At 46.5% G+C, this 118,776-nt stretch overlaps 3 protein-coding genes across 4 annotated transcripts; all 3 read right to left on the reverse strand.

Annotated features, from left to right (window-relative positions):
• Positions 1–31,314: 31,314 nt before the first annotated feature.
• Positions 31,315–63,657, reverse strand: LOC110517127 (vesicle-associated membrane protein-associated protein A). Its single transcript, XM_036986651.2, has 6 exons — positions 63,499–63,657; positions 47,709–47,861; positions 38,908–39,011; positions 37,723–37,803; positions 35,807–35,995; positions 31,315–33,521 (listed from the first exon to the last, which is right to left on the reverse strand). The coding sequence occupies exons 1-6, from the start codon at positions 63,554–63,556 to the stop codon at positions 33,345–33,347; spliced, it is 762 nt and encodes a 253-aa protein (XP_036842546.2). The 5' UTR covers positions 63,557–63,657; the 3' UTR covers positions 31,315–33,344.
• Positions 63,658–67,694: 4,037 nt separating this feature from the next.
• On the reverse strand, positions 67,695–80,578 carry LOC110530881 (ras-related protein Rab-31). 2 transcript variants are annotated; one of them, XM_036986653.2, is made up of 7 exons: positions 80,113–80,578; positions 79,420–79,499; positions 78,154–78,235; positions 76,049–76,120; positions 75,071–75,177; positions 72,741–72,850; positions 67,695–71,277 (listed from the first exon to the last, which is right to left on the reverse strand). In XM_036986653.2, exons 1-7 carry the CDS (start codon positions 80,146–80,148, stop codon positions 71,186–71,188), a joined length of 579 nt encoding a protein of 192 aa, XP_036842548.1. In that variant the 5' UTR covers positions 80,149–80,578; the 3' UTR covers positions 67,695–71,185. The 2 variants fall into 2 exon arrangements, with proteins under 2 accessions (XP_036842548.1, XP_090039073.1); XM_090182947.1 differs by having other exon boundaries at positions 80,178–80,314.
• A 420-nt stretch (positions 80,579–80,998) lies between these two features.
• ralbp1 (ralA binding protein 1) lies at positions 80,999–110,955 on the reverse strand. Its single transcript, XM_036986652.2, has 13 exons — positions 110,853–110,955; positions 109,335–109,671; positions 106,305–106,432; positions 105,719–105,870; positions 105,278–105,420; positions 103,248–103,441; positions 101,961–102,116; positions 101,486–101,647; positions 93,419–93,550; positions 88,962–89,072; positions 88,032–88,153; positions 84,917–85,037; positions 80,999–84,230 (listed from the first exon to the last, which is right to left on the reverse strand). Exons 2-13 carry the CDS (start codon positions 109,582–109,584, stop codon positions 83,907–83,909), a joined length of 1,995 nt encoding a protein of 664 aa, XP_036842547.1. The 5' UTR covers positions 109,585–109,671; positions 110,853–110,955; the 3' UTR covers positions 80,999–83,906.
• Between the last annotated feature and the right edge of the window lie 7,821 nt (positions 110,956–118,776).

Here is a 118,776-nt window from a genome sequence, read left to right on the forward strand (position 1 = left end):
AGAAGTCTGGCTATAGAACTAGAGAAGACTAGAACTAGAGAAGTCTGGCTATAGAACTAGAGAAGACTAGAACTATTGAAGTCTGGCTATAGAACTAGAGAAGACTAGAACTATTGAAGTCTGGCTATAGAACTAGAGAAGACTAGAACTATTGAAGTCTGGCTATAGAACTAGAGAAGACTAGAACTATTGAAGTCTGGCTATAGAACTAGAGAAGACTAGAACTAGAGAAGTCTGGCTATAGAACTAGAGAAGACTAGAACTAGAGAAGTCTGGCTATAGAACTAGAGAAGACTAGAACTATAGAAGTCTGGCTATAGAACTAGAGAAGACTAGAACTAGAGAAGTCTAGCTATAGAACTAGAGAAGACTATAACTAGTGAAGTCTGGCTATAGAACTATAAAAGTCTAGAACTATAGAAGTCTGGCTATAGAACTATAGAAGTCTGGCTATAGAACCATAGAAGTCTGGCTATAGAACTAGAGAAGTCTAGAACTAGAGAAGTCTGGCTATAGAACTAGAGAAGACTAGAACTAGAGAAGTCTGGCTATAGAACTAGAGAAGACTAGAACTAGAGAAGTCTGGCTATAGAACTAGAGAAGACTAGAACTATTGAAGTCTGGCTATAGAACTAGAGAAGACTAGAACTATTGAAGTCTGGCTATAGAACTAGAGAAGACTAGAACTATTGAAGTCTGGCTATAGAACTAGAGAAGACTAGAACTATTGAAGTCTGGCTATAGAACTAGAGAAGACTAGAACTAGAGAAGTCTGGCTATAGAACTAGAGAAGACTAAAACTAGAGAAGTCTGGCTATAGAACTAGAGAAGACTAGAACTATAGAAGTCTGGCTATAGAACTAGAGAAGACTAGAACTAGAGAAGTCTGGCTATAGAACTAGAGAAGACTATAACTAGTGAAGTCTGGCTATAGAACTATAAAAGTCTAGAACTATAGAAGTCTGGCTATAGAACTATAGAAGTCTGGCTATAGAACCATAGAAGTCTGGCTATAGAACTAGAGAAGTCTGGCTATAGAACTAGAGAAGTCTAGAACTATAGAAGTCTGGCTATAGAACTAGAGAAGTCTAGAACTAGAGAAGTCTGGCTATATAACTATAGAAGTCTGGCTATAGAACTATAGAAGTCTGGCTATAGAACTAGAGAAGTCTAGAACTAGAGAAGTCTGGCTATAGAACTAGAGAAGTCTGGCTATAGAACTAGAGAAGTCTTTGGCTATAGAACTAGAGAAGTCTTTGGCTATAGAACTAGAGAAGTCTTTGGCTATAGAACTAGAGAAGTCTTTGGCTATAGAACAAGAGAAGTCTTTGGCTATAGAACTAGAGAAGTCTTTGGCTATAGAACTAGAGAAGTCTAGAACTAGAGAAGTCTGGCTATGGAACTAGAGAAGCCTGGCTATAGAACTAGAGAAGTCTGGCTATAGAACTATAGAAGTCTGGCTATAGAACTAGAGAAGTCTGGCTATAGAACTAGAGAAGTCTAGAACTAGAGAAGTCTGGCTATAGAACTAGAGAAGTATAGAACTAGAGAAGTATGGCTATGGAACTAGAGAAGTCTGGCTATGGAACTAGAGAAGTCTGGCTATAGAACGAGAGAAGTCTGGCTATAGAACTAGAGAAGTCTTTGGCTATAGAACCTAGAGAAGTCTTTGGCTATGGAACTAGAGAAGTCTGGCTATAGAACTAGAGAAGTCTGGATATAGAACTAGAGAAGTCTTTGGCTATAGAACTAGAGAAGTCTGGCTATAGAACTAGAGAAGTCTTTGGCTATAGAACTAGAGAAGTCTTTGGCTATAGAACCTAGAGAAGTCTTTGGCTATAGAACTAGAGAAGTCTTTGGCTATAGAACTAGAGAAGTCTTTGGCTATAGAACTATAGAAGTCTTTGGCTATAGAACTAGAGAAGTCTTTGGCTATAGAACTAGAGAAGTCTTTGGCTATAGAACTAGAGAAGTCTTTGGCTATAGAACTAGAGAAGTCTTTGACTATAGAACTAGAGAAGTCTTTGGCTATAGAACTACGTGTCAATAGAACAGAGATAATGAAGTGACGTGTCAACAGAACAGAGATAATGAAGTGACGTGTCAACAGAACAGAGATAATGAAGTGACGTGGCAACAGAACAGAGATAATGAAGTGACGTGGCAACAGAACAGAGATAATGAAGTGACGTGGCAACAGAACAGAGATAATGAAGGGACGTGTCAACAGAACAGAGATAATGAAGTGACGTGGCAACAGAACAGAGATAATGAAGTGACGTGGCAACAGAACAGAGATAATGAAGGGACGTGTCAACAGAACAGAGATAATGAAGTGACGTGTCAACAGAACAGAGATAATGAAGTGACGTGGCAACAGAACAGAGATATGAAGGGACGTGTCAACAGAACAGAGATAATGAAGTGACGTGTCAACAGAACAGAGATAATGAAGTGACGTGTCAACAGAACAGAGATAATGAAGTGACGTGTCAACAGAACAGAGATAATGAAGTGACGTGTCAACAGAACAGAGATAATGAAGTGACGTGTCAACAGAACAGAGATAATGAAGTGACGTGTCAATAGAACAGAGATAATGAAGACGCATGAATAAGTGCTTGAATAGCTTTTAAATTGAAGGGAGTATTCTATAACGCTATGGCCAGTACTTAGTATTGCTGGATATCCAAGAAAATACTGTAACAACCTCCTTTTATAGTACTTGGACTTCTGTTGTATAATAAAGACAACTTCATACAATACGAATGATTACCTTAGGTTGTTTTTTTCCCATAATGTTTTAAAACACTTTCACAGAGGTAAATCTAACTTCACATGTAAAGGGTTTACTTTTAACTAACTGTAACAACCTCCTTTTATAGTACTTGGACTAAAAAAAAACATGTGTGAGGCAGACCTTTTGAGAATGTTTTTCTTGTTATTTTTATTTATTTTATTATAATCGTTTATTTTAAACTTTATTTAACTAGACAAGTCAGTTAAGAACAAATTCTTATTTACAATGACGGCCTACGAACAGTGGGTTAACTGTCTGTTCAGGGGCAGAACGACAGATTTGTACCTTGTCAGCTCGGGGATTTGAACTTGCAACCTTTCGGTTACTAGTCCAACGCTCTAACCACTAGGCTGCCTGCTGGTTACTGACCCAACACTCTAACCACTAGGCTACCTGCTGGTTACTAGTCCAACACTCTAACCACTAGGCTACCTGCTGGTTACTGACCCAACAATCTAACCACTAGGCTACCTGCTGGTTACTGACCCAACACTTTAACCACTAGGCTGCCTGCTGGTTACTGACCCAACACTCTAACCACTAGGCTACCTGCTGGTTACTGACCCAACACTCTAACCACTAGGCTACCTGCTGGTTACTAGTCCAACACTCTAACCACTAGGCTACCTGCTGGTTACTGACCCAACACTCTAACCACTAGGCTACCTGCTGGTTACTGACCCAACACTTTAACCACTAGGCTGCCTGCTGGTTACTGACCCAACACTCTAACCACTAGGCTACCTGCTGGTTACTAGTCCAACACTCTAACCACTAGGCTCCCTGCTGGTTACTGACCCAACGCTCTAACCAGTAGGCTGCCTGCTGTCCCAACACTAACCACTAGGCTGCCTGCCGTCCCAACACTCTAACCACTAGGCTACCTTGCTGGTTACTGACCCAACACTCTAACCACTAGACTACCTGCTGGTTACTGACCCAACACTCTAACCACTAGGCTGCCTGCTGGTTACTGACGCAACACTCTAACCACTAGGCTACCTGCTGATTACTAGTCCAACACTCTAACCACTAGGCTACCTGCTGGTTACTAGTCCAACACTCTAACCACTAGACTACCTGCTGGTTACTAGTCCAACACTCTAACCACTAGGCTACCTGCTGGTTACTAGTCCAACACTCTAACCAGTAGGCTGCCTGCGTCCCAACACTCTAACCACTAGGCTACCTGCTGGTTACTGACCCAACACTCTAACCACTAGACTACCTGCTGGTTACTGACCCAACACTCTAACCACTAGGCTTCCTACTGGTTACTGACCCAACACTCTAACCACTAGGCTACCTGCTGGTTACTGACCCAACAGTCTAACCACTAGGCTACCTGCTGGTTACTGACCCAACACTCTAACCACTAGGCTACCTGCTGGTTACTGACCGAACACTCTAACCACTAGTTTACCTGCAGGTTACTAGCCCAACACTCTAACCACTAGGCTACCTGCTGGTTACTAGTCCAACACTCTAACCACTAGGCTACCTGCTGGTTACTAGTCCAACACTCTAACCACTAGGCTACCTGCTTGTTACTGACCCAACACTCTAACCACTAGGCTTCCTACTGGTTACTGACCCAACACTCTAACCACTAGGCTACCTGCTGGTTACTGACCCAACTCTAACCACTAGGCTACCTGCTGGTTACTAGTCCAACACTCTAACCACTAGGCTGCCTGCTGGTTACTGACCAAACACTCTAACCACTAGGCTCTCTGCTGGTAACTAGTCCAACACTCTAACCACTAGACTACCTGCTGGTTACTGACCCAACACTCTAACCACTAGGCTACCTGCTGGTTACTAGTCCAACGCTCTAACCACTAGACTACCTGCTGGTTACTGACCCAACACTCTAACCACTAGGCTACCTGCTGGTTACTAGTCCAACACTCTAACCACTAGGCTACCTGCTGGTTACTGACCCAACACTCTAACCACTAGGCTACCTGCTGGTTACTAGTCCAACACTCTAACCACTAGCCTACCTGCTGGTTACTAGTCCAACACTCTAACCACTAGGCTACCTGCTGGTTACTAGTCCAACACTCTAACCAGTAGGCTGCCTGCGTCCCAACACTCTAACCACTAGGCTACCTGCTGGTTACTGACCCAACACTCTAACCACTAGACTACCTGCTGGTTACTGACCCAACACTCTAACCACTAGGCTTCCTACTGGTTACTGACCCAACACTCTAACCACTAGGCTACCTGCTGGTTACTGACCCAACACTCTAACCACTAGGCTACCTGCTGGTTACTGACCCAACACTCTAACCACTAGGCTACCTGCTTGTTACTGACCCAACACTCTAACCACTAGGCTTCCTACTGGTTACTGACCCAACACTCTAACCACTAGGCTACCTGCTGGTTACTGACCCAACAGTCTAACCACTAGGCTACCTGCTGGTTACTGACCCAACACTCTAACCACTAGGCTACCTGCTGGTTACTGACCCAACACTCTAACCACTAGGCTACCTGCTGGTTACTGACCGAACACTCTAACCACTAGTCTACCTGCAGGTTACTAGCCCAACACTCTAACCACTAGGCTACCTGCTGGTTACTAGTCCAACACTCTAACCACTAGGCTACCTGCTGGTTACTAGTCCAACACTCTAACCACTAGGCTACCTGCTTGTTACCGACCCAACACTCTACCCACTAGGCTTCCTACTGGTTACTGACCCAACACTCTAACCACTAGGCTACCTGCTGGTTACTGACCCAACTCTAACCACTAGGCTACCTGCTGGTTACTAGTCCAACACTCTAACCACTAGGCTGCCTGCTGTTTACTGACCAAACACTCTAACCACTAGGCTGCCTGCTGGTTACTAGTCCAACACTCTAACCACTAGGCTACCTGCTGGTTACTGACCCAACGCTCTAACCACTAGACTACCTGCTGGTTACTGACCCAACACTCTAACCACTAGGCTACCTGCTGGTTACTAGTCCAACACTCTAACCACTAGGCTACCTGCTGGTTACTGACCCAACACTCTAACCACTAGGCTGCCTGCTGGTTACTAGACCAACACTCTAACCACTAGGCTACCTGCTGGTTACTGACCCAACACTCTAACCACTAGGCTACCTGCTGGTTACTGACCCAACACTCTAACCATTAGGCTAGATTTTCTGAAGTGCGTAGAGTTGATTAAAACAAGTAAAAACTAGAATGGAATGTGTATTTATCCTATTGTTTTTACCAAGACATGTACGGGGGTTAAAATGTCTAACCACTAGGCTACCTGCTGGTTACTGACGGGGGTTAAAATGTCTAACCACTAGGCTACCTGCTGGTTACTGACGGGGGTTAAAATGTCTAACCACTAGACTACCTGCTGGTTACTGACGGGGGTTAAAATGTCTAACCACTAGGCTACCTGCTGGTTACTGACCCAACACTCTAACCACTAGGCTACCTGCTGGTTACTGACCCAACACTCTAACCACTAGGCTACCTGCTGGTTACTGACCGAACACTCTAACCACTAGTTTACCTGCAGGTTACTAGCCCAACACTCTAACCACTAGGCTACCTGCTGGTTACTAGTCCAACACTCTAACCACTAGGCTACCTGCTTGTTACTGACCCAACACTCTAACCACTAGGCTTCCTACTGGTTACTGACCCAACACTCTAACCACTAGGCTACCTGCTGGTTACTGACCCAACTCTAACCACTAGGCTACCTGCTGGTTACTAGTCCAACACTCTAACCACTAGGCTGCCTGCTGGTTACTGACCAAACACTCTAACCACTAGGCTCTCTGCTGGTAACTAGTCCAACACTCTAACCACTAGACTACCTGCTGGTTACTGACCCAACACTCTAACCACTAGGCTACCTGCTGGTTACTAGTCCAACACTCTAACCACTAGGCTACCTGCTTGTTACCGACCCAACACTCTACCCACTAGGCTTCCTACTGGTTACTGACCCAACACTCTAACCACTAGGCTACCTGCTGGTTACTGACCCAACTCTAACCACTAGGCTACCTGCTGGTTACTAGTCCAACACTCTAACCACTAGGCTGCCTGCTGTTTACTGACCAAACACTCTAACCACTAGGCTGCCTGCTGGTTACTAGTCCAACACTCTAACCACTAGGCTACCTGCTGGTTACTGACCCAACGCTCTAACCACTAGACTACCTGCTGGTTACTGACCCAACACTCTAACCACTAGGCTACCTGCTGGTTACTAGTCCAACACTCTAACCACTAGGCTACCTGCTGGTTACTGACCCAACACTCTAACCACTAGGCTGCCTGCTGGTTACTAGACCAACACTCTAACCACTAGGCTACCTGCTGGTTACTGACCCAACACTCTAACCACTAGGCTACCTGCTGGTTACTGACCCAACACTCTAACCATTAGGCTAGATTTTCTGAAGTGCGTAGAGTTGATTAAAACAAGTAAAAACTAGAATGGAATGTGTATTTATCCTATTGTTTTTACCAAGACATGTACGGGGGTTAAAATGTCTAACCACTAGGCTACCTGCTGGTTACTGACGGGGGTTAAAATGTCTAACCACTAGGCTACCTGCTGGTTACTGACGGGGGTTAAAATGTCTAACCACTAGACTACCTGCTGGTTACTGACGGGGGTTAAAATGTCTAACCACTAGACTACCTGCTGGTTACTGACGGGGGTTAAAATGTCTAACCACTAGACTACCTGCTGGTTACTGACGGGGGTTAAAATGTCTAACCACTAGGCTACCTGCTGGTTACTGACGGGGGTTAAAATGTCTAACCACTAGACTACCTGCTGGTTACTGACGGGGGTTAAAATGTCTAACCACTAGGCTACCTGCTGGTTACTGACGGGGGTTAAAATGTCTAACCACTAGACTACCTGCTGGTTACTGACGGGGGTTAAAATGTCTAACCACTAGACTACCTGCTGGTTACTGACGGGGGTTAAAATGTCTAACCACTAGGCTACCTGCTGGTTACTGACGGGGGTTAAAATGTCTAACCACTAGACTACCTGCTGGTTACTGACGGGGGTTAAAATGTCTAACCACTAGGCTACCTGCTGGTTACTGACGGGGGTTAAAATGTCTAACCACTAGGCTACCTGCTGGTTACTGACGGGGGTTAAAATGTCTAACCACTAGACTACCTGCTGGTTACTGACGGGGGTTAAAATGTCTAACCACTAGGCTACCTGCTGGTTACTGACGGGGGTTAAAATGTCTAACCACTAGACTACCTGCTGGTTACTGACGGGGGTTAAAATGTCTAACCACTAGGCTACCTGCTGGTTACTGACGGGGGTTAAAATGTCTAACCACTAGGCTACCTGCTGGTTACTGACGGGGGTTAAAATGTCTAACCACTAGACTACCTGCTGGTTACTGACGGGGGTTAAAATGTCTAACCACTAGGCTACCTGCTGGTTACTGACGGGGGTTAAAATGTCTAACCACTAGACTACCTGCTGGTTACTAACGGGGGTTAAAATGTCTAACCACTAGGCTACCTGCTGGTTACTGATGGGGGTTAAAATGTCTAACCACTAGACTACCTGCTGGTTACTGACGGGGGTTAAAATGTCTAACCACTAGACTACCTGCTGGTTACTGACGGGGGTTAAAATGTCTAACCACTAGGCTACCTGCTGGTTACTGACGGGGGTTAAAATGTCTAACCACTAGACTACCTGCTGGTTACTGACGGGGGTTAAAATGTCTAACCACTAGGCTACCTGCTGGTTACTGACGGGGGTTAAAATGTCTAACCACTAGGCTACCTGCTGGTTACTGACGGGGGTTAAAATGTCTAACCACTAGGCTACCTGCTGGTTACTGACGGGGGTTAAAATGTCTAACAACTAGGCTACCTGCTGGTTACTGACGGGGGTTAAAATGTCTAACCACTAGGCTACCTGCTGGTTACTGACGGGGGTTAAAATGTCTAACCACTAGGCTACCTGCTGGTTACTGACGGGGGTTAAAATGTCTAACCACTAGGCTACCTGCTGGTTACTGACGGGGGTTAAAATGTCTAACCACTAGACTACCTGCTGGTTACTGACGGGGGTTAAAATGTCTAACCACTAGGCTACCTGCTGGTTACTGACGGGGGTTAAAATGTCTAACCACTAGGCTACCTGCTGGTTACTGACGGGGGTTAAAATGTCTAACCACTAGGCTACCTGCTGGTTACTGACGGGGGTTAAAATGTCTAACCACTAGGCTACCTACTGGTTACTGACGGGGGTTAAAATGTCTAACCACTAGACTACCTGCTGGTTACTGACGGGGGTTAAAATGTCTAACCACTAGGCTACCTGCTGGTTACTGACGGGGGTTAAAATGTCTAACCACTAGGCTACCTGCTGGTTACTGATGGGGGTTAAAATGTCTAACCACTAGGCTACCTGCTGGTTACTGACGGGGGTTAAAATGTCTAACCACTAGGCTACCTGCTGGTTACTGACGGGGGTTAAAATGTCTAACCACTAGGCTACCTGCTGGTTACTGACGGGGGTTAAAATGTCTAACCACTAGACTACCTGCTGGTTACTGACGGGGGTTAAAATGTCTAACCACTAGGCTACCTGCTGGTTACTGACGGGGGTTAAAATGTCTAACCACTAGGCTACCTGCTGGTTACTGACGGGGGTTAAAATGTCTAACCACTAGGCTACCTGCTGGTTACTGACGGGGGTTAAAATGTCTAACCACTAGGCTACCTGCTGGTTACTGACGGGGGTTAAAATGTCTAACCACTAGGCTACCTGCTGGTTACTGACGGGGGTTAAAATGTCTAACCACTAGACTACCTGCTGGTTACTGACGGGGGTTAAAATGTCTAACCACTAGGCTACCTGCTGGTTACTGACGGGGGTTAAAATGTCTAACCACTAGACTACCTGCTGGTTACTGACGGGGGTTAAAATGTCTAACCACTAGGCTACCTGCTGGTTACTGACGGGGGTTAAAATGTCTAACCACTAGACTACCTGCTGGTTACTGACGGGGGTTAAAATGTCTAACCACTAGGCTACCTGCTGGTTACTGACGGGGGTTAAAATGTCTAACCACTAGGCTACCTGCTGGTTACTGACGGGGGTTAAAATGTCTAACCACTAGGCTACCTGCTGGTTACTGACGGGGGTTAAAATGTCTAACCACTAGACTACCTGCTGGTTACTGACGGGGGTTAAAATGTCTAACCACTAGGCTACCTGCTGGTTACTGACGGGGGTTAAAATGTCTAACCACTAGGCTACCTGCTGGTTACTGACGGGGGTTAAAATGTCTAACCACTAGGCTACCTGCTGGTTACTGACGGGGGTTAAAATGTCTAACCACTAGGCTACCTGCTGGTTACTGACGGGGGTTAAAATGTCTAACCACTAGGCTACCTGCTGGTTACTGACGGGGGTTAAAATGTCTAACCACTAGGCTACCTGCTGGTTACTGACGGGGGTTAAAATGTCTAACCACTAGGCTACCTGCTGGTTACTGACGGGGGTTAAAATGTCTAACAACTAGGCTACCTGCTGGTTACTGACGGGGGTTAAAATGTCTAACCACTAGGCTACCTGCTGGTTACTGACGGGGGTTAAAATGTCTAACCACTAGGCTACCTGCTGGTTACTGACGGGGGTTAAAATGTCTAACCACTAGGCTACCTGCTGGTTACTGACGGGGGTTAAAATGTCTAACCACTAGACTACCTGCTGGTTACTGACGGGGGTTAAAATGTCTAACCACTAGGCTACCTGCTGGTTACTGACGGGGGTTAAAATGTCTAACCACTAGACTACCTGCTGGTTACTGACGGGGGTTAAAATGTCTAACCACTAGGCTACCTGCTGGTTACTGACGGGGGTTAAAATGTCTAACCACTAGGCTACCTGCTGGTTACTGACGGGGGTTAAAATGTCTAACCACTAGACTACCTGCTGGTTACTGACGGGGGTTAAAATGTCTAACCACTAGGCTACCTGCTGGTTACTGACGGGGGTTAAAATGTCTAACCACTAGACTACCTGCTGGTTACTAACGGGGGTTAAAATGTCTAACCACTAGGCTACCTGCTGGTTACTGATGGGGGTTAAAATGTCTAACCACTAGACTACCTGCTGGTTACTGACGGGGGTTAAAATGTCTAACCACTAGACTACCTGCTGGTTACTGACGGGGGTTAAAATGTCTAACCACTAGGCTACCTGCTGGTTACTGACGGGGGTTAAAATGTCTAACCACTAGACTACCTGCTGGTTACTGACGGGGGTTAAAATGTCTAACCACTAGGCTACCTGCTGGTTACTGACGGGGGTTAAAATGTCTAACCACTAGGCTACCTGCTGGTTACTGACGGGGGTTAAAATGTCTAACCACTAGGCTACCTGCTGGTTACTGACGGGGGTTAAAATGTCTAACAACTAGGCTACCTGCTGGTTACTGACGGGGGTTAAAATGTCTAACCACTAGGCTACCTGCTGGTTACTGACGGGGGTTAAAATGTCTAACCACTAGGCTACCTGCTGGTTACTGACGGGGGTTAAAATGTCTAACCACTAGGCTACCTGCTGGTTACTGACGGGGGTTAAAATGTCTAACCACTAGACTACCTGCTGGTTACTGACGGGGGTTAAAATGTCTAACCACTAGGCTACCTGCTGGTTACTGACGGGGGTTAAAATGTCTAACCACTAGGCTACCTGCTGGTTACTGACGGGGGTTAAAATGTCTAACCACTAGGCTACCTGCTGGTTACTGACGGGGGTTAAAATGTCTAACCACTAGGCTACCTGCTGGTTACTGACGGGGGTTAAAATGTCTAACCACTAGGCTACCTGCTGGTTACTGACGGGGGTTAAAATGTCTAACCACTAGGCTACCTGCTGGTTACTGACGGGGGTTAAAATGTCTAACCACTAGACTACCTGCTGGTTACTGACGGGGGTTAAAATGTCTAACCACTAGGCTACCTGCTGGTTACTGACGGGGGTTAAAATGTCTAACCACTAGGCTACCTGCTGGTTACTGACGGGGGTTAAAATGTCTAACCACTAGGCTACCTGCTGGTTACTGACGGGGGTTAAAATGTCTAACCACTAGGCTACCTGCTGGTTACTGACGGGGGTTAAAATGTCTAACCACTAGGCTACCTGCTGGTTACTGACGGGGGTTAAAATGTCTAACCACTAGACTACCTGCTGGTTACTGACGGGGGTTAAAATGTCTAACCACTAGGCTACCTGCTGGTTACTGACGGGGGTTAAAATGTCTAACCACTAGACTACCTGCTGGTTACTGACGGGGGTTAAAATGTCTAACCACTAGGCTACCTGCTGGTTACTGACGGGGGTTAAAATGTCTAACCACTAGACTACCTGCTGGTTACTGACGGGGGTTAAAATGTCTAACCACTAGGCTACCTGCTGGTTACTGACGGGGGTTAAAATGTCTAACCACTAGGCTACCTGCTGGTTACTGACGGGGGTTAAAATGTCTAACCACTAGGCTACCTGCTGGTTACTGACGGGGGTTAAAATGTCTAACCACTAGGCTACCTGCTGGTTACTGACGGGGGTTAAAATGTCTAACCACTAGACTACCTGCTGGTTACTGACGGGGGTTAAAATGTCTAACCACTAGGCTACCTGCTGGTTACTGACGGGGGTTAAAATGTCTAACCACTAGGCTACCTGCTGGTTACTGACGGGGGTTAAAATGTCTAACCACTAGACTACCTGCTGGTTACTGACGGGGGTTAAAATGTCTAACCACTAGGCTACCTGCTGGTTACTGACGGGGGTTAAAATGTCTAACCACTAGACTACCTGCTGGTTACTGACGGGGGTTAAAATGTCTAACCACTAGGCTACCTGCTGGTTACTAGTCCAACACTCTAACCACTAGACTACCTGCTGGTTACTAGTCCAACACTCTAACCACTAGGCTACCTGCTGGTTACTAGTCCAACACTAACCACTAGGCTACCTGCTGGTTACTGACCCAACACTCTAACCACTAGGCTACCTGCTGGTTAGTGACCCAACACTCTAACCACTAGGCTACCTGCTGGTTACTAGTCCAACACTCTAACCACTAGGCTACCTGCTGGTTACTGACCCAACACTCTAACCACTAGGCTACCTGCTGGTTACTGACCCAACACTCTAACCACTAGACTACCTGCTGGTTACTGACCCAACACTCTAACCACTAGGCTACCTGCTGGTTACTGACCCAACACTCTAACCACTAGGCTACCTGCTGGTTACTGACCCAACACTCTAACCACTAGGCTACCTGCTGGTTACTGACCCAACACTCTAACCACTAGGCTACCTGCTGGTTACTAGTCCAACACTCTAACCACTAGGCTACCTGCTGGTTACTAGTCCAACACTCTAACCACTAGGCTACCTGCTGGTTACTAGTCCAACACTCTAACCACTAGACTACCTGCTGGTTACTAGTCCAACGCTCTAACCACTAGACTACCTGCTGGTTACTGACCCAACACTCTAACCACTAGGCTACCTGCTGGTTACTAGTCCAACACTCTAACCACTAGGCTACCTGCTGGTTACTGACCCAACACTCTAACCACTAGGCTACCTGCTGGTTACTGACCCAACACTCTAACCACTAGACTACCTGCTGGTCACTGACCCAACGCTCTAACCACTAGGCTACCTGCTGGTTACTAGTCCAATACTAACCACTAGGCTACCTGCTGGTTACTGACCCAACACTCTAACCACTAGGCTACCTGCTGGTTACTAGTCCAACACTCTAACCACTAGGCTACCTGCTGGTTACTAGTCCAACACTCTAACCACTAGGCTACCTGCTGGTTACTAGTCCAACACTCTAACCACTAGGCTACCTGCTGGTTACTAGTCCAACACTCTAACCACTAGGCTACCTGCTGGTTACTAGTCCAACACTCTAACCACTAGGCTACCTGCTGGTTACTAGTCCAACACTCTAACCACTAGACTACCTGCTGGTTACTAGTCCAACGCTCTAACCACTAGACTACCTGCTGGTTACTGACCCAACACTCTAACCACTAGACTAGATTTTCTGAAGTGCGTAGAGTTGATTAAAACAAGTAAAAACTAGAATGGAATGTGTATTTATCCTAAGACATGTACGGGGGTTAAAATGTCTAACCACTAGGCTACCTGCTGGTTACTGACGGGGGTTAAAATGTCTAACCACTAGGCTACCTGCTGGTTACTGACGGGGGTTAAAATGTCTAACCACTAGGCTACCTGCTGGTTACTGACGGGGGTTAAAATGTCTAACCACTAGGCTACCTGCTGGTTACTGACGGGGGTTAAAATGTCTAACCACTAGGCTACCTGCTGGTTACTGACGGGGGTTAAAATGTCTAACCACTAGGCTACCTGCTGGTTACTGACGGGGGTTAAAATGTCTAACCACTAGGCTACCTGCTGGTTACTGACGGGGGTTAAAATGTCTAACCACTAGGCTACCTGCTGGTTACTGACGGGGGTTAAAATGTCTAACCACTAGGCTACCTGCTGGTTACTGACGGGGGTTAAAATGTCTAACCACTAGGCTACCTGCTGGTTACTGACCCAACACTCTAACCACTAGGCTACCTGCTGGTTACTGACCCAACACTCTAACCACTAGGCTACCTGCTGGTTACTGACCCAACACTCTAACCACTAGGCTACCTGCTGGTTACTAGTCCAACACTCTAACCACTAGGCTACCTGCTGGTTACTAGTCCAACACTCTAACCACTAGGCTACCTGCTGGTTACTAGTCCAACACTCTAACCACTAGACTACCTGCTGGTTACTAGTCCAACGCTCTAACCACTAGACTACCTGCTGGTTACTGACCCAACACTCTAACCACTAGGCTACCTGCTGGTTACTAGTCCAACACTCTAACCACTAGGCTACCTGCTGGTTACTGACCCAACACTCTAACCACTAGGCTACCTGCTGGTTACTGACCCAACACTCTAACCACTAGACTACCTGCTGGTCACTGACCCAACGCTCTAACCACTAGGCTACCTGCTGGTTACTAGTCCAATACTAACCACTAGGCTACCTGCTGGTTACTGACCCAACACTCTAACCACTAGGCTACCTGCTGGTTACTAGTCCAACACTCTAACCACTAGGCTACCTGCTGGTTACTAGTCCAACACTCTAACCACTAGGCTACCTGCTGGTTACTAGTCCAACACTCTAACCACTAGGCTACCTGCTGGTTACTAGTCCAACACTCTAACCACTAGGCTACCTGCTGGTTACTAGTCCAACACTCTAACCACTAGGCTACCTGCTGGTTACTGACGGGGGTTAAAATGTCTAACCACTAGGCTACCTGCTGGTTACTGACGGGGGTTAAAATGTCTAACCACTAGGCTACCTGCTGGTTACTGACGGGGGTTAAAATGTCTAACCACTAGGCTACCTGCTGGTTACTGACCCAACACTCTAACCACTAGGCTACCTGCTGGTTACTGACCCAACACTCTAACCACTAGGCTACCTGCTGGTTACTGACCCAACACTCTAACCACTAGGCTACCTGCTGGTTACTAGTCCAACACTCTAACCACTAGGCTACCTGCTGGTTACTAGTCCAACACTCTAACCACTAGGCTACCTGCTGGTTACTAGTCCAACACTCTAACCACTAGACTACCTGCTGGTTACTAGTCCAACGCTCTAACCACTAGACTACCTGCTGGTTACTGACCCAACACTCTAACCACTAGGCTACCTGCTGGTTACTAGTCCAACACTCTAACCACTAGGCTACCTGCTGGTTACTGACCCAACACTCTAACCACTAGGCTACCTGCTGGTTACTGACCCAACACTCTAACCACTAGACTACCTGCTGGTCACTGACCCAACGCTCTAACCACTAGGCTACCTGCTGGTTACTAGTCCAATACTAACCACTAGGCTACCTGCTGGTTACTGACCCAACACTCTAACCACTAGGCTACCTGCTGGTTACTAGTCCAACACTCTAACCACTAGGCTACCTGCTGGTTACTAGTCCAACACTCTAACCACTAGGCTACCTGCTGGTTACTAGTCCAACACTCTAACCACTAGGCTACCTGCTGGTTACTAGTCCAACACTCTAACCACTAGGCTACCTGCTGGTTACTAGTCCAACACTCTAACCACTAGGCTACCTGCTGGTTACTAGTCCAACACTCTAACCACTAGACTACCTGCTGGTTACTAGTCCAACGCTCTAACCACTAGACTACCTGCTGGTTACTGACCCAACACTCTAACCACTAGACTAGATTTTCTGAAGTGCGTAGAGTTGATTAAAACAAGTAAAAACTAGAATGGAATGTGTATTTATCCTAAGACATGTACGGGGGTTAAAATGTCTAACCACTAGGCTACCTGCTGGTTACTGACGGGGGTTAAAATGTCTAACCACTAGGCTACCTGCTGGTTACTGACGGGGGTTAAAATGTCTAACCACTAGGCTACCTGCTGGTTACTGACGGGGGTTAAAATGTCTAACCACTAGGCTACCTGCTGGTTACTGACGGGGGTTAAAATGTCTAACCACTAGGCTACCTGCTGGTTACTGACGGGGGTTAAAATGTCTAACCACTAGGCTACCTGCTGGTTACTGACGGGGGTTAAAATGTCTAACCACTAGGCTACCTGCTGGTTACTGACGGGGGTTAAAATGTCTAACCACTAGGCTACCTGCTGGTTACTGACGGGGGTTAAAATGTCTAACCACTAGGCTACCTGCTGGTTACTGACGGGGGTTAAAATGTCTAACCACTAGGCTACCTGCTGGTTACTGACGGGGGTTAAAATGTCTAACCACTAGGCTACCTGCTGGTTGCTGACGGGGGTTAAAATGTCTAACCACTAGGCTACCTGCTGGTTACTGACGGGGGTTAAAATGTCTAACCACTAGGCTACCTGCTGGTTACTGACGGGGGTTAAAATGTCTAACCACTAGGCTACCTGCTGGTTACTGACGGGGGTTAAAATGTCTAACCACTAGGCTACCTGCTGGTTACTGACGGGGGTTAAAATGTCTAACCACTAGGCTACCTGCTGGTTACTGACGGGGGTTAAAATGTCTAACCACTAGGCTACCTGCTGGTTACTGACGGGGGTTAAAATGTCTAACCACTAGACTACCTGCTGGTTACTGACGGGGGTTAAAATGTCTAACCACTAGGCTACCTGCTGGTTACTGACGGGGGTTAAAATGTCTAACCACTAGGCTACCTGCTGGTTACTGACGGGGGTTAAAATGTCTAACCACTAGGCTACCTGCTGGTTACTGACGGGGGTTAAAATGTCTAACCACTAGGCTACCTGCTGGTTACTGACGGGGGTTAAAATGTCTAACCACTAGACTACCTGCTGGTTACTGACGGGGGTTAAAATGTCTAACCACTAGGCTACCTGCTGGTTACTGACGGGGGTTAAAATGTCTAACCACTAGACTACCTGCTGGTTACTGACCCAACACTCTAACCACTAGGCTACCTGCTGGTTACTGACCCAACACTCTAACCACTAGGCTACCTGCTGGTTACTGACCCAACACTCTAACCACTAGGCTACCTGCTGGTTACTGACCCAACACTCTAACCACTAGGCTACCTGCTGGTTACTAGTCCAACACTCTAACCACTAGGCTACCTGCTGGTTACTAGTCCAACACTCTAACCACTAGGCTACCTGCTGGTTACTAGTCCAACACTCTAACCACTAGACTACCTGCTGGTTACTAGTCCAACGCTCTAACCACTAGACTACCTGCTGGTTACTGACCCAACACTCTAACCACTAGGCTACCTGCTGGTTACTAGTCCAACACTCTAACCACTAGGCTACCTGCTGGTTACTGACCCAACACTCTAACCACTAGGCTACCTGCTGGTTACTGACCCAACACTCTAACCACTAGACTACCTGCTGGTCACTGACCCAACGCTCTAACCACTAGGCTACCTGCTGGTTACTAGTCCAATACTAACCACTAGGCTACCTGCTGGTTACTGACCCAACACTCTAACCACTAGGCTACCTGCTGGTTACTAGTCCAACACTCTAACCACTAGGCTACCTGCTGGTTACTAGTCCAACACTCTAACCACTAGGCTACCTGCTGGTTACTAGTCCAACACTCTAACCACTAGGCTACCTGCTGGTTACTAGTCCAACACTCTAACCACTAGGCTACCTGCTGGTTACTAGTCCAACACTCTAACCACTAGGCTACCTGCTGGTTACTAGTCCAACACTCTAACCACTAGACTACCTGCTGGTTACTAGTCCAACGCTCTAACCACTAGACTACCTGCTGGTTACTGACCCAACACTCTAACCACTAGACTAGATTTTCTGAAGTGCGTAGAGTTGATTAAAACAAGTAAAAACTAGAATGGAATGTGTATTTATCCTAAGACATGTACGGGGGTTAAAATGTCTAACCACTAGGCTACCTGCTGGTTACTGACGGGGGTTAAAATGTCTAACCACTAGGCTACCTGCTGGTTACTGACGGGGGTTAAAATGTCTAACCACTAGGCTACCTGCTGGTTACTGACGGGGGTTAAAATGTCTAACCACTAGGCTACCTGCTGGTTACTGACGGGGGTTAAAATGTCTAACCACTAGGCTACCTGCTGGTTACTGACGGGGGTTAAAATGTCTAACCACTAGGCTACCTGCTGGTTACTGACGGGGGTTAAAATGTCTAACCACTAGGCTACCTGCTGGTTACTGACGGGGGTTAAAATGTCTAACCACTAGGCTACCTGCTGGTTACTGACGGGGGTTAAAATGTCTAACCACTAGGCTACCTGCTGGTTACTGACGGGGGTTAAAATGTCTAACCACTAGGCTACCTGCTGGTTACTGACCCAACACTCTAACCACTAGGCTACCTGCTGGTTACTGACCCAACACTCTAACCACTAGGCTACCTGCTGGTTACTGACCCAACACTCTAACCACTAGGCTACCTGCTGGTTACTAGTCCAACACTCTAACCACTAGGCTACCTGCTGGTTACTAGTCCAACACTCTAACCACTAGGCTACCTGCTGGTTACTAGTCCAACACTCTAACCACTAGACTACCTGCTGGTTACTAGTCCAACGCTCTAACCACTAGACTACCTGCTGGTTACTGACCCAACACTCTAACCACTAGGCTACCTGCTGGTTACTAGTCCAACACTCTAACCACTAGGCTACCTGCTGGTTACTGACCCAACACTCTAACCACTAGGCTACCTGCTGGTTACTGACCCAACACTCTAACCACTAGACTACCTGCTGGTCACTGACCCAATGCTCTAACCACTAGGCTACCTGCTGGTTACTAGTCCAATACTAACCACTAGGCTACCTGCTGGTTACTGACCCAACACTCTAACCACTAGGCTACCTGCTGGTTACTAGTCCAACACTCTAACCACTAGGCTACCTGCTGGTTACTAGTCCAACACTCTAACCACTAGGCTACCTGCTGGTTACTAGTCCAACACTCTAACCACTAGGCTACCTGCTGGTTACTAGTCCAACACTCTAACCACTAGGCTACCTGCTGGTTACTAGTCCAACACTCTAACCACTAGGCTACCTGCTGGTTACTAGTCCAACACTCTAACCACTAGACTACCTGCTGGTTACTAGTCCAACGCTCTAACCACTAGACTACCTGCTGGTTACTGACCCAACACTCTAACCACTAGACTAGATTTTCTGAAGTGCGTAGAGTTGATTAAAACAAGTAAAAACTAGAATGGAATGTGTATTTATCCTAAGACATGTACGGGGGTTAAAATGTCTAACCACTAGGCTACCTGCTGGTTACTGACGGGGGTTAAAATGTCTAACCACTAGGCTACCTGCTGGTTACTGACGGGGGTTAAAATGTCTAACCACTAGGCTACCTGCTGGTTACTGACGGGGGTTAAAATGTCTAACCACTAGGCTACCTGCTGGTTACTGACGGGGGTTAAAATGTCTAACCACTAGGCTACCTGCTGGTTACTGACGGGGGTTAAAATGTCTAACCACTAGGCTACCTGCTGGTTACTGACGGGGGTTAAAATGTCTAACCACTAGGCTACCTGCTGGTTACTGACGGGGGTTAAAATGTCTAACCACTAGGCTACCTGCTGGTTACTGACGGGGGTTAAAATGTCTAACCACTAGGCTACCTGCTGGTTACTGACGGGGGTTAAAATGTCTAACCACTAGGCTACCTGCTGGTTACTGACGGGGGTTAAAATGTCTAACCACTAGGCTACCTGCTGGTTGCTGACGGGGGTTAAAATGTCTAACCACTAGGCTACCTGCTGGTTACTGACGGGGGTTAAAATGTCTAACCACTAGGCTACCTGCTGGTTACTGACGGGGGTTAAAATGTCTAACCACTAGGCTACCTGCTGGTTACTGACGGGGGTTAAAATGTCTAACCACTAGGCTACCTGCTGGTTACTGACGGGGGTTAAAATGTCTAACCACTAGGCTACCTGCTGGTTACTGACGGGGGTTAAAATGTCTAACCACTAGGCTACCTGCTGGTTACTGACGGGGGTTAAAATGTCTAACCACTAGACTACCTGCTGGTTACTGACGGGGGTTAAAATGTCTAACCACTAGGCTACCTGCTGGTTACTGACGGGGGTTAAAATGTCTAACCACTAGGCTACCTGCTGGTTACTGACGGGGGTTAAAATGTCTAACCACTAGACTACCTGCTGGTTACTGACGGGGGTTAAAATGTCTAACCACTAGGCTACCTGCTGGTTACTGACGGGGGTTAAAATGTCTAACCACTAGACTACCTGCTGGTTACTGACGGGGGTTAAAATGTCTAACCACTAGGCTACCTGCTGGTTACTAGTCCAACACTCTAACCACTAGACTACCTGCTGGTTACTAGTCCAACACTCTAACCACTAGGCTACCTGCTGGTTACTAGTCCAACACTAACCACTAGGCTACCTGCTGGTTACTGACCCAACACTCTAACCACTAGGCTACCTGCTGGTTAGTGACCCAACACTCTAACCACTAGGCTACCTGCTGGTTACTAGTCCAACACTCTAACCACTAGGCTACCTGCTGGTTACTGACCCAACACTCTAACCACTAGGCTACCTGCTGGTTACTGACCCAACACTCTAACCACTAGACTACCTGCTGGTTACTGACCCAACACTCTAACCACTAGGCTACCTGCTGGTTACTGACCCAACACTCTAACCACTAGGCTACCTGCTGGTTACTGACCCAACACTCTAACCACTAGGCTACCTGCTGGTTACTGACCCAACACTCTAACCACTAGGCTACCTGCTGGTTACTAGTCCAACACTCTAACCACTAGGCTACCTGCTGGTTACTAGTCCAACACTCTAACCACTAGGCTACCTGCTGGTTACTAGTCCAACACTCTAACCACTAGACTACCTGCTGGTTACTAGTCCAACGCTCTAACCACTAGACTACCTGCTGGTTACTGACCCAACACTCTAACCACTAGGCTACCTGCTGGTTACTAGTCCAACACTCTAACCACTAGGCTACCTGCTGGTTACTGACCCAACACTCTAACCACTAGGCTACCTGCTGGTTACTGACCCAACACTCTAACCACTAGACTACCTGCTGGTCACTGACCCAACGCTCTAACCACTAGGCTACCTGCTGGTTACTAGTCCAATACTAACCACTAGGCTACCTGCTGGTTACTGACCCAACACTCTAACCACTAGGCTACCTGCTGGTTACTAGTCCAACACTCTAACCACTAGGCTACCTGCTGGTTACTAGTCCAACACTCTAACCACTAGGCTACCTGCTGGTTACTAGTCCAACACTCTAACCACTAGGCTACCTGCTGGTTACTAGTCCAACACTCTAACCACTAGGCTACCTGCTGGTTACTAGTCCAACACTCTAACCACTAGGCTACCTGCTGGTTACTAGTCCAACACTCTAACCACTAGACTACCTGCTGGTTACTAGTCCAACGCTCTAACCACTAGACTACCTGCTGGTTACTGACCCAACACTCTAACCACTAGACTAGATTTTCTGAAGTGCGTAGAGTTGATTAAAACAAGTAAAAACTAGAATGGAATGTGTATTTATCCTAAGACATGTACGGGGGTTAAAATGTCTAACCACTAGGCTACCTGCTGGTTACTGACGGGGGTTAAAATGTCTAACCACTAGGCTACCTGCTGGTTACTGACGGGGGTTAAAATGTCTAACCACTAGGCTACCTGCTGGTTACTGACGGGGGTTAAAATGTCTAACCACTAGGCTACCTGCTGGTTACTGACGGGGGTTAAAATGTCTAACCACTAGGCTACCTGCTGGTTACTGACGGGGGTTAAAATGTCTAACCACTAGGCTACCTGCTGGTTACTGACGGGGGTTAAAATGTCTAACCACTAGGCTACCTGCTGGTTACTGACGGGGGTTAAAATGTCTAACCACTAGGCTACCTGCTGGTTACTGACGGGGGTTAAAATGTCTAACCACTAGGCTACCTGCTGGTTACTGACGGGGGTTAAAATGTCTAACCACTAGGCTACCTGCTGGTTACTGACGGGGGTTAAAATGTCTAACCACTAGGCTACCTGCTGGTTGCTGACGGGGGTTAAAATGTCTAACCACTAGGCTACCTGCTGGTTACTGACGGGGGTTAAAATGTCTAACCACTAGGCTACCTGCTGGTTACTGACGGGGGTTAAAATGTCTAACCACTAGGCTACCTGCTGGTTACTGACGGGGGTTAAAATGTCTAACCACTAGGCTACCTGCTGGTTACTGACGGGGGTTAAAATGTCTAACCACTAGGCTACCTGCTGGTTACTGACGGGGGTTAAAATGTCTAACCACTAGGCTACCTGCTGGTTACTGACGGGGGTTAAAATGTCTAACCACTAGGCTACCTGCTGGTTACTGACGGGGGTTAAAATGTCTAACCACTAGACTACCTGCTGGTTACTGACGGGGGTTAAAATGTCTAACCACTAGGCTACCTGCTGGTTACTGACGGGGGTTAAAATGTCTAACCACTAGACTACCTGCTGGTTACTGACGGGGGTTAAAATGTCTAACCACTAGGCTACCTGCTGGTTACTGACGGGGGTTAAAATGTCTAACCACTAGGCTACCTGCTGGTTACTGACGGGGGTTAAAATGTCTAACCACTAGGCTACCTGCTGGTTACTGACGGGGGTTAAAATGTCTAACCACTAGGCTACCTGCTGGTTACTGACGGGGGTTAAAATGTCTAACCACTAGGCTACCTGCTGGTTACTGACGGGGGTTAAAATGTCTAACCACTAGACTACCTGCTGGTTACTGACGGGGGTTAAAATGTCTAACCACTAGACTACCTGCTGGTTACTGACGGGGGTTAAAATGTCTAACCACTAGACTACCTGCTGGTTACTGACGGGGGTTAAAATGTCTAACCACTAGACTACCTGCTGGTTACTGACGGGGGTTAAAATGTCTAACCACTAGACTACCTGCTGGTTACTGACGGGGGTTAAAATGTCTAACCACTAGACTACCTGCTGGTTACTGACGGGGGTTAAAATGTCTAACCACTAGACTACCTGCTGGTTACTGACGGGGGTTAAAATGTCTAACCACTAGACTACCTGCTGGTTACTGACGGGGGTTAAAATGTCTAACCACTAGGCTACCTGCTGGTTACTGACGGGGGTTAAAATGTTAAATACTCAAATAACAGTTTTCATTTATACGACAAAAAAGAAAAGTGATACCCAGGAGGATTTTGTTCCTGGAGGTTTTAACTCCAACCCTGTTCCTGGAGGTTAACTCAAACCCTGTTCCTGGAGGTTAACTCCAACCCTGTTCCTGGAGGTTAACTCCAACCCTGTTCCTGGAGGTTAACTCAAACCCTGTTCCTGGAGGTTAACTCAAACCCTGTTCCTGGAGGTTAACTCAATCCCTGTTCCTGGAGGTTAACTCAAACCCTGTTCCTGGAGGTTAACTCAAACCCTGTTCCTGGAGGTTAACTCAAACCCTGTTCCTGGAGGTTAACTCAAACCCTGTTCCTGGAGGTTAACTCCAACCCTGTTCCTGGAGGTTAACTCCAACCCGGTTCCTGGAGGTTAACTCCAACCCTGTTCCTGGAGGTTAACTCCAACCCTGTTCCTGGAGGTTAACTCCAACCCTGTTCCTGGAGGTTAACTCCAACCCTGTTCCTGGAGGTTAACTCCAACCCTGTTCCTGGAGGTTAACTCCAACCCTGTTCCTGGAGGTTAACTCCAACCCGGTTCCTGGAGGTTAACTCCAACCCTGTTCCTGGAGGTTAACTCCAACCCTGTTCCTGGAGGTTAACTCCAACCCTGTTCCTGGAGGTTAACTCCAACCCTGTTCCTGGAGGTTAACGCCAACCCTGTTCCTGGAGGTTAACTCCAACCCTGTTCCTGGAGGTTAACTCCAACCCTGTTCCTGGAGGTTAACTCAAACCCTGTTCCTGGAGGTTAACTCAAACCCTGTTCCTGGAGGTTAACTCAAACCCTGTTCCTGGAGGTTAACTCCAACCCTGTTCCTGGAGGTTAACTCCAACCCTGTTCCTGGAGGTTAACTCAAACCCTGTTCCTGGAGGTTAACTCCAACCCGGTTCCTGGAGGTTAACTCCAACCCTGTTCCTGGAGGTTAACTCCAACCCGGTTCCTGGAGGTTAACTCCAACCCGGTTCCTGGAGGTTAACTCAAACCCTGTTCCTGGAGGTTAACTCAAACCCTGTTCCTGGAGGTTAACTCAAACCCTGTTCCTGGAGGTTAACTCAAACCCTGTTCCTGGAGGTTAACTCCAACCCTGTTCCTGGAGGTTAACTCCAACCCGGTTCCTGGAGAGAGATCATCCTGTAGGTGTTTAACTCCAACCCGGTTCCTGGAGAGAGACCCTCCTGTAGGTTTCTAACTCCAACCCTGTTCCTGGAGAGAGACCCTCCTGTAGGTTTTTAACTCCAACCCTGTTCCTGGAGAGAGACCCTCCTGTAGGTTTTTAACTCCAACCCTGTTCCTGGAGAGAGACCATCCTGTAGGTTTTTAACTCCAACCCTGTTCCTGTAGGAGGGTCTCTCTCCAGGAACAGGGTTGGAGTTAAAACCTACAGGAGGGTAGATCCTGTAAAAACCTACAGGAGGGTAGGAACAGGGTTAGAAAGCCCTGATCCAGAATGTCAGGACTCTGGTGCGTTTCTGCTTGGTTAGAACTAAAGCCAGCACCCACACACTAGCCCTGGAATGATAAGAGAGGGTAGCATTGTCATTATATTTATATGAGACCAATTGGAGAGGGTAGCTAGAGACAGCTGGGCCAGTTCAAGCCCTCTACAGCTGGAGAGGGTAGCTAGAGACAGCTGGGCCAGTTCAAGCCCTCTACAGCTGAAGAGGTTTATACCCTTACACCATGTTATTACAAGTGATCCCATGACCACCCAGAACACCTACCTTACTGTTTAGTTATTTTGTCTGACTGACTGGGCCTGGGCCCGTATTCATGAAGCTTCTCATTATCCACAGCTCTATGCTGATCTAGGATCAGGTCTTTGTTATCCACAGCTCTGGGCTGATCTAGGATCAGGTCTTCATTATCCACAGCTCTGGGCTGATCTAGGATCAGGTCTTCATTATCCACAGCTCTGGGCTGATCTAGGATCAGGTCTTCATTATCCACAGCTCTGGGCTGATCTAGGATCAGGTCTTCATTATCCACAGCTCTGTGCTGATCTAGGATCAGGTCTTCATTATCCACAGCTCTATGCTGATTTAGGATCAGGTCTTCATTATCCACAGCTCTGTGCTGATCTAGGATCAGGTCTTCATTATCCACAGCTCTGGGCTGATCTAGGATCAGGTCTTCATTATCCACAGCTCTGGGCTGATCTAGGATCAGGTCTTCATTATCCACAGCTCTGGGCTGATCTAGGATCAGGTCTTCATTATCCACAGCTCTGGGCTGATCTAGGATCAGGTCTTCATTATCCACAGCTCTGGGCTGATCTAGGATCAGGTCTTCATTATCCACAGCTCTGGGCTGATCTAGGATCAGGTCTTCATTATCCACAGCTCTGGGCTGATCTAGGATCAGGTCTTCATTATCCACAGCTCTGGGCTGATCTAGGATCAGGTCTTCATTATCCACAGCTCTGGGCTGATCTAGGATCAGGTCTTCATTATCCACAGCTCTGTGCTGATCTAGGATCAGGTCTTCATTATCCACAGCTCTGGGCTGATCTAGGATCAGGTCTTCATTATCCACAGCTCTGTGCTGATCTAGGATCAGGTCTTCATTATCCACAGCTCTGGGCTGATCTAGGATCAGGTCTTCATTATCCACAGCTCTGGGCTGATCTAGGATCAGGTCTTCATTATCCACAGCTCTGGGCTGATCTAGGATCAGGTCTTCATTATCCACAGCTCTGGGCTGATCTAGGATCAGGTCTTCATTATCCACAGCTCTGGGCTGATCTAGGATCAGGTCTTCATTATCCACAGCTCTGGGCTGATCTAGGATCAGGTAATCATTATCCACAGCTCTGGGCTGATCTAGGATCAGGTCTTCATTATCCACAGCTCTGTGCTGATCTAGGATCAGGTAATCATTATCCACAGCTCTATGCTGATCTAGGATCAGGTCTTCATTATCCACAGCTCTGGGCTGATCTAGGATCAGGTCTTCATTATCCACAGCTCTGGGCTGATCTAGGATCAGGTCTTCATTATCCACAGCTCTGTGCTGATCTAGGATCAGGTCTTCATTATCCACAGCTCTGGGCTGATCTAGGATCAGGTCTTCATTATCCACAGCTCTATGCTGATCTAGGATCAGGTCTTCATTATCCACAGCTCTGGGCTGATCTAGGATCAGGTGTAAAGTACTTAAGTGGTACTTTAAAGTATTTTTTACTTCAGTAGTTTTTTGGGGTATCTGTACTTTATATTTATATTTTTGACAACTTTGACTTTTACTTCACTACATTCCTAAAGAAAATGATGTACTTTCTACTCCAATAGTCCAATTCGCACACTTATCCAGAGAATATCCCTGGTCATCCCTACTAGCCTCCGATCTGGAGGACTCACTAAACAGAGAACATCCCTGGTCATCCCTACTAGCCTCTGATCTGGAGGACTCACTAAACAGAGAACATCCCTGGTCATCCCTACTAGCCTCTGATCTGGAGGACTCACTAAACAGAGAACATCCCTGGTCATCCCTTCTAGCCTCTGATCTGGAGGACTCACTAAACAGAGAACATCCCTGGTCATCCCTTCTAGCCTCTGGTCTGGAGGACTCACTAAACAGAGAACATCCCTGGTCATCCCTACTGCCTCTGATCTGGAGGACTCACTAAACAGAGAACATCCCTGGTCATCCCTACTAGCCTCTGATCTGGAGGACTCACTAAACAGAGAACATCCCTGGTCATCCCTTCTAGCCTCTGATCTGGAGGACTCACTAAACAGAGAACATCCCTGGTCATCCCTTCTAGCCTCTGGTCTGGAGGACTCACTAAACAGAGAACATCCCTGGTCATCCCTACTGCCTCTGATCTGGAGGACTCACTAAACAGAGAACATCCCTGGTCATCCCTTCTAGCCTCTGATCTGGAGGACTCACTAAACAGAGAACATCCCTGGTCATCCCTACTGCACAAGCATTTCGCTACACTCGCATTAACATCTGCTAACCATGTGTATGTGACAAATAAAATTTGATTTGATTTGCCTCTGATCTGGAGGACTCACTAAACAGAGAACATCCCTGGTCATCCCTACTGTCTCTGATCTGGAGGACTCACTAAACAGAGAACGTCCCTGGTCATCCCTACTGCCTCTGATCTGGAGGACTCACTAAACAGAGAACATCCCTGGTCATCCCTACTTCCTCTGATTTGGTGGACTCACTAAACAGAGAATATCCCTGGTCATCCCTACTGTCTCTGATCTGGAGGACTCACTAAACAGAGAACATCCCTGGTCACCCCTACTGTCTCTGATCTGGAGGACTCACTAAACAGAGAACATCCCTGGTCATCCCTACTGCCTCTGATCTGATCTGATCTGGAGGACTCACTAAACAGAGAACATCCCTGGTCATCCCTACTGCCTCTGATCTGGAGGACTCACTAAACAGAGAACATCCCTGGTCATCCCTACTAGCCTCTGGTCTGGAGGACTCACTAAACAGAGAACATCCCTGGTCATCCCTACTGCCTCTGATCTGGAGGACTCACTAAACAGAGAACATCCCTGGTCATCCCTTCTAGCCTCTGATCTGGAGGACTCACTAAACAGAGAACATCCCTGGTCATCCCTACTGCACAAGCATTTCGCTACACTCGCATTAACATCTGCTAACCATGTGTATGTGACAAATAAAATTTGATTTGATTTGCCTCTGATCTGGAGGACTCACTAAACAGAGAACATCCCTGGTCATCCCTACTGTCTCTGATCTGGAGGACTCACTAAACAGAGAACGTCCCTGGTCATCCCTACTGCCTCTGATCTGGAGGACTCACTAAACAGAGAACATCCCTGGTCATCCCTACTTCCTCTGATTTGGTGGACTCACTAAACAGAGAATATCCCTGGTCATCCCTACTGTCTCTGATCTGGAGGACTCACTAAACAGAGAACATCCCTGGTCATCCCTACTGTCTCTGATCTGGAGGACTCACTAAACAGAGAACATCCCTGGTCATCCCTACTGCCTCTGATCTGATCTGATCTGGAGGACTCACTAAACAGAGAACATCCCTGGTCATCCCTACTGCCTCTGATCTGGAGGACTCACTAAACAGAGAACATCCCTGATCATCCCTACTAGCCTCTGATCTGGAGGACTCACTAAACAGAGAACATTCCTGGTCATCCCTACTGCCTCTGATCTGGAGGACTCACTAAACAGAGAACATCCCTGGTCATCCCTTCTAGCCTCTGATCTGGTGTACTCACTAAACAGAGAACATCCCTGGTCATCCCTACTGCCTCTGATCTGGAGGACTCACTAAACAGAGAACATCCCTGGTCATCCCTTCTAGCCTCTGATCTGGTGTACTCACTAAACAGAGAAAATCCCTGGTCATCCCTACTGCCTCTGATCTGGAGGACTAACTAAACAGAGAACATCCCTGGTCATCCCTACAGCCTCTGATCTGGAGGACTCACTAAACAGAGAACATCCCTGGTCATCCCTACTGCCGCTGATCTGGAGGACTCACTAAACACAAATGCTTTGTTTTTAAATGTCATCTGAGTGTTGGAGTGTGCCATCTGTAAAACAAAAAGAATTGCGCCGTCTGGTTTGCTTAATATACCGAATTTTAAATTATTCGTACATTTACTTTTGATACCGAAGTATTTTTATTTCACCAGGTAGGCCAGTTGAGAACAAGTTCTCATTTACAACTGCAACCAGGCCAAGATAAAGCAAAGCAGTGCGACACAAACAACAGAGTAACACAACCAAACGTACCATCAATACAATAGAAAAATCAATGTACAGTGTGTGCAAATGTAGGGAGGTAGGCCTATTTATTGCCTTAGAGACAAAAATAATTACAATTTAGCATTAACACTGGAGTGATAGATGTGCAGAAGATGATGTGCAAGTAGAGATACTGGGGTGCAAAAGAGCAAGAGGATAAGTAACAATATGGGGATGAGGTAGTTGGGTGGGCTATTTACAGATGGGCTGTGTACAGGTACAGTGATCGGTAAGCTGCTCTGACAGCTGATACTTAAAGTTAGAGAGGAAGACATAAGCTTCAGTGATTTTTGCAGTTCATTCCAGTCATTGGCAGCTGAGAACTGGAAGGAAAGGCAGCCAAAGGAAGTGTTGGCTTTGGGGGTGACCAGAGAGATATACCTGCTGGAGCGCGGGCCTATTTAAAACCAAATACTTTTACTCTAGTTGTATTTTATTTTTATTTGTCATTTTCTATTAAGGTATCTTTACTTTTACTCAAGTATGACAATGGAGTACTTTTTCCCCCACCACTGGCCATGTTATTAGGCCCAGCTTGTGTTAAAATTTTAAAGAAACTGGTCCTAGATCAGTACTCCTACCCAGACATTTTATGAACACAGGCCTTGATCTCACCCTAAATGAACACCAACAAGATATTTGGTCGATAGAAACGGTGATACTCGATTGATGAATGGGCTTCCACAGAATAGGTACCTGGTAACCAGGAAACCTTATTACTGGGGCTCAGTGGTTTCAGAGTCCCACTAGAATGTGTTGAAAGCGTTTCCACAGGGATGCTGGTCCATGTTGACTCCGATGCTTCCACAGGGATGTTGGTCATGTTAACTCCGATGCTTCCACAGGGATGCTGGTCATGTTGACTCCGATGCTTCCACAGGGATGCTGGTCCATGTTGACTCCGATGTTTCCCCACAGTTGCGTCCAGTTGGCTGGATGTCCTTTGTGTGGTGGATCGTTCTGGATACACACGGGGAAACTGTTGAGTGTGGAAAAAAACCCAGCAGCGTTGCAGTTCTTGACACAAACCGGTGCTCCTGGCACCTACTACCCAGTTCAAAGGCACTTTTAATATTTTAATGACACACATACACAATCCATGTCTCAAGGCTTAAAAATCCTTCTTTTACCCGTCTCCTCCCCTTCATCTACACTGATTTGAAAGTGACATCAATAAGGGATCATAGCTTTCACATGGTCAGTCTGTGTCCTTAACTGTGGAGTAATATTTTTTACTTTTTTTTGCCCCTATGCAATTATCCACAGTGGGATTTGAACTTTTATTTAACTAGGCAAATCCGTTAAGAACAAAATTCTTATTTACAATGACGGCCTACCCCAGCCAAACATCATTATGAGGTATTGTGTGTAGATTGATGAGCGAAATATCAATTTCAGAATCAGGCTTTAACGTAACAAAATGTGGAAAAAGGGGTCTGAAATCCTTTCGAATGCACTGTATGTAGCAATTAGCCTCGGGGGACAAGGCCGAGCTAGGTCCGGTCAATTAGCCTCGGGGGACAAGGCCGAGCTAGGTCCGGTCAATTAGCCTCGGGGGACAAGGCCGAGCTAGGTCCGGTCAATTAGCCTCGGGGGACAAGGCCGAGCTAGGTCCGGTCAACTAGCCTCGGGGGACAAGGCCGAGCTAGGTCCGGTCAATTAGCCTCGGGGGGACAAGGCCGAGCTAGGTCCAGTCAATTAGCCTCGGGGGACAAGGCCGAGCTAGGTCCGGTGAATTAGCCTCGGGGGGACAAGGTTGAGCTAGGTCCGGTGAATAGATGTTTGTATTAGCAAACAATTAACAATATTCATCTAGATATTCGTCAGCAAACAAAGATGTCGGCTACATTGTGATGTATGACTTGTACATTTGAAGAGACTCCGCAAGAAGATGGCCATCAAAACCAACATTGTTTTCAGTTTTATTTCTTCAATGCTTAATACCATGGGAGGGATGGGGTTAAGAACATTTGCCTCAGAAGGTAAGGAGAGAGGATTGGACAGGAAGTGGGGAGAGGATTGGACAGGAAGTGGGGAGAGGATTGGACAGGAAGTGGGGATAGGATTGGACAGGAAGTGGGGATAGGATTGGACAGGAAGTGGGGATAGGATTGGACAGGAAGTAGGGCTAGGATTGGACAGGAAGTAGGGCTAGAATTGGACAGGAAGTAGGGAAGGACCTTTGTCCCAGATGGACTAGAAACATTTCCCAGAGAAGTAGAGAAATTACTAAACTGAACAAATCAAGTAGTCGACGTCTCCGTCCCAAATGGCACCCCATCTATCCGTTCGTCCATATATCCATCCAGCCATATAGTGCACTACTTTATACCAGATCGCCCTACAGGCCCTGGTGAAAAGCGGGACATTATACAGGGAATAGGAGTACCATTTTGTACGGACTAAATCAGAGGCGATCCTGCATTAAGTAGCGAGGTGGTCGGTGTTTGGACAACGGAAGAAGTAGTTCTCTCCTTTTTAGCTTAAAAAAAAGGATTCAAATAAAAATGTTTCACTTAACATTTCATTCAAGTACTATTTTTTATTTTCTTTATAATTAAAAAAAAGAGTGAGAGAGCGAGAGAAGACGATTGGTTTATTCAACTGCTTCATGTCCCCATGGTGACTAGGACCGTGTTCCAATACTTAAGAAATGCATAGTTCCCATCCTACCCATCATGCATAGTTCCCTTCCTACCCATCATGCATAGTTCCCTTCCTACCCATCATGCATAGTTCCCTTCCTACCCATCATGCATAGTTCCCTTCCTACCCATCATGCATTAGTTCCCTTCCTACCCATCATGCATTAGTTCCCTTCCTACCCATCATGCATTAGTTCCTTCCTACCCATCATGCATTAGTTCCTTCCTACCCATCATGCATAGTTCCCTTCCTACCCATCATGCATAGTTCCCTTCCTACCCATCATGCATAGTTCCTTCCTACCCACCATGCATTAGTTCCTTCCTATCCATCATGCATTAGTTCCTTCCTACCCACCATGCATTAGTTCCTTCCTACCCACCATGCATTAGTTCCTTCCTACCCACCATGCATTAGTTCCTTCCTACCCACCATGCATTAGTTCCTTCCTACCCACCATGCATTAGTTCCTTCCTACCCATCATGCATTAGTTCCTTCCTACCCATCTTCCTTGAAGGAATCAGAGATCTGAATTGGGTAAAGTAATAGGGGGGGGGGGGGGGGGGGGGCTTTTCACCGATCTAACCACTTATGGAGCTATGCTTACCTCGTAAGGTAGGAACGGTGCGTTAAAGTACTCTAACAGGGCCTAGGCACGTCATAAACTGTCATCCGTGTTGATTGATAGTGTACCACTTCCTGTGTGTCCCCCAAAAGGCACCCTATTCCTTGTGCAGTGCACTACTGTTGACCAGGACCATTAGAAGTAGTGTACTATGCAGGGAATAAAGGTGCTATTTGGTACGTACATCTCATACCTGCACTTAGGCTGTCTGTCCATCCATCAAAAACAAGGCAGAAAAACTAAACGGAACCATCTTTTTCGTTATCTTCCTTCCTTTCCTTTCCTTTCCTCTCTCCCCTCTGTGTACACTAACCATGTGTAAAGGCTTGCAGAAAGGCAGTGGGGGCCCTCGTACTGTACAGACAGACAACATGGCCACTGCAGACAGAGCACTACTTCTGATATGGCAAAGTCAACACAAAGTCTTTCCTTCTTGGTTAGTCAGTTCCACCCTTTCGGCCTTTTGATTCAGGAGCCGAGGGGTTGTCATTAGATACGGCAGGCGTCTTGCTTCTCCCAGGGCGCGCTGTCCGAAATGGCACCCTATTCCCTATGTAGTGCCCTACTTTGAACCAGAGGCCCCTATGGGACTCCCTATCGGTTCTGCTCAACAAAAAAAATTGTGCACAAAATAGAAAATAGGGTGCCATTTCAGAGCCAGCTCCAGTTTACAAGATGAACTTCCCGATGAAGAATCCGATGAAGATGGCTGCTATGACAACGAGGAGAGAGGGGAGGGAGGCGGCGGTCGTCTGTTGCATCATGGAGGAGGAGGAGGAGCCCGTCTGGTTTGATGTCATGTGGTCAGAACGCTGGGCAGCCCTTCTCATTCTAACGCCGTCGTCCTTGGATGGAGAGAGGAGAGAGGGAAGAGAGGGAGGAGAGAGGGAAGAGAGAGGAGAGAGGGAGGGGGAATAGAGAGGAGAGAGGGAGGGGGAATAGAGAGGAGAGAGGGAGGGGGAATAGAGAGGAGAGAGGGAGGGGGAATAGAGAGGAGAGAGGGAGGGGGAATAGAGAGGAGAGAGGGAGGGGGAATAGAGAGGAGAGAGGGAGGGGGAATAGAGAGGAGAGAGGGAGGGGGAATAGAGAGGAGAGAGGGAGGGGGAATAGAGAGGAGAGAGGGAGGGGGAATAGAGAGGAGAGAAGGAGGGGGAATAGAGAGGAGAGAAGGAGGGGGAATAGAGAGGAGAGAGGGAGGGGGAATAGAGAGGAGAGAGGGAGGGGGAATAGAGAGGGAGGGGGAATAGAGAGGAGAGAGGGAGGGGAATAGAGAGGAGAGAGGGAGGGGGAATAGAGAGGAGAGAGGGAGGGGGAATAGAGAGGAGAGAGGGAGGGGGAATAGAGAGGAGAGAGGGAGGGGGAATAGAGAGGGAGGGGGAATAGAGAGGGAGGGGGAATAGAGAGGAGAGAGGGAGGGGGAATAGAGAGGAGAGAGGGAGGGGGGATAGAGAGGAGAGAGGGAGGGGGAATAGAGAGGAGAGAGGGAGGGGGAATAGAGAGGAGAGAGGGAGGGGGAATAGAGAGGAGAGAGGGAGGGGGAATAGAGAGGAGAGAGGGAGGGGGAATAGAGAGGAGAGAGGGAGGGGGAATAGAGAGGGAGGGGGAATAGAGAGGAGAGAGGGAGGGGGAATAGAGAGGAGAGAGGGAGGGGGAATAGAGAGGAGAGAGGGAGGGGGAATAGAGAGGAGAGAGGGAGGGGGAATAGAGAGGAGAGAGGGAGGGGAGTAGAGAGAGAGAGGAGAGAGAAGAGGAGAGGAGGGGGAATAGAGAGGAGAGAGGGAGGGGGAATAGAGAGGAGAGAGGGAGGGGGAATAGAGAGGAGAGAGGGAGGGGAATAGAGAGGAGAGAGGGAGGGGGAATAGAGAGGAGAGAGGGAGGGGGAATAGAGAGGGAGGGGGAATAGAGAGGAGAGAGGGAGGGGAGAATAGAGAGGAGAGAGGGAGGGGGAATAGAGAGGAGAGAGGGAGGGGGAATAGAGAGGAGGAGGAGGGGAATAGAGAGGAGAGAAGAAACTATCAAACAATATAGTTCTCTACAGAACCTTTTAACTGCTGGTTAGTTGGCACTTCTCATAATCTGACTAAACCCTTCGGTGCTAACAGCGAAGGTCAAGTCACGCGTCCTCCGAAACATGACCCACCAAACCACTCCCCTTCACACTGGAAGCCAGCCATACCCGTTCAACTGACTACCGGAGTCCGCCTGCAGGCGCCAGGCGTGCCAAAGAGTCGCTAGAGCGCGATGAGCCAAGGCCTTGAAACGAGCAGGTCATGCGTAAAAACCCACATATGTTCTTCACTTAATGCAGTTCTGCATGGAAGAGTGGGTCAAAATTCCTCCGCAGCGTTGTGAGAGACTGATCCAACAACTACAGGAAGTGGTCATACAGTACCAGGAAGTGGTTAGTTGGAGTAAGTGCAGCTACAGTAAATTCCTCCACAGCGATGTGAGAGACTGATCCAACAACTACAGGAAGTGGTCATACAGTACCAGGAAGTGGTTAGTTGGAGTCAGTGCAGCTACAGTAAATTCCTCCACAGCGATGTGAGAGACTGTTCTACAACTACAGGAAGTGGTCATACAGTACCAGGAAGTGGTTGGTTGCAGTCAGTGCAGTTAAAGGTGGCACAACCAGTTATTGAGTGTAAGGGGGCGTTTACTTTTTCACACAGGGGAATAGTGTGTTTCATAACTTTGTTAATTAAATCAAATAAGTATAGATGTTTTGTGTTATTTCTAAACTCAGGTTAATATTAGATTTTGGTTGGAGAGCTGATAACATTCAGTATTAAAAAAATATGCAAAAGTAAATTTAGAAAATTAGAAAGAGGGGGGAAAAAATACACTATATACACAGAGATGAGAAAAAGTACGTCCAAACTCCGAATCAAATAGGATACACAAAAATGACATGGTCGCTGTGGGAGAACGTTGATTTTCTGCATTTATTCAAGTCCCATCAGGTAGCCTGATGTGTCCATGTCAACTGGATTATTGGGGAATTGATTCTTCTGGCAAAGCAGGATTTTAATTGAACTCTTTTATACCAACCTGACTAATAATCGTACTGTTGTGTGCAATGAAACCACGTCGAACCTCTAAGCCGTCTCCACGGCAGAGAGAACCTAACCTTGAGTTGACGGTTTTCGCCGGTCAGCTTGTCCATCTCAGCCTGAAGTCTCCTGCATTCCTCTGTTAGTTTCTTCATCTCAGAGCCGTTGGTCGAGACGCTGGCGGTCTTCGCCGCTGTCAGCACGGGAGCCGCCTTGGACGAGTTCTGTACGGGAGCCGTCGTGTTGCTGCTCAACTCCACGTCGATCTGGAGAAAAGGACAACGGGGAGAGAGAGAGAGAACCCACTAAGTCCGCAGCATCCCAAATGGCACCCTTATATATTAAGTGCACTACTGACCAGGACTTCAAAGGGCTCTAGTCACAAGTAGTGCACTATTTATAGGGAATAGGGTGTCATTTGCAGATGTTTAAGGGAAAACCACTAAACAGAAACCCAGCAGCAGTGTGTCCTTAGCCTGGTCCCAGATCAGTTAGGGGCTGGAGGTTAGGAGACTGTCCAGGGTTCAAACAGTACGTGTTTTATCTGATGCTTAGAGAGAGTAGGGTTCAAACAGTACGTGTTTTATCTGATGCTTAGAGAGAGTAGGGTTCAAACAGTACGCATTTTAGCTGATGCTTAGAGAGAGTAGGGTTCAAACAGTACGTGTTTTATCTGATGCTTAGAGAGAGTAGGGTTCAAACAGTACGCGTTTTATCTGATGCTTAGAGAGAGTAGGGTTCAAACAGTACGCGTTTTATCTGATGCTTAGAGAGAGTAGGGTTCAAACAGTACGTGTTTTATCTGATGCTTAGAGTGGGGTTCAAACAGTACGTGTTTTATCTGATGCTTAGAGAGAGTAGGGTTCAAACAGTACGTGTTTTATCTGATGCTTAGAGTGGGGTTCAAACAGTACGTGTTTTATCTGATGCTTAGAGTAGGGTTCAAACAGTACGCGTTTTATCTGATGCTTAGAGAGAGAGTAGGGTTCAAACAGTACGTGTTTTATCTGATGCTTAGAGAGAGTAGGGTTCAAACAGTACGCGTTTTATCTGATGCTTAGCGAGAGTGGGGTTCAAACAGTACGTGTTTTATCTGATGCTTAGAGAGAGTAGGGTTCAAACAGTACGCGTTTTATCTGATGCTTAGCGAGAGTGGGGTTCAAACAGTACGCGTTTTATCTGATGCTTAGCGAGAGTGGGGTTCAAACAGTACGTGTTTTATCTGATGCTTAGAAAGAGTAGGGTTCAAACAGTGTTTTATCTGATGCTTACTTGAATTCGCCTGCAATGAAACAATCTCTAAAGTGCTTACCACATCCGGTCTCAAATCAAATAATTATTCTATGAAAGAAAACGAGTACTGTTTGATTAGGAGGCCGTACGTACGACAGAGGAGGCCGAGTCTGTTGCCTTATGGGCCCCGATGAAAAGTCACGCACTATATTGGGAATATGGGGCAATTTGGCATGCAGCTTGTGTGTCTGGTCCAGGCTGGAGGCAGATAGAGGACGCACATCGCAGGCACCAGGGAGGGAACGTCCCTTCAATACCATGGTTAGATGTGGTTCTGGTCAGTGAACAGTCAACGACACGTCACAGTGAAGGACAAGGGATGGGGGAAACACACACGAGAGTTCCCAGGGAGACGGCTTGTGTGTCCGGTCCACTCTGCTGCACTAGCCTTTCTCCTGGCCCGACCAAGGACACGACGTAGCAAAATGTTTTGAAACAGAAAAGGAGAATGTGCTTTTCCTATTGGACAAACTGCAGTACAGCAGTAGTACCTACCTTTAGAACCCAGACCAGTTTCCCCCTCCCCCTCCCCGCAGGCCCCTCCCTGCAGGCCGCTCCCCACAGGCCCCTCCCCCTCCCCACAGGCCCCTCCCCCTCCCCACAGGCCCCTCCCCGCAGGCCCCTCCCCCTCCCCGCAGGCCCCTCCCCACAGGCCCCTCCCCCTCCCCACATAAGTCCTGCTGATGCTCCTCCAACTTACCACTTCATTGTTTTCAGAAGGCAGGTCGAATACACATCTCAGCTTGGAATCCATGAGGTCATGAGGTTTCACATCTTTCCACTGGAGGAGAGGTGAGGAATACATCAGCATGTTATTCATCAGACTAAACTACTAGCAGCTGGACTCCATATACACTAACACACCATCTCTCTCTCACACACAGACACATACCACGGTGGGTGGAGGAAAAATCTGGCACCGAACTATCACATCATTATTCAACTATTCAGCTCTTAGCCAAACACTAAAGCTCCGTAGATATCTTTCCTGTACTTGTCGTCACTGTGATGTTCTGTGAGGAGATCAACACCAGCTCTAACTGTAGTATTAGAGAGATTCATAGAATGCTTGGTTTTGACGAGAGGGGAAAACTATCATGACTCTGTTGCTGCCCTCTACTGGACGAGAGGGGAAAACTACCATGACTCTGTTGTTGCCCTCTACTGGACGAGGGGAAAACTATCATGACTCTGTTGCTGCCCTCTACTGGACGAGAGGGGAAAACTACCATGACTCTGTTGCTGCCCTCTACTGGACGAGAGGGGGAAACTATCATGACTCTCTTGCTGCCCTCTACTGGACGAGAGGGGAAAACCACCATGACTCTATTGTTGCCCTCTACTGGACGAGGGGAAAACTATCATGACTCTGTTGCTGCCCTCTACTGGACGAGAGGGGAAAACTACCATGACTCTGTTGCTGCCCTCTACTGGACGAGAGGGGAAAACTATCATGACTCTCTTGCTGCCCTCTACTGGACGACAGGGGAAAACCACCATGACTCTATTGTTGCCCTCTACTGGACGAGGGGAAAACTATCATGACTCTGTTGCTGCCCTCTACTGGACGAGAGGGGAAAACTACCATGACTCTGTTGCTGCCCTCTACTGGACGAGAGGGGGAAACTATCATGACTCTCTTGCTGCCCTCTACTGGACGACAGGGGAAAACCACCATGACTGGGTTAAGTCACAGATAATACAATGGGGTGCGACATCAAAGCCAGTTCCAATACCTTATTTATTTTTCCTTCTTCCCTTGTAATCAGGGATAGATTTACACCTGGGACACCAGAAAAGGATACAGATGGATACAGTAACACACAGCAGTAGTCCAGACCTCGTAGGGTCAGATGTAGATTGACAGTAAGGTAGAATTACTCACCATTGCATCCATCTCAGCCACATTAGGAAGTGCAAAGATACTCTGGACCATGAATTTGTGTTTACTTTTCTCGTTGGGGTCGTAGTCGAAGGGCTGGAGCATTACTGTAATAGATTCAAAGCAAACTGTCACACACACGTGTCAGCAAAAAACAGAGTTCTTGATTTACGCTATAAGTCTTAAATGTACTTTATTTCAACTACTGTAACAAGGATCGAAATAAAAGCTATAGACTAAAGTTGTCCGAATGGACAAGTAAAAAAAAAATGATAAAACAAAAAAGGCTCCTACGACCAGAATTTGTATTTATTATGGACCCCCATTAGTTCCTGCCAAGGCAGCAGCAAAACAACATCCACTAGCGTGACTGTGCCAGAGTGTGCCTGTTCATCATCCTCTGAGGAAATAGGAAGTATTTTTGAAACAGTCTGAATTGCACATTCTAGGGCGATAATACAAATAAAATAAAACATTAAAATCACAAATAACCATATATTTTTTTGTTTTTCAACCATTCAGTCAGTTAAGAAAAATTATTATTTACAATTGTTTAACTGTCTTGTTTAGGGACAGAAGGACAGATTTTTATCTTGTCAGCTCTGGGATTTGATCCAGAACCTTTCAGTTACTTACCCTCCACTCTAACCACTAATCTACATGCCTCCTCTACACTCTAACCACTAGGCTACCTGCCGCCCCTACACTCTAACCACTAATCTACATGCCTCCTCTACACTCTAACCACTAGGCTACCTGCTGCCCCTACACTCTAACCACTAGGCTACCTGCCTCCTCTACACTCTAACCACTAGGCTACCTGCCGCCCCTACACTCTAACCACTAGGCTACCTGCTGCCCCTACACTCTAACCACTAGGCTACCTGCCTCCTCTACACTCTAACCACTAGGCTACCTGCCGTCCCTACACTCTAACCACTAGGCTACCTGCCGCCCCTACACTCTAACCACTAGGCTACCTGCCACCCCTACACTCTAACCACTAGACTACCTGCCGTCCCTACACTCTAACCACTAGGCTACCTGCCGCCCCTACACTCTAACCACTAGGCTACCTGCTGCCCCTACACTCTAACCACTAGGCTACCTGCCTCCTCTACACTCTAACCACTAGGCTACCTGCCGCCCCTACACTCTAACCACTAGGCTACCTGCTGCCCCTACACTCTAACCACTAGGCTACCTGCCTCCTCTACACTCTAACCACTAGGCTACCTGCCGTCCCTACACTCTAACCACTAGGCTACCTGCCGCCCCTACACTCTAACCACTAGGCTACCTGCCACCCCTACACTCTAACCACTAGACTACCTGCCGTCCCTACACTCTAACCACTAGGCTACCTGCCGCCCCTACACTCTAACCACTAGGCTACCTGCTGCCCCTACACTCTAACCACTAGGCTACCTGCCGCCCCTACACTCTAACCACTAGGCTACCTGCTGCCCCTACACTCTAACCACTAGGCTACCTGCCTCCCCTCCCCTCTGACCACTAGGCTACCTGCCGACCCTACACTCTAACCACTAGGCTACCTACCGACCCTACACTCTAACCACTAGGCTACCTACCGACCCTACACTCTAACCACTAGGCTACCCTGCCTCCCCTACACTCTAACCACTAGGCTACCTACCGCCCCTACACTCTAACCACTAGGCTACCCTGCCTCCCCTACACTCTAACCACTAGGCTACCTACCGCCCCTACACTCTAACCACTAAGCTACCTGCCTCCTCTACACTCTAACCACTAGGCTACCTGCCGCCCCTACACTCTAACCACTAGGCTACCTGCCGCCCCTACACTCTAACCACTAGGCTACCTGCCGCCCCTACACTCTAACCACTAGGCTACCTGCCGCCCCTACACTCTAACCACTAATCTACATGCCTCCTCTACACTCTAACCACTAGGCTACCTGCCTCCCCTACACTCTAACCACTAGGCTACCTGCCGCCCCTACACTCTAACCACTAGGCTACCCTGCCTCCCCTACACTCTAACCACTAGGCTACCTGCCGCCCCTACACTCTAACCACTAGGCTACCTGCCGCCCCTACACTCTAACCACTAGGCTACCTGCCGCCCCTACACTCTAACCACTAGGCTACCTACCGACCCTACACTCTAACCACTAGGCTACCTGCCACCCCTACACTCTAACCACTAGGCTACCTGCCTCCCCTACACTCTAACCACTAGGCTACCCTGCCTCCCCTACACTCTAACCACTAGGCTACCTGCCACCCCTACACTCTAACCACTAGGCTACCTGCCTCCCCTACACTCTAACCACTAGGCTACCTGCCACCCCTACACTCTAACCACTAGGCTACCTGGCGCCTCTACACTCTAACCACTAGGCTACCCTGCCGCCTCTACACTCTAACCACTAGGCTACCTGCCGACTCTACACTCTAACCACTAGGCTACCTGCCGCCCCTCCACTCTAACCACTAGGCTACCTGCCGCCCCTACACTCTAACCACTAGACTACCTGCCGCCCCTACACTCTAACCACTAGTCTACCTGCCGCCCCTCCCCTCTAACCACTAGGCTACCTGCCGCCTCTACACTCTAACCACTAGTCTACCTGCCGCCCCTACACTCTAACCACTAGGCTACCTGCCGCCCCTACACTCTAACCACTAGGCTACCTGCCTCCCCTACACTCTAACCACTAGGTTACCTGCCTCCTCTACACTCTAACCACTAGGCTACCTGCCTCCTCTACACTCTAACCACTAGGCTACCTGCCTCCTCTACACTCTAACCACTAGGCTACCTGCCTCCTCTACACTCTAACCACTAGGCTACCTGCCGCCCCTCCACTCTAACCACTAGGCTACCTGCCTCCCCTCCCCTCTGACCACTAGGCTACCTGCCGCCCCTACACTCTAACCACTAATCTACATGCCTCCTCTACACTCTAACCACTAGGCTACCTGCCGCCCCTACACTCTAACCACTAGGCTACCTGCCGCCCCTACACTCTAACCACTAGGCTACCTGCCTCCCCTCCCCTCTGACCACTAGGCTACCTGCCGCCCCTACACTCTAACCACTAATCTACATGCCTCCTCTACACTCTAACCACTAGGCTACCTGCCGCCCCTCCACTCTAACCACTAGGCTACCTGCCTCCCCTCCCCTCTGACCACTAGGCTACCTGCCGCTCCTACACTCTAACCACTAATCTACATGCCTCCTCTACACTCTAACCACTAGGCTACCTGCCGCCCCTACACTCTAACCACTAATCTACATGCCTCCTCTACACTCTAACCACTAGGCTACCTGCCTCCCCTCCCCTCTAACCACTAGGCTACCTGCCGCCCCTACACTCTAACCACTAGGCTACCTGCCTCCCCTCCCCTCTGACCACTAGGCTACCTGCCGCCCCTACACTCTAACCACTAATCTACATGCCTCCTCTACACTCTAACCACTAGGCTACCTGCCGCCCCTCCACTCTAACCACTAGGCTACCTGCCTCCCCTCCCCTCTGACCACTAGGCTACCTGCCGCTCCTACACTCTAACCACTAATCTACATGCCTCCTCTACACTCTAACCACTAGGCTACCTGCCGCCCCTACACTCTAACCACTAATCTACATGCCTCCTCTACACTCTAACCACTAGGCTACCTGCCGCCCCTACACTCTAACCACTAGGCTACCTGCCTCCCCTCCCCTCTGACCACTAGGCTACCTGCCGCCCCTACACTCTAACCACTAATCTACATGCCTCCTCTACACTCTAACCACTAGGCTACCTGCCGCCCCTCCCCTCTAACCACTAATCTACATGCCTCCTCTACACTCTAACCACTAGGCTACCTGCCGCCCCTACACTCTAACCACTAGGCTACCTGCCTCCCCTCCCCTCTGACCACTAGGCTACCTGCCGCCCCTACACTCTAACCACTAGGCTACCTGCCGCCTCTACACTCTAACCACTAGTCTACCTGCCGCCCCTACACTCTAACCACTAGGCTACCTGCCGCCCCTACACTCTAACCACTAATCTACATGCCTCCTCTACACTCTAACCACTAGGCTACCTGCCGCCCCTCCACTCTAACCACTAGGCTACCTGCCTCCCCTCCACTCTAACCACTAGGCTACCTGCCTCCCCTACACTCTAACCACTAATCTACATGCCTCCTCTACACTCTAACCACTAGGCTACCTGCCTCCCCTCCACTCTAACCACTAGGCTACCTGCCTCCCCTACACTCTAACCACTAGGCTACCTGCCTCCCCTCCCCTCTGACCACTAGGCTACCTGCCGCTCCTACACTCTAACCACTAATCTACATGCCTCCTCTACACTCTAACCACTAGGCTACCTGCCGCCCCTACACTCTAACCACTAATCTACATGCCTCCTCTACACTCTAACCACTAGGCTACCTGCCGCCCCTACACTCTAACCACTAATCTACATGCCTCCTCTACACTCTAACCACTAGGCTACCTGCCGCCCCTACACTCTAACCACTAATCTACATGCCTCCTCTACACTCTAACCACTAGGCTACCTGCCGCCCCTCCCCTCTAACCACTAATCTACATGCCTCCTCTACACTCTAACCACTAGGCTACCTGCCGCCCCTACACTCTAACCACTAGGCTACCTGCCTCCCCTCCCCTCTGACCACTAGGCTACCTGCCGCCCCTACACTCTAACCACTAATCTACATGCCTCCTCTACACTCTAACCACTAGGCTACCTGCCGCCCCTACACTCTAACCACTAATCTACATGCCTCCTCTACACTCTAACCACTAGGCTACCTGCCTCCCCTCCCCTCTAACCACTAGGCTACCTGCCGCCCCTACACTCTAACCACTAATCTACATGCCTCCTCTACACTCTAACCACTAGGCTACCTGCCGCCCCTCCACTCTAACCACTAGGCTACCTGCCGCCCCTACACTCTAACCACTAATCTACATGCCTCCTCTACACTCTAACCACTAGGCTACCTGCCGCCCCTACACTAACCACTAATCTACATGCCTCCTCTACACTCTAACCACTAGGCTACCTGCCGCCCCTACACTCTAACCACTAGGCTACCTGCCTCCCCTCCCCTCTAACCACTAGGCTACCTGCCGCCCCTACACTCTAACCACTAATCTACATGCCTCCTCTACACTCTAACCACTAGGCTACCTGCCACCCCTACACTCTAACCACTAGGCTACCTGCCTCCCCTACACTCTAACCACTAGGCTACCTGCCTCCCCTCCCCTCTAACCACTAGGCTACCTGCCTCCCCTCCCCTCTAACCACTAGGCTACCTGCCTCCCCTCCCCTCTAACCACTAGGCTACCTGCCGCCCCTACACTCTAACCACTAATCTACATGCCTCCTCTACACTCTAACCACTAGGCTACCTGCCGCCCCTACACTCTAACCACTAATCTACATGCCTCCTCTACACTCTAACCACTAGGCTACCTGCCGCCCCTACACTCTAACCACTAATCTACATGCCTCCTCTACACTCTAACCACTAGGCTACCTGCCGCCCCTCCACTCTAACCACTAGGCTACCTGCCGCCCCTCCACTCTAACCACTAGGCTACCTGCCGCCCCTACACTCTAACCACTAGGCTACCTGCCGCCCCTCCCCTCTAACCACTAGGCTACCTGCCGCCCCTCCCCTCTAACCACTAGGCTACCTGCCGCCCCTACACTCTAACCACTAGGCTACCTGCCGCCCCTACACTCTAACCACTAGGCTACCTGCCGCCCCTACACTCTAACCACTAGGCTACCTGCCGCCCCTACACTCTAACCACTAGGCTACCTGCCGCCCCTCCCCTCTAACCACTAGGCTACCTGCCGCCCCTACACTCTAACCACTAGGCTACCTGCCGCCCCTACACTCTAACCACTAGGCTACCTGCCGCCCCTACACTCTAACCACTAGGCTACCTGCCGCCCCTACACTCTAACCACTAGGCTACCTGCCGCCCCTACACTCTAACCACTAGGCTACCTGCCGCCCCTACACTCTAACCACTAGGCTACCTGCCGCCCCTACACTCTAACCACTAGGCTACCTGCCGCCCCTACACTCTAACCACTAGGCTACCTGCCACCCCTACACTCTAACCACTAGGCTACCTGCCGCCCCTACACTCTAACCACTAGGCTACCTGCCGCCCCTACACTCTAACCACTAGGCTACCTGCCGCCCCTCCCCTCTAACCACTAGGCTACCTGCCGCCCCTACACTCTAACCACTAAGCTACCTGCCGCACCTACACTCTAACCACTAGGCTACCTGCCGCCCCTACACTCTAACCACTAGGCTACCTGCCGCCCCTACACTCTAACCACTAGGCTACCTGCCGCCCCTACACTCTAACCACTAGGCTACCTGCCGCCCCTACACTCTAACCACTAGGCTACCTGCCGCCCCTCCCCTCTAACCACTAGGCTACCTGCCGCCCCTACACTCTAACCACTAAGCTACCTGCCGCCCCTACACTCTAACCACTAGGCTACCTGCCGCCCCTACACTCTAACCACTAGGCTACCTGCCGCCCCTACCCTCTAACCACTAGGCTACCTGCCGCCCCTCCCCTCTAACCACTAGGCTACCTGCCGCCCCTACACTCTAACCACTAGGCTACCTGCCGCCCCGCCACTCTAACCACTAGGCTACCTGCCGCCCCTCCACTCTAACCACTAGGCTACCTGCCGCCCCTACACTCTAACCACTAGGCTACCTGCCGCCCCTACACTCTAACCACTAGGCTACCTGCCGCCCCTCCCCTCTAACCACTAGGCTACCTGCCGCCCCTCCCCTCTAACCACTAGGCTACCTGCCGCCCCTCCCCTCTAACCACTAGGCTACCTGCCGCCCCTACACTCTAACCACTAGGCTACCTGCCGCCCCTACACTCTAACCACTAGGCTACCTGCCGCCCCTACACTCTAACCACTAGGCTACCTGCCGCCCCTACACTCTAACCACTAGGCTACCTGCCGCCCCTCCCCTCTAACCACTAGGCTACCTGCCGCCCCTACACTCTAACCACTAGGCTACCTGCCGCCCCTACACTCTAACCACTAGGCTACCTGCCGCCCCTACACTCTAACCACTAGGCTACCTGCCGCCCCTCCCCTCTAACCACTAGGCTACCTGCCGCCCCTACACTCTAACCACTAAGCTACCTGCCGCCCCTACACTCTAACCACTAGGCTACCTGCCGCCCCTACACTCTAACCACTAGGCTACCTGCCGCCCCTACACTCTAACCACTAGGCTACCTGCCGCCCCTACACTCTAACCACTAGGCTACCTGCCTCCCCTACACTCTAACCACTAGGCTACCTGCCGACCCTACACTCTAACCACTAGGCTACCTGCCCCCCCTCCCCTCTAACCACTAGGCTACCTGCCACCCCTACACTCTAACCACTAGGCTACCTGCCGCCCCTACACTCTAACCACTAGGCTACCTGCCACCCCTACACTCTAACCACTAGGCTACCTGCCGCCCCTCCCCTCTAACCACTAGGCTACTAACCACTAGGCTACCTGCCACCCCTCCCCTCTAACCACTAGGCTACCTGCCGCCCCTACACTCTAACCACTAGTCTACCTGCCGCCCCTCCCCTCTAACCGCCAGGCTCCCTGCCGCCGTCCCTCCCCTCTAACCGCCAGGCTACCTGTCTCCTCTACTCTCTAACCGCCAGGCTCCCTGCCGCCGCCCCCCCTCCCCTCTAACCGCCAGGCTCCCTGCCGCCGTCCCTCCCCTCTAACCGCCAGGCTACCTGTCTCCTCTACTCTCTAACCGCCAGGCTCCCTGCCGCCGCCCCCCCTCCCCTCTAACCGCCAGGCTCCCTGCCGCCATCCCTCCCCTCTAACCGCCAGGCTCCCTGCCGCCGCCACCCCCTCCCCTCTAACCGCCAGGCTCCCTGCCGCCGCCCCCCCCTCCCCTCTAACCGCCAGGCTCCCTGCCGCCGCCCCCCCCTCCCCTCTAACCGCCAGGCTCCCTGCCGCCGCCCCCCCCTCCCCTCTAACCGCCAGGCTCCCTGCCGCCCCCCCTCCCCTCTAACCGCCAGGCTCCCTGCCGCCCCCCCTCCCCTCTAACCGCCAGGCTCCCTGCCGCCCCCCCTCCCCTCTAACCGCCAGGCTCCCTGCCGCCCCCCCTCCCCTCTAACCGCCAGGCTACGCTGCCGCCGTCCCTCCCCTCTAACCGCCAGGCTCGCTGCCGCCCCCCCTCCCCTCTAACCGCCAGGCTACGCTGCCGCCCCCCCTCCCCTCTAACCGCCAGGCTACGCTGCCGCCCCTCCCCTCTAACCACTAGGATTCTCCTCTATTCAATACTGGCCATGTAATTCTTACAAAATTACAAAAATATATTTCTCCAGATATCTTAACTGACACGTGACTCGACATGCAGTCAAGATCTCCCCTTTGTGGAAATAAATCCACATAAAACATAAGATATTTGTTTAGAGTCACTGATATGTTGTATGTAAAAAAAGATATATGGCTATAACCTGTTTTTTCAGTAAACTAGGGCCAATCAGCAATGAATAAGCTTTAACATTCTACACGCGACAGACCGAAGACTGACACGCATCATTAGCAAAGAAAAAAGAGCAGGCGAGCCAGCTGGGATTTTAAATGTACATTTTGTAGATGGATATTTTTTGTAAATTATTAGTTTCTCCCGTTAGGGATTTTTCTAAACATTAAGGATATCAATTTTAAAAAACGTTCCCACCCCTAGTTATTGGACTCACCAGAGATGGTGACGGTAGCACCTACATCGATGATGCCGCTGTTGGGCCGTACACAGTATCTCCTGGGAGCTGTGGTCTTTACTTTGAAACATACTCTCCTATCAGACGGGTTCTTCAGCTTCAGGTTGGTGGTGATGACTTCTGTAAAGGGACCTGGCAGAGAGAGAGAGAGAGAAGGGAGAGAGAGGCAGAGAGAGAAGGGAGAGAGAGGCAGAGAGAGAAGGGGGAGAGAGGCAGAGAGAGAAGGGGGAGAGAGGCAGAGAGAGAAGGGGGAGAGAGGCAGAGAGAGAAGGGGGAGAGAGGCAGAGAAGGGGGGAGAGAGGCAGAGAGAGAAGGGGGAGAGAGGCAGAGAAGGGGGGAGAGAGGCAGAGAAGGGGGGAGAGAGGCAGAGAAGGGGGGAGAGAGGCAGAGAAGGGGGGAGAGAGGCAGAGAAGGGGGGAGAGAGGCAGAGAAGGGGGGAGAGAGGCAGAGAAGGGGGGAGAGAGGCAGAGAAGGGGGGAGAGAGGCAGAGAAGGGGGGAGAGAGGCAGAGAAGGGGGGAGAGAGGCAGAGAAGGGGGGAGAGAGGCAGAGAAGGGGGGAGAGAGGCAGAGAAGGGGGAGAGAGGCAGAGAAGGGGGAGAGAGGCAGAGAAGGGGGGAGAGAGGCAGAGAAGGGGGGAGAGAGGCAGAGAAGGGGGAGAGAGGCAGAGAAGGGGGAGAGAGGCAGAGAAGGGGGAGAGAGGCAGAGAAGGGGGAGAGAGGCAGAGAAGGGGGAGAGAGGCAGAGAAGGGGGAGAGAGGCAGAGAAGGGGGGAGAGAGGCAGAGAAGGGGGGAGAGAGGCAGAGAAGGGGGGAGAGAGGCAGAGAAGGGGGGAGAGAGGCAGAGAAGGGGGGAGAGAGGCAGAGAAGGGGGGAGAGAGGCAGAGAAGGGGGGAGAGGCAGAGAAGGGGGAGAGAGGCAGAGAAGGGGGGAGAGAGGCAGAGAAGGGGGGAGAGAGGCAGAGAAGGGGAGAGAGGCAGAGAAGGGGGGAGAGGCAGAGAGAGAGATCATGTGATTACAGTGCAACACTGAGGGGAGATGAACACATCTGGATAACACATACAACAATTTTACTTGAGTTAAGGTTCACATAAGGAAATCAGTCAATTGAAAAATCAATTAGGCCCTAATCTATGGATTCCACATGACTGGGAATACAGATATGCATCTGTTGGTCACAGATACCTTAATAAAGAGGTAGGGTGTGGATCAGAACCAGTCAGTATCTGATGTGACCATTTTCCTAATGCAGCACGACATCTCCTTCACATAGAGTTGATCAGGCTGTTGATTGTGGCCTGTGGAATGTTGTCCCACTCCTCTTCAATGGCTGTGTGAAGTTGCTGGATATTTGTGGGAACAGGAACACGCTGTCGTACACGTCGATCCAGAGCATCCCAAACATGCTTAATGGGTGACATGTCTGGTGAGTATACAGGAAGAACTGGGACATTTACAGCTTCCAGGAATTGTGTCCAGATCCTTGCGACATGGGGCCGTGGATTATCATGCTGAAACACGAGGTGAAGGCGATGGATGAATGGCACGACAACGGGCCTCAGGATCTCTGTGCATTCAAATTGCCATCGATTTAAAATGCAGCTGTGTTTGTTGTTCGTAGTTTATGCCCGACCATAGCATAACCACACAATGGGGCACTCTGTTCCCAACGTTGACATCAGCAAACCGCTCACCCACATGACGCTGTACAGGTGGTCTGTGATTATAAGGCCAGTTGGACTTAGTGCCAAATTCTGTGAAAATGACATTGGAAGCTGCTTAGGTAGAGAAATTAGCATTAAATTCTCTGGCAACAGTTCAGCATGCCAATGTCTCAAGTTTTGAGGGAGCGTGGAATTGACGTGGCGTTGTGTTGTGTTGTGTTCAGTGTCTATCATCAGGAAAGAGGAAAACTACTAAGAAGTAGAAGTAGTAGAAACATAACGATGTCACGCAACTCTATTAACGGCCTCAATGAGAACGGCAGATTTGTACCTTGTCAGAGCAACAGCTCGGGGATTCGAACTTGCAACCTTCCGGTTACTAGCCCAACGCTCTAACCACTAGGCTACCCTGCCGCCCCAAAATTTACAATACATTTTTTTTTTATTTTAGAGATTTGACAATTTCTCTGTCCTTCACATCAGAGCTGCACCGTTTGGGGAGTAACTCACTACCTGGAATCAGTTAAGGCATTTTTTACTACAGATACTGACTACAGACGCTGACTACAGACGCTGACTACAGACGCTGACTACAGACGCTGATTACAGACGCTGACTACAGACGCTGACTACAGATACTTTTGAAAAACTAAAATTGTGCTATAATGGATTTCTTAAATATAGAAATAACGTTTTCTCAAATATACAAAATATCAAAAGTAACAGTCAATGCAGCTGGTGGCCACACCAGATACTATGTCCTGCAGTGCATCTACTATTCATGGACTGCACCAGATTTTCCAGTTCTTGCTGTGAGATGTTACCCCACCTCTTCCACCAAGGCACCTGCAAGTTCCCTGTAAGTTCCCGGATATTTCTGGGGGGGGAATGGCCCTAGCCCTCACCCTCCGATCCAACAGGTCCCAGACATGCTCAATGGGATTGAGATCCGGGCTCTTCGCTGGCCATGGCAGAACACTGACATTCCTGTCTTGCAGGAAATCATACACAGAACGAGCAGTATGATGGCTGGTGGCATTGTCATGCAGAAGGGTCTTGTTAGGATGAACCTGCAGGAAGGGTACCACATGAGGGAAGGAGGATGTCTTCCCTGTAACGCACAGCGTTGAGATTGCCTGCAATGACAACAAGCTCAGTCTGATGATGCTGTGACACACCGCCCCAAAACATGATGGACTCTCCACCTCCAAATCAATCCCGCTCCAGAGTACAGGCCTCGGTGTAACGTTGAAGGAATGAGCGATAAACGCAAATCTGACCATCACCCCTGGTGAGACAAAACTGCGACTCGTCCGTGAAGAGCACTTTTTGCCAGTCCTGTCTGGTCCAGCGATGTTGGGTTTGTGCCCATAGGCGACATTGTTGCTGGTGATGTCTGGTGAGGACCTGCCTTAACAACAGGCCTACAAGCCCTCAGTCCAGCCTCTGTGAGCCTATAGCGGACAGTCTGAGCACTGATGGAGGGATTGTGCGTTCCTGGTGTAACTCGGACAGTTGTTGTTGCCATCCTGTACCTGTCCCGCAGGTGTGATGTTAGGATGTACCGATCCTGGGCAGGTGTTACACGTGGTCTGCCACTGCGAGGATGATCAGCTGTCCTGCCCGTCTCACCGTCTTAGGCGTCTCACAGTACGGACATTGCAATTTATTGCCCATGGCCACATCTGCAGTCCTCATGCCTCCTTGCAGCATGCTTAAGGCACGTTCACGCAGATGAGCAGGGAACCTGGGCATCTTTCTCTTGGCGTTTTTCCAGAGTTCACAGAAAGACACCTTTAATGTCCTAAGTTTTCATAACTGTGACCTTTATTGCCTACCGTCTGTAAACTGTTAAGTGTCTTAACGATCATTCCACAGGTGCATTCATTGTTTATGGTTCAGTGAAGCATGGGGAAACTGTTAAAAACCCCTTTACGATCTGTGAAGTTATTCTGATTTCTACAAATTATCTTTGAAAGACAGTGTCCTGAAAAAGCAATCTTTTTTTTTTGTTGCTGAGTTTAAATTGACACCTTAGTTCTCAAATTACATTTAATTTAACTCCACATGTGTTTGAAGGATCCTTTTTGTCTTCTTAAGGGGGAAAGTAATCAGATTAAATGACTGAGTTTGGGGTAATCCAAACGTTACGTTGATGATAACGATTTTGGACAAGTAACTAGTAACTGTAACCGATTGCAGTTAGAATGTAAAGTAACTTACTCAACCGCGGCGATAAGACCCTCCCAACAGAAAAAGTCTTTGCATAAATGTTGCTGAAGCCTACGCCAAAACATTAGCGATTTGACATGCTTTACAGGATGAAAAACAAGATGATTTCTCCAGTCTGAGCAACTGCAGGCTACTAATAGTAACAACCGTTGTATACGGTCTCCTACACGCTGTCCCCTCTGGCCAAAGTACACAAAGTCTCCTACACTCTGTCCCCTCTGGCCAAAGTGGTAACCTTGTGTATTTATAGCCTATTTGTTGGTGTTGAGAGGGGAAAATAACACACTGTTATTGTTTTAACTGCAGATTGCCCCTTTAAAAAGGAGTAAATGGATGCAACGCCTAGGATCCAGACTGGTCGGAGTCATTCGTTACCACCAACAGCTGACCGTAAACAGGTCATTGCATTACGTACCGCTTTCCGAGGCTATAAGCCAAATCCTAATCGATTAAACCAATTTGAGGTTCCCTTAGCTCAGGTAATATCATATGAAGAGAGGAGATCCCCATGCTCTCCATATTGGAGATGGAAGGACTGTGGCTGCGTTGACAGTCAACCATATTCTGAACTTTTGACAATAATTTGTCTTTTTTATCGATCTGATCTTTTGCCAACAAATTGGGTTGCCTGTGTAAATGCAGCCTTTGTGACCTGATTTGTTGACTCAGGTTGATTGACTCCAGTAAAATTCATGGGGACACATTAGCTACCGTCATTACTCCGGTGCTGCTCTCTGTCCATCTGGTGACAGCTGGTCTGCTGTTTCCTATAAGGACATTAACAGCCAGCACGGTCCAGATTTAACCAATCAGCATGGTCCCAACATGGCCCAGATTTAACCAATCAGCATGGTCCCAACACGGTCCAGATTTAACCAGTCAGCATGGTCCCAACACGGTCCAGATTTAACCAATCAGCATGGTCCCAACACGGTCCAGATTTAACCAATCAGCATGGTCCAGATTTAACCAGTCAGCATGGTCCCAACACTGTCCAGATTTAATCAATCAGCATGGTCCCAACACGGTCCAGATTTAACCAATCAGCATGGTCCAGATTTAACCAGTCAGCATGGTCCCAACACTGTCCAGATTTAATCAATCAGCATGGTCCCAACACGGTCCAGATTTAACCAATCAGCATGGTCCAGATTTAACCAGTCAGCATGGTCCCAACACTGTCCAGATTTAACCAATCAGCATGGTCCCAAAACGGTCCAGATTTAACCAGTCAGCATGGTCCCAACACGGTCCAGATTTAACCCGTCAGCATGGTCCCAACACGGTCCAGATTTAACCAGTCAGCATGGTCCCAACACGGTCCAGATTTAACCAGTCAGCATGGTCCCAACACGGTCCAGATTTAACCAATCAGCATGGTCCAGATTTAACCAGTCAGCATGGTCCCAACACTGTCCAGATTTAACCAATCAGCATGGTCCCAAAACGGTCCAGATTTAACCAGTCAGCATGGTCCCAACACGGTCCAGATTTAACCCGTCAGCATGGTCCCAACACGGTCCAGATTTAACCAGTCAGCATGGTCCCAACACGGTCCAGATTTAACCAGTCAGCATGGTCCCAACACGGTCCAGATTTAACCAATCAGCATGGTCCCAACACGGTCCAGATTTAACCAGTCAGCATGGTCCCAACACGGTCCAGATTTAACCAATCAGCATGGTCCCAACACGGTCCAGATTTAACCAATCAGCATGGTCCAGATTTAACCAGTCAGCATGGTCCCAACACTGTCCAGATTTAATCAATCAGCATGGTCCCAACACGGTCCAGATTTAACCAATCAGCATGGTCCAGATTTAACCAGTCAGCATGGTCCCAACACTGTCCAGATTTAATCAATCAGCATGGTCCCAACACGGTCCAGATTTAACCAATCAGCATGGTCCAGATTTAACCAGTCAGCATGGTCCCAACACTGTCCAGATTTAACCAATCAGCATGGTCCCAAAACGGTCCAGATTTAACCAGTCAGCATGGTCCCAACACGGTCCAGATTTAACCCGTCAGCATGGTCCCAACACGGTCCAGATTTAACCAGTCAGCATGGTCCCAACACGGTCCAGATTTAACCAGTCAGCATGGTCCCAACACGGTCCAGATTTAACCAGTCAGCATGGTCCCAACACGGTCCAGATTTAACCCGTCAGCATGGTCCCAACACGGTCCAGATTTAACCCGTCAGCATGGTCCCAACACGGTCCAGATTTAACCAGTCAGCATGGTCCCAACACGGTCCAGATTTAACCAGTCAGCACGGTCCCAACACGGTCCAGATTTAATCAATCAGCATGGTCCCAACACGGTCCAGATTTAACCCGTCAGCACGGTCCCAACACAGTGCAGATTTTCCCATCATGTTGTCAACACAGCTAGAGGCCAAGTCAAATTACACCAAACTCAGATGAATTAGTGATTAGTTGCCCCGCAGACAGATAAATGGAGGTTGTTGTGTATCCATTTTCCCGGCTGATGGGTTTATTAGGGCATGTTTTGCTGTGACCTGGCTTGACCACAACACAGTTTCAGATCAACATGATATACTGAAAGACAGGGTCTAATGTCTGTCATTGCACCAAACAACATTGTGACTCAGTCAAGTAACCTACTATGGTTCTACGCCCGTTTCCATACCATACCATCCATACCTAGGGAGGAAATGATTGCATCAAAAATCAGGAAGTGTTTCCTGATCCGAGGGGACATGGGGGACAGCATTTGGTTATACTCCCCACAGAAAGCTTGGGTTTAGTTTAATACTGATGGGGTCTATATGGACAACACAGCTAAAACCCAAGTCAATCTACGATCACATCCTCTTGCTTAGAGACAAGCTGAGGAAATGCAAATAGGATTTGTTTTTTTTGCTTCAGGATCAATGACCATTCATCCGTCCTCTAACATGGATCAATAACCAACGGTTTTCTAGATTACTATGACCTACTCAATACACTGATCAGCACAACAAAGTGAGATTAGGCCTGGCAGAGCTGGGTTAGCCCACGACGGGACCGTGGGCATAGGGTTAGCCCACGACGGGACCGTGGGAATTGGGTTAGCCCACGACGGGACCGTGGGAATTGGGTTAGCCCACGACGGGACCGTGGGAATTGGGTTAGCCCACGACGGGACAGTGGGAATTGGGTTAGCCCACGACGGGACCGTGGGCATTGGGTTAGCCCACGACCGTTAAGGACAGGACCGTCACAGAACCATGCATGTTTTAACAACAGCATGGGTAGAGGGGACTAAACATCCTTAAAACATGTTATTATTTATTTATCTACGTTTGAACTTCTTCCTCAGCAATCTGTTCCTCTGTCAGGAAGGGGCAACTTCCCAGACACAGATTAAGCCTAGCTCAGGACCAATGGGGAAAAAAACTCTTGATATATTCCTCTCCTCAGGTGGCAGGGTATTCCTCTCCTCAGGTGGCAGGGTACTCCTCTCCTCAGGTGGCAGGGTACTCCTCTCCTCAGGTGGCAGGGTACTCCTCTCCTCAGGTGGCAGGGTACTCCTCTCCTCAGGTGGCAGGGTACTCCTCTCCTCAGGTGGCAGGGTACTCCTCTCCTCAGGTGGCAGGGTACTCCTCTCCTCAGGTGGCAGGGTACTCCTCTCCTCAGGTGGCAGGGTACTCCTCTCCTCAGGTGGCAGGGTACTCCTCTCCTCAGGTGGCAGGGTGCTCCTCTCCTCAGGTGGCAGGGTACTCCTCTCCTCAGGTGGCAGGGTACTCCTCTCCTCAGGTGGCAGGGTACTCCTCTCCTCAGGTGGCAGGGTACTCCTCTCCTCAGGTGGCAGGGTACTCCTCTCCTCAGGTGGCAGGGTACTCCTCTCCTCAGGTGGCAGGGTACTCCTCTCCTCAGGTGGCAGGGTACTCCTCTCCTCAGGTGGCAGGGTACTCCTCTCCTCAGGTGGCAGGGTACTCCTCTCCTCAGGTGGCAGGGTATTCCTCTCCTCAGGTGGCAGGGTATTCCTCTCCTCAGGTGGCAGGGTACTCCTCTCCTCAGGTGGCAGGGTACTCCTCTCCTCAGGTGGCAGGGTACTCCTCTCCTCAGGTGGCAGGGTACTCCTCTCCTCAGGTGGCAGGATATTCCTCTCGTCAGGTGGCAGGGTACTCCTCTCCTCAGGTGGCAGGGTACTCCTCTCCTCAGGTGGCAGGATATTCCTCTCCTCAGGTGGCAGGGTACTCCTCTCCTCAGGTGGCAGGGTACTCCTCTCCTCAGGTGGCAGGGTACTCCTCTCCTCAGGTGGCAGGGTACTCCTCTCCTCAGGTGGCAGGGTACTCCTCTCCTCAGGTGGCAGGGTACTCCTCTCCTCAGGTGGCAGGGTACTCCTCTCCTCAGGTGGCAGGGTACTCCTCTCCTCAGGTGGCAGGGTATTCCTCTCCTCAGGTGGCAGGATATTCCTCTCCTCAGGTGGCAGGGTATTCCTCTCCTCAGGTGGCAGGGTATTCCTCTCCTCAGGTGGCAGGGTATTCCTCTCCTCAGGTGGCAGGGTATTCCTCTCCTCAGGTGGCAGGGTATTCCTCTCCTCAGGTGGCAGGGTACTCCTCTCCTCAGGTGGCAGGGTACTCCTCTCCTCAGGTGGCAGGGTACTCCTCTCCTCAGGTGGCAGGGTACTCCTCTCCTCAGGTGGCAGGGTACTCCTCTCCTCAGGTGGCAGGGTACTCCTCTCCTCAGGTGGCAGGGTACTCCTCTCCTCAGGTGGCAGGGTATTCCTCTCCTCAGGTGGCAGGGTATTCCTCTCCTCAGGTGGCAGGGTATTCCTCTCCTCAGGTGGCAGGGTATTCCTCTCCTCAGGTGGCAGGGTATTCCTCTCCTCAGGTGGCAGGGTACTCCTCTCCTCAGGTGGCAGGGTACTCCTCTCCTCAGGTGGCAGGGTACTCCTCTCCTCAGGTGGCAGGGTATTCCTCTCCTCAGGTGGCAGGGTATTCCTCTCCTCAGGTGGCAGGGTATTCCTCTCCTCAGGTGGCAGGGTACTCCTCTCCTCAGGTGGCAGGGTACTCCTCTCCTCAGGTGGCAGGGTACTCCTCTCCTCAGGTGGCAGGGTACTCCTCTCCTCAGGTGGCAGGGTATTCCTCTCCTCAGGTGGCAGGATATTCCTCTCCTCAGGTGGCAGGGTATTCCTCTCCTCAGGTGGCAGGGTATTCCTCTCGTCAGGTGGCAGGGTACTCCTCTCCTCAGGTGGCAGGGTACTCCTCTCCTCAGGTGGCAGGGTACTCCTCTCCTCAGGTGGCAGGGTATTCCTCTCAGGTGGTAGGATATTCCTCTCCTCTAACTAGTCTCTGTATCCTGTCTGAGAGGTGGTAGAATACTCCTCTCCTCGGGTGGTAGGGTACTCCTCTCCTCGGGTGGTAGGGTACTCTCGGGTGGTAGGGTACTCTCGGGTGGTAGGGTACTCTCGGGTGGTAGGATATTCCTCTCAGGTGGTAGGATATTCCTCTCAGGTGGTAGGATATTCCTCTCCTCAGGTGGTAGGATATTCCTCTCCTCAGGTGGTAGGGTGGTACTCTCAGGTGGTAGGATATTCCTCTCCTCAAACTAGTCACTGTATTCTGACAGGTGATAAATAAATGCATCATGAGGACTAATGAGGACTAACAAACACACAACGCGGCAATTTAAATTCCACACAATTATTCAAATTAACCTATAAACCGATAAGCATGACTGGTCAAAATGTATTTTGGTGGCTAACCAATTAACATCCTTATCTCCTCGAGAACACTGTTATTGCACAGCCTCGAGCCTGTGTTCAAGTTCAATTCAGAAAGAACTGTTTGAGACAGTTGTCAACTCCTACATAGTCCTTTTTTGACAGGATCTAGGCTGCACAGGGCCATCCTAGACAGGATCTAGGCTGCACAGGGCCATCCTAGACAGGATCTAGGCTGCACAGGGCCATCCTAGACAGGATCTAGGCTGCACAGGGCCATCCTAGACAGGATCTAGGCTGCACAGGGCCATCCTAGACAGGATCTAGGCTGCACAGGGCCATCCTAGACAGGATCTAGGCTGCACAGGGCCATCCATCCTCCTAGACAGGATCTAGGCTGCACAGGGCCATCCATCCTCCTAGACAGGATCTAGGCTGCACAGGGCCATCCATCCTCCTAGACAGGATCTAGGCTGCACAGGTCCATCCTAGACAGGATCTAGGTTGCACAGGGCCATCCATCCTCCTAGACAGGATCTAGGCTGCACAGGGCCATCCATCCTCCTAGACAGGATCTAGGCTGCACAGGGCCATCCATCCTCCTAGACAGGATCTAGGCTGCACAGGGCCATCCTAGACAGGATCTAGGTTGCACAGGGCCATCCATCCTCCTAGACAGGATCTAGGCTGCACAGGGCCATCCATCCTCCTAGACAGGATCTAGGCTGCACAGGGCCATCCTAGACAGGATCTAGGTTGCACAGGGCCATCCATCCTCCTAGACAGGATCTAGGCTGCACAGGGCCATCCATCCACCTAGACAGGACCTAGGCTGCACAGGGCCATCCATCCACCTAGACAGGATCTAGGCTGCACAGGGCCATCCATCCACCTAGACAGGATCTAGGCTGCAACAGGGCCATCCATCCTCCTAGACAGGATCTAGGCTGCAACAGGGCCATCCACCCACCTAGACAGGATCTAGGCTGCACAGGGCCATCCATCCACCTAGACAGGACCTAGGCTGCACAGGGCCACCCATCCTCCTAGACAGGATCTAGGCTGCAACAGGGCCATCCATCCACCTAGACAGGATCTAGGCTGCACAGGGCCATCCTAGACAGGATCTAGGTTGCACAGGGCCATCCATCCACCTAGACAGGATCTAGGCTGCACAGGGCCATCCATCCACCTAGACAGGATCTAGGCTGCACAGGGCCATCCATCCACCTAGACAGGATCTAGGCTGCACAGGGCCATCCATCCACCTAGACAGGATCTAGGCTGCACAGGGCCATCCATCCACCTAGACAGGATCTAGGCTGCACAGGGCCATCCATCCACCTAGACAGGATCTAGGCTGTTTCACATACAGTTTCACATACTTGTCACGAGAGCTTAAAAATCGAAGTATTTATAATGCTAGTTTGCGTTCAACACACAAGTGGCACGGTATTGGTGGGAGCTGTCTTGCTACTTACGCCCTACCTACACACCATATATTTATTTACATTATGTTTATCATCTGGTGTAGAGGTTAATGAGAAGATGTGTGTTATCTCCCCTGACATGGGTGACCCCGGCATGGGTGACCCCTGGCATGGGTGACCCCGGCATGGGTGACCCCGGCATGGCCTATTTACCTTCTCATTGAGCCAGGGGAGGGAGAGAGCTGGCCAATTACGTGACATGCAATTTGTTTATCCTAAAAAAATTGTTGCGTGCTCGCCTACCGTTGTCATTTAGAAAGCAGTTAGTGAGCCTCGGGGTTTAATTTGTTGAAGGGGTAAACATAAATCTTGTGACTGATGATGAGAAGTTGGGCTGATTGATCAGAAGACGTATCAGAGGGCACGGCCGGCTCTGGTCCAGGTCATTAGTAACTCCCAGGACCAGAGCTATCAGAGGGCACGGCCGGCTCTGGTCCACGTGATTAGTAACTCCCAGGACCAGAGCTATCAGAGGGCACGGCCGGCTCTGGTCCAGGTCATTAGTAACTCCCAGGACCAGAGCTATCAGAGGGCACGGCCGGCTCTGGTCCACGTGATTAGTAACTCCCAGGACCAGAGCTATCAGAGGGCACGGCCGGCTCTGGTCCAGGTCATTAGTAACTCCCAGGACCAGAGCTATCAGAGGGCACGGCCGGCTCTGGTCCAGGTCATTAGTAACTCCCAGGACCAGAGCTATCAGAGGGCACGGCCGGCTCTGGTCCAGGTCATTAGTAACTCCCAGGACCAGAGCTATCAGAGGGCACGGCCGGCTCTGGTCCAGGTCATTAGTAACTCCCAGGACCAGAGCTATCAGAGGGCACGGCCGGCTCTGGTCCAGGTCATTAGTAACTCCCAGGACCAGAGCTATCAGAGGGCACGGCCGGCTCTGGTCCAGGTCATTAGTAACTCCCAGGACCAGAGCTATCAGAGGGCACGGCCGGCTCTGGTCCAGGTCATTAGTAACTCCCAGGACCAGAGCTATCAGAGGGCACGGCCGGCTCTGGTCCAGGTCATTAGTAACTCCCAGGACCAGAGCTATCAGAGGGCACGGCCGGCTCTGGTCCAGGTCATTAGTAACTCCCAGGACCAGAGCTATCAGAGGGCACGGCCGGCTCTGGTCCACGTCATTAGTAACTCCCAGGACCAGAGCTATCAGAGGGCACGGCCGGCTCTGGTCCAGGTCATTAGTAACTCCCAGGACCAGAGCTATCAGAGGGCACGGCCGGCTCTGGTCCAGGTCATTAGTAACTCCCAGGACCAGAGCTATCAGAGGGCACGGCCGGCTCTGGTCCAGGTCATTAGTAACTCCCAGGACCAGAGCTATCAGAGGGCACGGCCGGCTCTGGTCCAGGTCATTAGTAACTCCCAGGACCAGAGCTATCAGAGGGCACGGCCGGCTCTGGTCCAGGTCATTAGTAACTCCCAGGACCAGAGCTATCAGAGGGCACGGCCGGCTCTGGTCCAGGTCATTAGTAACTCCCAGGACCAGAGCTATCAGAGGGCACGGCCGGCTCTGGTCCAGGTCATTAGTAACTCCCAGGACCAGAGCTATCAGAGGGCACGGCCGGCTCTGGTCCAGGTCATTAGTAACTCCCAGGACCAGAGCTATCAGAGGGCACGGCCGGCTCTGGTCCAGGTCATTAGTAACTCCCAGGACCAGAGCTATCAGAGGGCACGGCCGGCTCTGGTCCAGGTCATTAGTAACTCCCAGGACCAGAGCTATCAGAGGGCACGGCCGGCTCTGGTCCAGGTCATTAGTAACTCCCAGGACCAGAGCTATCAGAGGGCACGGCCGGCTCTGGTCCAGGTCATTAGTAACTCCCAGGACCAGAGCTATCAGAGGGCACGGCCGGCTCTGGTCCAGGTCATTAGTAACTCCCAGGACCAGAGCTATCAGAGGGCACGGCCGGCTCTGGTCCAGGTCATTAGTAACTCCCAGGACCAGAGCTATCAGAGGGCACGGCCGGCTCTGGTCCACGTCATTAGTAACTCCCAGGACCAGAGCTATCAGAGGGCACGGCCGGCTCTGGTCCAGGTCATTAGTAACTCCCAGGACCAGAGCTATCAGAGGGCACGGCCGGCTCTGGTCCAGGTCATTAGTAACTCCCAGGACCAGAGCTATCAGAGGGCACGGCCGGCTCTGGTCCAGGTCATTAGTAACTCCCAGGACCAGAGCTATCAGAGGGCACGGCCGGCTCTGGTCCAGGTCATTAGTAACTCCCAGGACCAGAGCTATCAGAGGGCACGGCCGGCTCTGGTCCAGGTCATTAGTAACTCCCAGGACCAGAGCTATCAGAGGGCACGGCCGGCTCTGGTCCAGGTCATTAGTAACTCCCAGGACCAGAGCTATCAGAGGGCACGGCCGGCTCTGGTCCACGTGATTAGTAACTCCCAGGACCAGAGCTATCAGAGGGCACGGCCGGCTCTGGTCCAGGTCATTAGTAACTCCCAGGACCAGAGCTATCAGAGGGCACGGCCGGCTCTGGTCCAGGTCATTAGTAACTCCCAGGACCAGAGCTATCAGAGGGCACGGCCGGCTCTGGTCCAGGTCATTAGTAACTCCCAGGACCAGAGCTATCAGAGGGCACGGCCGGCTCTGGTCCAGGTCATTAGTAACTCCCAGGACCAGAGCTATCAGAGGACACGGCCGGCTCTGGTCCAGGTCATTAGTTTAAAAATCCATTTAAATAACTGGTACGTTTTAGGTAATGATAAACAAGCTAGAACTGGTGGGTACATAAGACAATCTGTACACGTCACTGACTAAAGCCAGTTACGACACCCGAACGAACACAGGAGGAGAAATGGAATTTTATGAGGGTGTAGTATCAGAGGTGGTAGATGTGGTGAAGTTATCGGAGACCAAGGTATGCACAGAGGGTCAGGAAAAAGATGGGTCTGACAGTAGGAGTGAAGTTTATGGGGGAAAAAAAAAATGGACTCTTGCCTTTAAGCTGATCCATTTGTGGATTCAGGCTGGGGGGGGGGGGGGAGTTTGTGAGGGTAACCAGAAATGGTCTAGTGATCATTTTTTGTTTCTGTTGGTTTGAGGGAGAAGGCGCTCAGAGCAAAACAAAAAATGGGAGGCAAGAAAAGTGAATTGTTTCGCTCTCAAAAAAAGGGCACCAGTGAAAGGAGTGATAACTGGGGCAGCAGTAGATATAAACGCTGACCAACTGAGGGGAAAGATTCCCGGTGTTTGTGATGCTCATCGTTTGATGCGACGCAGACAGGGTGGCGAGAGCGAGGGGAAACAGAAGAGTCATTGTCTTCTCTTTTGAGCTTTGAAGTTGAGTGTTTGCCTGACAAAGTGATGTTAGGACATATAAGTTATCCTGTACGTGCTTTTGTGCCGATTACATTACGTTGTTACAGGTGTCAAGCTTATGGGTATGTGGCAGCAGTGTTTAGGATGGAGGTTCCTCGGTGTGAGAAGTGTGCAGAAGGTCATGAGACAAAGGAATGTGTAGCATTGGGGAAAGTAGTAGAATGTGTTCATTTGTAGGGGTTCCCATGGAGCTGGGGATCAGAAATGTCCCGTGCGAGAGTGCGAGAGAGAGAGGCAGGTTGAGGTTTCCAGGGTTAGACTAGAGCAGGAGTTGTCATATGCTGAGGCAGTGAAGAAAGTAGAGGAAGATGGGTCAAGGGGGAGGAGTGGTGAGAGTAGTAGAGATAACCCAGTACAGAGGGACAGGACAAAAAGTTATACGTTTCAGTAAGATTGGGATGTTTAGCATTTATAGCAACGGTTATCAACTGTACAGCAGGGATGGAACAGAAGTCGCAGAAAATAGAGGTGGTGGAGGCAGCTGCCGAGAAGTATTTAGGTGTGTGAAACATGACATCAGAAGAGTTGTAGTGTGTGTTGCGTTGTAGGAATAAATGCATGTAATTAGTGGAGTAGCGTGGTGTTCATTTTATTGCATATAATTTGAAAATGACCGAGTGTAGTGTTAGATGGTCGGGTATTTATTTAGTACAGTTTTGTTTTTCAAGCAGAGTATAAAGGGAGTTGTACCTCAGTCTAGTAGGTGGCGGTAATGCAACAAATTGGATGCCAAGCGCCCGTTAAACCCCGTCCTCTGAACGAACCGGTCCGTCGGCACAGAAAGCTCCGACTGAGCAGCTGGGTACCGAGAATACATTTGTATTCCGACTGGTTTTTGTTTTTTAAAAGTGTAATAAACGGAAAACTAGTTAGAACGGTTGACGTTAACATTTGCTACCTAACTCAAACGTTGCAACCATTCACCAACCAAAATACGTGAATTATACAAACCTAGTTAGTTAGTATAACCACCAATGACTACTTCACAAGCAGGACACCTTTAGTTAGTTGGTTAACTACATGTCCTCCTTGTATGTTAGTTTATTGGTTTAGCAAGTTGTAAACTTTTGCACTAGTTAGTTAAGGAATACCTGGGTTATCTGGACAGTCTTGGTCACAAGAAAGGGGAAAGATAGCATGTAGTCAGAGGTATATAAAAAAAAAACCGATTCGGTACAGTTTATGACAAGACAAGACCCACGCACGTCGACCGCGTCACTGACATTACGGTGATTCACACCGCGGCCTGTCTCCGTTCCCCGAACAAAATGGCGGCGGCGGGCAGCCTAACGCGTTAACTCCGAACCGAAGGGAAGTGTGAAATCATCCGAGAAATACAGGCTTGTCTCGGAGATTTAAAACAAACAGGTAAAAATGCACTTACCTTTAAACCTGAGGTCACAGGGGGGATCGAGGACAAGGATTTGCTCCAACTTGGACATATTTATCTATAGCGTTGTCAGAGACACTGAAGAGAGGTGGTCCTGCTAGTTGGAGCTGAAGAGTCGCTGACTGGTCTCTCTGGTCTAACAACCTGAACGAGCACACGGGAGCAAATATTTCAACGCGCGATTCTAGTGCGCGTTCACGTGTTTGGGTCTTCACTCATTTTAATAAGAAACTCATTTTTGTTTAATCTGATTTGATTAAGTTAGTTAGTTAATCAAATACGCAATAGTCATGGTAGTCTACTTTTTTTTTTTTTTTTTTTTTTGCCACAGATCCTAACTGGAAAAATATGTAGTTTACAGATAGGTCTAAATGCCATATTGGTTCACATTTGTTGATAGAGCTATTTCAGCAAACTTGATTTATGGGGTATTTTGATAAGCATGGTTCCAAATACTGTAATGTTTAAGTGATACTTCTCTGGATATATGTGTGTGTTGAGAGCAATGACTATAAATATAAATATATATATAGGAAGGGGTTGAGAAAATAACTTGTGCATGTGTAAGAAGGGTGTGTGTGCGTGTTGAAGCGGAGAGTGTGTGTGCGTGTTCTCTCTCTTTCTCTCTCTCTGTCTCTCTCTCTCTCTCTGTCTCTCTCTCTGTCTGTCTCTGTCTCTCTCTCTCTGTCTCTCTCTGTCTCTGTCTCTCTCTCTCTCTCTCTCTGTCTCTCTCCCTCTCTCTCTCTCTCTCTGTATTAATGTGTGTAACCTGTATTTAACTAGGCAAGTCAGTTTAGAACAAATTCTTATTTACAATGACGGCCAAACCCTAACCCGGACGACACTGGGCCAATTGTGCGCCGCCCTATGGTACTCCCAAACACGGCCGGTTGTGACACAGCCTGGAATCGAACCAGGGTGTCTGTAGTGATGCCTCTAAGCACTGAGATGAAGTGCCTTAGACCACTGCTCCTTCTCGGGAGCACAAATTAAACCCTATTTGTTTTACAATTTTAAACCCAGAACACTCTCTACTCTGCCTTTCTCTCTTCGGACCTTTTGAGAGCCTCGTCTAGGGTTAAGTCCATCTTCGTGACAGAGAGGTGGTGCAGACTTCCCTGTCAAGAGCACGTGTAAACTGTCGAGAGGGAGGGTAGTCTGGAGTAGAGCACGGCTGAAAACCCGAGCCTGCTCCACTCTCCTTATCTTTCCATCTATTTACAGCATTCCTAAAGGTCAGAGACCAATACCTTCCACTGAATAGATTAAACTCTTAAGACAAAACCTTTATGTTTCCTTCAAAATGAGAGGTTATAGATAAGGGGAAGTTCAAGGGTGATAACCTTGCAGCAACTGTTTACTTAAACAGTTGTTATACTGTATGTCAGACTATTTTAGAAAGTTAGCTGAAAACTGTCAAAATGTCAAATAAAGTTGAAATATTTCACTGTTTTCCTTACGGCATGTTTGGATAAATGTCAACTGTCAAATCAGGAGAGAGAGAGAGAAAAAAAAAACAGGAAATATATTCCAATTGAATTGCGCTTAATGTAAACAGCCAATCAGAGCAGAGCGGACAGTCCAGTGGGTAGATACAAAGTATAATTTTACAGTTGACTGCACTTGGGAGCCATGATACATGACACCGATTCCACTCACTAATCGTTTTGACACTTGTTCTGGTTTCTCAAATAGCATCCGGCATGTGTCAAAATAAATGACACCACCATTTCCTATTAGATGTCAGATGCGTATTCCCTGTGTAATCGCATAGAACTACAAACAGCCTTTCCCCTAGGTTCATTTATATAGGTGGGTTGGCAAAGGTCGCAACCGATCCAAGCAACATCCAGGCACTCTGACATCAAAATGTCAAATGAAACCAATACAGTAAACACCAGGCAGGAGGTAAGAGGGGGCTGAAACCAACAGAGTAGACGCCAGGCAGGAGGTAAGAGGGGGCTGAAACCAACAGAGTAGACACCAGGCAGGAGGTAAGAGGGGGCTGAAACCAACACAGTAGACACCAGGCAGGAGGTAAGAGGGGGCTGAAACCAACACAATAGACACCAGGCAGGAGGTAAGAGGGGGCTGAATCCAACACAATAGACACCAGGCAGGAGGTTAGAGGGGGCTGAAACCAACACAGTAGACACCAGGCAGGTGGTAAGAGGGGGCTGAAACCAACACAATAGACACCAGGCAGGAGGTTAGAGGGGGCTGAATCCAACACAATAGACACCAGGCAGGAGGTAAGAGGGGGCTGAATCCAACACAATAGACACCAGGCAGGAGGTTAGAGGGGGCTGAATCCAACACAAGACACCAGGCAGGAGGTAAGAGGGGGCTGAAACCAACACAGTAGACACCAGGCAGGAGGTTAGAGGGGGCTGAAACCAACACAGTAGACACCAGGCAGGAAGTTAGAGGGGGCTGAAACCAATACAGTAGACACCAGGCAGGAGGTAAGAGGGGGCTGAATCCAACACAGAAAACATCAGGCAGGGGGTACCCATCTACAGTACCAGTCAAAGGTTTGGACACACCTAGTCATTCAAGGGTTTTTATTTATTTTTTACTATTTTCCATATTGTAGAATAAGAGTGAAGACATCAAATTATAAAATAACACATGTAATCATGTAGTAACCAAAAAAGTGTTAAACATATCAAATATATATTTGTAGCCACCCTTTGCCTTGATGACAGCTTTGCACACTCTTGGCATTCTCTCAACCAGCTTCATGAGGAATGCTTTTCCAACAGTCTTGAAGGAGTTCCCACATATGCTGAGCGCTTGTTGGCTGCTTTTCCTTCACTCTGCCATCCAACTCATCCCAAACCATCTCAATTGTGTTGAGGTCGGGTGATGGAGGCCAGGTCATCTGATACAGCACTCCATCACTCTCCTCCTTGGTCAAATAGCCCTTCCACAGCCTGGAGGTGTGTTGGGTCATTGTCCTGTTGAAAAACAAATGATATTCCCACTAAGCACAAACCAGATGAGATGGCGTATCACTGCAGAATGCTGTGGTAGCCATGCCAGTTAAGAGTGCCTTGAGTTCTAATTAAATCAGTGTCACCAGCAAAGCACCGCCACACCATCACACCTCCTCCTCCATGCTTCATGGTGGAAACTACACATGCGGAGATCATCCATTCACCTACTCTGCGTCTCACAATGACACAGAGGCTGGAACCAAAAATCTAAAATTTAATGTCCAATGCTCGTGTTTCTTGGCCCAAGCAAATCTCTTCTTCTTATTGGTGTCCTTTAGTAGTGGTTTCTTTGCAGCAATTTGACCATGAAGGCCTGATTTATGCAGTCTCCTCTGAACAGTTGATGGCAGTCCTCACGAGAGCCAGTTTCATCATAGCACTTGATGGTTTTTGCAACTGAACATGAAGAAACTTTCAAAGTTCCCCCGGATTGATTGACCTTCATGTCTTAAAGTAATGATGGACTGTCATTTCTCTTTGCTTATTTGAGCTGTTCTTGACATAATAAGGACTATCTTCTGTATACCACCCCTACCTTGTCACAACACAACTGATTGGCTCAAACACATTAAGGAAAGAAATTCCACACATTTAATTTGTTCTATTATTTTTATTTAACATTCATTTAACTAGGTAAGTCAGTTAAGAACACATTCTTATTTATAATGATGGCCTACCCCGGCCAAACCCGGACGATGCTGGGCCAATTGTGTGCCACCCTATGAGACTCTAAATCACGGCCGGATGTGATTCAGCCTGGATGAACTTTTAATAAGGCACACCTGTTAATTGAAATGCATTCCAGGTGACTACCTCATCAAGCTGGTTGAGAGAATGCCAAGAGTCTGCAAAGCTGTCATCAAGGCAAAGGGTGGCTACTTTGAAGAATCTCAAATATAAAATATATTTTGATTTGTTGATTTTTTTTTTTTTTGGGGGTTACTACATGATTCCATGTGTGTTATTTCATAGTTTTGATGTCTTCACTATTATTCTACAATGTAGAAAATAGTCAAAAATAAATAAATTAAAACCTGGAATGAGTAGGTGTGTCCAAACTTCTAGATATATAGAATGGGAAAAGAGTCCATTTGTGGATCAGAGGGATAGTAACACCTTTTACAATTGTCATTCTACGCAGGCGACAACACAACAGAAACGAAAGCGATAAAGAACCAAGAGAAAAAAAACAAGTAATACCACTTTATTATCAGACAGATTAATAATATATAACATGTTATTGTGTTATAGAAAAGGGAATAACTTGAGTCAAGTACACACAAAAAAATTAACAATTTAAACTATTAATAATAATAATAATAATAATAATATGAATAATATGAATAATAAATGTCATATTAGATTTGGTCTACAGAGGGAACACAAAGGCACTTGTTTGCATTGCAGAATGGCCTGTACCTATAAACGGTTACAGCCAAACTCAGGCCAGGAAGTGTCCAAGTCTAGTTTTATTGATGCCACACTTGGACACTTGATATTTGTCAAGTTTGTACAGAATACTACGTCTCCGTATTGTGAGCTAACACCTCTGTGTGTGTATAACTGTACACAGACAAATGTCCAACATGGTACAAAATACAAATAGAAACAAAAATATGGAAATTGTTGTTTTTTTGTCTCATCTATAGTATCTTCCCACAAAGTACATTTATTAAAAAAATAAAAAATAAAAATCCAAAACATTAAATCCTCTGCTTAGATCCGCAAGGACTGTTGCTGTTAACTCAGCTTCATACTTTCAAAAGGTACATCTGTTGTACAGTTCGACACATCCTTTTAACTAGGTCTACTTTACGGCAATTCAGCTATTACCAACACCACATTGGTGTGGCTTTGTTAGGGAATGTAGTCATCAAATGTCGTCATTAATACTGTATCATTGTTTTTCCATGAGAAAGTGCAGGAACTAGCGACATAAAAGTGCCACTTTAAAATCCCGATTAAAAAAGAGGATTTTAAAATCCCCCTCCCGAGTGGTTGAATCGAAGAGGCTGTATTACCTCACAGATACAGTAGTTAGTCCACCGATCAATCAGTAAATACAATTATAGTTGTCAATAGTTGTATTTTATTGTGATATTGGCCCTTTTTCAGTAGTTGGTCAATATTACATAATAATGACAACATATGGATGATAATTACAACATAGCAACAAACAAAAAACAAGACATGGCAACTCAGGTATACGAATTCATGCTACTTCGTCCTTCAAATACATGTTGAACACCTTATACATTCTCAAAATACATATTCTATACCAGCATTCGATGGGAAAAAGACAACGGTTGGCGAGACCAAATTCATGCAATCGATAGAATATCTTTGTAGCTGCCGATATTGATATCTATCGATCTACGCGATTCCCGGAGCCACAAGGCAACAATGCAATCACTGGATCTGCTCAACTGTTGACTGCATATTCGGTTAATGAGAATTTGGATTGTAAATCTCTATATCGCATATGAATTCAGAACGTAATCTCTAGTCTGCATCGTATTTTAGTCATTTTATGAAACGTCATTAAACTCAACTAGATTATTCAATATTTGTGCAATTTATCCAAATGTTCATGTTCAGCGCGTTAGAGATGAGATCTACTAACATGTTTTGATTTTCAGGATTAAAATGTTACGTTTTTATTTTATTGTGCTGCTGAATATGAATTAAAAACATATCCCAGTATGCGTACACCTACCATGTATAAAAGTCTCTGTGTCTATTGGTTTTTTTTAAAGGTCAACTGCCCCTTAGAACTAATCCCTCCATTTTTAAAACAGCCTTTGTGACATCACTATGAGTCAGAATCTCTCATTTATAAAAATGTCCAAATTGACTACAATGTTTAAAATAGAATAATTTTTGGTCATAAAGTCAGTCTCGTCCAAAACAAGAGTTTGGTAAATGACTGAGTCATGACTTTCCTTGAGGGGTTTGGATTACAATCACGGCAACAATTCATGCCCCGTTTTTTGCAGACGCACAGAAACCTATGATCGCCATGCGCAATGCCAAGCGTCGGCTGGAGTGGTGTAAAGCTCGACACCGTTGGCCTCTGGAGCAGTAGAAACACGTTCTCTGGAGTGATGAATCACGCTTCACCATCTGCCGGTCCGATGAACAAATCTGGGTTTGGCGGATGCCAGGAGAACGCTACCTGCCCGAATGCATAGTGTCAACTGTAAAGTTTGGCGGAGGAGGAATAATGGTCTGGGTCTGTTTTTCATGGTTCGAGGCCCCTTAGATCCAGTGAAGGGAAATCCTAACGTTACAGCATACAATGACATTCTAGACGATTCTGTGCTTCCAACTTTGTGACAACAGTTCGTTTACCTTCAGTCATGGCCGCTTGCATTTCTTAATGAGAATTTATGAAAAAACGAAATCAGGAAGTGCAGTTCTCCTTTAAATTGTGTTTAACTTCAGGATCCATTTTCTGATGTTAATCTCTAACCAAAAACACTAGAGGGCGACAAACTGGTTCCCCTCCTGGGCCTGTACACACAGGCCCAGTCCAGAAACGACACTTACAACACACCTTACCAAGGCACTGGAGTCAATCTGAGAGGAGGATTGGATAGGTATAAGCAATATGGCAAAATGTCCACCTACTGTATCCTTCTATGGGTTACTGCATCTTTCTATGGGTTACTGTATCCTTATATGGGTTACTGTATCCTTATATGGGTTACTGTATCCTTATATGGGTTACTGTATCCTTATATGGGTTACTGCATCCTTATATGGGTTACTGCATCTTTCTATGGGTTACTGTATCTTTCTATGGGTTACTGTATCCTTATATGGGTTACTGTATCCTTATATGGGTTACTGTATCCTTATATGGGTTACTGTATCCTTATATGGGTTACTGTATCCTTATATGGGTTACTGCATCCTTATATGGGTTACTGCATCTTTCTATGGGTTACTGTATCTTTCTATGGGTTACTGTATCCTTATATGGGTTACTGCATCCTTATATGGGTTACTGTATCCTTATATGGGTTACTGTATCCTTATATGGGTTACTGTATCCTTCTATGGGTTACTGCATCCTTATATGGGTTACTGTATCCTTATATGGGTTACTGCATCTTTCTATGGGTTACTGTATCCTTATATGGGTTACTGTATCCTTATATGGGTTACTGTATCCTTATATGGGTTACTGCATCTTTCTATGGGTTATAGGGGTGGTTTCTGGCCCTGGACACGCTGGTTACTATGCTACAGGTGAGAGGGTCTGATCTATCACAAGCCAAAGCCATGTTGTCCTCCTCCTCTCCCCTGAGACCAATGCACTGTATATGCATGGTGGACTGTGTGGAGGTGGACAATGAGTAGTTGAAGCCACGCAGCAGTGTATTACAATGTTGCATTGTGGACCCTGTGATCCACGCAGCTGTGTGTGTGTGGAACCAAGAACAGCGATAATCTCAATGGCAAATCTGATGCTGAATTCTGAACCGACTCCTTACTCCCTAAACCTTCATGTAGATCCAAGAGGAAACGTGGTGATATCTCCAAGTTGACGTCAGATAAGCTAGATAGGTGGATCATTCACCTGTCCAATCGAGAGCAGTGACTCTGTGTTAGGGTGCTACGGTCTAGGCGAGGGTAGGGTGCTCGAGGTCTATATTTGGGACTCAGCAGTAGTCTTACTAGCAGCAGAGTTTGTTAGATGGACGCCGGGTTATCTTGAAGGACTCGTTGCTGTCAACGTCTGGATTCTCCAGAGGCGGAATCTGTTTACCTGAAACACAACACAGGATAAGTTTTGAAGGTGCAGTTTTGAAGGTCGTTTCTGGAGTAACTAGCGTAAGCAATGGCTCCAGGAGATACCTTCCTTTCAAACGGCACGCAGAGACATACAAATGGTATCCGTGAGTTCATTTGACTGTGGGTATGTAGAAAAAAAGGGCTTAATTGCCAAGATCTCACACTATCCCTTTAAGTGGTGAATCTTAACTTTCACTGTAAGTGAAAATCTGAATGAAGTAGAAGTTCAGATTTGTCCCTAACAGAGATGCTAACAGACACCGTACTGAATGAAGTGGAAGTTCAGATTTGTCCCTAACAGAGATGCTAACAGACACCGTACTGAATGAAGTGGAAGTTCAGATTTGTCCCTGAGAGAGATGCTAACAGACACCGTACTGAATGAAGTGGAAGTTCAGATTTGTCCCTAACAGAGATGCTAACAGACACCGTACTGAATGAAGTGGAAGTTCAGATTTGTCCCTAACAGAGATGCTAACAGACACCGTACTGAATGAAGTGGAAGTTCAGATTTGTCCCTAACAGAGATGCTAACAGGCACCGTACTGAATGAAGTGGAAGTTCAGATTTGTCCCTAACAGAGATGCTAACAGGCACCGTACTGAATGAAGTGGAAGTTCAGATTTGTCCCTAACAGAGATGCTAACAGACACCGTACTGAATGAAGTGGAAGTTCAGATTTGTCCCTAACAGAGATGCTAACAGACACCGTACTGAATGAAGTGGAAGTTCAGATTTGTCCCTAACAGAGATGCTAACAGACACCGTACTGAATGAAGTGGAAGTTCAGATTTGTCCCTAACAGAGATGCTAACAGGCACCGTACTGAATGAAGTGGAAGTTCAGATTTGTCCCTAACAGAGATGCTAACAGGCACTGTACTGAACGGTGCTACTCTGTCTGACGAGGTTGAATGGAATGCGATAGTGTCTACAACAAACACACATCAAAAGACATTCACAAGGGATGCTTTAGTTTAGTGACTTTTTATTTCATATGTAACCTTTATTTAACTGGGCAAGTCAGTTAAGAACAAAATCTTATTTACAATGACGGCCTAGGAACAGTGGGGTTAACTGCCTTGTTCAGGGGAACAGTGGGTTAACTGCCTTGTTCAGGGGAACAGTGGGTTAACTGCCTTGTTCAGGGGCGGAACAGTGGGTTAACTGCCTTGTTCAGGGGAACAGTGGGTTACTGCCTTGTTCAGGGGAACAGTGGGTTAACTGCCTTGTTCAGGGGCAGAACGACAGATTTTTTACCTCGTCAGTTCGGGAATTCGATCTGGCAACCTTTCGGTTATTAGCCCAACTGCTCTAACCAGCCGACCCATGGAACATATTGCATAACAATTCCTGATAAAACAATCTAAACAGTGTTTGATGTGGTCGTGTGGAACGAACCACCTCGCCAACATAAACTCTAAACTAAAACACTTACTGATCTTCTGAAAGAGCTCCTCCACATTGACAGCGTTTCTGGCGCTGGTCTCCATGAAGATTGCTGCAATTGACTCAGCAAAGTCCTTAGCTTCCTTCATAGGAACTTCCCTGTTAAAAGAGATAGTGTAAACTACAGCTTGGGTTGACTCATCAACAGGGCTTCCAGAACAGCCTTTAACCTGGTGGTGGTGACTCATCAACAGGGCTTCCATAACAGCCTTTAACCTGGTGGTGACTCATCAACAGGGCTTCCATAACTGCCTTTAACCTGGTGGTGACTCATCAACAGGGCTTCCATAACAGCCTTTAACCTGGTGGTGACTCATCAACAGGGCTTCCATAACTGCCTTTAACCTGGTGGTGACTCATCAACAGGGCTTCCATAACAAACAGCCTTTAACCTGGTGGTGACTCATCAACAGGGCTTCCATAACAGCCTTTAACCTGGTGGTGACTCATCAACAGGGCTTCCATAACAAACAGCCTTTAACCTGGTGGTGACTCATCAACAGGGCTTCCAGAACAGCCTTTAACGTGGTGGTGGTGGTGACTCATCAACAGGGCTTCCATAACAGCCTTTAACCTGGTGGTGACTCATCAACAGGGCTTCCATAACAGCCTTTAACCTGGTGGTGACTCATCAACAGGGCTTCCATAACAAACAGCCTTTAACCTGGTGGTGACTCATCAACAGGGCTTCCAGAACAGCCTTTAACGTGGTGGTGGTGACTCATCAACAGGGCTTCCATAACAGCCTTTAACCTGGTGGTGACTCATCAACAGGGCTTCCATAACAGCCTTTAACCTGGTGGTGACTCATCAACAGGGCTTCCATAACAGCCTTTAACCTGGTGGTGACTCATCAACAGGGCTTCCATAACAAACAGCCTTTAACCTGGTGGTGACTCATCAACAGGGCTTCCAGAACAGCCTTTAACGTGGTGGTGGTGACTCATCAACAGGGCTTCCATAACAGCCTTTAACCTGGTGGTGACTCATCAACAGGGCTTCCATAACAGCCTTTAACCTGGTGGTGACTCATCAACAGGGCTTCCATAACAAACAGCCTTTAACCTGGTGGTGACTCATCAACAGGGCTTCCATAACAAACAGCCTTTAACCTGGTGGTGACTCATCAACAGAGCTTCCATAACAGCCTTTAACCTGGTGGTGACTCATCAACAGGGCTTCCATAACATCCTTTAACCTGGTGGTGACTCATCAACAGGGCTTCCATAACAGCCTTTAACCTGGTGGTGGTGACTCATCAACAGGGCTTCCATAACAGCCTTTAACCTGGTGGTGACTCATCAACAGGGCTTCCATAACAGCCTTTAACGTGGTGGTGGTGACTCATCAACAGGGCTTCCATAACAGCCTTTAACCTGGTGGTAACTCATCAACAGGGCTTCCATAACAGCCTTTAACCTGGTGGTGACTCATCAACAGGGCTTCCAGAACAGCCTTTAACCTGGTGGTGACTCATCAACAGGGCTTCCAGAACAGCCTTTAACCTGGTGGTGACTCATCAACAGGGCTTCCATAACAGCCTTTAACATGGTGGTGACTCATCAACAGGGCTTCCAGAACAGCCTTTAACCTGGTGGTGACTCATCAACAGGGCTTCCATAACAGCCTTTAACCTGGTGGTAACTCATCAACAGGGCTTCCATAACAGCCTTTAACCTGGTGGTGACTCATCAACAGGGCTTCCAGAACAGCCTTTAACCTGGTGGTGACTCATCAACAGGGCTTCCATAACAGCCTTTAACGTGGTGGTGGTGACTCATCAACAGGGCTTCCATAACAGCCTTTAACGTGGTGGTGACTCATCAACAGGGCTTCCATAACAGCCTTTAACCTGGTGGTGGTGACTCATCAACAGGGCTTCCAGAACAGCCTTTAACCTGGTGGTGACTCATCAACAGGGCTTCCATAACAGCCTTTAACCTGGTGGTGACTCATCAACAGGGCTTCCAGAACAGACTTTAAGGTGGTGGTGGTGAGGTTACACCCTTGTGTGAATGTCAACTCAGAATAGTATTTTAGTTGTTAAGTCAACAAAATTAAACCATTGTTGTCAACTTACTACACCTCCTTAGCTTGAGACTGGTACCTAGGCTAATACTTCCTAGGCATAAATGTAACAAAGGTGGACATCGAGGTCCTGTCAATCAAATGGTTGTTATGGCCTACAGAGCAGAGTTCTATTGCAGAGTCCCAACAATAGTAACACACAACACCATGGCGACAAAATCAACAGGGTTTCCATGACAACGTTAGCCTTTAAAACACAGTTCGACAGAAGTGGTGAAGGGCTGATGATACCTGATGTCCCCCAAATCTTTCTTGTTCCCTGCCAAGGCTACAATGATGTCCTCAGGACCGTGCTCCTTCAACTCCTTCACCCATTTCTTCAGTGTCTGGAAAGAGTCCTGACAGGTAGAACAGAACAGGGCAGACAGACAGGTAGAACAGAACAGGGCAGACAGACAGGTAGAACAGAACAGGGCAGACAGACAGGTAGAACAGAACAGGGCAGACAGACAGGTAGAACAGAGCAGGGCAGACAGACAGGTAGAACAGAGCAGGGCAGACAGACAGGTAGAACAGAGCAGACAGAACAGAACAGGGCAGACAGACAGGTAGAACAGAACAGGGCAGACAGACAGGTAGAACAGAACAGGGCAGACAGACAGGTAGAACAGAGCAGACAGAACAGGGCAGACAGGCAGAACAGGGCAGACAGGCAGAACAGGGCAGACAGAACAGGGCAGACAGGCAGAACAGGGCAGACAGGCAGAACAGGGCAGACAGGCAGAACAGGGCAGACAGAACAGGGCAGACAGGCAGAACAGGGCAGACAGAACAGGGCAGACAGGCAGAACAGGGCAGACAGAACAGGGCAGACAGGCAGAACAGGGCAGACAGAACAGGGCAGACAGGCAGAACAGGGCAGGCAGAACAGACCAATGGCCAGGTTACACTTTACTACAGGACTGATTTGTCAAACGTAGCTTTTTACCCCCAAAGCCTCCTTTCTCTAGCCTGGGCCCGTATTCATAAAGTAGAAGTGCTGATCTAGAATCAGGTCCCCCACCTGCCCAATATAAAATCTTAAATGTTATTATATATTATAAAACTGATCCTAGATAACCTACTGTGAGACTCTTTCTGAATACAGTCCCTGGTCTCAGATCTGTTTGGCATGACAATGACCACAGGAGTTGGCAAGACAACACAAATAGGCCACACTGTAATGTCTCTCGTCTGGAATCCACACAGAATATTGATCGGGTTCCTCACCAGTTTGGTGATGTCATAGACAATGACAGCGGCGGCAGAGCCTCGGTAGTACATGGGAGCCAGCGAGTGGAACTGGAACACAAACATACAGGAAGTTAGCTATGAACAAGGGGAAGTTGCAGTTCATATGACTGAATTACTGGGTTTAAACCATGTTTAACTAACTAGTTCAGCTTTAGGGTTTAAAAAAAAAAAATAACAAAAAATATTCAAGTTTAAATAAAAATAGGAAATAATATACATTTGGAGAAAGAGATGAGATACCAGCTACAGTATAGCAAAACAATACAACTGTGAGCTATTTTTCCCCCCATGTGTTAAGGACGTAATGATGAGGCATTCTGGTCAGCATATTGCCCATCCTACACATATTTACACACACACACACACACACACACACACACACACACACACACACACACTTTTCCATTTACACCCCACCCCTGTGAGTCATCACGCCACAACAATACTATGAACCTTGAACTCTGACCCATGGTGTGTCCCAGAATGACAAAATCACATCTTCTCTGAGAATAGGAATTCTTCTCATGACGACGAGACGATATGTTACACAGGCAAGAAAATATTGTGTAAGCCACCTGAGCAGTGATTGGACAGACACCATCGGCATCCAGGAAGTGTGGCTATGGCAACGCGAGACAAGACGACAACGTTCAACTAAATCTCGGTCCAATGGACAAATCAAATAGTGATTAGTTGCCCGTTTCTGACCCTTCCAGTCTCCATGAATCAGCCTTTACCTCCCGGCGAGCTGTGAAACTGATTTTGGACATTATTTTCTTGTTGACTAGATAAAATGAAAACAAGGTGAACAGGTTTTTCTAATCTCCCAGAATGAGTTGGGTCCTATTTTGGGACCCATGGGAGGACGCCTCATAATAATGGCTGGAATGGAGTCAATGGAATGGTGTCAATGGAATGGAGTCAATGGAATGGAGTCAATGGTATCAATGGAAGTCAATGGAATGGAGTCAATGGTATCAATGGAAGTCAATGGAATGGTGTCAATGGAATGGAGTCAATGGAATGGTAGTCAATGGAATGGTAGTCAATGGAATGGAAGTCAATGGAATGGAAGTCAATGGAATGGAGTCAATGGTATCAATGGAAGTCAATGGAATGGTGTCAATGGTATCAATGGAAGTCAATGGAATGGTATCAATGGAATGGAGTCAATGGAATGGGAGTCAATGGAATGGTAGTCAATGGAATGGGAGTCAATGGAATGGAAGTCAATGGAATGGGAGTCAATGGAATGGGAGTCAATGGAATGGGAGTCAATGGAATGGGAGTCAATGGAATGGAAGTCAATGGAATGGGAGTCAATGAAATGGAGTCAATGGAATGGAGTCAATGGAATGGAGTCAATGGAATGGGAGTCAATGGAATGGGAGTCAATGGAATGGGAGTCAATGGAATGGAGTCAATGGAATGGAGTCAATGGAATGGGAGTCAATGGAATGGGAGTCAATGGAATGGAGTCAATGGAATGGAAGTCAATGGAATGGAGTCAATGGAATGGAGTCAATGGAATGGAGTCAATGGAATGGGAGTCAATGGAATGGGAGTCAATGGAATGGGAGTCAATGGAATGGAGTCAATGGAATGGGAGTCAATGGAATGGGAGTCAATGGAATGGAAGTCAATGGAATGGGAGTCAATGGAATGGAGTCAATGGAATGGGAGTCAATGGAATGGAGTCAATGGAATGGAGTCAATGGAATGGAGTCAATGGAATGGAGTCAATGAAATGGGAGTCAATGGAATGGGAGTCAATGGAATGGAAGTCAATGGAATGGGAGTCAATGGAATGGAGTCAATGGAATGGGAGTCAATGGAATGGAGTCAATGGAATGGAAGTCAATGGAATGGAGTCAATGGAATGGAGTCAATGGAATGGAGTCAATGGAATGGGAGTCAATGGAATGGGAGTCAATGGAATGGGAGTCATGCTGTTTAAAATATCATTCAATTTATGTCATTCCATTCATTATTACAAGCCATCCTCCAATCAGCAGCCTTTCACTGAGTGAGAATGTGGAACAGATAAATGATGAGGAAAAGGAGAAAGAGGATGTACCCACCCTTTCCTGTCCCGCTGTGTCCCAGATGAGGAACTTGTGTAGTTCGTGTCCACACGGGACCGTCTTGGTTAAAAACGATGCCCTGCAAGTGTCACAGAACATTAGGCCTAGCATAGTCTTAATCATTAAGACAACGGTCGAGGATGATAGGATAGTGTTAACTGTTGATGACAGAATAGGTCAAGAACAAGAAGGACCCGTCAGAGCAGGACAGGTCAGAGCAGGACAGGTCAGAGCAGGACCGGTCAGAGAAGGACCGGTCAGAGCAGGACAGGACAGAACAGGACAGAGCAGAACAGGACAGAGCAGGACAGGACAGAGCAGGACAGGACAGAGCAGAACAGAGCAGAACAGGACAGGTCAGGACAGGACAGGTCAGAGCAGAACAGGACAGGTCAGGTCAGAGCAGAACAGGACAGAGCAGAACAGGACAGAGCAGAACAGGACAGGACAGGACAGGTCAGGTCAGAACAGGACAGGACAGGTCAGGTCAGAGCAGGACAGGACAGGTCAGGACAGAGCAGAACAGGACAGGACAGGTCAGAGCAGAACAGGACAGGTCAGGTCAGAGTAGAACAGGACAGAGCAGAACAGGACAGGTCAGGTCAGAACAGGACAGAGCAGAACAGGACAGGTCAGAGCAGGACAGAGAAGGACAAAACAGAATAGAAGAATAACTTTATTTTTCCCCTCGAGGGATGATGAATGTTTTAGACTCAGTAACCACCAAAGCTTATCATGAGATACCGAATCAGATAGAGAATCAGACAGAGAATCAGATAGAGAATCAGACAGAGAATCAGACAGAGAATCAGACAGAGAATCAGACAGAGAATCAGATAGAGAATCAGACAGAGAATCAGACAGAGAATCAGATAGAGAATCAGACAGAGAATCAGACAGAGAATCAGATAGAGAATCAGACAGAGAATCAGACAGAGAATCAGATAGAGAATCAGACAGAGAATCAGACAGAGAATCAGACAGAGAATCAGACAGAGAATCAGACAGAGAATCAGACAGAGAAAGCTGGATTTTAATATAAAGCCCTTATTTCCAAGAAAATCCTTCTGACACATAATTACTCATTTCATTTCCTTCCCTGGACATAAGACAGAGTTTGAGACTTTGGTTTTATTTTAGATTTTCGTGTAATTAACTTGATAATCCTGAAAAGGTCTCCAGAACAGGACAGACAGGAAGCTAATTACACACTTGTTGCTGCCTATTGAATAAAATAAAGGTATTAACGCTCTGACAACTTACCCTATCGTTGGACTGACGTTGTGGTCGAAATGGTCTTGTACAAAACGACATACAATACTAGACTTGCCCACTCCTGTATCCTACCGAAAGAAAGAAATAAGAAATTGGTGAAATGCTATATCGGGGTTTCTCGGTCTGTACAAAAGACTCGAGAAGATACACAACGCTATTGGCTAAAGCATCCTAGTAGCCTGTTGTTGTTGTTTGTGTATCTCGTGCTAACCAAGGATACATACATACTGTATCTGTAGGACCGAATGGTTACTTTATAAAATCTGTAACCGGGTGGTGGCGGAACGGTTGGTATGGGTCAGAAGAGCCATGCCAAAACAAAATGCACCGTAAGGGAAATCTCTCAATGGACCAGGACAACAACACCGCAGTACAATAAACAACAACAACAACATAATACAACAAGGGATTTGTAAAAGGCCTATCAAGGTCAGGGGAAAGGTTATGATTAGGTTATGTGGCGGCGACTCCACATTATTTTACTAAAGAAATGTCTCCGATGTACAACGATTCTTCGACAATATGAGATAAAGATGCAGTTTCTATACGAGGTCGAATTCTAGCAAGACAGACAGACATTCAAACGGTCGTGTTCCCAGTATAAAGAGATACAACCGGACCGCAGACAGACAGAAGGAATTTCCAAAGAGAATCAACCACCCAATAACTTATTTCACTTACTCCCAGAAGACACACTTTTAATTCCCGTATGGCCATTTTAAAGAGTTATGGCAATCTAGGCATACTTCTTCCGTTTCTTTTCAACGCCTCCACGTCTCTCCACGTTTGCTTACAACGTATTTTGCCTTTAGATAAGAGAAAGAACTTCAGCCCCTAAGCAGGACTACTGGCCATCTTTCTAAATGTAACGGGATCAGCTGAAGCGAACCTCCCGAAACGATCAATGTCACGTCACGGCGTGACCTCTTCCGTTACTGTTACGTTCAAAAGAGAAGAGAACTGAAAAAGACAAGGAGATAAAGAAAAAAATAGTCCCAGAGAATAAACTAACTGTTTATTTTAAACTCTAGATTAGCGGTCCCCCAAAACAGGAGTGAATATGGTGAGAAAAGAGAGGTGGTGTGCGAGTGAAGAGGACACACAGTGGAAAATATAACCGCGACATGTTACGGTTAATTCCAGGTATGGCAATTATTAATGTAGCCTGTGAGAATGGACTGGAGTTGGATGAGGAGACTTTTTGCCATAGCAATATTCAGAGTTTGTTCAGAAGTTCCCAATATGACCTATCAATAAGTTTTGAATAGACAGAGCTATGATGCACACGGCTGAAGCCAGAAGAGAATATGCTTTTCCTCAAATCTGGTTCATCTCCAGGTTTCTTATACCCTCTGAGATACACATTGCAATTATGGGGTCAAGGTCAGCTTCTCTATAACACTTCCTGACAAATGTTAAAACAGCTATATAAATCCAAATTTGATTCATTCATTGATTAACACGACAACCTTGGGGTAGTTTTACTGGTGTTTTATATATACATTTATATATATATATATATATTTATATATAAAGAAATAAAAGATGACCAATAAGGAAGCATAACGTTCAGTTCTACACCTTTATTTTTCAACTGGCATGGGAAGCTACGAAAGCCTTTTAACAATATGAAAATAACCTTATGGCGAAGATGAAACCACAGTGACGAGTCATATCCATTTCAATCGTGACAGATCCGTTAATAAACGATAACATTTGTAAAATCACATTTCCCCCGGCAACAGGATTTTCTCAGACCAACAAGTTCCAACGCTGTAGAACAGAGCGCGGTCACACTTCCTTCAGTTAATTCAGATCATTACTTACGTCAAACAAAAACAACAGAAATGCCGAAAAACAACATAAGAGTTGAAAATACAGTATGTTTTACATTTTACAATAATGTACATGCACATCCTGCTGTGCCGTCTTGATGTCCTTCGCTTTCACCCATCACAAATTGACACCGACAGGTAAAGTAGCGTGTTTCCATTGTTCCAATGGTCATAGACTATGTATTCTGTAATGACTGACTTATAATGTTGACTTGCGCCCACTTATAACAAGCTCTTGTTTATTAGGGCAGAGAATGAAAGAAAAAAAACGTTGTTTTAAAAAAAAATGTTTTGCAACGGAAAGAGAAAAAAAAAGTGCATTTCTCATTGAACAAGTTAAGTTAGTGCCACCCCGTTTTCAATTTGTTTTCTTCCGTTTGGTGCCCAAATGAACACAACCCAGTCCTTCTGACCCTCTGTCAATAAGAGATGTAATTATGAATATGGAAAAAGGCAGGCAACATTTTACTTGAAGGGTACCTACATAAGGACTTCATAACACATTCATAACCCATCCATAAAACATTCATAAGCATTTCGTAACGCTTATCTCTTTGGGTTCTGAAATGTGTTCTGTAGATCATTCAAAAGGTTTGTATTAACAGGCACAGCAGTGCTCAGTGAAGTTGACATGTCCGTGCTGCTTCTTCAGCTTACCATCATCTACTATATATCATATTACTGAATAAATGGCATCAGGTAGGTACATTTAAACATTTTATATTAGCAAGGATTAGACTTCTTCTCCCAATATCTACCAGCGTATTATGTAAATATATAGAAAGACCAATCACCAATATCTACCAGAGTATTATGTAAATATATAATAGATAGATAGACTAATCGGCAGGGTAGCCTAGTGGTTTAGAGCGTTGGGCCACAGTAACCGGAAGGTTGCAAGATCGAATCCTCCGAGCTGACAAGGTACAAACAAATCTGTCGTTCTGCCCCTGAACAAGGCAGTTAACCCACCGTTCCTAGGCCGTCATTGTAAATAAGAATTTGTTCTTAACCTTTATTTAACTAGGCAAGTCAGTTAAATAAAAAAAATATAAATAAATAAAATAATAAAATGTATTAATGTTTCCAAATATTTATATTTTATATTCATGGTGCAGCACCAACACCAACATGTGTGTAAATGAAGCATTTCTATGTTTTGTAGTAAAAAAAGAAGAAGACCAAGTGTTTCCAATGACATCATCAGTGTGCGTCACGTGACTTTAAACAATTATGGAGGAGCCATTGCATGTCATTGGCAACGCTCGTAATTATATTGTTTATTACAACAACAACAACAACAACAAAAATAGAAACGCGCCATTTTCTCACACGTTGATGTTGAGGTGGTGATGAAGATGATGAAGATGAAGTGGTAAAAAAAATGTTTGCCATCTCTCTTTAATGTTGTCTTTAGTGTTTCTATCGACCCAACAGACCCGTCTCTCTCTCTCAGTTATTATGGCACAGAGGATCCATTCCATCCATGATTGGTGCAGGACTGGTACAGGATTGGTACAGGATTGGTGCAGGACTGGTACAGGATTGGTACAGGACTGGTACAGGATTGGTACAGGATTGGTACAGGATTGGTGCAGGATTGGTACAGGACTGGTACAGGATTGGTACAGGACTGGTACAGGATTGGTACAGGATTGGTGCAGGATTGGTACAGGACTGGTACAGGATTGGTACAGGATTGGTACAGGATTGGTGCAGGATTGGTACAGGATTGGTACAGGATTGGTACAGGATTGGTGCAGGATTGGTACAGGACTGGTACAGGATTGGTACAGGACTGGTGCAGGATTGGTGCAGGATTGGTGCAGGATTGGTACAGGACTGGTACAGGATTGGTACAGGACTGGTACAGGATTGGTAAAGACAAGCATTAAGTGGAGTTGTTTTTAATGTTGTTTAGCATGGGCCATATTAAAAAGCTGTCATCTAAGATGCTTTTCTATCATTTATAGGTCTGTATTCATAAAGCAACTGAGTAGGAGTGCTGATCTAGGATCAGTGTAGCCTTTTAGATTGTAGTGAATAAGAACTACATGGACAGAGAGGATCTGATCCGAGATCAGCACTCCTACTGTGAGACGCTTTGTGAATATAGGACCTGGAGCCTACCTCGTCCTTCATTAGTAACCTCACTCCTCCTCTCCTACCTCCTCCTCTCCTACCTCCTCCTCGTTTGGCCAGGGAGAAGGGGAGAGATGGATGGATCCCAGGGAAAGAGGGGGAGAGGGATGAATAGAGTCCAGGGAGAGAGGGAGAGATGAATAGAGACCAGGGAGAGATGCATAGAGACCAGGGAGAGATGCATAGAGACCAGGGAGAGATGCATAGAGACCAGGGAGAGATGAATAGAGACCAGATGGATAGAGGCCAGGGAGAGATGAATAGAGACCAGATGAATAGAGACCAGATGGATAGAGACCAGGGAGAGATGAATAGAGACCAGGGAGAGATGAATAGAGACCAGATGAATAGAGACCAGATGGATAGAGACCAGGGAGAGATGAATAGAGAGACCAGATGAATAGAGACCAGGGAGAGATGAATAGAGACCAGACGGATAGAGGCCAGGGAGAGATGGATAGAGACCAGGGAGAGGGATGTGTAGAGCTGGAGAGGAGCTCACAGGTTGGTCTCCCTCCTATCTTTACTAGGGGAAGGTTTAGGGGGATCCTTGGCGGTGGTAGCTTTCCCGTTCTTAGCTTCGACCGCCACCACTGGCTCTGCCGCTGCAGGGGAAACCATGGCAGCTACGGAACGTTTGGTCTGCTCCTCACTCCTCGCCTCGGGGCTGGGCTGTATGGGCGGAGCCTGTTCTGCTGAAGGTGGGGCTGTCAGCTCCTGCTGCTGTAGCTTGTGGGTCTGGAGGAGGCGGAGCTGAACGCGCAGTTCCAAGATGGCTTCCTGCTCCTCGTGGATGGCCTGGTTGAAGTGGGTGTTCTTGTTCTGGAGAATGGCGAGATGGAGACACAAGGAGAGACAGTTCAGACGGACAGAGAGAGACGGACAGAGAGAGAGAGAGACAGAGAGAGAAAGAGAGAGAGAGACAGAGAGAGACGGACAGAGAGAGAGACGGACAGAGAGAGAGACGGACAGAGAGAGAGACGGACAGAGAGAGAGACGGACAGAGAGAGAGACGGACAGAGAGAGAGACGGACAGAGAGAGAGAGGGACAGAGAGAGAGACGGACAGAGAGAGAGAGACGGACAGAGAGAGAGAGACGGACAGAGAGAGAGACGGACAGAGACAGGGAGAGACAGAGAGAGAGACAGAGAAAGACAGAGAGAGACAGAGAAAGACAGAGAGAGACAGAGAGAGACAGAGAGAGACAGAGAGACAGAGAGAGACCGACAGAGACAGAGAGAGAGACGGACAGAGAGAGAGAGAGAGAGAGAGAGAGAGGGAGAGGGAGAGACAGACAGAGAGAAAGAGAGAGAGACAGAGAGAGGGAGAGACAGACAGAGAGACAGAGAGACAGAAAGACAGAGAGACAGAAAGACAGACAGAGAGACAGACAGAGACAGAGAGAGAGACAGCAAGAAGAAGCAAAACTAGATGACGCAGAATAAAAGCACAAAGTATATCAGAGCTCAGACATCCCCCCCCCTCTCTCTTCTCCCTCCGTCTCTCACCTCCAGTTCTTCATTCTGTTTGTGCAGCTCTTCCAGGATCATCTGTAGTTCCTCCTCGTCTTCGCTCTCACTCTCGCTGTCTGAAGAGTACTCCTCTGTCTCACTGCGACCCTGTTGACGACTATAGACACAGGGAGAGGAGAGCATCATTTATATTCACCAGTGGACAAAATATCAAGAACTCCTTCCTAATATTGAGTTGCCCCCCCCCCTGACATATTCTGCTTTCACAAACTGTGATGCTGTTTTCAAATGAAACACAATACCTTGCTCTTGTTAAAGCTTTTAGAATGAAACACATCTCATACAGCAATTCAAAAATAGGACATTTATGATTGATAATCTATTGTGGAGAACCAGACTATTTATCTGGCTAGGTTTGTATTTGGTTTTGATCTAAGTGTCTTAAGTGAAAAGATCCAGAAACAGTTTAAAATGCTCATTTTAGGGGAACCCCCCCCACCCCCCCCCAGAACAGCCTCAATTCATCAGGTCATGAACTCTACAAGGTGTTGAAAGCGTTTCCACAGGGATACTGGCCCCATGTTGACTCCAATGTTTCCCCACAGTTGCGTCCAGTTGGCTGGATGTCCTTTGGGTGGTGGAACATTCTGGATACACACACTTCATGGTAAAGTCTATACCAGTTGTATTGGCCGCGTGTGACAAACAACATGTGACCTATGAATATATCAAGATGATATTTACAGCATAGAATGTTTCGTCTTTGTAACACAAACACACCCATGGATGTTAGGTTGATAAATGTATAGTAACCAAAAGGTTGCAAGTTCAAACCCCCGAGCTGACAAGGTACAAATCTGTCGTTCTGCCCCTGAACAAGGCAGTTCCTAGGCCGTCATTGAAAATAGGAATTTGTTCTTAACTGACTTGCCCAGTTAAATAAAGGATAAATATTTTTTTTTTTTTAAATCTACACTCACGATGTTTGTTCAACGTCTACATTTAGCCTGTACCTGTGAGGATAATAGTTCTGGGATTTGTCTAACAGTAGACATGTGTATTTATTTTACCTTTATTTAACTAGACAAGTCAGTTAAGAACAAATTCTTATTTTCAATGAAGGCCTAGGAACAGTGGGTTAACTGCTATTCGATGTAGCAACCTTTCGGTTACTAGTCCAACACTCTAACCACTAGGCTACCTGCTGGTTACTAGTCCAACACTCTAACCACTAGGCTACCTGCTGGTTACTAGTCCAACACTCTAACCGCTAGGCTACCTGCTGGTTACTGACCCAACACTCTAACCACTAGGCTACCTGCTGGTTACTGGCCCAACACTCTAACCGCTAGGCTACCTGCTGGTTACTGACCCAACACTCTAACCACTAGGCTGCCTGCTGGTTACTGACCCAATACTCTAACCACTAGGCTACCTGCTGGTTACTGGCCCAACACTCTAACCACTAGGCTACCTGCTGGTTACTAGTCCAACACTCTAACCGCTAGGCTACCTGCTGGTTACTGACCCAACACTCTAACCACTAGGCTACCTGCTGGTTACTAGTCCAATACTAACCGCTAGGCTACCTGCTGGTTACTGGCCCAACACTCAAACCACTAGGCTACCTGCTGGTTACTGACCCAACACTCTAACCACTAGGCTACCTGCTGGTTACTGACCCAACACTCTAACCGCTAGGCTACCTGCTGGTTACTGACCCAACACTCTAACCACTAGGCTACCTGCTGGTTACTGACCCAACACTCTAACCGCTAGGCTACCTGCTGGTTACTGACCCAACACTCTAACCACTAGGCTACCTGCTGGTTACTGACCCAACACTCTAACCACTAGGCTACCTGCTGGTTACTAGTCCAATACTAACCACTAGGCTACCTGCTGGTTACTGACCCAACACTCTAACCACTAGGCTACCTGCTGGTTACTAGTCCAACACTCTAACCACTAGGCTACCTGCTGGTTACTAGTCCAATACTAACCGCTAGGCTACGTGCTGGTTACTGACCCAACACTCTAACCACTAGGCTACCTGCTGGTTACTAGTCCAATACTAACCACTAGGCTATCTGCTGGTTACTGACCCAACACTCTAACCACTAGGCTACCTGCTGGTTACTGACCCAACACTCTAACCACTAGGCTACCTGCTGGTTACTAGTCCAATACTAACCACTAGGCTATCTGCTGGTTACTGACCCAACACTCTAACCACTAGGCTACCTGCTGGTTACTAGTCCAACACTCTAACCACTAGGCTACCTGCTGGTTACTGACCCAACACTCTAACCACTAGACTACCTGCTGGTTACTAGTCCAACGCTCTAACCACTAGGCTACCTGCTGGTTACTGACCCAACACTCTAACCACTAGGCTACCTGCTGGTTACTGACCCAACACTCTAACCACTAGGCTACCTGCTGGTTACTGACCCAACACTCTAACCACTAGGCTACCTGCTGGTTACTAGTCCAACACTCTAACCACTAGACTACCTGCTGGTTACTGGCCCAACGCTCTAACCACTAGGCTACCTGCTGGTTACTGACCCAACACTCTAACCACTAGGCTACCTGCTGGTTACTGACCCAACGCTCTAACCACTAGGCTACCTGCTGGTTACTGACCCAACACTCTAAACACTAGGCTACCTGCTGGTTACTAGTCAGAGCTGTGACCTCTAGCCGATCACGTCAGTCAGAGCTGTGACCTCTAGCCGGTCACGTCAGTCAGAGCTGTGACCTCTAGCCGATCACGTCAGTCAGAGCTGTGACCTCTAGCCGGTCACGTCAGTCAGAGCTGTGACCTCTAGCCGGTCACGTTCAGTCAGAGCTGTGACCTCTAGCCGGTCACGTTCAGTCAGAGCCGTGACCTCTAGCCGGTCACGTCAGTCAGAGCCGTGACCTCTAGCCGGTCACGTCAGTCAGAGCCGTGACCTCTAGCCGGTCACGTCAGTCAGAGCTGTGACCTCTAGCCGGTCACGTCAGTCAGAGCAGTGACCTCTAGCCGGTCACGTTCAGTCAGAGCTGTGACCTCTAGCCGGTCACGTCAGTCAGAGCTGTGACCTCTAGCCGGTCACGTCAGTCAGAGCTGTGACCTCTAGCCGGTCACGTCAGTCAGAGTTCTGACCTCTGTATGTCAGCGATCTCGGCCCTCAGTCTCTCAATCTCCTCCTTCTCTGTAGCGATCTGTCTCCTCAACACCTGCTCCAGAGATATCAGCTCCTCCTGCTCTGTCAGGATCTCATTCTCCTGTAGGGAGGGAGGGAGGGGAGGGGGAGGCAGGGAGGGGAGAGAGAGGGAGAGACAGACGGGAGAGTGAGGAGAGAGGGAGAGAGAGAGACAGGGGAGGCAGGGAGGGGAGAGGGAGGCAGGGAGGGGAGAGAGAGGGAGAGACAGAGGGGAGAGTGAGGAGAGAGGGAGAGAGAGGGAGAGAGAGAGACAGGGGAGGCAGGGAGGGGAGAGGGAGGCAGGGAGGGGAGAGAGAGGGGGGAGAGTGAGGAAAGAGGGAGAGAGAGGGAGAGAGAGGGAGAGAGACAGGGAGGGGAGAGGGAGGCAGGGAGGGGAGAGAGAGGGAGAGACAGAGGGGAGAGTGAGGAGAGAGGGAGAGAGAGAGAGAGAGAGAGAGAGACAAGGGAGGCAGGGAGGGGAGAGGGAGGCAGGGAGGGGAGAGAGAGGGAGAGACAGAGGGGAGAGTGAGGAGAGAGGGAGAGAGAGGGGAGGGAGAGAGAGGGGTGGGAGAGAGAGGGGAGGGAGAGAGAGGGGTGGGAGAGAGAGGGGTGTGAGAGAGAGGGGAGGGAGAGAGAGGGGTGGGAGAGAGAGGGGAGGGAGAGAGAGAGAGAGGGGAGGCAGGGAGGGGATAAAAAAAGCACTGTTCAGCATAAATCAGCAGATAATTTCCACTCCATAATGTCCATGTTCGTGTGTTACCTGTGTGTGTTACCTGTGTGTGTTACCGTGTGTGCTACCTGTGTGTGTTACCTGTGTGTGTTACCGTGTGTGCGTGTGTGTTACCTGTGTGTGTTACCTGTGTGTGTTACCGTGTGTGCGTGTGTGTTACCTGTGCCAGCAGTATGTTGACCACCTCTTCTTCATTCTCAGTCATCTCTTCTTTAGAAACGTCTTCTTTAGAGAGACTGGCTATCTCCTGGGCTATCTTAGTCTCACACTCCTGGACACACACACACACACACACACACACGTTAGAGAGACCAGATCTCTAACACTCCTGGGAGGTACCCACTAGGGCTGGCACAATTACTGCATAACCGTGTAACCGACGGGTGTGGAAGAAATAACCGTCATTTTGGAAACTAATAAAGAAACTGAAGACGGGAAGGCAGGTTGAGTTTCTGCTGTAGCACAGACTCTTAACAGTGATGAAACTTTGTTGCTTCTTGCTGATACAAGCAGTCTTTGGTTGCCTAGACAACGGCATTCACCATGCAGCAGCAGCACACAGAAATGTAATGAATAGAACAGGCTTGGAACCTGTAACCCTGGTCATATGACTGGTAAATAGAATGAATAGAACCTCTAACCCTGGTAAATAGAATGAATAGAACCTCTAACCCTGGTAAATAGAATGAATAGAACCTCTAACCCTGGTAATATGACTGGTAAATAGAATGAATAGAACCTGTAACCCTGGTAATATGACTGGTAAATAGAATGAATAGAACCTGTAACCCTGGTAATATGACTGGTAAATAGAATGAATAGAACCTGTAACCCTGGTAAACAGAATGAATAGAACCTCTAACCCTGGTAATATGACTGGTAAATAGAATGAATAGAACCTGTAACCCTGGTAATATGACTGGTAAATAGAATGAATAGAACCTCTAACCCTGGTAAATAGAATGAATAGAACCTCTAACCCTGGTAAATAGAATGAATAGAACCTGTAACCCTGGTAAATAGAATGAATAGAACCTCTAACCCTGGTAAATAGAATGAATAGAACCTGTAACCCTGGTAAATAGAATGAATAGAACCTCTAACCCTGGTAAATAGAATGAATAGAACATCTAACCCTGGTAATATGACTGGTAAATAGAATGAATAGAACCTCTAACCCTGGTAAATAGAATGAATAGAACCTGTAACCCTGGTAAATAGAATGAATAGAACCTGTAACCCTGGTAAATAGAATGAATAGAACCTGTAACCCTGGTAAATAGAATGAATAGAACCTCTAACCCTGGTAAATAGAATGAATAGAACCTGTAACCCTGGTAAATAGAATGAATAGAACCTCTAACCCTGGTAAATAGAATGAATAGAACCTCTAACCCTGGTAAATAGAATGAATAGAACATCTAACCCTGGTAATATGACTGGTAAATAGAATGAATAGAACCTCTAACCCTGGTAAATAGAATGAATAGAACCTGTAACCCTGGTAAATAGAATGAATAGAACCTGTAACCCTGGTAAATAGAATGAATAGAACCTGTAACCCTGGTAAATAGAATGAATAGAACCTCTAACCCTGGTAAATATAATGAATAGAACCTCTAACCCTGGTAAATAGAATGAATAGAACCTCTAACCCTGGTAAATAGAATGAATAGAACCTCTAACCCTGGTAAATAGAATGAATAGAACCTCTAACCCTGGTAAATAGAATGAATAGAACCTCTAACCCTGGTAAATAGAATGAATAGAACCTCTAACCCTGGTAAATAGAATGAATAGAACCTCTAACCCTGGTAAATAGAATGAATAGAACCTCTAACCCTGGTAAATAGAATGAATAGAACCTCTAACCCTGGTAAATAGAATGAATAGAACCTCTAACCCTGGTAAATAGAATGAATAGAACCTCTAACCCTGGTAAATAGAATGAATAGAACCTCTAACCCTGGTAAATAGAATGAATAGAACCTGTAACCCTGGTAAATAGAATGAATAGAACCTCTAACACTGGTAAATAGAATGAATAGAACCTCTAACCCTGGTAATATGACTGGTAAATAGAATGAATAGAACCTCTAACCCTGGTAAATAGAATGAATAGAACCTGTAACCCTGGTAAATAGAATGAATAGAACCTCTAACACTGGTAAATAGAATGAATAGAACCTCTAACCCTGGTAATATGACTGGTAAATAGAATGAATAGAACCTCTAACCCTGGTAATATGACTGGTAAATAGAATGAATAGAACCTCTAACCCTGGTAAATAGAATGAATAGAACCTCTAACCCTGGTAAATAGAATGAATAGAACCTCTAACCCTGGTAAATATAATGAATAGAACCTCTAACCCTGGTAAACAGAATGAATAGAACCTCTAACCCTGGTAAATAGAATGAATAGAACCTCTAACCCTGGTAAATAGAATGAATAGAACCTCTAACCCTGGTAAATAGAATGAATAGAACCTCTAACCCTGGTAAATAGAATGAATAGAACCTCTAACCCTGGTAAATAGAATGAATAGAACCTCTAACCCTGGTAAACAGAATGAATAGAACCTCTAACCCTGGTAAATAGAATGAATAGAACCTCTAACCCTGGTCATATGACTGGTAAATAGAATGAATAGAACCTCTAACCCTGGTAAATAGAATGAATAGAACCTCTAACCCTGGTAAATAGAATGAATAGAACCTCTAACCCTGGTAAACAGAATGAATAGAACCTGTAACCCTGGTAATATGACTGGTAAATAGAATGAATAGAACCTGTAACCCTGGTAATATGACTGGTAAATAGAATGAATAGAACCTCTAACCCTGGTAAATAGAATGAATAGAACCTCTAACCCTGGTAAATAGAATGAATAGAACCTCTAACCCTGGTAATATGACTGGTAAATAGAATGAATAGAACCTGTAACCCTGGTAATATGACTGGTAAATAGAATGAATAGAACCTGTAACCCTGGTAATATGACTGGTAAATATAATGAATAGAACCTCTAACCCTGGTAAATAGAATGAATAGAACCTCTAACCCTGGTAAATAGAATGAATAGAACCTCTAACCCTGGTAAATAGAATGAATAGAACCTCTAACCCTGGTAAATAGAATGAATAGAACCTCTAACCCTGGTAAATAGAATGAATAGAACCTCTAACCCTGGTAAATAGAATGAATAGAACCTCTAACCCTGGTCATATGGCTGGATATATGTAGGAAAATAAAAGTCATGTGAATTATTGTCAACCTAAAATGTTGTCAATTAATTATAGAGTTTATAAAAGTTTTGCACCAGTGTTCTGTATAAATATCCTCTAAAATGCATGTAAACAGACTATAAATGACAAATAATCCAACAGCAGTACTTGCTACATTTCCAATTTGTCTAAGTCCTACCATCAACTGACGTCAGCCAGAGTCTGCCTGTGGATTGACTGCTTTGTTTGAATGGAATTCAATCGTTCCTCTAAAACTGTCTGGCAGGCTAACCAACTTAATGCAAATCAATTATTCAAATTCACTATTTTACACAATATCTTATCACAGCACACTAAAAATCAGCTGACCTTTAAATCAAAATCAAATGTTATTTGTCACATGCTTTGTAGACAAGTGTAGAGTAACAGTGAAATGCTGACTGACTGGTCCTTTTCCAACAATGCAGAGTTCAAGAATAAAATACGAATAAATAATGACAGTGAATAACAGAGTAAAAAATAGCATGGCTATACACACAGGATATTTCTGTCTTTATTTTCTCTTTCTAACTATCATAATTGGTTTTTAAAACAGTCGTATTGTTCTCTAGTCGTAGTGTTCTGAGTTTAATTTTGTGTTGTTGTCGTTGTAGTGTTCGGTATTTTATCAAGTTCTATTTTTGGTGGGGACCCCAGGAAGAGTACCTGCTGCTTCTTCAACAGCTAAACATAAATAACGTGTTTTGAGCCATATATACATCTACAGAGCATTCAGAAAGTATTCAGACCCCTTGACTTTTTCCACATTTTGTTTACGTTGTGCCTCAACGCAATCCTGTCTCGGAGCTCTACGGACAGTTCCTTCGACCTCATGGCTTGGTTTTTGCTCTGACGTCATATAGACAGGTGTGTCTCTTTCCAAATCTTGTCCAATCAATTGAATTTACCACAGGTGGACTCCAATCAAGTTGTAAAAACGTCTCAAGAATTATAATTTTTTCAATTAAAAAAAAAAAAACCTGGTTTCGCTTTGTCATTATGGGATATTGTGATGTCATTATGGGCTACTCTGATGTCATCATGGGGGATTGTGATGTCATCATGGGATATTGTGATGTCATCATGGGGTATTGTGATGTCATTATGGGATATTGTGATGTCATTATGGGATATTGTGATGTCATCATGGGGTATTGTGATGTCATTATGGGATATTGTGATGTCATCATGGGGTATTGTGATGTCATCATGGGGTATTGTGTGTAGATTGATGAGGAACATGTTTTATATAATACATTTTAGGATAAGGCTGTAACGTAACAAATTGTGGAAAAAGGAAGAAATCTGAATCCATTTTCAGAATGCTCTGTATGTTGTGTGTGTCCTTGCCTGTCGCTTCGCCTCCCGTAGTTTGCGTTTTAAAGCGGTGAGGATTCGTTGGACCTCCCAGAGCCTCTCTTCTTTAGACAGATCCTTCACCCCAGCCTGGAGGTCTCTGTGAAGGCAGTTCAGCAGGAACTCCTAGGGGGGGGGGGAGACATTATCATACAGAATTATAGTAACCTTTAATATTAACTACACAATATGTTACACTGAACAAAAATATAAAAACACAACATGCAACAATTTCAAAGAGTTACAGGAAATCAAGTCAATTTAAATTAATAAATAAGGCCATAATTTATGGATTTCACATGACCTCTCAGGGGTGGAGTCATGGGTGGGCCCATCCACTGGGGAGCCAGGCCCAGCCAATCAGAATTATTATTTTTTCTCCCACAAAAGGGCTTTATTACAGACAGAAATACTCATCAGACGATCCCACCGGTGGATTCCGGTAGTCAGCAAGCCACATGCACTCTCCCTCAAAACTTGAGACATCTGTGGCATTTGTATTTATTATGGATCCCCACTAGTTCCTGTCAAGACAGCAGCTACTCTTCCTGGGGTTTATTATGGATCCCCACTAGTTCCTGTCAAGACAGCAGCTACTCTTCCTGGGGTTTATTATGGATCCCCATTAGTTCCTGTCAAGGCAGCAGCTACTCTTCCTGGGGTTTATTATGGATCCCCATTAGTTCCTGCCAAGACAGCAGTTACTCTTCCTGGGGTTTATTATGGATCCCCGTTAGTTCCTGCCAAGGCAGCAGCTACTCTTCCTGGGGTTTATTATGGATCCCCATTAGTTCCTGCCAAGACAGCAGTTACTCTTCCTGGGGTTTATTATGGATCCCCATTAGTTCCTGCCAAGGCAGCAGCTACTCTTCCTGGGGTTTATTATGGATCCCCATTAGTTCCTGCCAAGACAGCAGCTACTCTTCCTGGGGTTTATTATGGATCTCCATTAGTTCCTGCCAAGGCAGCAGCTACTCTTCCTGGGGTTTATTATGGATCCCCATTAGTTCCTGCCAAGGCAGCAGCTACTCTTCCTGGGGTTTATTATGGATCCCCATTAGTTCCTGCCAAGACAGCAGCTCCTCTTCCTGGAGTTTATTATGGGTCCCCATTAGTTCTGCCAAGGCAGCAGCTATTCTTCCTGGGGTTTATTATGGATCCCCATTAGTTCCTGCCAAGGCAGCAGCTACTCTTCCTTGAGTTTATTATGGCTCCCCATTAGTTCCTGCCAAGGCAGCAGCTACTCTTCCTGGGGTTCCGCATAATTAAGGCAGTTTATAAAAATTTTAAAACATTACAATACATTCACAGATTTCACAACACACTGTGTGCCCTCAGGCCCCTACACCTCCACATATCTACAGTACTAAATCAATGTGTATGTTATCGTGTGCCAACAAAGGGTATATAACAAAGTATTGAGAAACTTTTGTTATTGACCAAATACTTATTTTCCACCATAATTTGCAAATAAATTCATAAAAAATCCTAACATGTGATTTTCTGGATTTTTTTTCTTCTAATTGTGTCTGTCATAGTTGAAGTGTACCTATGATGAAAATTACAGGCCTCTCACATCTTTTTAAGTGGGAGAACTTGCACAATTGGTGGCTGACTAAATACTTTTTTTTGCCCCACTGTATCTGTAATCTAGCATGGGTAGAATGGTCAATCAAGGTTAATAATGGCAGCATGGGTGAAAGAGGAGCGATTACGATAGAGGAAACCAAGTCTAGATTTAACCTTACCCTGCGGCTTTGATATATGCTGAGAGAAGGACAGTGTACCGTCTAGCCATACTCCCAAGTACTTGTATGAGGTGGTCAGTAGTTATAGCCAGTAGTTGTGGTCAGTAGTTATAGCCAGTAGTAGTGGGTCAGTAGTTATAGCCAGTAGTTGTGGTCAGTAGTTATAGCCAGTAGTAGTGGTCAGTAGTTATAGCCAGTAGTAGTGGTCAGTAGTTATAGCCAGTAGTAGTGGTCAGTAGTTATAGCCAGTAGTAGTGGGTCAGTAGTTATAGCCAGTAGTTGTGGTCAGTAGTTATAGCCAGTAGTAGTGGTCAGTAGTTATAGCCAGTAGTTGTGGTCAGTAGTTATAGCCAGTAGTTGTGGTCAGTAGTTATAGCCAGTAGTTGTGGTCAGTAGTTATAGCCAGTAGTAGTGGTCAGTAGTTATAGCCAGTAGTTGTGGTCAGTAGTTTTGCCAGTAGTAGTGGGTCAGTAGTTATAGCCAGTAGTTGTGGTCAGTAGTTATAGCCAGTAGTAGTGGTCAGTAGTTATAGCCAGTAGTTGTGGTCAGTAGTTATAGCCAGTAGTAGTGGGTCAGTAGTTATAGCCAGTAGTTGTGGTCAGTAGTTATAGCCAGTAGTAGTGGTCAGTAGTTATAGCCAGTACTAGTGGTCAGTAGTTATAGCCAGTAGTAGTGGTCAGTAGTTATAGCCAGTAATAGTGGTCAGTAGTTATAGCCAGTAATAGTGGTCAGTAGTTATAGCCAGTAGTTGTGGTCAGTAGTTATAGCCAGTAGTAGTGGTCAGTAGTTGTGGTCAGTAGTTATAGCCAGTAGTAGTGGTCAGTAGTTATAGCCAGTAGTAGTGGTCAGTAGTTATAGCCAGTAGTTGTGGTCAGTAGTTATAGCCAGTAGTAGTGGGTCAGTAGTTATAGCCAGTAGTTGTGGTCAGTAGTTATAGCCAGTAGTTGTGGTCAGTAGTTATAGCCAGTAGTAGTGGGTCAGTAGTTATAGCCAGTAGTTGTGGTCAGTAGTTATAGCCAGTAGTAGTGGTCAGTAGTTATAGCCAGTAGTAGTGGTCAGTAGTTATAGCCAGTAGTAGTGGGTCAGTAGTTATAGCCAGTAGGAGTGGTCAGTAGTTATAGCCAGTAGTTGTGGTCTGTAGTTATAGCCAGTAGTTGTGGTCAGTAGTTATAGCCAGTAGTAGTGGTCAGTAGTTATAGCCAGTAGGAGTGGCCAGTAGTTATAGCCAGTAGTTGTGGTCAGTAGTTATAGCCAGTAGTAGTGGTCAGTAGTTATAGCCAGTAGTTGTGGTCAGTAGTTATAGCCAGTAGTAGTGGTCAGTAGTTATAGCCAGTAGTAGTGGTCAGTAGTTATAGCCAGTAGTAGTGGGTCAGTAGTTATAGCCAGTAGGAGTGGTCAGTAGTTATAGCCAGTAGTTGTGGTCAGTAGTTATAGCCAGTAGTTGTGGTCAGTAGTTATAGCCAGTAGTAGTGGTCAGTAGTTATAGCCAGTAGGAGTGGCCAGTAGTTATAGCCAGTAGTTGTGGTCAGTAGTTATAGCCAGTAGTAGTGGTCAGTAGTTATAGCCAGTAGTTGTGGTCAGTAGTTATAGCCAGTAGTAGTGGTCAGTAGTTATAGCCAGTAGTTGTGGTCAGTAGTTATAGCCAGTAGTTGTGGTCAGTAGTTATAGCCAGTAGTAGTGGTCAGTAGTTATAGCCAGTAGGAGTGGCCAGTAGTTATAGCCAGTAGTTGTGGTCAGTAGTTATAGCCAGTAGTTGTGGTCAGTAGTTATAGCCAGTAGTAGTGGTCAGTAGTTATAGCCAGTAGGAGTGGCCAGTAGTTATAGCCAGTAGTAGTGGTCAGTAGTTATAGCCAGTAGTAGTGGTCAGTAGTTATAGCCAGTAGGAGTGGCCAGTAGTTATAGCCAGTAGTAGTGGTCAGTAGTTATAGCCAGTAGTAGTGGTCAGTAGGTATAGCCAGTAGTAGTGGTCAGTAGTTATAGCCAGTAGTTGTGGTCAGTAGTTATAGCCAGTAGTAGTGGTCAGTAGTTATAGCCAGTAGGAGTGGCCAGTAGTTTTAGCCAGTAGTAGTGGTCAGTAGTTATAGCCAGTAGTAGTGGTCAGTAGTTATAGCCAGTAGGAGTGGCCAGTAGTTATAGCCAGTAGTTGTGGTCAGTAGTTATAGCCAGTAGTAGTGGTCAGTAGTTATAGCCAGTAGTTGTGGTCAGTAGTTATAGCCAGTAGTAGTGGTCAGTAGTTATAGCCAGTAGTTGTGGTCAGTAGTTATAGCCAGTAGTTGTGGTCAGTAGTTATAGCCAGTAGTAGTGGTCAGTAGTTATAGCCAGTAGGAGTGGCCAGTAGTTATAGCCAGTAGTAGTGGTCAGTAGTTATAGCCAGTAGTAGTGGTCAGTAGTTTAAACACAGAGCTAACTAGCTACTTTTTCTCGAGTGATATTGTTCATCTTCTAAATGGATTATTTTATCAGTGGAAAAACATCAGGTATTGAATTTAAAAACCTTATTTTCACAACATTTGTGTAAATTAAAATGAGTTCCTTGTTCATATAAAACTGGTTGCTAGGCACTTCAGTTTAGTATTGAAACGCCATGTCAACTCATGGGAACCTTTGTAGTTGTAAAAAGTTGAATATTGTAAAACGTATAATAGTTATCAGAATGATTTTTACAGTGTTTGTGATTTGGAGTTTATCTTAAAAAGGTGTACGAACAGCAGTGTCCCAAACAATTTGTTTCGCTCAAAAGATGTCGGAATAATAAATAATTATAATGAATAATAATTAATTATAATAATAATGAATAATAAATAATTCTAATGAATAATAATAATAATTCTAATGAATAATAATGAATTATAATAATAATGAATCATTCTAATGAATAATAATGAATTATAATAATGAATAATTCTAATGAATAATAATGAATTATAATAATAATAATGAATACTTCTAATGAATAATAATGAATTATAATAATAATAATGAATAATTCTAATGAATAATAATGAATTATAATAATAATGAATACTTCTAATGAATAATAATGAATTATAATAATAATGAATAATTCTAATGAATAATAATGAACTATAATAATAATTAATAATTCTAATGAATAATAATGAATTATAATAATGAATAATACATAATTCTAATGAATAATAATGAATTATAATAATAATGAATAATTCTAATGAATAATAATGAATTATAATAATAATGAATAATTCTAATGAATAATAATGAATTATAATAATGAATAATAAATCATAATGAATAATAATACTACTACTAATAATGAATAATAATATTGAATAATGATAATAATGAATAATTATAATGAATAATAAATCATAATGAATAATAATGAATAATGATAATAATGAATAATTATAATGAATAATAAATCATAATGAATAATAAATGATAATAATAAATAATAATAAATAATAAATAATAATAATAGTGAGAGGAATAACAGTTGTGTGTTGCTCCACAATCACACTAGCAATAACGAGGCTATATACAAAGAGTACCTGTACAGGGTCAATGTGCAGGGGTACGAGGTCGTTGAGGTAATATGTACATGTTGGTAGGGGTATTGGTGACTAGGTAATCAGGACAGATAATAGCAGCAGCGTGTGTTGGGGAGTGTCAGTATGTATTTGGGTCGACTCCAGTGAGTGGACATAGAGTCGACGTGAGAGCCCGTGGTAATAAAAAGGACCAATGCAGTTGTCTGGGTAGCCATTTTGATTAACTGTTTCAGCAGTCTTATGGCTTGGGGCTAGAAGCTGTTCAGGTTCCTTTTGGTCCCAGACTCGGTGCTCTGGTACCGCTTACCGTACGGTAGTAGAGTGAACAGTCTATGGCTTGGGACTAGAAGCTGTTCAGGTTCCTTTTGGTCTCAGACTTGGTGCTCTGGTACCGCTTACCGTACGGTAGTAGAGTGAACAGTCTATGGCTTGGGGCTAGAAGCTGTTCAGGTTCCTTTTGGTCCCAGACTCGGTGCTCTGGTACCGCTTACCGTACGGTAGTAGAGTGAACAGTCTATGGCTTGGGACTAGAAGCTGTTCAGGTTCCTTTTGGTCTCAGACTTGGTGCTCTGGTACCGCTTGCCGTACGGTAGTAGAGTGAACAGTCTATGGCTTGGGGCTAGAAGCTGTTCAGGTTCCTTTTGGTCTCAGACTTGGTGCTCTGGTACCGCTTGCCGTACGGTAGTAGAGTGAACAGTCTATGGCTTGGGGCTAGAAGCTGTTCAGGTTCCTTTTGGTCTCAGACTTGGTGCTCTGGTACCGCTTGCCGTACGATAGCAGTGTGAACAGTCTATGGCTTGGGTGGATGTGGTCTTTTGACAATTTTTCCGGGCCTTTCTGTGACACCGCCTGGTATAGAGACACGGGCAGCTGTGAGGAGAAGGGTGTACCTTTTTGGGGGTTAGACCCACAGAAAGAGAAATGTATTTGAACAAAAAGTTTAGTTTTAAAAAAAAGTATGGATTTCAGTAAACAAAGACCGGCACGAAGCTTCAGAAGACCAACGCAGGTACAAGCTACAGAAGACCAACGTAGGTACAAGCTACAGAAGACCAACGCAGGTACAAGCTACAGAAGACCAACGCAGGTACAAGCTACAGAAGACCAACGCAGGTACAAGCTACAGAAGGCCAACGCAGGTACAAGCTACAGAAGGCCAACGCAGGTACAAGCTACAGAAGGCCAACGCAGGTACAAGCTACAGAAGACCAACGTAGGTACAAGCTACAGAAGACCAACGCAGGTACAAGCTACAGAAGACCAACGCAGGTACAAGCTACAGAAGACCAACGCAGGTACAAGCTACAGAAGACCAACGCAAGTACAAGCTACAGAAGGCCAACGCAGGTACAAGCTACAGAAGGCCAACGCAGGTACAAGCTACAGAAGGCCAACGCAGGTACAAGCTACAGAAGACCAACGTAGGTACAAGCTACAGAAGACCAACGCAGGTACAAGCTACAGAAGACCAACGCAGGTACGAGCTACAGAAGACCAACGCAGGTACAAGCTACAGAAGACCAACGCAGGTACAAGCTACAGAAGGCCAACGCAGGTACAAGCTACAGAAGGCCAACGCAGGTACAAGCTACAGAAGGCCAACGCAGGTACAAGCTACAGAAGACCAGCGCAGGTACAAGCTACAGAAGGCCAACGCAGGTACAAGCTACAGAAGGCCAACGCAGGTACAAGCTACAGAATGCCAACGCAGGTACAAGCTACAGAAGGCCAACGCAGGTACAAGCTACAGAAGGCCAACGCAGGTACAAGCTACAGAAGACCAACGCAGGTACAAGCTACAGAAGGCCAACGCAGGTACAAGCTACAGAAGGCCAACGCAGGTACAAGCTACAGAAGGCCAACGCAGGTACAAGCTACAGAAGGCCAACGCAGGTACAAGCTACAGAAGACCAACGTAGGTACAAGCTACAGAAGACCAACGCAGGTACAAGCTACAGAAGACCAACGCAGGTACGAGCTACAGAAGACCAACGCAGGTACAAGCTACAGAAGACCAACGCAGGTACAAGCTACAGAAGGCCAACGCAGGTACAAGCTACAGAAGGCCAACGCAGGTACAAGCTACAGAAGGCCAACGCAGGTACAAGCTACAGAAGGCCAACGCAGGTACAAGCTACAGAAGGCCAACGCAGGTACAAGCTACAGAAGGCCAACGCAGGTACAAGCTACAGAAGACCAACGCAGGTACAAGCTACAGAAGGCCAACGCAGGTACAAGCTACAGAAGGCCAACGCAGGTACAAGCTACAGAAGACCAACGCAGGTACGAGCTACAGAAGACCAACGCAGGTACAAGCTACAGAAGGCCAACGCAGGTACAAGCTACAGAAGACCAACGCAGGTACAAGCTACAGAAGACCAGCGCAGGTACAAGCTACGGGTTTAACAATTCACAGCCTGGATGGAGTCAGAGGTTCAGTCCTCCCACGGTCGTCTCCGCTCAACGCCATTGATGTGCTGTACGTCGTGGCGAGGAGGGGGAACGACTAGGCTACCTTTTAATACAGAGATGAACAGGAAGTCACAGGAAGTCCTATTGAGACACTGGAGATCGTACAGACCCAGACAATGATTAGTGTCCACAAATCCTGATACTGTGTGTTCCCACTGAGATTTTTATTAAGATGGCCAAAATAACAAAACCACAGCAATAGCTTTTTACTGGAGCAGCATCAGTGTCCTAGATACCATCTACCGCCCCTTAAAAACTGCCTCAGTGACTAAAGTTGTACTGCAAATATCTGTTGAAACCATCCCAACCTGTCGTCGTATCTCCTCCTTGATGCTGTCCTGTGTCTCTGGCAGGGCCGGCATGGTGGCAGCATTGGACCAGCGGAGCGGACGGGATACGGGCCTCAGAAACACGTCCCCAAACAGCTCTCTCACGTGGGTGAAGAACATGTACAGGACCCTGTTACCAATCTGGAGGAAAGAGGACAGGGAGTCAAAAAGACAGACAGAAGACTAGAGGAGGATATAGGTCACTTGCATATTAATTGCACTGGCGCAGTATTAACCGTCTGAGCTAAAGTCAAGTAGTTTGTAAGGGTGATAATGAAGTCTGCTAGTTCAGTGTAAGTGGAGCAACCAACATCATACCCTGTTGGGAATGCATTAGCTCTAAAGAACTGGGCCAGGATTTCACTGAGGACCCTTCTCTCCCTCCCTCGAACAGATCTATGGGATTCCTGTATGTAATGAAAAGCGCTCTACAAATACAATTCATTCTTATTACCTGTACAGTGGGGTTGAGTACGATGGATATATTCTGGATATTCATCTTGGTGTCGGTCTCTCTTGTGATAACATGGTCCATGTGAGTGACCAGCCAGGACAGGAGCAGACGGCTGCCGGGGGGCACCTCCGTTAACAGACGCTGGAACTCTGTCACCTGACAAATAAAACACAGTTCTAGAACTCTGTCACCTGACAAATAAAACACTGTTCTAGAACTCTGTCACCTGACAAATAAAACACAGTTCTAGAACTCTGTCACCTGACAAATAAAACACAGTTCTGCAACTGTCACCTGACAAATAAAACACTGTTCTAGAACTCTGCCACCTGACAAATAAAACACCGTTCTAGAACTCTGCCACCTGACAAATAAAACACAGTTCTAGAACTCTGCCACCTGACAAATAAAACACAGTTCTAGAACTCTGTCACATGACAAATAAAACACCGTTCTAGAACTCTGCCACCTGACAAATAAAACACCGTTCTAGAACTCTGCCACCTGACAAATAAAACACAGTTCTAGAACTCTGTCACCTGACAAATAAAACACAGTTCTGGAACTCTGTCACCTGACAAAGAATACATTGTTTTAGAACTATTTTTGAAAACACACACACAGGGGCCAAACTTGTGAACTTTTGCTTATACCATAGTTTAAAGCATTGGTCTAATGGCTAAGCTGCTAGCCTTTCTCATAGGCCAATTTGTTCAAATTAGTCACGATGCTTAGGACGGCCAGCTGATCAGATAATTATATCCGGTAACAAAATAACAAATTAACCTATCAGAGACCTTAAAATGGTACAGCCTCCATCCAATCGCATTTGTTAAAAACAGGCCACCATAAGCAGATCCAACTAGCCATCCAACTGCTTGGTTTAATTCGTTAGCCATGGTCAAAGTGGAGTATGTAACTATATTTTAATATGACACTGTCTTGACCAGGCTACAGACGTTATACAACATTTAAACGGCTTTTTCCAAATCATGTCCAATCAATTGAATTTACCACCAGGTGGACTCCAATCAAGTTGTAGAAGCATCTCAAGGATGATCAATGGAAACAGGATGCACCTGAGCTCAATTTCAAGTCTCATAGCAACGGGTCTGATCACTTATGTAAATAAGGTTTTTCTGTTTTTAATTCGTAATACATTCGCAAAAAATTCTAAAGACCTGTTTTCGGATTGTCGTTCTGGGGTATTGTGTGTAGATTGATGAGGGGGAAAAAATAAACGGATCAATAATATCTAAAGCTAGCCATCAAATCACCTCCCCTCACCTTCTCAGCCTCAGCCGGTCTGCTGCAGGCGTCCTCAAAGCGTTGAGCCAGGTCTCGTCCTAGAATGTTCTCGGGGAGTTCTCGGAGGTACTGCTTCAACAGGCTAGCTACGGTGTGAGGGTCATACTCTTCCAAGCATGGACACTCCTCGCGGTCATACGATGCCTTCAGCTCGTCCACTTTAGACTTCATACCTGGGAGGGAAAGAGAGGAGGAGGGAGGGAGGGTTAATACTAAAGGTCGACCGATTATGATTTTTCAACACTGATACCGATTATTGGAGGACCAAAAAAGCCGATACCGATTAATACCGATACCGAATTTAATTTATTTGTAATAATGACAATTACAACAATACTGAATGAACACTTATTTTAACTTAATATAATACATCAATAAAATCAATTTAGTCTCAAATAAATAATGAAACATTTTCAATTTGGTTTAAATAATGCAAAAACAAAGTGTTGGAGAAGAAAGTAAAAGTGCAATATGTGCCATGTAAGAAAGCTAACGTTTCAGTTCCTTGCTCAGAACATGAGAACATATGAAAGCTGGTGGTTCCTTTTAACATGAGTCTTCAATATTCCCAGGTAAGAAGTTTTAGGTTGTAGTTATTATAGGAATTATAGGAATATTTCCCTCTCTACCATTTGTATTTCATTAACCTCTGACTATTGGATGTTCTTATAGGCACTTTAGTATTGCCAGTGTAACAGTGTAGCTTCCGTCCCTCTCCTCGCTCCTCCCTGGGTTCGAACCAGGAACACAACGACAACAGCCACCATCGAAGAAGCGTTACCCATGCAGAGCAAGGGGAACAACTACTAGAAGGCTGAGAGTGAGTGACGTTTGAAACGCTATTAGTGTGCGCTAACTAGCTAGCCATTTCACGTCAGTTACACCAGCCTCATCTCGGGAGTTGAGAGGCTTGAAGTTATAAACAGCGCAATGCTTGACGCACAACGAAGAGCTGCTGGCAAAACGCCTGAAAGTGCTGTTTGAATGAATGTTTACGAGCCTGTTGCTGCCTACCACCGCTCAGTCAGATACTTAGATACTCGTATGCTTAGTCAGATTATATGCAACGCAGGACAAGCTAGATAATATCTAGTAATATCATCAACCATGTGTAGTTAACTAGTGATTATGAATGATTGTTTTTTTATAAGGTAAGTTTAATGCTAGCTAGCAACTTATCTTGGCTTACTGCATTTGCGTAACAAGCAGTCTCCTTTTGGAGTGCAACGAGAGAGAGGCAAGGTCGTTATTACGTTGGACTAGTTAACTGTAAGGTTGCAAGATTGGATCCCCCGAGCTGACAAGGTGAAAATCTGTCTTTCTGCCCCTGAACAAGGCAGTTAACCCACCGTTCCTAGACCAGTTAACCCACTGTTCCTAGGCCGTCATTGAAAATAAGAATGTGTTCTTAACTGACTTGCCTGGTTAAATAAATGTAAAATAAAAAAATAATAAAAAAATATCGGCAAATCGGCGCCCAAAAATACAGATTTCCGATTGTTATGAAAACTTGAAATCGGCCCTAATTAATCGGCCATACCGATTAATCGGTCGACCTCTAGTTAATACACAGTATACACCGCCACGGTAGATTCCCCTCACACACCAAGACACACGGTAGATTCTCCTCACACACCAAGACATACCTGACACACAGAAGATTCCCCTCACACACCAAGACACACGGTAGATTCCCCTCACACACCAAGACATACCTGACACACAGAAGATTCCCCTCACACACCAAGACATACCTGAGACACGGTAGATTCCCCTCACACACCAAGACATACCTGACACACAGAAGATTCCCCTCACACACCAAGACATACCTGAGACACGGTAGATTCCCCTCACACACCAAGACATACCTGACACACAGAAGATTCCCCTCACACACCAAGACATACCTGACACACAGAAGATTCCCCTCACACACCAAGACATACGGTAGATTCCCCTCACACACCAAGACATACGGTAGATTCCCCTCACACACCAAGACATACCTGACACACGGTAGATTCCTTCACACCTCATTCCGTAGCTCTCGATGTAGTCGATACACTCTCTGAAGACTGCAGGGAGCTGGATCCCGTCGTACAGGGCTGTTCTCTTCACTGCCTCAGCCAGGGGAGCCCCGAAGATGGGTCTGGGGAACAACAATGATAGTTTAAATTATAATTTTAATGTCAAAAAACAGATATGAATCCTTTTGGCTTTTAACACAAATCCCGGAGAAACACGCTCAGGTTGAAAGCACAGAGTCCAGCCACACACACTCAGGTTGAAAGCACATAGTCCAGCCACACACACACACACACACGTTGAAAGCACAGAGTCCAGCCACACACACACACAGGTTGAAAGCAACAGGATCTAGTCAGCCTTTCACTCTCAGTCAAATTGTCATCAGGCGTGGGATTGGGACCGTGAACCGTCCCGTCTACCTGAATGTAGGCATCTCCACGGGGACGGGCTCCGGCTCGGTCGCGGGCTTCTTCTTCTTCTTCTTCTCCTTCCACTGTTTCACCACGTCTGCTGCCGTCAGGTCTTTAGACTTCTTGTCCTTCTTGTCCTCCTTGGGACACTTCTCCTTCACCTGGGAGACAGGAACACACAACGCGTTGGTCCCCTGCAGCTCAGTTGGTAAGAGCGCGGTGTCTGCGACGCCAAGGGTGGTGGGTTTCAATTCCCGGGCCCCACCCATACGTAAAATACATGCATGGGTGACGAAGTCACGTTGGATAAAAGCGTCTGTTAATAAACGGCGTATATAAAGTGAGAAAAAACAGAGATTGTTTCTGATCCCCCCCCAAAAAAATTGGTTTAGCGCTGGATCCTCATAAATAATAGTAAATAATAATAATAATAATATAATAACATTAAAATAATTTAAAAGAAAAACGAAACGAACAAGTTAATAGCAGAGGGGCATTGAAGCAGAGTGGTAAAACAGAGCCGGAGCCCGTCCCCGTGGAGATGCCAAGGGAGATCAATTAAAAACAGTGACGTTCACTTCACTGGATTCTTTACCTTGAAGTCTTTCTTCTTGGAGAAGCTGGGTTTCTTAAACACGTGAATACCCTTCGAACGCTTCATCTTGGAGGGGCTCTCTGCCTCGTCCGCCGAGCTGTCCTCCTGGAAGGCTGCGTATCCCTCCGCTACGGGACGGACGGACGGACGGACGGAGAGGACAGGAGGAGGAGGTTAGAAAGCACACCTCTCTCTGATTCGCACTGATACCACAGATGTGGTCAACAAGAAGCACGAGAGAGAGAGGAGAGAGAGAGGAACTATAGCAAAGGAGAGGAGGAGAAGAAAAGACAGAGGGAGCCAGAGAGAGAGAGGAACTATAGCACAGGAACTATAGCAGAGAAGAGAGAGAAGAAAAGAGAGAGGGACCCAGAGAGAGAGAGAGGAAATATAGCAGAGGAACTATAGCAGAGAAGAGAGAGAAGAAGAGAGAGAGGGAGCCAGAGAGAGAGAGAGAGCGAGAGATGACTAGGAAAAGAGGTCAGGCTCCAATATAGGACAATCCCCACAGCACCTGGCAGCCGGCTCGTTTTCCTGAACCAACCTCAAAAGTTATTTCCTCACATCCAATCGCAAACAAACTGCTGGTCCAAGATCAGATCAGTGGTGACCTACTCAACACCTAACCGGTTGCCTCCAGCCAGCTAGAGACCCTGTGTATCGGACCGCTGCCTGAGACACACCTTTGCTGGGTACAGGGTGTGCCCTCAAACTGTCCATCTCCTCCCCCCTCCCTCTAGTCACTATGCCCTGGGAGGGAAAGCTACATTTATCCATGGAAAAACCCCTGATAAAAACAGACAGGCAGAACAATAAGCCCCCCCCTCCCACATAACAAGAACCATGAGAGGGCTTTGACCCAAAAGTGAGCATAAAGAGTTAAAGGCTACCTGACTACAACAAAGGATGAAAGTAACTTTCCACTGTTTCCAGACTTCTGTGAAATATGACCTAAAATGAATTACAATACGAGTGAAATCGTTTTCTTTCAAAAAAAAAAAAAGTGCAATTAAGTACGTTAGAAAAACTGATTTTCTATGTTGGAACGGTGTGGGCGTACCCCGGAAGTACAAAAATATTCATGCGAGTAGACCGCTGATTGGCCAGATCATCCTCCTCGATAACATCATCCTCTATGAGGAAATACTGTAGCCAGTGTGTTTGAAACGGTCTGAAATGCAAGTTTGAGTGTTTTTTTTTCTCTCTCTCCAATGTATACTTTGGCCACAAATCCCTCTCCAAAGAGATGTTTGATCTAATCCTTCCTATGATAGCTCTCACTCTCCAAAGAGATGTTGGATCTATAATCCTTCCTAGGATAGCTCTCACTCTCCAAAGAGATGTTGGATCTATAATCCTTCCTAGGATAGCTCTCACTCTCCAAAGAGATGTTGGATCTATAATCCTTCCTAGGATAGCTCTCACTCTCCAAAATAGATGTTTGATCTAATCCTTCCTAGGATAGCTCTCACTCTCCAAAATAGATGTTTGATCTAATCCTTCCTAGGATAGTTCTCACTCTCCAAAGAGATGTTGTATCTAATCCTTCCTAGGATAGCTCTCACTCTCCAAAGAGATGTATCTAATCCTTCCTAGGATAGCTCTCCCTCTCCAAAGAGATGTTGTATCTAATCCTTCCTAGGATAGCTCTCACTCTCCAGATGTTTGATCTAATCCTTCCTAGGATAGCTCTCACTCTCCAGATGTTTGATCTAATCCTTCCTAGGATAGCTCTCACTCTCCAAAGAGATGTATCTAATCCTTCCTAGGATAGTTCTCCCTCTCCAAAAGAGATGTTTGATCTAATCCTTCCTAGGATAGCTCTCACTCTCCAAAGAGATGTTGGATCTAATCCTTCCTAGGATAGCTCTCACTCTCCAGATGTTTGATCTAATCCTTCCTAGAATAGCTCTCACTCTCCAGATGTTTGATCTAATCCTTCCTAGGATAGCTCTCACTCTCGAATCTTAAAAGTCAACTTTAGGTACAAAAAACAGTCTAACACAATTTTTCATTCAAACAGAAATGGGATGTGCCTTTGGTGGTTCATCAGTGTGTCATTCTGGTCATGTGCGACGTGAATGACGTAGCTAGTTCCTTAGCTAACTATAGCCCACTGTAGCTAGTTCCTTAGCTAACTGTAGCCCACTGTAGCTAGTTCCTTAGCTAACTGAGGCCCACTGTAGCTAGTTCATTAGCTAACTGTAGCCCACTGTAGCTAGTTCCTTAGCTAACTGAGGCCCACTGTAGCTAGTTCATTAGCTAACTGTAGCCCACTGTAGCTAGTTCTTTAGCTAACTGAGGCCCACTGTAGCTAGTTCGTTAGCTAACTGAGGCCCACTGTAGCTAGTTCGTTAGCTAACTGAGGCCCACTGTAGCTAGTTCGTTAGCTAACTGAGGCCCACTGTAGCTAGTTCGTTAGCTAACTGTAGCCCACTGTAGCTAGTTCGTTAGCTAACTGAGGCCCACTGTAGCTAGTTCGTTAGCTAACTGAGGCCCACTGTAGCTAGTTCCTTAGCTAACTGTAGCCCACTGTAGCTAGTTCGTTAGCTAACTGAGGCCCACTGTAGCTAGTTCCTTAGCTAACTGTAGCCCACTGTAGCTAGTTCGTTAGCTAACTGTAGCCCACTGTAGCTAGTTCGTTAGCTAACTGTAGCCCACTGTAGCTAGTTCGTTAGCTAACTGTAGCCCACTGTAGCTAGTTCGTTAGCTAACTGTAGCCCACTGTAGCTCGTCAGTAACTCCTCCAGTACGTGTTGACGTCATTTTACAGGATTTTGTTTTTGGACAGAAGCTGTAGAGATCGGTAAGAAATGGCACTTCTGTAGCTAAATATCTTATTCAGCCATTTTGTTTTTAAACATTAAATGACCTGGTATTATGGTGTATTGATCAGTTAATACAGTTTAAAGATGTTATTTTTGAGGGTGTTTTTGTGCCTAAAGTTTGACTTTTAATAAGAAGGACTTGTATAAATCACAGATAAATAAATAAACAGTAATAAACAGTAGTAAAGGTAATGTCTCCTACTCCTCTTCTCCTTCTTCTTGAACTTGTTCTTCTTCTTCCCGTGTTCTTTATCATCATCCGACACGGCGTCGATGACCTCATGGTGGTGGTGTCCGTCGTGCGGGGGCGAGGGCTCGCCCGTCCTGTACAGTCCGGGGAACTTGGTGGGGCTGATCTCCTCCGAGCTGGGGGTACGAGCCACCCCTCCCGGGTGCTCCGCCCGACGAACCTCCGCTGGGCTGCTACTGGGGGGCAGGAAGCACTCGGTCATGGCTGGGCACTGCTCTGAGACACAGAGTCCTGGGCGTCTCTTCACTCCTCGCGTCAGGGACACGAACACATCACCGGACCATTACACCTACAGGGGACACGCACACACACAGTTTATACTTAGTCAAACATTACAATCACATTATCTGATAGTTTCAGTATACAGCGGCTGTATTAAATTGTAACCAGCAGATGGGGCTCTGTTATAATAGATATCTCTTGGAGTCCACCTCAACCCAGCTATACTACTGCATCCACACAAACCCATATGAACAGTGGTGGCAGTACACACACATTTTGTTAAACAGTACTGCTCTGTCTCAGTCTTAATGCGTAACTATGGCACACAATGTACATATTTTCCGTAGTCCCAGAATTACAACCCATTAAAATAGTAACGTCGTACGTTAAGGATGCCCACAGGGGTCAAATCCAAAACCAGTACATGACTACAATACAACAACAACATCTGGATTAATCCAAGCCACCAGATGGGGCTCAAATATATTTTGGACCTCATCAACTCATCCACGCAAAAACTGTCACACAGACACCACTAACTGAATCTCAAATCACCTACAGTTTGATAATGCTACCTAACCATTTAAAGAACACTTTTTGGTCACTTAAAAAAAAAAACTTAACTATAAAAGGAGATGAACTGGATCTAGTGGTGGTAATGGTTGCTACTGCTTTTGACTGACGCACCTCCAGCTCCACACATTTCTAAGGGGTTCCCAATACCTAAATAGTTAAATACCTAGTCCAATGTATTGTTAAAAAAAAAAAAAAACACATTAACCCATACAGCCTTTAATAAACACTAGTTGTGCATCAAGAGTCAGGCCTATCACTGGGGTCAGTCTGTGATCCTTATCATAGCTGTCCTATGGTGATAATCCGTGTCGACGATATAAAGCCTTAAGGACTCCCGTTCAATACAACACACCACAAGTAGTTGACCTAAGACACAGCCAGGAGCAAGCGAACGTAAAACAACCGACTCAAACGGATGTGCAAACTACCAAAGTTGTTGCTAACCACTAGGCTTTGAATGGAGGCCCAGATGCTAACGGCTGTTGTTAAAGCTAGCCAGATAGCTACCTAGCTAGCTTACGTTAGCTATCAGCCACCCGCGGGTAATATTGCTCACAGATTCATGATAATAAATCGATACGAGGCAGCTATAAGTACTTCAACGTATATAACCGCATTTTTATTAAAATTATACTTTGAGATAGGATCCGATATTTCACTCTGCCAACTAACCTTTTTTTGGTCAATTCCTTAACGGAGCTTCCTGCTAGCTGTTTTGAGTACCAAATAAACAGAGCTGAGTCTGCGCAGTGAGGCCATAGGTGCATTATGGGAGTTGTAGTTTAGAGTGCAATCCTGGGGAAACTACAACTACAAGTCCAGTTTGACAAACTTTATCAACTTTTAAAAAAAAGAGTATTCAACTATATACTTATGAATAACTAAAACATTCATATTTGATCAGATACATTATGAAATGACTGACAACTTCCACACAAAGGTCGTCTTCATTGTATAAATAGCCCAAACAACTACCTCTTCCCCTACTGTATTTATTTATTTATTTATTTTTCTCCTTTGCACCTCACTATTTCTACTTTGCACACTCATCTACTGTCAAATCTACCATTCCAGTGTTTTAATTGCTATATTGTATTTACTTCGCCACCATGGCCTATTTATTGCCTTTACCTCCCTTATCTCACCTCATTTGCTCACATTGTAAATATACTTATTTTATACTGTATTATTGACTGTATGTTTGTTTTACTCCATGTGTAACTCTGTGTTGTTGTGTGTCTCGAACTGCTTTGCTTTATCTTGGTCAGGTCGCAATTGTGAATGAGAACTTGTTCTCAACTTGCCTACCTGGTTAAATAAAGGTGAAATTTAAAAATAAATAAATAAATAATAATAAAAATTGTGTCTTCTGTTGTCTATTTCGCAACTACTTCCACAGATCTAACAGCGTCTACCGGCTGTAACAGGGTCGCGTGACTCAATAACAATAAAGATGAACAAATCGTCATTGTGTGGTTGGCAGATTCACAGACTACTGTTTGTTCCTCGCCAACTGGACACAGCATCAGTGGCAGGCAGGAAGGAAGGCAGGCAGGAAGGCAGGCAGGCAGGCAGGCACACAGGCAGGCAGGCAGGCAGGCAGGCAGGCAGGACACCCAACCATCTGCACACATCACTGGCGCTAAAAATAGAAGATGAAAAGGGGGGAGAGAGGAGAGGAGAAAGAGAAAAAGATAGAGAGAGTGTGTGTGTGTGTGTGTTTGATTTTACTATCCTTATATGGACAAGAAGTCCTCACAAGGATAGTAAAAAAAACAAAGAAAATGATGACAAGTGGGAACATTTCGCCAGTCCCCACAGGGAAAGTGGCTATATAGGTTTAAGGTTAAGGGTTAGAATTAAGGTTTAGGGTTAGGTTTAAGGTTAAGGGTTAGGATTGAGGTTAAGGGTTAGGATTAAGGTTTAGGGTTAGGATTAAGGTTTAGGGTTAGGATTAAGGTTTAGGGTTAGGATTAAGGTTAAGGGTTAGGATTAAGGTTAGGGTTAGGATTAAGGTTTAGGGTTAGGATTAAGGTTAAGGGTTAGGATTAAGGTTAAGGGTTAGGATTAAGGTTATGGGTTAGGATTAAGGTTAAGGGTTAGGATTAAGGTTTAGGGTTAGGATTAAGGTTTAGGGTTAGGTTTAAGGTTAAGGGTTAGGATTAAGGTTTAGGGTTAGGATTAAGGTTTAGGGTTAGGATTAAGGTTTAGGGTTAGGTTTAAGGTTTAGGGTTAGGTTGAGGGTTTAGGGTTAGGATTAAGGTTTAGGGTTAGGATTAAGGTTTAGGGTTAGGATTAAGGTTTAGGGTTAGGATTAAGGTTTAGAGTTAGGATTAAGGTTTAGGGTTAGGATTAAGGTTTAGGGTTAGGATTAAGGTTTAGGGTTAGGATTAAGGTTTAGGGTTAGGATTAAGGTTTAGGGTTAGGATTAAGGTTAAGGGTTAGGATTAAGGTTTAGGGTTAGGATTAAGGTTAAGGGTTAGGATTAAGGTTTAGGGTTAGGATTAAGGTTTAGGGTTAGGATTAAGGTTTAGGGTTAGGATTAAGGTTAAGGGTTAGGATTAAGGTTTAGGGTTAGGATTAAGGTTTAGGGTTAGGATTAAGGTTTAGGGTTAGGATTAAGGTTAAGGGTTAGGATTAAGGTTTAGGGTTAGGATTAAGGTTTAGGGTTAGGATTAAGGTTTAGGGTTAGGTTGAGGGTTTAGGGAAAATATGATTTTAAAGGTGAATTAATTGTTTGGTCACTACAACAATAGTCAAACATGTGTGTGTGTGTGTGTGTGTGTGTGTGTGTGTGTGTGTGTGTGTGTGTGTGTGTAGTTAAATGCAGCAGTAAAACATTGGTATCAGTCAGTTAAACCCCCCCCCCTTTTCCACCCTCTTCCTGAGAAGGACTCAGTACACCCTGGTTCACTTACTGAACACCTGTGTTTCAGAATACTGTGATAACAACTGGGTTTCTCGAGGAACTGATGTGCTTCCTGTCACAGTGAAACTCAGATTAGATTAGATTAGAGTGGGAGACTGGATTCCTGTCACAGGGAAACTCAGATTAGATTAGATTAGAGTGGGAGACTGGATTCCTGTCACAGTGAAACTCAGATTAGATTAGATTAGAGTGGGAGACTGGATTCCTGTCACAGTGAAACTCAGATTAGAGTGGGAGACTGGATTCCTGTCACAGTGAAACTCAGATTAGATTAGAGTGGGAGACTGGATTCCTGTCACAGGGAAACTCAGATTAGATTAGATTAGAGTGGGAGATTAGACGTAGGAACAGAGGTGGACTATTAGACATAGAAATAGAGGAGGACTATTAGACGTAGGAAACAGAGGACTATTAGACGTAGAAACAGAGGACTATTAGACATAGGAACAGAGGAGGACTATTAGACGTAGGAAACAAAGGAGGACTATTAGACGTAGAAACAGAGGACTATTAGACGTAGGAACAGAGGAGGACTATTAGACGTAGAAACAGAGGACTATTAGACGTAGGAAACAAAGGAGGACTATTAGACGTAGAAACAGAGGAGGACTATTAGACGTAGAAACAGAGGACTATTAGACGTAGAAACAGAGGAGGACTATTAGACGTAGAAACAGAGGACTATTAGACATAGAAACAGAGGACTATTAGACGTAGGAAACAGATGAGGACTATTAGACGTAGAAACGGAGGAGGACTATTAGACGTAGGAAACAAAGGAGGACTATTAGACGTAGAAACAGAGGAGGACTATTAGACGTAGAAACAGAGGACTATTAGACGTAGGAAACAGAGGACTATTAGACGTAGAAACAGAGTGCTATTAGACGTAGGAAACAGAGGAGGACTATTAGATGTAGGAAACAGAGGAGGACTATTAGACGTAGAAACAGAGGACTATTAGACGTAGAAACAGAGGACTATTCGACATAGGAACAGAGGAGGACTATTAGACATAGGAAACAGAGGAGGACTATTAGACATAGGAACAGAGGAGGACTATTAGACATAGGAACAGAGGAGGACTATTAGACATAGGAAACAGAGGAGGACTATTAGACATAGGAACAGAGGACTATTAGACGTAGGAAACAGAGGAGGACTATTAGACATAGGAACAGAGGAGGACTATTAGACATAGGAACAGAGGAGGACTATTAGACGTAGAAACAGAGGAGGACTATTAGACGTAGGAAACAGAGGACTATTAGACGTAGGAACAGAGGAGGACTATTAGACGTAGGAACAGAGGAGGACTATTAGACGTAGGAACAGAGGACTATTAGACGTAGAAAAGGAGGACTATTAGACATAGGAACAGAGGAGGACTATTAGACGTAGGAAACAGAGGAGGACTATTAGACATAGGAACAGAGGAGGACTATTAGACATAGGAACAGAGGAGGACTATTAGACATAGGAAACAGAGGAGGACTATTAGACATAGGAACAGAGGACTATTAGACGTAGGAAACAGAGGAGGACTATTAGACATAGGAACAGAGGAGGACTATTAGACGTAGGAACAGAGGACTATTAGACGTAGAAACAGAGGACTATTAGACGTAGAAACAGAGGACTATTAGACATAGGAACAGAGGAGGACTATTAGACGTAGGAACAGAGGAGGACTATTAGACATAGGAACAGAGGACTACTAGACATAGAAACAGAGGAGGCTTATTAGACGTAGGAACAGAGGAGGACTATTAGACGTAGGAACAGAGGAGGACTATTAGACGTAGGAAACAGAGGAGGACTATTAGACATAGGAACAGAGGAGGACTATTAGACATAGGAACAGTGGAGGACTATTAGACATAGGAAACAGAGGAGGACTATTAGACATAGGAACAGAGGACTATTAGACGTAGGAACAGAGGAGGACTATTAGACGTAGGAACAGAGGAGGACTATTAGACGTAGGAACAGAGGACTATTAGACGTAGAAAACAGAGGAGGACTATTAGACATAGGAACAGAGGACTATTAGACGTAGGAAACAGAGGAGGACTATTAGACATAGGAACAGAGGAGGACTATTAGACGTAGGAACAGAGGAGGACTATTAGACGTAGAAACAGAGGAGGACCATTAGACGTAGAAACAGAGGAGGACTATTAGACGTAGGAACAGAGGAGGACTATTAGACGTAGAACTAGAGGAGGACTATTAGACGTAGAAACAGAGGAGGACTATTAGACGTAGGAAACAGAGGACTATTAGACGTAGAAACAGAGGACTATTAGACGTAGGAAACAGAGGACTATTAGACGTAGAAACAGAGTGCTATTAGACGTAGGAAACAGAGGAGGACTATTAGATGTAGGAAACAGAGGAGGACTATTAGACGTAGAAACAGAGGACTATTAGACGTAGAAACAGAGGACTATTCGACATAGGAACAGAGGAGGACTATTAGACATAGGAAACAGAGGAGGACTATTAGACATAAGAACAGAGGAGGACTATTAGACATAGGAACAGAGGAGGACTATTAGACATAGGAAACAGAGGAGGACTATTAGACATAGGAACAGAGGACTATTAGACGTAGGAAACAGAGGAGGACTATTAGACATAGGAACAGAGGAGGACTATTAGACGTAGGAACAGAGGAGGACTATTAGACGTAGAAACAGAGGAGGACTATTAGACGTAGAAACAGAGGAGGACTATTAGACGTAGGAACAGAGGAGGACTATTAGACGTAGAACTAGAGGAGGACTATTAGACGTAGAAACAGAGGAGGACTATTAGACGTAGGAAACAGAGGACTATTAGACGTAGGAACAGAGGAGGACTATTAGACGTAGAAACAGAGGAGGACTATTAGACGTAGGAAACAGAGGCTTATTAGACGTAGGAACAGAGGAGGACTATTAGACGTAGGAACAGAGGACTATTAGACGTAGAAACAGAGGAGGACTATTAGACGTAGGAAACAGAGGACTATTAGACGTAGGAACAGAGGACTATTAGACGTAGGAAACAGAGGAGGACTATTAGACGTAGAAACAGAGGAGGACTATTAGACGTAGGAAACAGAGGCTTATTAGACGTAGGAACAGAGGAGGACTATTAGACGTAGGAACAGAGGACTATTAGACGTAGAAACAGAGGAGGACTATTAGACGTAGAAACAGAGGAGGACTATTAGACGTAGGAAACAGAGGACTATTAGACGTAGGAACAGAGGAGGACTATTAGACGTAGGAACAGAGGAGGACTATTAGACGTAGGAACAGAGGACTATTAGACGTAGAAACAGAGGACTATTAGACATAGGAACAGAGGAGGACTATTAGACGTAGGAAACAGAGGAGGACTATTAGACATAGGAACAGAGGAGGACTATTAGACATAGGAACAGAGGAGGACTATTAGACATGGGAAACAGACGAGGACTATTAGACATAGGAACAGAGGAGGACTATTAGACGTAGGAACAGAGGAGGACTATTAGACGTAGAAACAGAGGAGGACTATTAGACGTAGAAACAGAGGAGGACTATTAGACGTAGGAACAGAGGAGGACTATTAGACGTAGAACTAGAGGAGGACTATTAGACGTAGAAACAGAGGACTATTAGACGTAGGAACAGAGGACTATTAGACGTAGGAAACAGAGGAGGACTATTAGACATAGGAACAGAGGAGGACTATTAGACATAGGAACAGAGGAGGACTATTAGACGTAGAAACAGAGGAGGACTATTAGACGTAGGAAACAGAGGCTTATTAGACGTAGGAACAGAGGAGGACTATTAGACGTAGGAACAGAGGACTATTAGACGTAGAAACAGAGGAGGACTATTAGACGTAGAAACAGAGGAGGACTATTAGACGTAGGAAACAGAGGACTATTAGACGTAGGAACAGAGGAGGACTATTAGACGTAGGAACAGAGGAGGACTATTAGACGTAGGAACAGAGGACTATTAGACGTAGAAACAGAGGACTATTAGACGTAGAAACAGAGGACTATTAGACATAGGAACAGAGGAGGACTATTAGACGTAGGAACAGAGGAGGACTATTAGACATAGGAACAGAGGACTACTAGACATAGAAACAGAGGAGGCTTATTAGACGTAGGAACAGAGGAGGACTATTAGACGTAGAAACAGAGGAGGACTATTAGACGTAGGAAACAGAGGACTATTAGACGTAGGAACAGAGGAGGACTATTAGACGTAGAAACAGAGGACTATTAGACATAGGGACAGAGGAGGACTATTAGACGTAGGAACAGAGGAGGACTATTAGACGTAGGAACAGAGGACTATTAGACATAGAAACAGAGGAGGACTATTAGACGTAGGAAACAGAGGAGGACTATTAGACATAGAGACAGAGGACTATTAGACGTAGAATCAGAGGACTATTAGACGTAGAAACAGAGGACTATTAGACATAGGAACAGAGGAGGACTATTAGACGTAGGAACAGAGGAGGACTATTAGACGTAGGAACAGAGGACTATTAGACGTAGAAACAGAGGAGGACTATTAGACGTAGGAAACAGAGGCTTATTAGACGTAGGAACAGAGGAGGACTATTAGACGTAGGAACAGAGGACTATTAGACGTAGGAACAGAGGAGGACTATTAGACGTAGGAACAGAGGAGGACTATTAGACGTAGAAACAGAGGAGGACTATTAGACGTAGGAAACAGAGGACTATTAGACGTAGAAACAGAGGACTATTAGACGTAGGAAACAGAGGACTATTAGACGTAGAAACAGAGGAGGACTATTAGACGTAGAAACAGAGGAGGACTATTAGACGTAGGAAACAGAGGACTATTAGACGTAGGAACAGAGGAGGACTATTAGACGTAGGAACAGAGGAGGACTATTAGACGTAGGAACAGAGGACTATTAGACGTAGAAACAGAGGACTATTAGACGTAGAAACAGAGGACTATTAGACATAGGAACAGAGGAGGACTATTAGACGTAGGAACAGAGGAGGACTATTAGACATAGGAACAGAGGACTACTAGACATAGAAACAGAGGAGGCTTATTAGACGTAGGAACAGAGGAGGACTATTAGACGTAGAAACAGAGGAGGACTATTAGACGTAGGAAACAGAGGACTATTAGACGTAGGAACAGAGGAGGACTATTAGACGTAGGAACAGAGGAGGACTATTAGACATAGGAACAGAGGACTATTAGACGTAGAAACAGAGGACTATTAGACGTAGAAACAGAGGACTATTAGACGAAGGAAACAGAGGACTATTAGACATAGGGACAGAGGAGGACTATTAGACGTAGGAACAGAGGAGGACTATTAGACGTAGGAACAGAGGACTATTAGACATAGAAACAGAGGAGGACTATTAGACGTAGGAAACAGAGGAGGACTATTAGACATAGGGACAGAGGACTATTAGACGTAGAATCAGAGGACTATTAGACGTAGAAACAGAGGACTATTAGACATAGGAACAGAGGAGGACTATTAGACGTAGGAACAGAGGAGGACTATTAGACGAAGGAACAGAGGAGGACTATTAGACGAAGGAACAGAGGAGGACTATTAGACGTAGGAACAGAGGAGGACTATTAGACGTAGGAACAGAGGAGGACTATT

The sequence above is a fragment of the Oncorhynchus mykiss genome, chromosome 8, assembly GCF_057628025.1.
Source record: "Oncorhynchus mykiss isolate SJ-2025 chromosome 8, ASM5762802v1, whole genome shotgun sequence".
Classification (NCBI taxonomy): Eukaryota; Metazoa; Chordata; class Actinopteri; order Salmoniformes; family Salmonidae; genus Oncorhynchus; species Oncorhynchus mykiss.

What these genes read in the sequence shown, in the direction of transcription:
- LOC110517127 (XM_036986651.2), bottom strand. Translation starts at nt 63,556, where the DNA reads ATGTCCAAGTTGGAGCAAATCCTTGTCCTCGATCCCCCCTGTGACCTC. An exon ending in CTTCTGAAAACAATGAAGTG is followed by an intron (nt 35,996 to 37,722) that starts GTAAGTTGGAGG and finishes CCTTTTCTCCAG; the next exon opens with ATCGACGTGGAGTTGAGCAG. An exon ending in GCGAAAACCGTCAACTCAAG is followed by an intron (nt 33,522 to 35,806) that starts GTTAGGTTCTCT and finishes TCTCCATCCAAG; the next exon opens with GACGACGGCGTTAGAATGAG.
- LOC110530881 (XM_036986653.2), bottom strand. Translation starts at nt 80,148, where the DNA reads ATGGCCATACGGGAATTAAAAGTGTGTCTTCTGGGA. An exon ending in AACGTCAGTCCAACGATAGG is followed by an intron (nt 78,236 to 79,419) that starts GTAAGTTGTCAG and finishes TGACACTTGCAG; the next exon opens with GGCATCGTTTTTAACCAAGA. An exon ending in TCTATGACATCACCAAACTG is followed by an intron (nt 75,178 to 76,048) that starts GTGAGGAACCCG and finishes TCTACCTGTCAG; the next exon opens with GACTCTTTCCAGACACTGAA.
- ralbp1 (XM_036986652.2), bottom strand. Translation starts at nt 109,584, where the DNA reads ATGACCGAGTGCTTCCTGCCCCCCAGTAGCAGCCCAGCGGAGGTTCGT. An exon ending in AGGAATCTACCGTGTGTCAG is followed by an intron (nt 103,442 to 105,277) that starts GTATGTCTTGGT and finishes TTTCCCTCCCAG; the next exon opens with GTATGAAGTCTAAAGTGGAC. An exon ending in GAGATCGCTGACATACAGAG is followed by an intron (nt 85,038 to 88,031) that starts GTCAGAACTCTG and finishes CTGTGTCTATAG; the next exon opens with TCGTCAACAGGGTCGCAGTG.